Below are 130,288 nucleotides of genomic sequence, written 5' to 3' on the forward strand. Positions count from 1 at the left end.
CACACATGCCATGGCATCTATAAAAACCTCTTCATTGAAGTAGTTAAGGTACAAGCTCAGCTTCGTGAGTTTGCAGAGGATTAATAATTGCATGAACTAAAGCCTCAGAAATTTAGCATACCTACATGTTTTCTATAACATACCCTTTGGACAAGATTAGTTATTCCTACTATCTATGTATTGGGTTTGCATGGCAAGGTTTTGGTAGCAGAGGGGGTGCTACAAGGGGTGGCTTCTGTGAGAAGCTGCTAGAAGCTTCCCCCACGTCCAATAGAGCCAATGCCAGATGGCTACAAGACAGACCTGCCAAGGCTGAGTCCATCAGTGATGGTGGTAGTGCCTCTGGGATAATGTATTTAAGAAGGGTTAAAAACTGCTGGGCAACAGCAGCTGGAGTTGAGAACATGTAAGAGCAACAACTCTGCAGACACCAAGGTCAGTGAAGAAGGAGGGGCAGGAGGTGCTCCAGGCACCAGAGCAGAGATTCCCCTGCAGCCCCTGGTGCAGCCCATGGTGAGGCAGGCTGTGCCCCTGCAGCCCACGGAGGTTAACGGGGGAGCAGATCTCCACCTGCAGCCCGGGGAGGAGCCCATGCCAGAGCAGGTGGATGCACCCGAAGGAGGCTGTGAGCCTGTGGGAAGCCCACGCTGGAGGAGGCTCCTGGCAGGAGCTGGGGACCCGTGGAGAGAGGAGCCCACGCTGGAGCAGGTTTGCTGGCAGGACTTGTGACCCTGTGGGGGACCCGCACTGGAGCAGTTTGTGAAGAGCTGCAGCCTGTGGGAAGGACTCATGTTGGAGAAGTTCATGGAAGATTATCTCCAGTGGGAGGGACCCCACGCTGGGGCAGGGGAAGAGTGTGAGGAGTCCTCCCCCTGAGGAGGAAGGAGCAGCAAAGACAATGTGTGATGAACTGACCACAACCCCCATTCCCCATCACCCTGCACTGCTGGAGGGGAGGACATAGAGAAATCAGGAGTGAAGTTAAGCCTGGGAAGAAGGGAGGGGTGGGGGGGAAGGTGTTTTAAGATTTAGTTTTTATTTTCTCATTATCCTACTCTGATTTGATTGATAATAAATTAAACTAATTTCCCCAAGTCAAGTCTGTTTTGCCCTTGACAGTAATTGGTGAATGATCTCTCCCTGTCCTTATCTCAACCCATGAGCCTTTTGTTGTATTTTCTCTCCAGTTGAAGAGGGGGAGTGATAGAGCACCTTTGGTGGGCACCTGGCATCCAGCCAGGGTCAATCCTCCACAATGTAGTATTTCAGTATGTATTCAGGAAGAAAAACTTTACACCTTCTCATACACCATCTCCTTGAACTATGACAAGAGGGTGATTTGAACAATGCTATTAGCATTAGTGCTTTTGACTGAACATTTCTGCAAAGCTGTTACCAACTCCAAATACATTTAATATCTAGGCTTGTTTAGTTATTTGCAAGTGTTCTAGCTAAAAAAGTTTGTTTTTTCCACCCTCTTTTGTGATATAGAAAATATGCCCACTCAGAATTTTTTGAGTGAAATAATTTTATTAACTACAACTATTCACAACAATTATTTGGATTATAAATACTGGCAAGCCTAACTTCAGTTATTGTGGGTAAATTCAAGTTTTCAGTCACTGTGTTTCGATATCATTTTCAGTTCTGACACCCAGTCTGGGTCATCTTCCTCGAAGTCCCTAAAAAATTTCAAAATGTTATTTTGCAAAGCAAAGTACAACTTCATTTATCAAATCTTTATTTGCTTTTTTCCCCTGAAATTACCCTACAACTAAGAGAAATTATGTTAAAAATATCAACACAAGAGACATATTTCCTGCACCACTGTGATGAAGGAAGCAATAGATGTTCTCTTTTCAATTTATTCAAGTAAGTTTTATCAAAAGCAAAAATAAATGCATATACTAAGAGACTGCAGATGTGTTGATATTAACAGCTTGCAGCCGAACTGCAGTAATACATGCCTGAGCAGTTCATCTCCAAGTGCCACAAAAAAACCTGACATAACCCGAGATTCTGAGAATCCAAGAACCACCCCCAAAACATACAGACATCTGTAAAATACAGTATTTCTGTTCAGAATGTGTTGATGTACACTCTGCTCTTTCAAAACCAGAAGTGGGTCACTGACAGAACATAGAAGTTAAAAAGTTACTACAAGTATATCTCAATAAATAGGTACACCAAAGTGATTTTATTGCACTATGCATGAAAGAGGAGAAAAAATAATACACAAATACAGCAAACATACCACTAGACAAGTATATTTGCCACTGGTTATCTGATCTCAAGCTCAGCGTACAAAGATGTTTCATGCAAGAAGGTTTTGCACTTTACTGTGGATCTAATTTCACCTCATGCTTTAATTTTTTCAAAGTCATCAGCAAATTATTCGCATATCTGCTCATAACAAGCAACCTGTTTAATCTCAACACCATCAATAACTATAAATATAGCAAATAAAACCTGTAAAATATCAATGCCAGTAAATTTTAACATCATTATGTAAGAGAGGGATGGATTTAGATGCTGAGAAAAATATTTTTTTTCAGGAGAATGTCTTTTTGGAAGAATCACTTTGAGGAACCAAAGAAAACAAAAATACGAGGACGTCATTTGGACATACGTGTCATCTTCATCAGATCTAGGCTCAAGTCTCTCAGAATCTATGACAACAGCTTCATGTTCACCATCTACTTCATCAGATGCTTCCGTTTCATCCGAAAGTGGACCTCTAAATATATTTTTAGAAGCTTTGAAAGTATAAAAATGAAAGTGTCACCAAAATCCTTTAATTTTAAAAATAAAATTAAGAATATAAATACAATATAGCCCGTCTAATTTGTCCCCAGATCTTAGCAGATTCCAGTACAAGCTGTTACCTATTTTAAGTGGGGAGATAAACTAATAACGCAACTGAAGTGCAGAACAAGTATTTGTGACTGTGGCTGTGCAGCTCTATAGCCTCCAGTTACCTTTTGCTGTGTCACCTTACCATCCTGTCTTCAAAACAGGGCACCACCGACGTAGTGAAGGTGGATTTACCCGATGGGGCTACAGCCTATTTACTGCACCTCCCTCATGCTTACAGCAGGCTGCTTAGCGGGATGGAGACTGCATGGCTCTGCAGTCGCTGCCTTTTTGTTACAACCTCGTTCAGCTACTGAGCTGCAGTGAAAGTTCTTCATAGAGAGATGTAGTGGAGATGTACAATCGCTCATGAATTCTCAGCTCACATTTCTGTAATCCCACATTTCATCGGGCAAACTTTAAAAAAAACGAAACAGCCTGTTGTAACATGAAGTCGAGTGCACAAGCTCTATACATAGGGGCTATGTATGTAAAAAAGAAAAAGTCTTTATTAATAAACCTGTTTGCAAAAATATTTGCCCACAAAGTGGGGATTTACCTGGTTTATAAATTGTGTATGTTTTAAATGCTAAGCTGACATCTGCGTTACTGAGAATGTTCATCAGGGTCTGAGGCGTTTCCTTGTTCCACTGCTTACGTGGCTTATTTTCACTGTAGTTTATAACACAGCCACCTAGGTATAAAATTGTTAATAAATACTAAGACAAAATTGCATTAGCAGTGTGGATTACAAAGATCACATTCAAGAGAGAAATAGAGGAAGAAAAGAATCCAGATGTTTCCATCTGTAGCACTGCTGACCTCTCAACACGCTGAAGTTGACACTATCAGCATTAAGAAGAAAGAAAATTACAGAAGGCCGCAGTGGAGCCTTCTGCTATCAGGGAGCCAGCAGAAATGGGCTGAGGGGCACGGGGTGTCCGAGCCTCTGTAAGCTTATTTGGTGGCTCTACAAATCTCACAAAACAGAGCCTGTGGCCATTTTTGTGCCTTTTAATAGCAGGGCACCTAAATACATGCATTCTTCTGCCCTCTTCCCTTGCCCTGCGTATAATTATCATGTAATGCTCCTATCACAGCTTGGGAATTTTCAGACTACTCATATCTTGATTATTTATTTCAATAGCATCTATCACATTTACTTAGAATACATATCCATAATCACATGAAATAATTCTAACAATCACATAGTGTGGGGCATTCTAAAATTGAAACATTTTTCAGAAGAAACTCCATGTTAAGTGTTCTAATTAAAAGCTGTTGATGTGGAAAAAGAATCTCTGCCTCCTATCTGAGGTACATCATTAATAGTTCTTGTCATTGGCATTATCTGTGTGTTAAATAACAACAGAAGTTGAGGTACAGATGTTACATGCTCCCAATAGTATGCTGTACTTGAAAGACAGGCACCTGCATTCTGCATCAAACAAATTCCTCAGTGTTACCCCCACAAATGGCATATTAAGAGGAGGGATGGTAGGATAATTTCTTCGCAATGATTATAATTTTAGGGTTGCTAATGTTATCTGCAACTTTCATCACTCTTTGCAATCCTGTCACACAAGAACACTAAGAAATTCTCTTCAGCACAGTGGACTTTTGAGTGTTAATATTTTAAAATTATTTTTACATAATTTTAAATATGCCCTGTAAAGTTTTTTTTGCTTTAAAAATCTGTAAAGAACCACTGATATTTCTTGAATTAAATCACATTTAATTAAATCTTACTTTTAGCCTCTTCAGATGTAAAACTGGAAGAAAGTAAGGATGCATTTTCCAGGACATCCACTACTGTATTGGAAATCCTCTTTTCCCATTGCCTCCTATGGGGATGTGGCAAATTAGTAATTCCTGGGAGGATGTCAGAAGTTTCTACTGTAATTGCAACAACAACAACAAAAAAAGATGATAATCAGCATCTAACTTCATTCTCTGTCCATGCAAACTAGTTCTAAGCATAAAGCACTTCACTAACAGTGATGTTTGATTCTGTGGGTGCAAGTCTGAACCTGGTAAGAGTACCCCATACATTTACTCTATACCAAATGTTTTCAGTAATTTTTTAACACACTTTGGCCAAGATTTTTTTTTTTGAAATCTCAGATGAGCCGTATATATATATATAATCAATATAATTACAGAAGTAACAGACAGTGGCATGGTTTCCTATAGGTACAGACTTGTATGCTCTACCTGTTTAAATGGCTGGATCATTGATATTTAGGTATCTCTACATAGAAGGAAATGCATCAGCCTTAAAACTATAAAACTTACCCTCTTCATCAGATTTCCTTTGTTCCTTTGTGCTTTCACTCAAATCCTTAGTAATATTTTTCTTCTCTAAGGGGCTAGGCTTGCTTTCATCTTTACTTTGCTTTAAAAGAATAAAGACTGTATTAATCATTATCCTTGTCGTCGAGAAAAACAAAGCAGTAATATTAACATAGCATTAAATATTTTAGTTTTGCTATTAAATGGCTAGCCTAAAGACCTGAAAACTAAACTACTGACACCATGAAGCCAATTGCAATTGCACTGTCTCTATTATTGCACTGCCTTTCACACTGCATGCCCTTTTTTGACAATCTGTTTTTGAAGCTAAGCACATATGTAGTTCCTTGATGCAATTTGTGGTTTTATTTTTTTACATTTAAGGACAATAGCAATATAAAGATAAATGAGTCATATTCCAGGGAAAACAAGATGCACCCAAATATTAACTGCTCAGATTGACAGGTCTATTAAAAGGAAAAAAATAAAAAGCCCTACTGGCAACAGGTTTTGAAAAATATACTCAGTATGGCTGAGCCAGGCTGCATGCCCATGTACCCACAGGTGTCTTCTTGGCCACCTGTGACTTAATTCTCCTCACCTGAAATCTCACATGGGCCCTAAAACCTGGTGAGAATTCAGACTAGAATGTTTCCACAGCAGCCTGTTCAAAATGTGTCCCTAGAGCAAAGAAAATGCACCAGTTTTTGCAGTATCCCAAAATGTAGAAAAACAGGAGAGGGTTTTTTTTTTTGACAGTGCTATAAGGAAATCCACTTTGAAATGAAACTAAATGTGGGAAGCATCAAAAAGTTACAGTGGTGGGAAATGCCCAGGAAAACTGCAGTTTTAACACAGATGACCTAGTAGGCTGATCTATGTTTTAGCATACTAATAATTTTCCATATGAACTTTTCTGTAATACAGAACATTCTGAATTACTGAAATACAAATACTGTATTTATATTTGAATACTTACCCTATTTTCTTTCATATTATTTGAGCCTCCACCAGCCATGACATTACCTGATACATTAAGGAACAGGTTCAAGAGTTAATACTTTTAGCAAACATTTGTGCTAAAGTGGTATTCCAGAGGTGTGACAGCAACACCACTGAACCAAGCTATGAAAATTATGTGAAAGCTTCTCCACACTTCTACCAACATAGCTTATTCTCAACAGGGAGTCCCTCTACTATTCAGTTCCAAATGTGTACAAATTTTGGTGTAGCTACATTTATGCAGAAGAAAATCCAACATTCTCTCTAAAGATTAAATAATGAAAATAACTTGCTTCACCATATTCTGGGAAAGAAACCACTGTCATATTTAAAATATATGCAACAGCTAAAATTTTTGCTAATTTTAAAATTCAGAGGTTTAATTCTAGCACAAGTCTTAAGACTCACAATGTATATATTGTAGCTCTGCACTGTACTTCTCATGCTGGAATATAATTTACACCCTTCAGGCATTTTTCCATTCAAGTTCAACAATATTAGATTTTGAAATAATTAAAAGTAGATTTGAACATACAATACTAATGTTTTATTGCTGTATTTAAGATCTTACAATTCCTAGTCATTTTGTCATTCCTTACATCAAGAAAAACGTTGCTGACTTACCCTCTGGTCTCGCTGCATTGCCTTCATGTTTTGTGGTTTCCTTCAATACCTGCTCAAACTCATTTGTCATCTGGAATATGTATGAAGAGATGCAAGTACTGCACCATTTTAACCTTTCACAAATCATTGTATATGTTATTTGTTAAAAACACTTACCATAGAAAAGCACCGTTACAGCTAACCATATCTAATTAGCACCGTTACAGCTAACAGCTAACAATATCTAATTTTAGCAGCATCATGTCAAAATTCAACTTCTATTTTCAAAACAAACCCTTCTAAAAACTCAAGTTTTCTGAGAACTCTAGAACTGTATTTATGGCTTTTAGAGTAGGACCTACACAACACTGCATTTCATACTGTTATACACTAACAAACTATAAAAGAAACTGATTTAGTGTCTAAAATGTAGATACTATTGTTTAAATCTAGAGACAAAGAATATACTGTACCTCAGAAGGCAAACAATTTTTTATAAGTTTGGTTAAGCAACCTCTTGCAAGAATAGTACTGGCTGATGGACGATTCTTGGGATTTCTCTTAAACATCTGTTTTATTAAGTAATGAAGTTCATAGGAATAGTGAGATGGTAGTGGATTGTAGGACCCTTTGCATATCTTAAGGATGAGATGTTTCCAGCTATTGGCTTGAAACTGCATTAAAAATAAATGACCATTAGAGCATGGAATTTAAGTGTAAGGTAGAAAGAAGCTGACAGAATTTAAAAGCAACTTTAACATTTTTATATAAAAATGCATGGTATGTATGTGTGTAGGCTTGCTATTACCATATTGATTTGGCTCCCAGTTTGACCGTTTCAGGGCTCTTAACTCCGGTGTGGAATAATGACCCTAAGTGAACACATCAGTAACTTTCCTTTACGTTTTGTAGGGCTATTACATAGGCATTTATATATGTTAACAATGACAGAAATATAATTTGCTGAGAATGAAAACATCACAGTTTGCATAAAAAGTTTGTCTAAAACCAGATTATAATGGACACTGCAAACAATAACCTGTACAACTGGAAATGAGGCAGGAGTTACTCCTATAAATTTAGGATTGTTCAAATTTTATTTTTGTAGGAATAGAGCATTGAGAAAATTTGGATCACCTTAGTGTCCTTTACTTCATATACTTGAGATCAGAATCAAACTGCAAGAGTGAAACTGTAAGCCAGGAAAGATGCAGACTTCGATTAAAAAAAAAAAAAAAAAAAAAATCAATCTACATGAAATGGCTGAAGTTGTTACTTTCCTCAGCTGACTGTTAACCAGTCTTCAGTCAGGAATTACTGCTTCCAAGCAAAAGTCATCGGACGACTGCAGTATCAGCAGGGACAGCTATAACCATGGCTGGCAACAGCCTGAGCAAAAATGGCTGAGGATTTCTATCTCCATGCAGAGTTTTCTTACGGTACACTCCGCTGGCTTGGCTGCAGAGTGCCAAGCATCCACAGCACGCAGCACCTTTTATATCACCTCTGATAGATTATGTAATAACATATGTGACCATCACATAAAACCAGATACATAACATTTCACTGCTGCTAAAAAGGAAGACTCCTCTCCTTTGTATCCCAGCTCTGAGCACTCCTGAATAGCTGTGACACTGCCAAAGCCTTGCCACAGACCTACCTAGGCTAACACGTGTCTGCGAGCAGACTCCTTTATCACTCAGTCACGTACAGTATAAACTTCTAAACTCTTATACTGCTAGCAGTTGCAGCTGTAGAGAAGCTTTTGCTGATACACAGGATTTCAAGGTATAGTATTAGCTCGATGAAAGGAAACTGCTGCTTATAAAAAACTAAGACAAAATGACCTTAAATTAGGATGATCTCATTGTCTTGCAAAACAAACATATGCTGATAAGGGCTCTAGTGTTAGCCATGTGTCTGTATATAGAAGCCAGAAGAAGTTAACATATAAGCAGCATAGCATCAACATTGTAAAAGCGTCCCAGAAATGACAGACAGAACTGTCCATCAGGGTTCCTGCTGCCCCAACAGCAGGATACTGCTTGGACAGTGACTTGTTTGATTTGAAGAATAAGCAAATAGGTATATCACTGATGCGAGGTACAAAACTGCTTATTGCTCACTATATTTTACTATACTCGCACACAATATATTTTCATTAGCAACAATTTTGCATGTCCTTGCCCCCATCTTCTGTGATCATCTCGATCCTGTAAAACACAACACTCATTGCAACATCCCTGCAGATATCTGGAACCAGCCTGTCACCTGCTGGACTACTTAGTAAGCCCCACATCACCTCACTGATACTGAGGAAAATTAACCAAGAAAGAAAAAAAGAATGTTTCCTAACAATTTAGAAAATCGAGTGTTTTACGGAAGGGTCCGGTAGGTCCCAAGAGCTGCTGAAAAACAGAAGGCATAAAATGACGGAGGGTGGGAAGGATGGAGTAACATTTCCCTCTTTCAGGAGCAGCAGCAAACACGTCAGTCAAATATATAATTGACTGACTACTTCAAACTACAGCTAACTGCTAATTAAATTTTAAGGAATTCCAACACTTTTCTGATAGCAATAAAGCTATACTTACTGGATGTCTAAGAGTGCACAGCTCATATAGAATACATCCCAGAGACCATATATCACTGTCGGTATAGAGAAAGATGAGAAATTTTGAGCCAAAAAATACAATTTAATATCCTGCCTAGAAAAAGTGAAATTATATTATGTGTACATAACTGAATTGAACAAACTAAAGTGAATATAAGTAACCATAAAAGACAATACAATCATGTGTTTAACCTCTCCAGTGGAAATGATCTTATTTTCTCCCACCCTGATGTAAAAAAGGATGGCTATCATACAGTTGAGTTGGCTTTTTATTCCCAGAATGTCTTCTAAGCAATTTGTTGCAGTAATCTCTATCCTTCCACACTCTGAAGCCTTGTATTCCATGGCCCTTAGCATCACATGGCAGACACACAATCCTAATTCTGGGAGTTGGAATTCTCGCCTTGCCAATGAGAATTCTCTTACTGAGAATGAAAACATCAACTTCTGCCACCTGCAGAAGAAGCAACAGATGCCTTTCTTGCAAGAGGAGCAGAAAAAACTTAAGCACTAGAAGGTTTCTTCTCTCCGCTGAAAATCAGTCACTTGGTTCAGGTACAACTAGGGTCACAGAACAGATCTAGGGGAGGAGATGTAAAATAACTTAATATTTTAGAGTCTGGGAGGAAGCTGTAAACACCATACTATCCAGAAGCTCTCCGAAGTTCTTGCATAAGGACCAGAATAACTGGGCTCTGCAAATTTAAGTCATCAGTTCTGTAGCCATTATCCCTGCATTATCAGGACTGGCAAGAGCTTAAAAAATAAGACCAGCCAAAAGACACAAACACATAGATATGTATGGGTGTGCGTGCATACATACATGTGTGTATGTCTGTATGTATATATTTACTCTCCCAAATGCACAGAGAAGTCTGCTCACCAGTTTTCAAACCTTTAAGACTAAAAATATTGTACACTCAGTTACCTAAGTAAAGAGGAATTTAGGCCTTTTTATCTTAAAAAAACCCTGTAATTACCTCTTTCTAAATATTCCTCAGCTCAGTATCTTCTCCAAACCACATACGGATAAGCCACAAGGACAGATTGAGACAATAAAAAGACGTACATTAGTCGGGCATTATTTGTGATCACTGAAAACATGACTACCTTTTGTTGTTGTATGGCATGCTTTCCCATATTTCTGGAGGTACGTAATAAGGAGTTCCCACATACGTGCAAGCATATGACACTGGACTATTGAAACAACAAAGAAGAAATGCCAGATGAAAAGTAATTATTTAAGAGATCTGTACTATTTATCAGTGATAAAATAAAACTTTACACCACTGAGATCACTGGAGATATCCACATACTGTGCAAGAAGGCGTGCAGATCCAAAATCTCCCAATTTGACTTTTCCATTTTGAGTGAGGAAAACGTTCTGCATTTCAAGAGAAGGACAGATTTACATACTTACATATTCTTCTACAAAACATTTCTGTAGTTTGTATATACAGAAAACACAGTGATAATCACTTCTGATATTTTATCTTTCTATTTCCCTTTACTTGCTTCTCCTAATACTTCTACCAAAAAAAAGTTAAGAACTATGTTGTGTTTAAAGAGAGATGGAAAGGTTATATGGGCCTAAACCCCCAGCATCAGTAGCAGAGGAAGAATGAGAGCTTAGAAACGGCTTAATCTCTATGCTGTACTCAAACTACTAAAGCCACACACAAGCAATTGGTGCTATCAGCAGTGTGGATACAAAGGGTATAGCTATACTTAGACGATGTTTACACCCACAGTGTTACATCATCCCATATACTCAACAGTTTCATTTACCTAATATTCTTAAGCCTAAATGAAAAGAACACCATGTAGCAGTAACAGGAAATTATGAAAGAGGGAGTTGAACTTTTGCATGCAGAAGAGAGTTTATTAATGGCAACAAAACTTGCTCTGTTCACCTTGGATTTGATATCCCTGTGCAACACACGTTTATCATGAATGTGCTTCACACCCAGGCACATCTGCACAAACCAGTGAAGGATCTGAAAAGAGTTACTAAGAGTTATAACAGCTCAATGCTGTATGTAATGAATACTTTACTAATAGATAAAAAAACATTAAGAAAGAGAAAAAGAAACCATGTTCAGAGTATCTGGGAGTTAAAAGTAACTTTAGTGTAATGGCCTCCAGTCAGCATGAAAGACCGAATTCTTTAAGATAAAGTATATTTTAACATGGCAGGAATGTTTGCTGCCTGTGTCTAGAAAACCCTAATAATATAAAACAATAATGAAGCTAGGGAATCACTACCTGGCACTTTATAAGCATGCCAATTACACTTTCATAGTAAACCAGCAAATTAAAAAAACAAAAAACACACCAAGATAACATACTGTTTCTAAAAGGAAATGTATTATTTTTAAAAGTACAAAATAAAGGTTTTAGAGATGCTTGGCCAATCCAAGTATTAGATTAGGTGAGGATTCTGGTCATTTCATTTTAACTAAGATGATGCTTCTAACTGTGACAGGAAGTAGTTTTCAGTCACTACAATGTCACTTTGGACCGTCTCCTAAGTAATTTTATAGCCTCTGTGACAAAAGGAGCTAATGCCTGCTGAATGATTTAAACAATTAATTGCTACATAACACGTAGGCATTTAGTCTCCTGGCTAGTTTCATTTATCTCACCAGAGTGCTTTATTTACTTTTCATTTGCAGTATCTCTTACTGTGCTTTAAATTCTGAAGGCTGAAGTTTGTGTTAAATTCTTACTTAATTTCATAAATTTATGCATGCAAACCTGACTGTATTTTTCACATTGCCTGCACAGATACAGATGCAGACAGCAGTCTTTCTTATCCCTTTCAGTCCAATTTTCATCTTGTTTGCTGGAAATTATCAAAGAAATAATGCTTCTATTTTATCTATAACTGACTTTGTTTCATTTAAGGTACTTTAAGGTGTTTGTTTATCTATAATTTGTTTTATGTAGTGTAGGGTGCTTTAGTTTACATGAAAAAGGATTCCTAGGTCCTTGGTTCAAAACAATGTCTTTTCTTACCGTATCTTCAGGAAACAACTTTCCTCTTTGGTGTTTAATCTTTTGCATCAGATCTCCATCATCACAATATTCCATCACTATATACAGATGTCCATCAGCTAAATTTTAGGTAATTTAAGAATAATCAGTAATTTCATTAGCAAGGTAAGTATATTATTGTTACTATAAAGCTCTGACTACATGCTATGTGTTATGTATTATAATAAACATGCATTTTGTTTATAACACGTACTATAAACAGACACAAAAAGTAATCTTGATCCCTCAGGAGCATGCAATTTTAAACAAAATAAAGACATCTAAGTTTTTATATTTACCTTCAAATGATTCTTTATAGGCAACAATATTCGGATGTTTCATTTTAGCCAAAAGAACTGCTTCCTTCCTAGAGTTCTCTACATCAGATGAAGACTGAAAATGTAAGTACACTTATATAAATGTCACACTCATGGATTTTCATTTATACAGATGATGCACCTCACTTTCCAAAATGCAGGTATTTTTAAGAATTGTTCTTCAGTTATTTTAAAAAGTCATTTAGAAACTTGAAAACTCCCATCATTTTTTAATTTATGCTTTATTATTAGTTGAAAATGTCACTGGATTTTTTGGGGGATTGGTTTGGTTTGGTTTTTTGAGAGGATATCTTCCTACTTCAATTAATTATTTTTTTCTATTTTAACAATGCAGAACTATGTAACAAAGCAGCATGCACTGACTTTGGAACAGCTGACAGTCTACACTGCATGAACTCCATATAAAGACAAGTGCCCAGGTATTAACAGAGCTTCAGCCTTGATAAGGCTGGTGCCTCCCATTTTGTGATTTTTTTGTTAGCTATGTGTAGAGAAGGTAACCTGCATAACATTACCAGCAATAATATGAGGCTAATTTCCTCATTAGGTATTGCAGATGAAATCTGTGTTCTAGTGAAAACAATGGGAATCCAGCCCAGGGCATCAGGAGAACAGGGGTTTAATTCTAAGTGTCTTCTCTATGTGCCACACTTCCCAAAACATAACCAGACACCTTCTGAAACAGGGTGGATTTTGCTACTTTACTTATTGTCAACATCAACTCAGACATAGTTATGTAGATACCATGCAACTGTCTTAATACACAAAACTCTCAGCAAAAGTGTTCAAAAATATATCCAGAACTATGATTTTTTAAAATGTTTTTTAAGTGGTGGGTGAGATGATGTACATGTCACGCTTACCATGGGAAGTCTTATCTCCTTCATTGCATATTTCTGGTCACTGATTCTATGATGAACTAGGAGAGCTCTGCCAAAGGATCCCTCTCCCAGTACTCTCAACACTTTGTATTCTTCCATTCTTTATAAGCCTAGGTCAAACACTTATCTTCAAACACTGACTTTCACAGGATGATCTTCTAAACTTTGTCATAACCTTGATTCATTTTTTGAAATTTGTTGTTAATATAATCTGCATGAGAAAAAAATCCCCACAAAATAACGAGAACGACTGATAAATGTGGGTACCTAGAACTCTTCAACATTACCATAAACACAATTCCAACCACCGTTTCTGTGATTTTGCTGAAAATGAGGCCTTCAGAAAATTCAACTCAAAGTACCATAGTGTATCTCTGCATTTTTTAATTTTGAATGCTAAAGCTCTTTGAAAATGTAAATTATAGACCTGCAATTTAGTATCTTCATTACCAGCATTTCTGCAGGTGGTTTCATAATGTTCATAACTTCGAAACAAAACTCACAGGCACAATAATATAAACAATAAGCTTCAAGCTTCCAGGGACAATTCTCACCTAAAACAGTGTAAGCACAGGATCAAAATGGAGAAAGTTACTGGTGTTCATGCACAAAGCTCTCGTCAACTGGCAGAATAGAATAGAATAGAATAGAATAGAATAGAATAGAATAGAATAGAATAGAATAGAATAGAATAGAATAGAATTTCAGTTGGATGGGACCCACAACAATCATCTAGTCCAACTGCCTGATCACTTCACAGCTGACCACAAGTTAAAGCATGTTCTTAAGGGCATTGTTCAAATGCCTCAAACACAGGCTTGGGGCATCAACCCCAAGGAACCCTCTAGGAAGCTGTTCCAGTGTTTGACCACCCTCTCAGCAAAGCAATGCTTCCTAATGCCCAGTCTAAACCTCCCCTGAGACAGCTTTGAACCAATCACATCACTGGATTTACAGACTATGCGCTTTCTTCAAAGCGTTGGTACTGTTAAGCTAGTTATCCATGATTCAAACATTGCTTTACGTGTGCACTGTATTTTAACGGGCCAACGAGTTGTTTTTAGAAGGCATCTTGGGGCTTGTTTCTGCAACAATAAAATGCCGATTTACTCAGAGGCTGGAAAAGAAACATGCTCATTAATTTACTTGAAAACTCTGAAGGCACCTAAGTGATGACTAAGGATGGTGTTTTTCAGGGGAACGGGCACACTCCGTGTGTGCTTCACGTTAACAGCAGTTACACCTACCAGCTATGGCTCCCCTACCCTGAGGAGGGGAAGCCGAAGCCCACCCTCAGCCCCTCAGGCCCCGCCGGGCCCTCAACGCGGGAGGCGGTACTCACCTCAGAGGGCCGCGTAAACCGCCGGGGCCTCCGCCCGGCCTGTGGAAAGGCCCTCGGGCAGGCTCGGCGCTTGCTTCCAGCCGGGCCGAGCAGCACCGCCAGCCTTCCCACGGCGGCCTGGGCTGAGGGCGGAGGGTCGGGAAGGAAGACGGCGCGGCCTCAGAGGACGAGCGGGACCGGGGGCGCGGGCGGGGCGTTCGCCCCGCCCGCGCCCCCGGTCCCGCCCGTCCTCTGAGGCCGCGCTGTGAGCGGCCATGGCGGCCCAGCCTTCCATGGAGGTTTTCCCGCTGACTGTTCCTCAGAACATTGCTAATTGCGCTTATACCCGGTGTTTATTAACAGTAAACAGCCCACACACACCCCTTGCCCAGCGCCTCAGGGGGGAGACCTGCTAATACCTCGCGACTCCACGCTGCACAAAAAGTCAGAGTGCAAGTCCCCGTTAACAGTTTCGCAATTGCTTCCTTCACTGTAGCGAGAGACTAATTTGTGCAGAGCTTGGTACTAGTGAGTGAAATAAATGAAGCCTTAGGCCAGGAGTTGTGCTTTAACTTCGTTTTTTTTTTGTCTATGGAAACACAATCAGTAGGTAAGGAAGTGTAAGTAAAACTTTTAACTACAAGATACTCTGTAACAAAAGATAAGTGTTTCAGGACAAACAAAACCAGCTAGAGCTGCTTGCAAATCATAGGAGTCAGAATGGCAGAATGATTTCCACCATTTTGCTTTCCATGCTGGAAAAAGCATTTCCACTTTACAGACTTCCAGGTTAAAATTTTTAAAAAAAAAAAAAAAAAAAAATCACTGAGCTTAACTCCATGCAGCCCCAGTCAGTGCCCATGAGAGAGGAGAACCAGCACAACACAGATGCTCTGGTCAGCACATGATCTACAAGATGCAGCGGACCACATCCCTTCTGCAGACAAGATTTAGCTGTGTCACGTCCCGCTCAGACGAGGGGGACAAGTGACTCAGATTCGCAAATCCCCAATGGAGCGGACAACAAGTCTCCAAGTCTAAACATTTATTAACTACTCACAATGTACTAATTGAACACACGATAGTTGGCTAAGTATATAGCAAGTTGTGGCGAGCAATATAATATGCCTTGCATTGCTTAATAGGAAAGGGAAAAGAGGGAGATAGAGGGAATGGGGAAATACAGATCACCGGTCTGGGTTTCTGCGCAGCTCCTGCCGACGAGGGTTCCGGGAGGCACGGGAGACATCCGTCTTTTTCGCTGGCATCCGTCTTCTTCGCTTCACTGCACTTTCTCTCCTCGGGGCCGCGCCACCCCCCCCACCCCCCCTTCTTGATTTATACCCACTTTCCTTGGGTCCATCCCCTAGGTCGACCCACATACCTACGTATCCCATGTACGGGGAGGGGTGAGGTGTTTCATGGGATGATGTAATTAGCATGATCATGTTAGCCCTCGTTAGCATATTGAGGGGTGTTAACTTTAATATGCATTTCGTGGATAATGAAGCAAAGGTCATTCACCGGACAGATGGCCCTTGAAGTTTTGGCCAGGTGCACCAGAGCAGAGCCGTCCTGTCTTCACAGGGCTCCCTCCTCCAGTCCCATCTTGTGTTATTCGGGCAGCCTTATCAGCTTCGACCTCCACAGAATGCACCCTGTGACTCATAGTTTTGTCTTGCGAGTGTTTGAGGCATTTCTTTGATCAGCCTCAACTCTTGCTTTCTCAGGCTGTTTTTCTTAGTTTCTCACAGGCCTGGTTTCTCGTCTCTCACAAGCTGAAGTCTGAATGCAATGTTGAGTTACAGTTCATGTAAACTCTGCATACTGAAGAGATGGAAACAGCTTCTGCTGAATGTGAAAAATTTCAGTGTCTGCTCTGACAGTTCACTTCCAAGAACAGACTGAAATATTTTTCAGAATTCCAGTCTCAGGCCTATAGCCATGTTCTACAATTAGTTTCCCACCTAAAGGCCATAAACAAACACATACAACTCAGTTGATTAGTTTAATAAGGCTACCATATTACAGACTAATGCAAACCAACATTAGAATAGTCACATAGTAATTAGTGTATCAGATCTCATCTAAGGGAGATTACTCAATCATGAATAATCCCAGTAACTAAAGGGATTAAAAATATTAGACAGATTATTTTGTTGAAATAACCCATAAGAATGGATACAACAGTTTAAACTTAGTATACACCTTACTAGCTGCTTTCAGTTTTCAAAACTAATTGTTGCTGTAGTAAACACTGCCCTATTGGAATGCCTACATTACTTTTATTTCTTAAACTAAAAGTTAGATCATGCAGTTGTAAAGAATCTACAGGAATTGCAGCAGGAAAACAGCAGATATTAGCAATATACAATCAAACTGTTTTATGAAGTGTTAAACCTAGTCCTTAATTCAATATTTAAGGAATCATATTTAACATGAAGTCACTGACATTTGTAAGTACTGAAACAGACCAGATTTACCACAATTTTGAAAAAAGGCAGAAGCTTATAAATTCAAAAGTTTAGTAACTCAGGCAAGTTAAGCCATCCATGCAAGTTTTAGATAGCCCCTCTCTCAAAGTTGCTAAAAACAAACACCCCCCAACTTAAAAAAAAAATCCAGTCTTTAACCACATCTCATTAATCCTGATTTTCACTCTTCTACATCAGCACTTGTTTCTTTGAGCGCATTGCTCTGGTTGTGGATAAATGCAGTGGCTTTTGATTCCAATTCTCCCAGCTGTTCAAATGAAGGGACACATGGATCTTGATCTTTAACAGTGTCCAACAGCTTGCACATCTTCTCCCGAAGGCGTTGAGAGTATCGCAAAGGGGTTATAATTTTCAGGTCTTTGGAACTGGAGTCATTTGCCTCATGATGCATCTTAACACTTAGGAAGATAAGAAAAATAAATCACTAAACATAGGCACACCATCATACAGATTACCTCTGTTACATCTATCAGAAATGGCAAGTCATAATTCCTGTTCAATTCTGATTCCCATATCTAAAGGAAACAGGAACTTTCCCATTCATACAGTTAAAACCAGATGTACAATCCTTTTCTTGTGCAAAATATTTTAGTCTGGAGAACCTCCTGAAAATAGTTTCCAAAAGGAAAATTCCCCCCTATTTCATCAGGGGGAAACTGTTCTTCGTGCTGTGAGGGAGAGCAGACAGCTGCCAGAAGTCCAGCTCCAACAGATGCCAAAACTGAGCACAACTTTCTGAAGTCTGATATCTTAGAAGAAACCTTATGGCAAAAAACAGATTTAAGTGTTATCTGTTTTGTAGATTACTACCCAGATTTTTGCCTCAAGATACAATTAAGATAACCTTTACAGAACAGTTACATCTTGCTCACTTCTCCTGTGTTGTATGACATACAACCACAACTATATTTGAAAAAAGGAGGACTGGAGACACCTACTTTTTCTTTACCTAGCTGAGTGTAGAACTGCTACTGCCATGTGGGCTCTGGGAAGGGATCCTAAACCTGGAATTTATGCCTCTGCCAAAGAGGTATGATTACTCTGTAGTGAGGCATTCAAAAAGCAAAGCACTTTGAGTAGAAAAAAACTTATTTAAAAATACTTCCTTCAGAAGGAAGAGGAAGCAATCCTACAAAACTAAGATCTTGAGAGCTTTTAACTAAGTGTTAAGTGCAGTGCCTCCCTGTTTCAGCAGGGCACAGACATTACTGTTACCCCAGACCACGTAACCTTTCCATTGTTATCTAAAGAAATCTTACCATTCCAAGTATGGTGTCGTGGATGGATTGTGTCTCATTAAATAAGATGTATCATTCTCCTCAGGAGAATTAACTGCTTGGCCTATATCTTTTACCCCATCCTCATTCTGCTCTTCTGTTTCGCATTTTCCTTTCTTTTTTGTACGTTCTTTAGTCTTGTGCTTTTTATTCTTTTTTAGCAAGATCTCTTCTCTTGGTTTTAGGTTTAAATCCATTTCTTCTTTTTTGATCAATTCACTGCTAGTCTCCTCGTCTTTGTCATCACTGTCTGTTTTGTCAGAGCTGAGATCCTTGAAGGCCTCCTGAACCTTCTCTACAGATGAATTTGGTTCTTTGCTGACTTCTACTACCTCACTTAAATGAGCTTCTATAACCGTTGCCCCTAAAATTGAAATATTGAATAAAGTATAGATGTGATTAATTACAACTAAAGAAAAGATAATGCTTTAGAGAGATCTCTAAAATCTTAAAGCTTTACATGAGAATGAAAGTTAAGTATGTGTTGAGTCTGAGCTACAGCAATTTAAGTTACTAAAAATTCAGGCTAAGTACATACTGAGAAGTCATTCTCTTTCTTCCCAAGCGCAGCAGCTCTGAACAAGTATTTCAGTCATTATCTGGGATCAAATACTTGTCAGGTTACATTATATTGAACAGGAATGTATATGACTACTTCACCTGAAAAATTGCAATATTTACTGCCTTTAATTGACACTATATCATAACACAACTATGCATCTGCTAGTGAAGGAGTTTGAGTCAGAGGCAACTGATTCCTAGCTCACAAGAACTTCATTTACTCTTTGATTATCAGGCTAAATAGCTGGACAACATTGCTTTGATAGAGTTTAAGTAGAAAGTTTGAATATGGAAGTATCTCCACTACTCATTTTAATGTGCCCACAACTGAATTAGTTTAGTCAAAGTTGTTTGCAAAGACAATTGAGTACAAAATGATCACAGAGAAGTTTCCATTAAATAGAATTTAATATAGGCACAACAGTTAGCTTGTGTTGCCTATCAAGGCAGACATTTAACTAAAATAGATTACTCCAACTTACCATCCTCAGACTTAAAAAGGCTTTCAGTATTTTTCATAGTATCTATTAGTGTGTGGCGTAGTTCATCTTTAGGCTGGAAAAAATTTGTTTTAGAAAAACAATTCCAAAGTTAATCATAATTTCATCTTATTTGGTATAACAGTTAAAGCAGTACAGACCACATGATGTTCACATTACAAACCTTTTATTTAATGCTGTTCAGAGACATGTCAGAACAAGTGAATGCTGTATTCTCTGTATTTGGTGCACTAAGGCTGTATTTGATGTCCTGAAACCTTGTTGATATTAAAGCACAGGAATTAAGTCCATCAATAAATATAAAAATAAGTTCTGTTTTGAGTTTCTAGTGATACTAGAAGTCTCAGTCCTTAATTTCTTCTAGGCAGAACATCATATGGTATTTTGATGATTCTAAACCTTTCATCTTGGAAGTAGTATCTACAGTGGTTACAGAGCAAACCAAATCCAGTTTTTTATGTTCAAGTAGGTCACATGGCTCTCCTACTCTATAAAGGATTTATAAAATACAACTATTTCTGTTTTCTATATACCATACTATCCTGCCTTTATATTTAATCTCAAACTTCAAGACAAGCTGCTCACCATTGCTCCTGCCAAAATGGCCTCCTCATAGACAGCAATAAGCTTTTCAAGAGGGCCCATCTGTTCAAGACGAATACAGCAGATCCAATATTTTGCAAGCTTTTTAGCCCCAGGAACGCTCTGTGTCAGATCTTCCAACATGGCACGTACTTCATCACCTTGACATCCCTGAAGTCAACACAAGAGTAGAGATTTAAATGCAGTGAACATTTTGAGGTGCTGTATTTTAGCTGGTTTTGAACTAGAAAGCAAGTATTTTTTTCTTTCTTTGGAAAGTAACCCTGAAATTTGAAGATGGAAGGTATTTCCAAGACTGAACTATGATCTTGGGTGGAAGAACTGTCATTCACTTATTCTTCCAAATGAGATTTATACAGTACTGTAAGTAGAAGGGATAGTAGAATGCATAGACATCTTCAGAACTACTTTAAACCAGACTTTTTCAGAAGTCTAGGCAAGTTTTTGCAAATGCAAACTTGTTTTAAAATAAGTACTTCATAGCCACTCTCCTTACATTATAGCTTTTCTACTTTATTATGTTACCATTATTGCCTAATCTTACTGGGTAGTTCAGTAAGTTAGTGAAGCTTAAGGAAGAACTAGTTTCTTCAGGTATTGGCAAAAAGCTATAATATTGCTTAACTTGGGGAGCAATTAGTCCTCTGTATCTGATTCACAGGTCCAGCACACCCATAGGACTTGCATGTTGTAGCGACCTATATGATTAGAACTTGGTAGGCAAGGGACTGAATACCTGTTCAGTTAACTGCAGACATTCTGAGAGAGTCTTGTTGACCTTTTCACTATGTAATACATGCTCTAAACAATCACCAGAAGAGAATTCATGTTCTTCGCTTTTAGACTGGGGTCCCAGAAGCACAGATATAGGAGGTCTCCTCATTACTTTTCCTCTAGATGCCCTCCATTCATCCAGGCGAGCTCTGCATTAAAGAGTATTATTAGCTAAAGTGACAGATGTTTTATCATTTTTTACATTGGCCAACACTAACTAGGGTAAGGCATCAAATATGTACTTTCCAGATAATCCTTGAGTACTCAGGCTTTAATCCTAAAAGGAACACAGCTGCCATTTAGACCTGCATGGATATTTCAGAACCATGCATATCTATCTGCTTTAGGTATCTATCAGGTCAGAACACTTTAATCTCTCAGCTTGCAGCAACAAGAGACTTAGGCTACAGACCATTTTTTTCAAGAGAGGGTAAAAAAGGCTTCTGATTTATTCATCTGTGCCACTTCTCTTCCCTAATCCCACTTCAAACCAGAAAACTAGAAGCCATCTCTAAGGCCAGAAAGCATGGAAAGCAGCCCAGAACAAACCTATCACTCAGCTTTTAAAACCTGAAAATGATGCCTATGTGTAGTGCAGTCTTCATATATGTTTAATTTCAACCCCAACCACCTAGACCACCAATTTTTAGTAAGTGTGACTTTCTACAAGGAGCTCTACCAAGAATACTAAATAACTTTTAAGTGATGAATCTTCACCCCATCGTTTAAGCTGCATTCACCAAGTTGAAAAACACATAATTGACAAGTTCTCTCCTTCAGTCCATAAACATGCTCACTTCTATATATATCCTACAGTAGTCTTTTTTTTTAAAGCAGTGGCATGCACATGCAATTCACTTACAGGATTATCTGTCTTGCTTAAGGCTGTCACAACCCTTGCCTAAAAGCCAGACAGCTCGAGCAATATACATTTTTACTTTATAACTGCACAGGGCAAGCTGTAAGCCTGAAGAGCGGCTGCAATTCTTCCAAATCCTGATTTCTCAACATTAAGTCTACAGTTTTAGTCTGCTATCCTTGTGCATGAAGTTCAAACACTCAGTTCTCTTATTTTTCAGTGCATCTACAGCAAGAAACAGGTATTCTTGGAAATAAGGTCTAAATACCTCCCAAGGTCAAGCTATAACAGTAACTCAGTTACCTTCTCTCTTCTGCTGACTCTTTTGGCAGAACAGATTTTCTGTTGCCATTAGTTTTAGAATCCTGTCCTGACTTTGTAGCAGGAACAACAGAAATTGGTTTTGCTGAAGCTTCTGGTCTTGCATCTCCACAAAACTCTGCACATTCCTTCACTCTTAGTACTCTGTGGTCAGAATTGTTAGAAGCAGCCTTCAGTGACTGTAGTCCCCTTCCACCAATCATTTTTTGGACTGTTACTTTCTTTGGTGCTACAGCAGATGTTGGTTGCCATTTCTTCAGACAGGACTGTGAGTTAATAGCAGCTTTGTCAGATGGTTTGCTCTGGAATGGGAGGACATCATTTGGTTTTACAGAATTAGGGTTGTTTGTGACTTTGACGGTCTTCCGAACTACACTACAGCTGCTCATGGATAAAGAACTTGGTGCTGGTTTGGTGGCAGAAGGAAGAATCTTCTTGTCTGGCAAAGAACTATTTTCTCCCTCACTCTTTGGTGCTTTTCGGAAGGAGTTTATCTTGGATTGGATAACTTTGCCACGATACGAACCAAGCACTGGTTTCTTTGGTAGGCCAGTACTTGAATTTTGTTTATCTTGAATCAACTGCTTCTCTTTTATGCTTTTTATTTGCAAGAAAGACTTGGTAATTGATACACGCTGAGATTTTATTTCAGTAACTTCATCCTTGGAAGCACAATCTTCAGGATTATAGTTTGTCCCTGATATGGAATTTGTCAGTCTGATTGTGGAAGAGTTTAAAATAAAATTTTTTTTGGAGGTTCTGCTTAGTTGGTCCCATGACAGTTTATTGGAATTCTCTTTATTTTCCTGAAATCAAAAGCATATCCATGGAGATGTTAGAAGTACATTCATGCTGCATGTTACTTCCTTCCAAAGAGGCCTTCACTCGCTTACAGGACTAAAGTGTTTAACAGTAAATTCCACTTTAAAAGTATCTACAAAAGTAATGCATATATACTGAGTAGAATATTTGTCAACTATTATGGCAGAATTCACATTAAAAAAGTCAAATAAGGATTCTTTAAACTCTGCCTTGGAAGTAAAAAGGCTTAACCTGAGGGCTACACTCTTCTTACAGAAACACTACTCAAAGCAACTGCTGGCTTTTAACTGTCAAAATCCCCTTCTAAGAGTCATAAAGTAGAAACATGCTTTAGGATGTATACAGTCAAAAGCAGCAGCATCTCAGTTTGCATACCCCATCACTTAATGGCAGCACCATTCCTCTGCTTAGTGTGGATAGCCTACTAACACAAGGGAGTAAAGCCATTAATCAGGGCATTAGGATATGTTTCCAGAAGAGGGAGATTTTTCTTCTAACTAATGAGTTGTAGGATGCCATAGTTAAGAATAGACATGCATGTTTTATATGGGCTTACTACTCTGTGGAACTCTCAACCATGTGTTCTCAGCATAACCCTAGCCAAGAGTCCGTGAAAAGTGGGACCTAGTCTTTTCTGCCAAAGATGCTGCTCTACAGCAACTAATTCAGCGTTGTCCAAGCAGCAGCTTATGGAAGAGTGAAAGATCCAAAGGCAGGGGAAAAAACATGTGAATGACACATGGAAGTCTGCAGAAGCTGATATTCTTCTTTGAGGAAGATGCCCTTGAACACCGCATCTCAATTCCTGGTCTGTCATTCAGCCTTAGAAGTTAGATTTGAGCAAGCCAATAACTACTACAGCTTCTTGAATACAAGGGCTGTTATTTCAGGAAGGTATGCAGTTTAGCTCAACTTTAAAATCACATGAGACATTAACACAGACCAAAATTTCTCCCTTCAGGAAATTTCTGAAAATACTTTGTTCTCATTTTTGGAATTTTTCCCCACACTACTCAATTTTGAAGTTTTAAGGGTTTTGCTTTCCCCAAAGAACACCATGTGTCTCAAATCTTTTGGTACCCAAACTCAAAACCATCTAAAACAGGTTTTGTGTCTGGTTTTTTTCCTCATCTTTACCTGAGAAGAGGCATGGAGAAGAATCTGTATTTTGCTATTTCTAAACAGCACAACCATGTGCATCTTAATTCTGGAAAAGTGACACAAAATGTTATAGGGAAGACATTCCCTTGAACTCTGATCAGGTATTAGCATCTACTGACTACATTAGATTTGCCAACATCACAACTGAAAAAAAAAAACCACACACGCAACAGCTACTGTTGTTTGGAAAAAAATAAGCAACCAAGAGTACAATAGAAGAATTGTACTCTGTTAGAAGACAGAAGACCATGCTCAGATTGTAGATAACTTTCCCCAAAGACTTAAAATCTATCCAAAAAGTTCTGGGAGTCCCAAAAAAGTCGTTAAAATGTAATCATTATTTCAGCAATAACGGTGTTCTCTTTAATACCCATTCCAATCAGGTACAAGCTGAGTATCAATATGATCCATTACATACAGTAATGCAACAGTTCTCCAAAGAGCATATAAAAAGCAGTCACTGAATAAAGTTTTAAACAAACTGCACCTCTTTACCTGCAAGCTTCTCATGCTCTGGAAATCGTATACCTTAAATACAGTTTAAGTGAGTGGAATGTTGTAGCCACAGGAGCAGAGTGCCATCAGTATTTGAATACAGTCAAAAACTTACCATTTCTGGCTTTGAAGATGTTGAGAGCTGTATTTTGGCTTGCAGTTTATTGCTAGTTGCTCTCCTGGTTCTGCTACTGCTTAAAAAAAAAAAAGACAAATTATCCTGCAACATAACAAAGGAATGTATTTTTAGAGTAAGTTCGCATGGACCAGGTAGCAGTCTGAATTCATACTGAAGCATTTCTGTTCAGCTTGTACTCTTCCTCCAGAAAAAATGGCTAAGCAACCACTGATCAGAGCCCAGGCTGCAAAACATGCCTTCTTATACCATAAAGAGCTGACTAACAGAGGGGAAGAGAACAGACCCTATTTACTGCAAGTGCCATTCTCATGTCAAAGGATGAGCACCAACCTGTCTGGCCTGATGCATATGCTACAGGCCAAGTTTGTAAATGCTGCTGTTGAGGGTGAAGGGGAAGCAGCACAAGGAGTTGAAGCTCAGCTAGTGCAAGCATCAGAGGCCAGGCCATTTGGGACAAGCCTGAACAAGGATACACACTAAGAGGTTCCAAAACCAGTAGTCTGGCACCAGAGCTGGCATCAAACTACCAAGACCAGTATTGCCTCCTAGCAACTATGAAAATGTATTGACAGCTCAGAAGAAAACATCTCAGTTTAAAGTTACAAATCCACATTCTTCCTCAAACGCTTCATGATGCATTATATGAAACATGGCACCACTGCATGTGACTGAAAATTAAAGTTCCAGTTAGCAACTGATATCTTTGCATCAGATGATCTTCTGAAAGCCAGTCAAGTTGAAAATGAAGACACATTAGTGAAAATAAAGATAATTAATGACTTTGAAATGTTGCAGAAAGCAGTCTGTGTCATACTATCACCTCCATGTCACCTGTGATAAAGAATACACATTAAGGGAACTGATCGTAAGTTACAGAATCATAGAATCATTTAAGTTGGAAAAAACCTTTAAGATCAAGTCCAACCATAAACCTAACACTGCCAAGTCTGCCACTAAACCATGTCCTGAAGTGGCACATCTAAATGTCCTTTAAATACCTCCAGGGACAGCGATTCAACCATTTCTCTGGGCAGTCTGTTCCAGTGCTTTCAGTTTGTCCTAATAACCATTCTAAATCTCCCCTGGCACAACTTGAGGCCATTGCCTCTCATCCTATCACTTGTTACTGGGGGGGCGGGGAAGGCAGACACCCAGCTCACTACAACCTCCTTTCAGGTGGTCAACAGTGTGGAACAGCAATAACTCCACATTAGCTGCAAATTAAAAGCATTTGTCATGCCCACATACACGATGGCTCTAAACAATGAGTTAACCAAAGACTATGAAAAGGCCTGGAATTTAATAGCCAGAGAAGAAGCCAAGAGCAAGGAAAAGTAAAGTAGATCAAATGCTAAATTGAGAGTGTTGCTACAATGAAAGTAGTTGGCGTTGATTTTTTCAACACAGGATAGCTTTCTACAACATGAAAGCACTTGCCTTTTCCTGCTACACAGAGCAAGTCTTTGACAGATATTTATCCTTGTCATTTATGTGTATTTTATATTCAAAGGTCATTGTTCAGTTAGATTTGTACTACCAAGTGGTTCTGTGCTACTGAACACAGGCCCACGCTACTTTGAATATACAAAATGTCAAGCAAGACTTCCCATTTAGATGGGAACAAATTTCAGACTGAAATTTACCATTTGCAAAAACATTGCTACACCATGAACTAATGTTAAGAGTCAGAACCTCCTGTACTCCTTCACACCACTGCCTTCTCTAGAGAAACTTCTGTTATTAGGTCTTATACTACATGTCCAGACTTTAGAGTGGAAGATTTAAATACAAGTCAATAAAAAGAAGCACTACTAATTGGTGGTAAGTGCCCACATTCTCTTTACAGAACATTACGCCTACCTGCTGACCATCACACACTCTGGGTTTTATAACAGTATTTTGTTTATAGTAGAAAATAATGAATTAGTAACAACAAAACCACAAGGAAGCTTGATCAGGTGGATTGTGAACACATGCAGCATAGACTGAGTAGAAAGAAGGGGAAAAAAATGTTATTTGCAGAAGGAAGGTTATAGAGGCAAAGTGGCATTTGAAATAAGAGCTCTGCCATGAAGGTATCCTGTCCTGTCTCAGTCTCTAGAGGAGCAGATAATACACTCCATGAATCAGATTTATTATGCATTTGGTTAACAAAAACTTTTAGTATTTACTGACAATAAAAGGGCTTTATGAAATTCATGTGGTCACCAGTCTTGTTGTGTGGTCTCACCTTTTGGTTGAGGTTCTCTGCAAGAACTGCTATTTCTGTCTTTTCCATCAAATATAGACCTTTCTAAAGGAATATAAGCCATAGCAGATACACTACCTGATGGATGCCTGGTTTTCTTGACTGGGCACACCAGAAAAGGTCTTTTTTCTTGATAGATATTCTTCAACTTTTTGTCGTCTTTGTTCTAGTGGGTTTAAAAAAGACTTATTACATTTTCAACTAAAATAGTAATGCCAAATTTTGTCACTTAGAAAAAAAGAAAGGCAATTAAAATAGCATCAAGACATTATGAAACAGACACTGTAGATTAAGGAAGTTTTTAATATTAACGTTTTATTATGTTTTAGACATTCTCTCATTTCTTGAGAAAGACTATATTCAAGGGGTGGTTGAATGCAATTTCACAGCTATACAAGATGACTATTTTGCTGCATTAAACTAAAAGAAACACGATTTTGTGAGGGGAAGAAGTCAGGCTCACTCTTCCGGTGCTTGTCCAGTATTTTGCATACTTAGTGTTGGTTCAGCAGGCACACATTTCAGTTGTGACAGTAGTAAGATAAGTATAGCACATGTGAAAAACACCATGCATGTGAACCCAACTGACCACCTGCAAAATTATTTGCTTCTCCTCCATTGTCATCTGCACAAATGTTGGGACCAACAGCAGTGTTAATAACAGCACAAGATGATCCTGAAAAGGTCTTAAGCCCGCTGTCACTCAAAACAGAAAGTAATTCCAGAACAGGATACTATTTCCCATGTTTTCACTGGTTAACTGCACACCAGAGATTTATGTCCTTCATAGGACTACACTGTTGATCTCTTTTAGAGATGTTTCCTTATTCCTGTAGGGAGCTAGTGACCTTGCTGGAAGCAGCTGGGATAAGATGTCCTGCCACTCAAAGCAAGCTCAAGCATCCTCACAGTCAGTCTAGACAGTTAAGACTCCAAGTCTTACAACTGTTTCACATGCAGTGGTATGTGAGAGCAAGAAGTTAAAGCATAATTTTTGATTCAGAACAATTCCTTTATGGCATTCGGGAACTTGTGGCATTGCACCATCCTCCATCATAGACAGGTTTATTCAGCAGTGGAAGTCTTCAATGAACTCCCATATAGAACCCAACTTCTGTCCCTCCTAGGCAGGCGTAAATCCCCTTTTGAATCTATTTGCACATGTTCTTTATCTTTCTTATTTTGACTTTCCCATTGTTCTTGATTCACACTTCAGAAGTCTCTGCAAGGTCCAGCAACATGTTCCCTCAACAATGAGATATTTCTGTATTACAGAAGTTGAGACTGTAGGAATTGCTAAAACATTATTGCTTTTGAGGACCTGAATGTTAATCCTCAAGAGAATTAGGCACTTGATTGCACACACTCCATAGTAGAATGTTGTCATCCCACAGAATGGGGCAATTACCCACAGAACCTGCTTCTAGTATAGGAGAGATGAAAAGGCAAGTTCTTTCTCATGGACTGACACACCAAAGCATGAAACACACAGCCAGCAGGTTGGATTGAGACTTAGGCTTGCTGCAACGCTGTGTTTCATTTAGGATATAGTACTTTTTTAGCACAGTGGCCCAAGCCCATGCTGAATGAAGCCTGAGAGGCAGTGTACATCTGAAGAGGTGTACCTGCCAAGAGATGCTGCACAACAGCAAGCTCAGCGTGCATCCTAGAGCCTCCCAGGCACCTTCTGCTCCAGAAACTCAGGTCTTACCGACTCCAAACAGCACAGCCCCATCAAAACAATTCAGTCCGTTTAACTTGCAGAAGCCAAACCGGTCAAGAGCGCAGGTCTAGATACGAGCATTCGCTTGTTTCGATAGAATACTCTGAAGTTGATGCGTGCCTTTTGTCATGAAGAAAGGCTTTCACTTCAGAAGCCCTGCCTGAGGGGGGGGGGGGGGGGGGAAGGTGGGGGAGAGCACCGGCCCCAGCCCTGCGAGGGGAAGGTGAAGTCTCACAGAACCGCTCGCACCGGTCAGAAACTCTAAGGCCACGGGCGCTGCTGCCAAGACCTGCTCGGTCTCCGACCCCGCCTGAGGCTCTTGCCCTTATCTCCCGCTTCCCGGGGAGAGCGACCAGCTTCGCTCTCCCAGCGGCTCCTCCCTTACCCGCCGCGGCCTGGCCCGGAGCTACGCGGGGCGATAACGACAGGCAGCCCCGGCAGCGAGACCCTCGGCTCGGCACGACCGGGAGAGGAGAGCGGCTCAGCCCCTTGGGTCTTTGTCTCCCGGTACCCCCCCGCCCCGCGGCCTTACCTTGGTACTCCGGCTCGGACCGGCGGCTAGCCGAGAGCTGGAAGGGAGGGCGCGCAGCCATGCCCGCTCGCAGGGTGCCGTGGCTCCCGCGAGCCGTTTGAATCCCCCGCCGCACCGCGCCTCCCTGATTGGGCCAGCCGCGGCGCTTGAACTGGCCAATGGCGAGCGGGGGGGCGGGGCCGGCTGCGCCTGGTGCTGCGTCTGGGCCGGCAGGGGGCGCGCGGGGGTGGCCGCGGGGCGGGGCGAAGAGCGGGGCGGAGCCTCCTGCTGCGGCGGGAAGATGGCGGCCGCTCCTTGGGCCGCCGCTAGGGGGCGCGGGGCGGCTGGGGATGGGGCCTGGTCTGCCGGCGGCCGCGGGCGGGGAGCGGCGGCTGCGGCCTGGTCTGCCGGCGGCAGCGGGGCAGGGGAAGGGACTGCGCGCCTGCCATGGACAGGTTCGCGTGGACCAGCGGGCTGCTAGAGCTGGGGGAGACGCTGGTGGTCCAGCAGCGCGGCGTGCGCCTCTGCGACGGGGAGGAGAAGGTGACGGGAGCGGCCCCGAGTGGGGCCTGGGCGGCGCGGCGGGGCCCGGGGGGCCGGGGCCGGGGCCGGGGTGGGGGAGGGGGGAAAGGGCACGGCCGTGGGCCCGAGCCAAGGGGGGCGGCAGGGGACGTGGCTATGGGCGGTATCGGGCGAGAGGAAGGCTGTGGAGGGGCCTGGTCTGCAGGCGGAGCATCGGTCAGAGGTGCGGGAGGACAAGTGCGTTTTGCTCCGGGGTCTGGGAGGGTCTGGCTCTGTGAGAAGGTTGTCAGGGAGGAGATCCGGGCTTTGTGGGACCAAGAAAGGCTTTGGACGGTGTGTGCCGCATGGAGGGAGGGTTGGCAGCCCCACAGGGCGTGTGTAGCTGGTGTCACTGTCATGAAACTTGATGTCCACTGCTTGGGCTGTCACTTCTTCTGTCGGGGACTAAGCGCTCCCCCGCTTCGCTCCGCACAGCAGGCCGTGCTCTGGCTTGGGTGCCATGTACAGGCCGTGCCATACAATTCACACTTGAGCCATCCTGGTAGCTGTGAAATGCTCTTTAGCTCTGGGCGTGAAGGGTGCTCTCTTGCCCCCTGCTCTCATCTGAGCCTACTCAGTTATTGGTGTGCAACACGACTGGGGTAACTCTTGATCTCTCCTCATTTCTCCTCACCAGAGTAGGTGCGTGCCCTCCTAAAAAGCTGCAAAAACATGCCCCCAGTTTTACAAGTAGGGACCAATTTGCTAACACAGATTTTTCCAAATACTGATGGCTGTCTGATAAAGAACTTTTCAATGATAGAATGGATAGAAGCAGTACTTCTGTATGATAGGCCACAAGATTTCAGACTGTGCGTAGCATCTGCTTATTAGGTTGCTTTGCTTTTTTGCATAACTTTTACTTTCTTGTCAGCAAATAGTGTTCTAAAGTGAATACCCCTGTTTAAAACATGGTATTTAGGAATGCCTGTATATCTTGCACAGCATATGGAGGGAGGATCCTTCAGGATTTCCTGGGGGAAAGTTTATACAGTTGAAAAAGGAAGTTTGTGTATATCCATCTAATCTTTTTATACTAATTTTCTCCATTGTTTCCTAAACTTCATTTATTGTGTTTTCTGAAAAAAGAGAGCGTTCTCAAAATATTGGCTTGTTGAATTTGATTGCTGTGTTGTGGTAATGTGTAATGTTTCCAAGACCAGTATTTATGCAATTTACTGCTTAAATTTGTTATTGATCTGTTTTATTTTTTCCTGTTTAGGTGAAATTTGATAGTGGAGTATTACTGCTTAGTACCCACAGACTAATCTGGAGGGATCAGAAGAATCATGTAAGTCCCACTTTTGTCTCTTTTATGTCATTCCATTATAAATTCCATAATAAAAAACAGGTAGCTTGCAGTGTAAAGGCTGCACACAGATTTTCCTTTCCTTTGTGTGTGTGTGTTTCGTCTTACAAGTTTAGTCCATTTTTTCACTCACAATGGAAAGTTATATACAAGGAATGTTCTCTCACCCAATTCTGCTTTAATAAATGATCATACAAAGATGAGGAGGGATGGGAATGAATCATATAAATTTTCCTTTTCTATGGCACAGAAATGGAGGAGAAAAGAGTCTGGTATCGTGCACTAAAAACAGTTGGTTTTGAGGCAAGTTGAATGTGAGGCTGAGGGGAGACCTCATCGCCCTCTACAACTACCTGAAAGGAGGTTGCAGAGAGCTGGGGATGAGTCTCTTTAACCAAGTAACAAGCGATAGGACAAGAGGTAATGGCCTCAAGTTGTGCCAGGGAAGGTTTAGACTGGATATTAGAAGCATTTCTTTACAGAACGGGTTGTTAGGTGTTGGAATGGGCTGCCCAGGGAGGTGGTGGAGTCCCCATCCCTGGAGGTGTTTAAGAGTTGGGTTGACATAGCACTGAGGGATCTGGTGTAGTTGGGAACTGTCAGTGTTAGGTTAATGGTTGGACTGGATGATCTTCAAGGTCTTTTCCAACCTAGACGATTCTGTGATTCTGTGTCAGGCAAATCATAATGTGAAGTCCTCTCCCATGCTCCTTGTCTAGTGAGACCTTTTCTTCCTCACTGTGTTTTCAAGTCCCAAGTTTCCCTGTCATCTGCTCACAGCATATAATCCCAGACCATGATTTGATAATAGGATGTGTTTGGTGGCAGTATTATTTTGTACAGGCTTTACCTTCCCAACTGCATGTTCTTGTGCCGAACCACCCCTTCAATAAACCAAAATATTTGTACTGCTGTGGAGAGTTAATTCAGGGGTTAAGTGGCAGTGTCAGAACTACAGTGTGATATTGCTGCTGAAAGCTTTGTATCATCAAACCACACCCTGAGATTGCAGGCTAGAAATGGGAGAGAAAGACTACAAACACATACAAAGCCCTAAGCACAGACTGTGACAAGGTGCACCACTTTGCAGCTGCAATTGAAGGAAAAGTCCTCCTCAGAACAAAGTTGGATTATGCTCATTTTTGGACACAATCTTTTAGAAATTTAGCCCTGGAAGCCAAAGTTTAGAGCATGTTCAAATGACAACTTTTCAAAGGCCTATTATATTCCACTGGACTAGCTTTGCGTAAGGATAGGTGAAGCACCTCTTGTAACCAAAGGCCATTCCCTACCAAATACCATGTTCTTGCTCCAAAACAGGGAGCTACCAAAAGGTAAGGTCACCAAGGATGTTCTTAATTTGGGAAAACAATATGGGGTTTTTTTAGGGATTGTTTGCAGGAACAGCAGAACTATTTTTAGTACAAATTTTTCAAAATGTTTTGAGAGCTGGTCCCCAGGGTGGGGTTACTGTTAAACAAGTCAGGGGCTGATTGTCTAAACCATGAGCTATTCTTAGAAATTAACTTTGGTTTTGGCACAGTCAGCATAAGATAATTTAGCTCTGCTAAAATATCTGTGTTAATGACTTCTTATTTCTTCATCAGCACCTCTTCTTGAGAGGTGGGTATGTACTGCAACATGCACTGCTTCTAATCTTCTCACTGGGACTTTTTGCTTGCTTGAAGTAACATTAAGCATCATGGTTTATCAAGGCTTGTGTCCATATCTGTGTTCTGTCCTTCCCAACAAAAGGATGACATTTGTCTCTTTCCAGTGACTTCTCCCCCTGCTCCTAGGCCATGCTTTCTTGTACTCTTCCAAGATCATTGAATTTGTTAAATCAGCAGAGAAGAACCTTGGAGAATAAGAAAAATAGTTTTACTTTAACACATTAATTTAACTCAGCAAAGATTCTGACAAGCTTCAGGCTTGATTAACAGAAGGGACAGAAACATGTGGCCAGGAGATTGGCAAAAATTACCCAGTTCTGATCAGGGGGATATAAATATAAGTAACTTTGTTATGTGGTAAATAAAGCTGATTCTTTTTGAAGCTCTTAGGACTGAAACATGGGGAGTACGGTGCCTTTTTATTTCCATGGTGAGTTGTTGGCTAAGCTCAACTGTGACATAAGATCAGCCTTAGAAACTTTGGTAAGATTACCTAGAACAAACTTGTAAAGAGAGTCCCCTTTTATTGTGTCAGCAAACTTTAGTAATAAATGGGGCACTTGTCATTAGGTTAACGTAGCAAACCTTTTTACGAAAACAGACATCTGTGTTTTACAACTGCTACTGTTACATACATCTGCAGTTGAACAGTATAGAAAATAGTCATTTCCAAAGGAAAAAAAAAAGTAATTCTTTTAAGTGTGTTACATAGCTAGATTTGTAGAACATCTTAAATCATAAAATGATGCATAATGTGAGCATGAGACGTTAGAAAAAAATACCCAAATAAACTTACAGCATTTTTAACACACCTTTCCTTTTGCATCCTTTCCTCTTGCTTCTCTCACAAGGGGTGATTCTAAGTCTTTGTGCTTACAATAAGTTTGTAACTTTCTGGCTGTGAGCTAAATGAATCAATCATTTGGGCAGTGTACATACCATATATATTTGGACTCTTTTGTCATTTTCAAAAACTTTTTTTAACAGAAGTATCGCTTTGTCTGTATTTAAAGTGTCTAGAGCTATGTGGGCATTTTACAAACAGTAACTGTTCTATGTAACGGCTGTAGAATCTGGAGCCCTAGAAGAATCTCAATAGCTTGTATTAAGTGTTTTTAGAACAGGAAGTACAATCCATGTTTTTTTCCCAATGAGAGATTTACTGATTAGTCAGAGTTCCTGCACGTATACTTTTCTAATCTCCAATTTGATGTGTATTTAATTATTCCATGCAAAGATGAACAATTCTGGTAGAAGGGATTGAGAAGGCCCCCTAACAGTGTTCATTGTACCCTGGTGTTAGGGGTGCCCTCATGGCAGATGGAAGAGAGAGGTTCAAAGAGGGAGTGTAACCTGTGTTTCTTGTATTCTGGGTGACTGTGTCAGTCACAGGGGTATTGTGCGGAAGACAGTGTTCAACAAAGGATATTCACCAAAACAAGACCAGGCAACTAATTAGATGCTTTGAATTGCTCCCTTGAGCAATTTCTGTCTAAAATGCATGTAGAAAGAGTTTAGCCTGGGTAGGTTAGTTTCCCACAGATGGATGCAGTCTTGTTTCTTGCTCTGCTTTGTTTTGTCTAAAGCACAGTCCAATAAATTTGTGTTGAGATGCATCAGCTGCTGGATTAAGTCCTTGGGTGTGGGATACATGGAGAAATTCCTGTTTTACTCAGAGGATAGTCTAGTTTTTAAGATGTTCAAACACTCAAGACTGGTGGTTTTGGATATTGTTTTAGCTTTCAAAGTATCATCAATGCAAAAATGTTAAAAACCTATGAGCATTGTTCATCTACAGGGATAAGCTGTAGTAGTGTGGAAATTTTAGTGTTTAAATTTTGAACTTAGAAACTAAAGATTTGTTAAATTCCCAAGTCCTTCTATGAACCTAGCTTGAAGTGTCTGAAGTTGAACAACTGACACTTAAGTTTGGGTTTTTTGTTAATCTAGAAATTAGTTTCAACTTTGTATTAAGTTTTCTACTCTTATTTTTCTTTAATAGATTGTTTCTATTGTTACCATCATATTTTGTATGGAGTGCCTCAGGGAGCACCTGTAGAAATCCATATTGTTTATGAAATGGAGAAAGAGAACACTTGGTTTTAGAGAATGGATAGTCAGGATATGGCTTTAATTTCACTTGTGTTTGCATTGATTATTCCAGGAATGCTGCATTGCTATACCTCTGTCTCAGATTGTCTTTATTGAAGAGCAAGCAGCTGGGATAGGAAAAAGGTAAGGTGATAGTCATTGTCTTTTTCAGATGGATAGTTTGCCCATGCATGTTATGTGAGATACCCAAGATTATATATTAATTTATGGTAGGTTCCATTTGCAGTCCAGGTTTCCAGATTGACAGCTACAAGGACCTGCTTTCCTCACTTGAGGTCAAATGTGTAAGAGAGTCATGACAAAGCAGTGTTTGATGTGATTTGTTAAATAACTGTCTTGTAATCACTAAACAAGGATGTGTTTAGTTTGCCATTTTCATTTGATTAGTCATAATTTACAACAGTGATTTTGCTGGATCTGAATTTCAAAGCTAATTTTAGTCTTTTGTGCTACAGAACTGGTTGGGGATAGAAACTCTGCCAGATCCTGTATTATACAACTTTTCATGACCATGTGATTGATTTTGAACATGGAAATGCTAGCGACGGTTAGAAGGAGCTCAAGTGTTTCCACTCACTTGAATAACTAATTCAGTATGGTATAAGTATAAAGAAGTTTCACAAGAAAAAGAGAAAACAATATTAACTGGAGAAATACACAGGTAGTTGACATCTGCTTGCAGCCTACAGTCAGATGGGTAAGGTAATATGCTGGGAGTATCCAGAAGAAATCAGGTAATTCACTATTGCTGGAGAAGTCAACTAAATAAAGATCCATGGAAAAAGTATCAGTAAAATGAAAGGGGAATGGTGAACTTGCAGTCATGCTGTGATAGCAGTCTGTTATGTTTCTAAAATACTGCTATCTCAAGGTTTGGTTTGGTGGTAGGTGTCATTTTAGACTCTTATTTCCATGCATGGTACCTTTGAATGTTGGTTTTGGACAAATACACATACAGTGTTTGCAAGTGACATATGCAAGTGGGATAGATTAAACATCATATTGAGACCTTTTGTTTTCCTGTGACAAAGATAGTGTATTTTGGCAGTAGTTATTGAAAGTCAAAAGCCAAATCAAATGACTACTTGACTATTATTTTTTATCTTAACTAAAAGATTTTTCAGAAATTATTGCTTGAAATATTAAAATTTATTATATTTATTTCTTAGGAAATCATGGTGGGTACATTTTAAAATTGTGAGATGTTGCTGTTTTAGAGTTTATAGTAATTTTTATGCAAGATCTAATATAATAGTGAGTGAAAATACCTAAATATTGATGCACAAATGTAAAACATTATTTAATGTACTTTAGCTCTTACGTGAGATAAAGTTAATAGAGATTTTGATAAAATGGTTAACTTTGTAGAAATAATTTTTTTTAGATATTACAGAAAGCTGTCTCTTCCCTTTCCTTTAACTTTTTCTTAGTGCCAAAATAGTAGCTCATCTTCATCCTGCTTCTTCAAACAAAGAGCCTGGTCCATTCCAAAGCAGCAAATATTCCTACATCAAACTTTCTTTCAAAGAACATGGGCAGATTGAGGTAAGTTTTGTACCATGCAAGCTCAGCACATCAGATCTTTGGACATGTTTTTCTCCTCTTGCTGCATTAGGGATAATTTTCCATGATCTTTTCATGTTTACTTTTGAGGTGGAGCTTTTTCAATACATCCTTTTTGAAGACAAACACTATGAGCTTTCAGGGTTCTATTCTTTGGTTAAATAATGCAGAGAGAGTTCCAAAAATGTCAAGAGGCATTACTAGGCTTTGTCCTTATTTTAGTACTTTAATATATTTTTATACTTCCTTTTTTTAATCTTTTAAATTGAACACAGGATTTTCCAAAATGACGTCTCTGAAATCTGTTAAATGTTTAACAGAGTAGAAGACATTTCTTTGTAGCTAACCCTCTACTGAACAGGAATCAAGCAACTTATTCCTAGTCATCTCTCTAATGTTATTGCTGAACACATTTTGTTGCTTCAGAGCTTTGTTTCATTTTATGTTTTATAAATCTTTATGTTTTTTACCTACACCAAATCTCAAAGTCTTTGAGCATTCTGAAAAAACATATTTTTACAAGAAGGCCTATGCTAAAAAACAAAGAAATTGCACTCTGTAAAGAAATTTCACAGTATAAGATTCTCACTTGAAGAGACTGAGAACTTTAACTTTGAGCAATGAAAAAAGCTGTACCTGTTCACTGCAGAAAATCAGATTTTCAACTTGAATTAGTTATAAAAGACTTATAAATGCATGTGCTTGATCAGACTCACTTTCATTTCTTTGTGACCAGTTTTCAGCTTAGAATGAGTGTAGATTTATGCCTAGTTATTGCAGTTGTTTTGCCTAATCATAACCTTTTTTATTTTAATGTTCATGTCTGAAAATCAAACTTACTATGCTTATTCGTTACTGAGCATATCAATTACACTACAGATATTTTCTTTATTACTTCACAATGCTTTCTTGTGAACTCTGAACAGCCATAAGAATGGAGCAGATTTTCTTTCTGGATTTTACTCAGTGGGATACACTTACTGTTAACTAATTAACTATTGCCACCTTCTGGTATTGACAAAAACAAATAAGTGCAATTGATCTGCGTGGTTGTCTTTATATTGTTAATTATCAGATCAACAGTAATTGGATTGTTCAAGTTTCCTTCCTTTTAAAAGCATGCTTTTGAGCAAACCTCAACTTTTTAACTTTAGCATGTTTGGGAACATTTTGAATATCTGAAAAAAATGTTTTACGATAGAAGTACTCATGCAAATTTACCTAGTAACTACACAGCTCCTCTTCTAATGTATATATTTCTGAAGACTGGTTATTAAGAATTTCCAGGTGATGAATGTTGTACTGTGGATGTGTAGGTGTTACCATGCTTTGTCTTACAGTGAAGTTTATTTCATCTGCCACCAAGATGCTAAAAATACCGAGAGGTACTCTGCACAGTTTATGAAATGTCTGTTGTCACTCTTTAATGTTTGCAGTTCTATAGACGATTATCAGAAGAAATCACACAAAGGAGATGGGAGAACATGCCTACTGGTCAGACCGTTCCAGTTAACAAGGATCCACAGGTATGTGCAGAGCTTCTGAGCAGAATCTGTATGTAATGTCTTGTTTCCACCTCTTGCTGCCCCCATATACTGCATCTGGCATGCCTCTCTAACCAACACTATGGGCACATGGGGGAACTCAGCTTTACTGTACCTGTTTCTTCACAAGCATAAATGAGTTTCTCCTCTGCAGTTTTCAGCCGATACAGAGCACTGTGGCCTCTCTTCGTTGACTGTGTTTAGACTTGAATAGTTGATAATGAGCTCCGTTTTATTTGTGTAGTCAGACACAGACACGCAATTATGCAAATATTATATATATATTTGCATATAATTTTATTCAACATGAGAGATCTAATGAACCTGAAAGACTTTTGGTCTTAATTGTGATTTCGGTTTCATTTTTTGTGTCTGGAAGTCAAATATATAATATGTAATTTTTATATAACTCTTTGGAACCTATATATGTTTGATTTAAATGTATATTCTAAATGGAGGTTGTTGTGGAGTTGTTACAGAGAATCTCTTTGTCATATGTCAGATTGCTGCCTTTATCTGTGTGCATACTTCTAGGTTATAAACTCTGATAAACATATAGATATTTCTGTATACAAATATGTTGAATATATGAATATATGGAACATACAGTATTATATGAATGAAATAGGATGATTTGAAGATTGTTAAACATCAAATCACAGGTGTCCTCCTTTGTAAATGTAGTATCTATAAACATTGTTGCATTTGGACTGATGGGGAAGCCTGTACCCTGCCTCAAGAGTCACTTAATGAAAATGCCTTACCTCCTTATTCTTAAGTCATAGGAAATAATTAACACCAGTGCTAAGCTTTGCAATCAGAGATTTGAGGGCTCTCCATCACCTCCATTCTCATACTTCTCAGCAGGGTAAATTAGACTGCACTTAGCATTGTGTTTCTGTGGCTATATTTATTCAGGCTAGATTTCTTGAGGTAATCATGTTTAGATACACTCACACATTTCCAGAGCTCTAGTATAGATGTTCACATGGACTTGGAAGGCTTTAATTAAGATGAGCTGGAATGCTCAGACTGGATTGGGCTATTAAGCATCTTCATATTAATAGGTTCAGTATAATTATTATCTGTCTACTACAACAAATTCACACATGCTTTACACTTATTGTTTATTTTTTTATACTGGTTTAAAAAATACTTTCAAAAAATGTATGAAATATTGTATGCATGGTATCAGCTCTTTGGGGGAACGTTTCCTGTCTTCTAATGTAAGGTTTTTCACAGTGTGGCGGATGAGAAAACTTAGCATTTCCTGTTTTGATTCCTTTCATTATTTTCTTTTGCAGGCAGGAAGAATAAGGGCTGTAGGAATTGTAGGGATCGAAAGGAAGTTAGAGGAAAAAAGAAAAGAGACTGACAAAAACATTTCCGAGGTAAATATTACTAAAGTTTCAAGGTCAACCACCTGTCTGAGCCATTTCTGTTCATTCACACTTTCTCTTAGGGGCAGCTGAGACTATTGGTTTTGTTGAGAAGTCTGAACTGATTAAGAGTGTGTAATTTACAGTTATTTACTTTGTTTAACTGGCTTTTCAATATATGTAAAGGTACTTCCTCTAAACAGTTCCTTTCAAGACGACTGTTCTTTGAAACTAATGGTGTGTATTTACAAAATCAGTTTTGGTAGAATTAGAAATCTGAGTTCAGCAGCTTTTCATCGGGGGAAACAGAACACAAAGGCATCAGCAGAAACTGTCACAAGTTGGGGTTTTTTCCCTTTTTTTTACAGCTAATTTTGGTTTGAATTGAAAATTTAATATATAGTAAAAAGAATACGCTGATCTAACATAACTCTGGTGAAGTTAGGTTTTCATCTTATAAATACTCATTTTTAAAATGTTAGATTTAGGCTTATAATTACAGTAAAATGTTCTGCAGTCCAGGTATTGGCAAGATGTTAGAAGTGTCTTTGCAAAATACCTGGGCTAGAGACCATCCTTTTCCCCAGAAAGGCACAATAGTTGAATTCCAGATATCCATACTGATGGACAACAGAGGAAGTTGATTTCTGCATTATGTACCTGGGAGCAATAACCTCAAAAATAGTCTGGTTCTCTCTTGGTAGTAGAGATTAACACAGAAGTACTGATGAACTACATGCAACAGATTTGTTCTTGTGGGAAAGCTTTATGCAATTCAGTGTGCCACAATAAAAAAAGACATTCACTGCTCTGATACATAAGAAAATTATAGTACCTTTGCAAGCTGCACGCTGTTTCAGATACCAGTAGCATTAAACTTTTTACTTTCTGTTTATGAGGAACATAATGAATGAAGTTCTGCTTGTAGTTCAAAAGGTATTGTGATTACATACATGTGTCCATAGTTCAAAAGGTATTGTCTGGTTATTTTTTCCTTCAGTAGCTTTGTCAGAGAGTGAAAGAAAGCCATTTATACATGTTGTATGAACGGAGGAAAACCATGACTTGTAAAAGCCTGCTTTCCTCCAGCTTTAAATGTTATAAATGACTTAATTTAAAAAAATAGTGCTCTGGCTTCCAGGAAAAGGCTTCCTGCATCTGCTGTTCACTGCTGATAAGAATCCAGTTCTTTAGCCTTTTGTTTATCTGAGGAAGTTCCTGTTAGGTGTGTGCACATTCCCCTTTGTTTCCAGGCCTGCCCTCGGTGAGTCAGGCGGAGGAGGAGTTAGACACAGCATGCTGTTTATTTAGCTAAATCAAGGATTCTTTTGGCGAATGATGTTTTCATGCAGGTTATAGAGATTAGAAATAAGCTGGGAAAAACCTTGTTAGAAAACGTTTTGTTGATATCATATACAAGTACAGTAGAAGGACTTTGATTTACACTAGAGATTGGGAAATCTATTGTAAATTACTGATTTGGCAGATTAGGAAGGAGAAAGAAATATTCCAAAGAGAAGCTTTTGTTCTGATAGTGGTATATTTTCTTTTCTTCCCTTGGACCTAGCTTTGTCCCACTTAATTTTGGATACCTAATTTAGGTACCAAGTGTTACGAGGCTAGACTTCTCCAGTTAGTGGAGAAACACTGTCACCGTTAGGAAGGATTCAGATGAAAAGCAAACCTTGTCCTTTCCTGGAGGCATCTCTTTCTCTTCTTTGCATGTTGAATCTCAGACCAATAAGCTTCTAAGTAAGGTGCCTAAATGTAGATGGGAGCAATTGGGTCTTCCTGTGCAAATTCTGCTAAAATGTGTCTTTCTAGTAGGGGGTTAGTCAGAATAAGCTAGGAATCACATAGAAGCAATGGCCAGAAGCTGTAGGCAAGATGTATCTCTCATCATTTGACATGCTAACTGAACAGCCTTCTTTACTTGTGGCTGGAGGGATTGGGTGCTGCCGTCAGGCAAGCTTTAGCTGAAAAGGTTCAGGAATTTTTCTCACATCTGTTCAAAAAAAGGCTGTCTGAAAAGGCTGACCGCCTGGACATGTTGTCATGTGTTGGAGAGAAGTGGATGAGAAGGTTGAATGTGTGTTGCTGAGGATGGGAGAAAGAAGAGTTGCTTTTTAATATAGTTGCAAACTTTTTTTTTTTAATTATTTTTTTTAGTGCTGGTTGGTTATCATTACTAAAACTTTTGAATTTCAGTATACCTTCAGCTTTTTTAAAAGTATGTTTTATTTAAACCTAAAAATGCCCTTTGTGGGTTGTTGTAGAATTGTATTTGAGAACGTAGCAGTTTACTAAGTTTAATAGACTTGATATAATTGTGGTCCTATGGTGGATGTACAGTTTATTATATATTTTTTTGTGGAAACAAAATAAAAGGTTTCTTAGACTAGAAAAAAATTGTTTTGTATGAATAATTTTTTCCCTTGCACTAGCAAGTATTCTGGTTTTTAGGTCCAACAGCTAGAGTTTTCAGAGAGTGGGTTTTTTTAGCTTTTAATTTATTTAAATCTGATAATTTGCCTTTTGGACCTTATTCATCTTTTATCTGTTTTTTTTGTTTATTATGGTAGCGCCACTGTTCCTATGTATGAAATACTTAAATGAATGTTTTGTCTCTTCCGTTAAATGGAGGTTTTTGTCTCTTCAGTTACGCATACATGTGAAAGTGTATACCCTCTTTCTTGTCATTTACAATGGCTGTTTCTTACTAACTTAGTAACATCTACTGGTTAAAGTAAAATTATCTTGCCAGGAGGAGTACTTTTGTAGCTTTACAGCTGGCTTGCTGCTGTCCAGAAAGAATAGATCTTGAGTGAGGGTTAAATGTTGGAAGAAAACCTACCATCACCACCAAGAAACCGTCCCCCATCTTTTAGGAGACCGTAATAAACTTGGACAGTTTAATCTTTTCTGGGCCTCAGTATCTCGTTGTTCCTTCCTGTCATATGGACTTCATAAATCGTATTGAACTAGTGTTCACATTCTAGAAAAGTGTGTGATTGTTTTCTTCATTCTCTGTTGTTTATGGATTGTGTAATTTTAAGGCCTGATATAAACCAGATATATCAACCAAGTATATATAGTATCTCACATTGTAGCATACTAGTCTAAAGGGATAGCAGCTTTTACAAAGCTTGGATAGGTGAACAAAAGCCAGCTCACTGTATCCATGAAGCCAAATGCTCTAGTTATACTGATCTGCAATGTTTGCTTTTGTTTTCAGGCTTTTGAGGATCTTAGCAAACTGATGGAGAAGGTATGGCATGTGTCACTTATCCAAGTAGACTTGTTTTCTTAGTTTTAAGCATGTTTTTTTCTGTTGAGCTGAAAGTTGACTTATCTGTGTGTCTTTCTTGATAGGCTAAGGAAATGGTGGAGTTATCCAAGTCAATAGCTAATAAGATTAAAGAAAAGCAAGGTGACATCACTGAGGATGAGGTAAATGAATTTTGTTTTTTAAGTCAACAGAAATGTTCCTATGAAAAGCAAAAACCTATCTGTTTAATACATGTAATGTTAATAAAGAACACTTCATGGTTGGGTTTTTTTGTGTTTTAATTCTACGTAGATTAAAAGTGACTTACTTATTTAGTGTTAGCTTTTCTTTTGACCCTGTCTTAAAAGCAAAGATTTTACTGCCTTTGTGTAAATTTTTGTATTTTTGACCTTGTGCATGTCAAAATTAAATTGTATTAAGTCTTGCCTTCTCTTCACTAGTTAATTTACTTTATTGGTAGCAAACTGAATGGATTTATTCACCAAAACTGTCCTACAGTAATTAAATAAAAGACTTTTAAAAACCAGAATAATTCACTAGCTGATGTACTTTTAAATTTATTTATTTATTTATTTAGACTATTAGGTTCAAGTCCTATCTCCTAAGTATGGGAATAGCTAATCCAGTTACTAGGGAAACCTACGGATCTGGTACACATTACCACATGCAACTGGCAAAGCAACTCGCTGGAATACTGCAGACACCATTAGAGGTAAAGTACCTAATTTTGCACCAGCATTTTCTGTGTGTTGCTGAATTTTGATGTAAATGTGTTTTGACTGTAGTACTGTGCCTCTTTTTAAAGTCTCAGATTTAGCAGCACAGCCTCATATTCAGTGTTAAATATAAGTAAGAATTTTACATTGGAGTAATGACATCTCGACTTCTACTTTGTGAAATATCAGTGATATTTAGAAAATCATACTAGCAGTCTTTCTTCTATTTGAACAGCCCTGTATGCATCCTTTGCTGCAGAATATTATTTTTTAAAGAAAAAGTAAAACAGCACTGACTTTGAAAATATAAGTAGTCAGTCTTTAAACTGCTTAAAAATTATATATTTGGTAAATATAGCACAGAGTTATTACATAGATACCTGCCTTAGTTGTATCTCATATTTAAATTTATCTGAAGCTATTAAAGAATTCAGGATTCTCACCAAAAAGTTAGATTTCATGTTGCAACTTACGTATGCTTTCTAGTAGACACATAGCCTTATATTACAATATTTTTGTGAAAGCTGTGTGCTACCTACTATGATCAGAATGGAAAATGGAGTGTGTCTGAAAAGTAAAAATGGTAAATTGATTGCTAAATTTAGTATATTCAAATTTCTTGTTCCTGTGGTTTATTCTCTGTTTTAAAATCAAAGTAATTAGAGTCTTTGGATGTAGTATCAGTGTTCTGCATTTTAAAATGGTTAGAGAAAGATGTAATACAACTTACCTCTCATGATAGAAATATGTGGTATTGCCTGGGTAGTTTTTTTACTTAAAGCTCATCATTTAGCTCCTCTGTTTTACTTGTTTAATTGGTCAGGTGCAAATTGAGATACTGTGTTTACTAGATTAATGCTATTTCTCTTACCAGTCTTGTGCTTAACACAGGAGCGAGGAGGGATCATGTCACTCACAGAAGTGTACTGTCTGGTAAATCGCGCCCGAGGATTAGAGGTGAGAAATTGGTTTTATTAAATATTTTATCAAATGTACTTCATTGATAAGGTAGTGAAAGAAAAAGGGTAAAAATGTTCCCTACCGATTGCTCACCCTACCTGTCTAACTGCATGAAGTGATCAGCCCTTTATGAAAGTTAGGGCTTTTACCTTTTTCTTTTCTCCTTCTTCATGTAATGTTTATGTATCTTGTGTGAGTTGTCATAATGTATGCTGCTTTTTATAATGCCATATAAAAGGGAAAATCCATCCTTATCTGGAAAGCAAACTGAAAGGATAGAGAATACCAAAGAATGGTGAATGTGTTTTTTAAAAAATACATAAATTCTTTCTGTAAACAGGGCAAAAAGTATTATTATAGAATGCGTAGTAAGGGAACAGAAAACATAGAAGCCAATAAAATAGACGGCACAATAGAAAGGAAGCAAATTAACACTATTGTGTAGGCTGGTGTATTTTATAGCTGTAGTTACTAAAACTGTTTCGGTGTTATGCTGTATACTTGAAATACAAGCTGTGAATGTTTTACTATTTTAATAGTAAATGTTTTACTATTTTAATAGTTGCTGTCACCAGAAGATTTAGTAAATGCTTGTAAGATGCTGGAGTCGCTGAAATTACCACTCAGGTAAGACCTGTACAGATGTATTTATAAAACATGGCACTCGCAAGTCAGACCGTGGTGCTTGGATGACTTAATATTTTACCTGCAGTAGATGTTTTTGGTTTTTTAAACGAAGTCATCCTTTGCTTAAAGAGTGTTGCTGTATGCACCAACATCCACTCTACATTAAAATATGAATTTTTAACCATGGTTCACTTCGCTAGGAAGACAATATTATTTTCACTTCCAATATAGTTTTTTCAGACTGGGAAAAGTGTTTAACTAAGCACAGACATATGCCCTGCTCTTTTCAGTCTCTTCAGATTTTGAAGATGCTTTTAATGTTAAGTTCATCTCACAGAGCATTTTTTTTTTTTTTCCTTTTGTAATGTGGTTATAGGTGTGGATGCATTAGAAATGTGACCATAGGTGATGTGCACAGGGTTTTTAGTTACTTTGACTCTTTCTTTTGATTTTAGGCTTCGGATATTTGACAGTGGTGTGATGGTGATTGAACTCCAGTCTCATAATGAAGAGGAAATGGTAGCTTCTGCTTTAGAGACAGTAAGTGTACTTCATTTCCTTCAGTGTTCTGACTGTGCTGTGGAAATTTAAACACATTAGGTATAAAAACTTGAGGTACAGGATTTCCTTTTGAAGTTTTGAAATACAAAATATTCCACTTCCAAATGTTCTAACAGTAATACTTAAATAGCACTTTTCATCTTCAAAGTGCTGTGCAGGCAATAATCGTAGTCATTGCTTTCTCCTTAAGGAATAAATCACTTTTCCATCTCTTTTCAAACTTCATTAACCTTCAACCTTCTTCCAAACCTTTTGCGCTGTAGGATGAAATTCATGGCATGTATTAAGCACTTAATTTAACAGAAGTGGACTTCAGACACTGTACACAATGTGCTTGAAGGCAGTGAAAGTAGCTTTTAAATGTTGATATAGATGGTTGTTTGGTTTGGGTTTATTTCATAAAATAGCCCATTGTATGTGTAACATCTTGTACAGAGATTGCTGCCGTGAAGAGTGCTCAGTTGGAAAGCAGTGTGTATAGAATTAAGCTAGCTTCATCAGGAAAAAAAAAAGTATAAATTGCTCAGTGTGATAAACCTTCGTGGTCTTGCTACCTCTGGACTCTTTAAACTCCTGTTATCCCATCATTTGATGAATTTTCCTGTCTTTTTCAGTGGGATGTAATTTTTTGGTTTTCATAAACCTGATTCAGGGTATCCAAAGTTAAACATCAGAATCAAACAGGACATTGACTTGGACAGTCAAGAAAAAGTAGAGCTACCCCAGACACCTCACTTACATGAGTTAGAGATCCATGGGTTAGACCCTTCAGTGCATTTTACAGGGTTGTTACCACATAGCTTTCTTTCATCAAAAAGATTTTTAGATAGGAGAAATGTATATAGCTGTCTAAAAGATTCCATCCTAAATTGTCAGAACTAAAAAACTTAAATCTTTCAATACATGTTAATCTTTTCAGTTTATTTTCTTATATTTACAGAAAAATACGTAGTCCATTTTACCTTTTTTTTCTGATTATTTTTGGTTTCTAATTAATTTGTTGCCTTCAGTAAGAGTGCTTATCTCTTTGAAAGGAAAGGAAAAACCTTTTCTTGATAACAAATGAGGTCAACTGCAAAAAGCAACAGATGGTGGATTTATTACCAAAATGCCTTTTTTCTTTTATTTTTGTAATATGAGACTTTGACTCCATAGAAAAATGTAAGGGAGAGGCTTTGAATGAGGAAGGCTAGCCCATAAGGGAAAGGGAAGATGAGATCAGACTTGCAGCCAAAAGCACCCTGTACTTAATGTATAATGTACAGTAACATAAAACTTCTGAGAAGAAGTGAAAGGAAGTCACAGGGTTTCAGACAGGGGAGAGATGTGGTTTTGAACGGCTGGTGAAGATGGGAAATGACATGGAAGTCAAAGGAACCCAAAGTCACCCTTGATGAGAGGAGTGGTTTGGGAAAGAAAGATAATTAATCACCCGTATGCATATTAGATTGTATAGCTGACTTCCATTACTCAGATTTGATAACTTAGCTTCGAGTTAGGACTAATTTAATCTGAGTTTCTGTAAAAAGACTGCAGCTGAGAATGATGCAGAATAGACCCCTCCCCACCCAGTTATGTGGGAACCAGGAAATGGCAACTACATCTGGATTTACAAATTTGCTTGAATCTGAAGTGATGGAGAAATGGAAGAATTATTAATGCTTAGGGTGATAAAACATATTTATCTGGGAAATTCAATACAGTAATAAGTCTAGACTTCATATCTGATATTTTAAGCATCTACATGTCCAACCTGTGTGAGGAGGTTTCATTTTAGCATGTATTAACTAGCGTGGTTGAGACAATGGGGCCAAAGTTTTGAGTCCCAAGACTGAACCTATCTTTTATGTTAATTGAAAGGTGATGGTGGCTTTTATTGATCCCTCTACTATGCTGTAATATAGGGTGGAATACTAAGGTTTGGGAATTTTTCTATAGGCAGTGGGGATATTTTAAGTCCTAGTAAACTCAAATTCTCCACTTCCATCTGAGATGACTTAATTTCTAAATCGATGACCTGCCCTGAACAGGTCTTTTATTTCCTCAATTAGGCTTCACTGTTTACAGAATCACTTAGTATCATTGGGCTGTGTAAATACTGATTGTGACAGCATGCTGCTGTCTGAGCTATTCTAATTTTTCGACCCATTTTGTCCCACAGCATCTTCTAAAAAAATCCAAAGGAAAAGGTACCATGTGATTTTTTTACAGATTTAACTCTTTGCTACGTTCCTTTTTTATACTTGGCAATTTTCCCAGGACACAGAAGATGTATTTTTAAGGGGAAATACTCATAATTATTTGTACCTTTTAAAATACAAACAAACTAGTTGTCTTCACAGGGTATTTGCTACCAATTTATTATTTCACAAGGCTAGACCTGATTCCATAGCTGAGAGTACTTTATTGTTCTTTTAATGCCATAGTTTGTTTATTTGTGTATTTGGTTTTTGGCAGGTATCTGAAAAGGGTTCTCTCACAGCTGACGAGTTTGCTAAGCTGGTGGGGATGTCTGTTCTCTTAGCCAAAGAAAGGTAAGTAATAATTGCTGTGTTTAATACCTTTGTTATCGTGTTGTCCTCAAGTAATAGAGCATGTCTTCTTTTGCTTTCTCTAGGTTGCTTCTTGCTGAAAAGATGGGCCATCTTTGCAGAGATGATTCAGTGGAAGGCTTGAGATTCTACCCAAATTTGTTTATGACACAAAGCTAATGCAGTTCGTGTACAATTTGTTATGTAACAGTTGAACAAGAGAGCAGAGGGCAAAACCCTTCCAACAACTGACTTTAAAATTTTTATTCTGTTAGTCAACTGCAAGAGTGATGAACATTGCAATGCTTTACAGTTCTCAGGTATTTCAAGTGCTGACTCCTCTTATGTGGAACTGAAAGGAAATAGGAATTACTAAGTCAGAAGCATGTTAATTGTCTCATGCTGGCTGGCTCATGTTTCAAGTTTTATTTGATGTGCTCTGTAGTTTCTCATTTCAAGAGAAATCAGATGAAGATTACACACAAGTGAAAGTGGAGAGAATATCCCTGTAGTCTGCCATGAGGGTTGGCACCCAGAAGACAGGTTACTGCATACTCCAATTTCAGTTTGTTTATGTCTAGAGCAACAAAGCAGACAGATGTATCCGTAGTGATAAGAAAAATGACTTTGGTGTGTACTGAGGTATAAGGAACAAACCAGTGTAGAATAACCCCTTCTCCCTGAAGCGATGAACGGTTTTCTAAGAGAGGATCGTGGGGTTCTTGTACTTTGAGACAGAATGAACCTGCTGCAGGAGAGATTAACATATGTTATGTGAATCTAGAAAAAACACTGTTTATTTTGTCATGTCTTATGCAAATATCTCAGATAGAAGCATTGTTAGCACCAACTTCCTCCCTTCTCTTTCCTTGCCATCTTCCTTCCTGTCTCATTACGTTGCACTTTGGGTGCCCTTTCTCTGTCCTCGCTTTACATAGCAGAGTGGAGTAGTCTCCTGTCACTCCACCAGACTCTGTGCTTTAATAAGCTTGGTTTTTGTCATGTACTTCTAGTGAAAGATCGTTTGTTTCATCAGCCTATTATCTGTTCTGGAGAGATGGTTCATTTGCTTATATCTCGTATGCAAAAATTAATATGCTTTCAATATTGAAGGGAGGAAGAAGACTATCACCCTTGTGTTTAATAGTCATGAGGTATCATATTGTTTGGTATTCCTCACCCTATGTTCACACTGAATGCAATTTGATAGTCTCAGTTTTCATAACTCCAGTGGAGTTGTTACATTACTTGAAGATCTGTTGTCATAGTAATAATGGTAAGTGGATGTTTATGATCCACGTCACTTAAATTTTTGGCATTTTGAAGTGATCAGTTTTAATAAATAGAACTCCTTCAAGGTATGGGCAAGGATAACATATAAGTAACTGCATTGTGATTGTAATGGCCAGATCGACATTACAAAAAAGGAGAAGGTGGCTTTTAAGAGCCTGAATATGTTTTCAGAACTATTTCAGTGTTACCATAGCTTAGACAAGAGCCTGTCAATAAGGAGTTCAGTGCAGAGATCCCTACAGTGGTGATGGTTTTGGTTCATAGGATGCTCACTTAGATCCAGGGAGTTGTGTCCTCTTATCCTTGTCATGAGCAAACTTTTATGCAGTGCTTTCTTTAGGGCAGCTTTCCTCTGTTTCACGAAGGTGCTAAAACTAATGTATTTGACACAGCTGAAGGAACTGGTTCCACACTATTCTTACTGTGTTAACCATCTAGTATCATCTCTTCGGGAGCCTTACAGCTTGCTGCTTTTCTTCAACCTCCTCACAACCCACAGAAGAGATCTGTGTGAGGTATGCCAAGCATCACGCATCTAAGGAGGGACTGAAAAGTGAGAAATTCAGAAGCAAAAAGCTGTTTTGTGACAACCGTTTCTTTTGCCCGATACCCAAACCTGTCAAGGGAGACCAGTGGTTTAAGGGCCTGAACCTCTCCCCACAAGGGGGCATGTCTTCTGCAGAAAGAAGAAAACCAGAAAGGAAATGCCAAGTGGAAACTCCCAGCCTCTGTTGCTCCAACCCTGGGTATTTCATTATCTTAATTAAGCAATAACAGTACAGCCTATTTAGAATGATGGCACCTTCTCAAGCTTTTCTTTCCCAAGATTTTCCCTTGACTTTTTTTTTTTAATCTACAGGGAAGAAATCTGTAGGGTAAATTGTATAGCTGGTTTAGAATTTAAACATACACATGAGAAGATGACTACTAGAAATTAATAAAAATGGAAAGATTTTCTTAAATAGACTGTTGTCTTTTTTCTTCCTAAATGTTTTGGGCAGCTTTAAAATCTTTACACATCAAAATCTTGTGGTTCAGTGGGGCAGGTTTTTAAAGCACTTCATATTTTAGCTGTGTCATTTTGTACCTAAAAGGGTATAAGATAGTTTTGATTTAACATTAAAAGGTAGAATTAAATTTAATTAGAATGCCCTGGTTCTGTTGCTGACCCTGTAGCCTGTGACCCATCCCAGCCAGAATCACAAAACTATGCATGTCTACACAAGCACCAGTTTCATGAGGGAACAGTCTGAGTCCGAGCCACGCATACATCCTGTGCTAGCATTGGAAAGGCATTTGACACCTTTGAACGTGAAGCTGAAAAACAGAACTCATATGTCGGATACAATTCTGAGAGCCAGCTGTTGGGCAAACAAATGGAGTGACATGTTTACGAGTGTGTGGTATCATGGTAGTACCTCACACTGTCCTAAACCATCATTGCCCAGTCCCTTGGTACTACCAGCAAAAGAATGTATTGTCTGTATTGAAGCAGGATTATAGGAGAGAGGAAAATAGAGGAGTTGCCATTCTCATCTAGTTTAATACAGAAGGTACCTATATGAACCTTTCATGTGTTGATTATTCCTAGAATATTTGTATCATGCTACATGAACATTATCTCATTTTGCCAGGGCTGCCCAATTATACAGTCCTTTGAACAGAGGTTTGGAACAGAGGTTTGTTCAAAAAGGGCTTGGTTTTTTATGGAGCAGTCTTAAATGATGATTATGTTTTTCATTTGAAAAAACGGGCCTTTTTATACCTCTGACAGGAAAAGAATGCTGCTCAGGGATCTGTATGTCTTTTCCATTTCTCATTTGCCTTTGTTTTCAGGAAAATTATATTCAGCCTATGGAAACATGGATCTAATCTGAACTGCATTTCTGAAGTGCAAACATTATTTTTCTCTGAAAGATAAATATGTATGTATGTGTATTTGGAAGTCTTCAGAAGTGTATCTTTAATAATCGCTGCTGGCTGCATATTGATCAGCTAAACTCTAATGCTCACTTCTTCTAACAGGACTTTTAGTTTGTCCAAAGGGCCTGACTCTGCTTTTTGGAAGTATTGTCACTGAATTCATGACGACAGTAGTGGAAGACAGCGGGAGCCTGTTGCTGACAGTAGAACTTCTTGCTTCCTCAAGTCTGGGAACTGGACAGTTCTCTCAAAATACACACTGTAAAGGCAGTGAATGGCTGATTCAAAATTATTTGTAGTTTTGATATGAAATCACTGTTTTCTTTGGGAGGAACCCCCTCCAATGTTTTTTTTTCTGAGCTAGATTCACGAATCTGACAATTGCGTTGTTTATCCTATTCCAGCAGTTCCCATTTCATCCTAATTCTCAGTGCTTCAGGCATTCATGTGAAATGCGAGACACTCTAGTTCCAGTCATCTTCTGTTGGGAAGACTTCAACTATCATTTTGTTTTCCCAAGAATGAGCTGCAAGTACTCATGCTATGAGTATATTCTGGGCATCTCTGTTAGCAACATTCATCTTTATTTTAAGGAAATACTTAAATACTTTTTGGAGCAGAGGTCCAAGTGTCATATCTGACAGGTAGCTGTCCTGGCCAGCAGGCTTGAGAGTAGTTTTTCTTTGTGGTTTAGAATTAAAGTATTATACAAATATTTAAAAAAACACCAAAACACAAAAACTTCAGGAGTGAGGAAACCTCAGTTTCAGAAAACCCCATAGCCTGCTTGTTAGCACACACTCGTGAGGGGTGGACCTGACAGAAACCACCCTGCTTCATATCCCTGCTCCAGACCAAAGACCAGGTAGGATCCTGGTCTCCTGCTTTCCCACTGGACTCTGAATGCCATGACTTCAAATTCCCGCTGATGAAAGAGCACATTGAACCCTGCTCTGCCATGCTCACAGCAGTGATGGACACCACGTTCAAGGTAAAAGGAGCTGGTACTGCTGGAATAGTCGCAGAACTTTTGTGAATGTAGTCCTGCTCTGAGCATAAGGCTCAAACTATTTAGATGTTTTGCATTGTTTTCTTCAATTCGAAGTATTCTCTGTACTTGCAGGGTTTCACTTAATTTTGATGATAATTCATCATCCACTATCTCAGGGAGTAAGTAAAGGAGGGGACTGATATAATCGAAATGCTGTTTCACTGTATTTTTGAAGTCAACAGTCAAATCAATGCTGCTGTGTCCCTCACTTCATACATGCAGAACACTCCCAGAAACTCAAAGACAGGACTTGTTATTTTCTTTTAATCAAAAAATTTGCAGGAGGATACACGCTGTGTGAAGTACTCTCTTTTTGCAAAGAAAATAAAGGCAGCACAGTTGCACAGAATAAATTTCTGTCTATTGCTGATATGGCATTTGTACTGTGGCTATTTAATGATTCACTTCACGTAGATAGAATTCTTTTCAAATGTTGCCTAAATATAACACTATTTGACACAGTATATGAGAAACCTCTGTTCTTTCAGCCAGACTCAGCAGTTGTGTGTGTGTGTGGCATAATTCCCCTGAGTTTCACTACACATCGGATGGAGAATTTGAGGTGTGTCCTTAAATTGCAAAGATACTTTGGTTTGATCCACCCATTAAATGAGAATGGCAAAACTCCCACCGACTTCAAACCCAACCTTTGTTACAATTATCAAACACTGACTAGTTAACAGTTCTGAAAATGGGTGTATTGGTATGGCTGAGCTCTGACAGCAAGAAGGAAGAGCTTAAAAGATGTTCTGGAATAAGATCACAAAATGTTTCGGTCTCTTCAGTAGAAATACCAAACTTAGCACAACAGTTGCAAAGTGACTATTTCTGATCTTTCTACATTCCTATTGTTTTTCCACAATGTTTTGGGAAAGCCCGAGATAAGGATAAGTTTTTTTTCCTCTGGGACTCCAATCTATTTATAGGTTACAAGGCCAGAAGAGACTAGTACAACCATCTCGCTTGACCTCTTGGGCAACAGAAGCTGTAGGACTTCCCTTAATTTGTGTTTGAAGTAGAACTCCTCTTTTAGGAATAACAAAAGATTGCAACTTCTGGGAAATCCCACCGCAGCTCTTGGCAAATTATTCCAATGACGATTACCTGTTGTAAAAATGTTTTCAGTGTATGTAATCAGAGTTTGTTTAGCTTCAGTTTCTAGCCACTGGACCTTATATTTAATAAGCCCTCTATTAAGGGTGAGTTCCCTTCATGCCGGGTGTCTTGGAATGTAATTGTTTTTTAAACAGATAAATCATTCGGAGTCCTTCTGCCTATCACATTGTCCTATTTTTTGCTCTTCCCAAGGTTTTCCCTAGTTATCTAATAGCCACCTTAAATTGTGAATACCAGCACTGGACCAAGAAAAGCTATTGCAAAAGTACTAATTGCAGAGGTAATTTGTTTCCCCAGTTTTTATACTCCCAGCCATCGCACACAGACAGCATGCCCACGCTATCAAATATGTGCTTGAAGCTATGTTCGTGCTCAGTTCACTCCCCATTGACATAGCTCAGATGTGAATGTAACTTACATGTCTGACTTCTGCTGGACTCTCATTCCTGTGGGTCTCTTAAGAAAAAAGGAAAATGGGGTTTGAGGGTGGTCTCCTGTAAAACTGCACAGGGCTACATGCACTGCAGCCTGGTTTCCCGGCGGGTGTCCAAAGCTAGACTTTTCCTAAGCACAGTATAAAAACTATAAGCCTGAACCACAGTGGGGTTATTAACCAACAGCATAGATGGAAAGACTCAGGGCTTCATCTGATTAAGCTGGCCCTGCAGCTTGCCCGGCAGCTTACAGATGTGTTCCTGCTTCCTCAGGGGTTGTGCTTCATGCTACGGTTGTGTGATTATTTCTTATAGTGACAGATGAATTTCACTTGATCATCTCTTTATTTTGATAAGATATCAATGATAACTACTCTCTCCCCAATTTTCCTATAAGTTTTAAGTTTCCTCATAGTGATTTGATCGAGGTCATATTTCTTGCGCTTGGTCATAATACTTTCAGGTGGGATAGTGACAAAAGACTTGTAAAAGTAAGGTGACATTTTTCTCTGCTCAAAACCTGTGAGCAGCAGCACGAACTAATTGATGTGACACTGGGAGCTCAAGATTAGCTAACAACTCAGTACGATCTCCAGGTCTTTGTAATGAGTATCCCAGAGGGAGCTGCACATCATATAAAGCATGTCCTGTAATCTTTGTTCCTAGATATGCCATTTTATGGGAGCTATATTAAAATATGTATTGTTCGCTAAAGCCCAGATTCCTCAGAGATTGCTCAGTGGTAGTAACCTGTCTTCAGGACTTACCATTCTCCCAGTTTGTGTGTTACCTGAAAACCTGAGCGGTGATGATGTTATCTCCTCTTTCAGGTCTCTGATAAAAGTTTGGAATTGCTAAAGCCTAACCCATGCTTAAATCTTTAGGTAAATATGTACTGCATGAAGATGACACATTAAAAGAACATCTTGAGGCCAATTAGTCAATATTTAATCCTTGTAATGCACGCTGTGCTAATTTTGCAGAAGTGTCCTTGGTGGAAATGTCAGGGGTTACCAAACCAAATGTTCTATGGAAATGTAAAGTATTATTACATTTTAACATTGCTACCTCTACTCATCAAACTTGTGCTTTATCTAAGTAAGTTTATAATTTTCCACCAACCTTTGTCAAGTATCATTGGTGACAGTACTCTCCCTTTTTATTATCAGCTTTTCCATGCCTGTGTCTGCAATCAGGGTAAGGCTGACAGGTCTGTATCAGCCAGGGCTGCTCTCACTTTACAAGCCAACCAAACCAATAAAACCCCACACACGAGTATTCATCTAGTGGTCTGAAAGCTCCACAGCATCTCCAGACTGATTGGAAGAATAATATTACAGATTGTCGGATGGAAGTTTATGCAGAACTGCTGATTTTAAGTTGTTTAACTGGAGCTGCTCTTATTTTAACTTCTCAGGCTTGCATTGGAACAGAAAGTATTTTGTTACCATCCTGGAATATGGCTCTATCATCTGTTTTCCACCCCAAAACAGAACAGAAATATTTATTGAACATCTGTGTTTCTTTTGCATTCCAACTGACAAGTCAAATTTTTCACATAGCAGTAGATCAGTAAAACAGCTACCATTCATTTCAAATATATATTAAAATCAGAAAAATCTTTATCACTTGACATCACTGGCTGCAGATCTCATCTTCTTTTAAGTTCTTTACCAGTTTTATGCTTCTGATTTCTACCAATTCCTGACAATTCTACATTTTTTCTACTTATTTTTATTAATCTAAATGTCTTCTGTAGTTAAATTATTAGTATTCTTGTCAGTTCTCCAGTCAAGACTGTAGTGTTTTCAGCCAGTGCAACGTTTCTTTTTTTTTTTTTTTGATAGCTTGAAAAATTTTCTTGAACAATGCAGAGGTATCATTTCCAAAAGGACATGTTTCAGTTTCTCCCTGTTTTCAGCTTTCTGAAGTTTCCCCCTAAACCACCAAATATTTATATTACTGTTTTGGCCCTTACCTTGTTCATCCGTAACTAGCTTGTCTCCCAGCCAGCACTACTTTGGGGGTTTCACTATTAATTCTTCTTTGCCAGTGCAGATGCAGGCAAATAAGAGATTTCTCTTGCTTGCACGCTTCTCCTTCTGAGTCAGGATATTATTACTGCTCCTGTTAGGAAGCTTGAGGTCATTTTAATATCAGCAAGGGGAGACTTCTAGCATATTTTGCACAGATAGAAATCACACACAATGTCACATCTCTCCCCCCAATGCAGAGCAGAGAGGGAATTTGGTAGCCAGCCATTCTGCTTTCACACCTGGTGGTCTGTAGACAATATGTGCTACTACACGAATCTTGATTTTATGCCAATGGAAAAAAAAAAGACATTTTCTTCCTGACCCAACTGTGCTGGCAGAGGGGAAAGAGCCACAAACCAACACACCACCTTATGCCTATTGAAAACCACCAACCCAGTCAGTCTGGTGGTGGTGCCCTTCATATAAATGCCCTTAATCTGGTTTGGGTAAAACCAGGCAGATGTGTTTCAGCTTGTGGCTGGAGTCACCGTGGCTGCTCTGGCCTGGCTAAGCAGGGGGCAGCTGCCCGTGGCCTCTGACACTGCCCACCACTACATGTGCAAGTGTGTTCTGCACAGCGGCCAGCAGCTGGGAAAGAGTAATCCCATTTGTAGAGGTCAGGATGCTTTTCCCTACCTGACCTTCCTGTCACAGCTGCCTGTAACATTTTTGCCGTGTGGGCCACCTCAGCACAGCAGCTAGCTGGGTCTGCGCTCAGGTGGGATCCGTCTGCACGCTCCCCACTTACCGTACCGGCGGCTGGTGCTACAGATCAGCAATTAAAGGTCACTTTCTCTTTGTATCCTTCGGTGTCTAAATTCATTTTGTTCTCAACATTATGGTTGTGGGCTAAATGAGTATTCGTCTGCTCCCTCTTTCTCCTGTCCCTTCTGTTATTAGTTTCTCACCCTCCAGGGAGACCAACTTTAATGGCAAGGAACACAGCATTTCATCTGCCACTAGCCAGATGCCTCAGAGACTGCTGAAGTATTTTAATGAAAAATATGTTACTGATGAAATTTGGGCAGCACGTTAACAAAGACAGATCTTGGTCCTTAGCATCACAGCAGGTGTGTTATGTGCAAACATAATCCAGTGTGCTTCAAAGGGTTTAATAATGTAGCCTATGTATTTACCCTGTGCTCATCCTCCTGTTAGCTGGGGTCTTTACAATTTCTATCATGTAATCATAGGGGCGACTTGTGTTTTTTAACCACTATATTTTGGACTCTGTCCCCTTTTGGAAATGTTGACACAAAAGTGAGATGGGTCTAAAAGGAGGCGTGGAGGGGGAATGCAGTGACCTGAGTTGCAGTCTCGGTTTTGTTTCTGGCTTTACAATTTGAGCAAAATCTCAGCAAATCAGTTTACTCTGGCAGAAAAATGAAGACAAAGCCTTTTTTATCAGGAGTGGGAAACAAAAAGACCAAAGATCAGTCATAACTCAAAATCCTCCAAGGCCATCGGATCAAAGGCACTATAATAAGTGCAAAATACTGCGATACGAGTAAAACAGCTTGCCACATGTTCCAGACTCTTTCCTGCTGTGTGGATTTCTTTATTTTCTCCTCTGCATTAACATGGAAGAATGACATTTTTTTCTTGGTGATTAAATTTTTAAGAAGTTGTGTTCATAAAGGAAAAAAAGCCTGGCAAAACACTCACCGATATGATTTTTCAGATGTTAAATGTAGGCAGCCAGAGAAACTGGAGTTTCAGTCCTGGGACTTCAGCAGACCTTGTGGAGCAGGGAGCCATTTGGTGCACATTTCCTCTCCTCTGAGCTTCCCCATCACTTGTAATCTTACAGTATTATTCTCTTTATTACCATATGTGATTTATTACCTGTTTCATTCAAACCAAACCCAGTACAACGGCGCATCCACTTGTGTCTGCTGGTACTTTACGTCATCAATAAGAAAGGAGTTTCTGGCACAGCTGTGTACCTGTGCACCTTAGCCCCTCCACAGCAGCACTGCCTGGAGCTGAATCCTTGGTGCCAGACGAGTCACAGACCAGGACTGGGCATGGGAAGCTCCTCGGCATTCAAAGGAATCATAGAATAGTTTGGGTTGGAAGGGACCTTAAAGATCACCTAGTGCAACCCCCCTGCCATGGGCAGGGACACCTCTGCTAGACCAGGCTGCTCAAAGCCCCACCCAGCCCTGCCTCTAACACTTCCAGGGAGGGGACATCCACAACCTCTCTGGGCAACCTGTGCCAGTGCCTCACCACCCTCAATGTAAAATATTTCTCTTGTCCAATCTAAATCTACCCCCTTTCAGTTTAAAACCATTGCCCCTTGTCCTGTCACTACGGGCCCCGGTAAAAAATCTCTGTCTTTCTCTATTAGCCCCCTTTGTATATTGAAAGGAAGGGCTGAGCTACATCACTGCGAGACATGGAACAGATCACGTAGCTGCATCTTCCACAGTAAGCGTCTGACAGCGAAATGCAGTGACTTTCACTTACTAGACTGGACACACATCAGTATCCCTTCTATGAAACATCAAACATAGGTCAAATTACAGACACCAAAATGCAGAGTTTAAAAAGCTGTATACACCTGTATTAAAACAAAACAGGAGATTAGGAATTCAGACTGTTCAAATCAAAATGTTAAAAAACAGCCTGGAAAATCTTTACGATACATGAATACTTCACTTTTTGCTGTCCAGAACACAGTCCGAGTGCCTCAGCAAGTGTTTATCTTGCCTTCCTGAAGGTTTCTGACAGTACTCCAGATGGCAGTGTGCCTGTGAAGCGTTAACCACCGCAGACCCCAGCCAGCATATGGAAAAGGGGTTTTGCGCAGGTTGATCAGAGCTGAGCACCAGCGGGAAGGCCGGGTACGGCAGGGGCTACGGAGGGCAGCAACCCTAATTGGCAGCTTGGGCTCAGCATTCATGTGGGGCAGAGATACTCGTGTTGTATGGAAGTTGTATTTTCTTGGTGATATAGATGATGAAAGTTAACTAGAAGCAAGATTTTGGTTTGTTTTTTGTTTTGGACACCAGAAGTTGACAACTACTTCCTCAGGCCTTTGTGTTGCGCCCATGCTTATTGTAGATGAATTAGGGAAAGCAGGAGGATTCTTTACACATGACACGATTTAAATGCCCCTTGAAAACCTTTTGTAGCTTTGTGGGCGTGTGGGTATCCATCGGTCTGTATTGAAATCACAGACTCCATGTCAGGGAAATAAATTTAACCATGGTTTGAAATAAGTGGATGAGTCTGTTGCATAAAAACAGATGGAAAGGGTTTTTTTAAAGAAGTCTCTCTGCAAGAGGATAGTTTTATCCTGTCACAAGAGTGCCTGAATATTACCCACAAACACTGTCACAACAAATACCCATGCATACACGTCCCTGGCTGCAGATGGGCACGTCAAGCAGCCGGTGCTTCTCTTCGCTGCCGATGAGATTGTTTGATGCCTCGTCTTCACTGTGGCAAGTTGACTCCGGAAAGCAGCCTCCCGTCTGCCCGCTGCTCTCTTTGAGAGACAACCAACACCAACACCTGGCTCCAACGTGCACGCTTGTGCATGGTCGGAGGCACAACACCCAGCAGCAGGGGACTGATTTTGCGGCGAGGACTCTCTAATGACGGTAAAGGAAGCTCGTGGAGAGGTGCAAGAGGCACATCTATGGAGGAACAGCAGCCCGGGGAGGCCTGAAGGCCCGGCCTGCCTTCCGGGTGTCGCTCGACTCACACCGCGGCTCTCCAGCTTCTTCGTGACCCAAGGGAAGTCCACGACCGTTCACCCCGGGGCCACTCAGACCGCGCCGCGCCGTGAGGAGAACTGTTGGGAGGCCGGGGTACGGCAGAGCCCTCAGCGCGCCTGGCCGCCGGCTGAGCTCGGGGCGCACTCGGCGGAGGATCCCGGCGCCTCCCTCCCACCCTCGGCGGGCTGCCGTGGCCGCGTCCCTCCCGGGGGCCCCTCTCCCTCCGGGGCCGCCGCACCCCGGCGGCGGGCGGGCGTGTGAGGGCGGCGCGGCCCCGGCGGGGCAGGGCAGGGCTGGGCTGGGCTGGGCTGGGCAGCGCCTCGCTTCGCCGCGCCGCGCCTCGCCGCCAGGGGCGCGGGCTCCCCTCGCACGGCGCCCGCCGCCGCCCCGCGCCCCGCTGACAGCCGCCCTGACAGCCGCGCCGCCATTTAACCCTCCCTCCGCCGCCGGAGGTGAGGGAGCGCCCGCCCGCCGCCGAGGGGCAGCCCCGTTTGAGGTTTCCTCCAGAGGCAGGATCACGCTTCAGCCCCGTCCCGCCGGTGGCCGCTCCGGCCGCGCAGAGCCGCGGGCAGCGGCGTGGAGGTGAGCGCGGGGCGGGCGGGCGGGCGGGCGGGTGGGGGGGGAACCGAGCACCCGAGCCCCGCGGCCCGGCCGCAGCTTCCCCCGGCGGCGGGGCGAGCGCGGGGGGCCGGGGGATCCCGGGCGTCGCTGAGGCGCCGTCCGCGGGGCGCGGGTGGGTCGCCCCGTTGCGGCGGCGGTTGCTCGTCTCGCCGCGGGTGGCGAGGGGCTTGAGCCGTGGGGGAGCCCCCGGCAGCCTCAGGCTCGGAGCGGGCTGGGGGCGTCTGTCGGCGCGGACCCGTAGGTCGCCTCCGAGGGGTGCTGGCAGGACCGCGCTGCGATCGCAGTAACGCTCGGGGGTTGAGGCGTTCACAAAGACGCGTCTGACTTCAGGTTCTGGATTTTCCCTGTGATCGTCTCTCCCCTTGAGGCAGGGACCGTCCCGCCTGGTGTTTCATAGCTCTCCCGAAGTGCAGGTAGCACTGACACGTAAAGTAGTTGTAATGTTTTTGTCGCTCCGAGTCTGTGCTAAGTAGGATTAATGCTGGTGTTTTTCAGTGTGTTTGGTGATGTATACTTTATATTGGTCGCTAGACCAGACGAAACCGCGTGGGTAAACGGCAAAATCGGTGTAAAGCATAGGAGAGAGCTTCCCAGTTCTCTTTCTAATGCTGATACTTCATGATATTTCAGACGTGCTTCTCAAACATATTTCTATTTATTTCAGTTGTGCAATATATATTCCCCTTACTATGATCTTTAAGATAAACTCCACTAAAAGGGGAATTCCACAACCAGTGAACAATATATATCTACTTAAAAAAATCTAGAGGGGGAAGGAAAGAATGGATGACTGCATTCCATCCCTTATGCCATAAGGGGTGATCTAATGTATTTAATTCTTTGCATTCATTATTTATTGTTGCTTGGACACCTTCCCAAATCTCTTTAAGCTTAATAAACTTATTTTCACTGTACATTTTCCAAAGTAAATCTCATCCATATATTCAATCTACTGTAGCCCTTAGTTTTCAAAGGACGGATGTTGCTTGCCAGCTAGCTCTTGGAATTGCTGAGTTGATATCAAAAGGAGCTAAGAAATCCCAGGATTTTGTCAGATCAGACCCCAAATGTTGATGAAAATAGGCTTTACCAGCTAATTATTGCTTTTTTTTTCTTGCACATAGAGAATCTGGTGCTGTCAGTTTCAGCCTAGTGAATTTAGATGCATAATTTTAATAAAGCCATTATCTGATAACAATGTAAAATTGTCTGATGTGTAAATACGAATGAAAGATGCCTTTGAGGATGTCAGCTCTAACCCCCTGCTGTGGCAGACATCACATAGATACTTTTCTTGCTAAACTCAGTATCTGCTGAGAAGTGGCATATTTTTGGCCCTGACCACTCTGACTGGTCAGCAGTGATTAGATTTTGATAAAATGGGATGCACACCTGAGGTGCTCCCTCTTTAATGTCGAATGGAAAGGATTATATGGGAAGTTCTGAAATTCCCAGCTGGTGGTAGCACTTCAATAGCTGCTTAATCCCATTGCAATAAGCGAATGCTGGTTGAAAATAATTAATCTCTTTCCTGCCATACAGATAAAATATCTTAAATTTGCGGAAATGTTGCAGATACAAATTTCTTTTTGCTGTTCGTGCTGCTTGGCATCCCTCAGGTGAAATGTAGGGAGGATTTAGGGACTTTCAGGCTTTTCTGTCTCTAGTCTTATTTACTGTGAGCCTCTCATGCATAGTCAGAATTGTGCAAATTTTGGCTTGCAAATATGACTGAAAAATATTTACTAATGGACAGCTATTAAGGAAACTGTTTTTCATGTGGGATTTTTTTTTTTTCCTTTACATTCTAGCAACATTTTGCTTGCTTGAAATTCCAATAAATAATTTTATTTTTCTGACAGCATTTCTCCAGACCCTGACTGGTTGCTGGGTCCATCAGGGTGGCTGGAGTAGGTGCTGCTGCCCCAGGCAGTGTACGGGGGAAGACAGGCTGTGTCTGAGAGGATCAGTCCTCAACCTTACCCCCCCACACTTACTTCTTCCCTGAGCCCTTTTCCCACCTTGCTCTCATGTGTGCCCCAAGTCATGGGGGGTCCCTTCACCTGGAGCTATGGGGCCTGGGGGACAAGGAAGGAGCAGGTCTGTGCTTGGAGGAGAGATAAGTGAGGACAGGCCTCTTTCCAATTCCTGAAGGAGGATGGAGCTAGGGCAGGGAAAGACTCAGCTCTTGCGGGGGATTTGCAAAGAGGAGGACTGAGGGTACCTGTGGCTGGGGCGAAATATGGGATCCATCAGTGTCACTCCCCTTCACGTGACTTGAGGCTCCAGAGGATGGAGGTTTTGCCATGAGTCTGTGTTCTCACGAAACTCCGTGCTTGGTCATGGAGCAGCTGATTAATTCCTGATGGCCCTTTCTCAACTGCAGGGCTCATTTGCCTCTCATCTCCCTTCTGAGGGGGGTGTAGCTGCTGAATGCTATACTGTTGCAGCTGATGAACTTGGTAACTGGTTAGCTGTGCTAAATCAGCAGGTGACAGCACTCGGAAGAGGTGGCTGGTTTGTCAAATGTCATGTCTGCTCTGTGGCCTTAGGTACTGCTGCAAAAAGTACTGGGAGTCATAAATCCAGTTGGCTTGTGGTTTGTTGTTGTTTTGGGGTTGGGTTTTTCTATTGTTTATAAAACCAAAGTGATCACAAAATACAATTTTAATAACATAGAGAAATAGAGACATTATTTGAATAGATTAATATATGTGACTCTAATAGGATATATAACCTATTCTGTTACTTCTTTATTTTCAAAAAAAATTGTAAATAAAATGGTACATTTCATGTTTGGTTCTTACACGGTTCCTGACACTGTGGTGCCTGTAAGCCTCACAGTTCATGGTGGATTTATTCTTGTAATACCCATACCAGATAGTAAGATACTATTTCCAGTGGAGAGCTATGACACAGGAAAACTAAGTGATGTGACCAAGATCACACAGGAAGTCTGTTGCAGAACAGGGACTTGAAGTTTTAGTAATGTAAACGACACCCAGTTCTAGCCTGGGTGTCGTTTGCATTACACACAAGCCTCTTGGTCTTCATTTCCAAGGTGCTTTATGACTTATCCCCTCCTCATCTGTCATTTCCAATTCCCTTCAGAGAGGAAGTCTTCCACTTCCAATCAGCCCATTACCCTGTCTCTTGGAAGAAGAAAGCATCTTTTTATGTTGCTGTGCTTCTGCTGCATCTCATACAATAGAGCCTTAGTCTATGCTTGTCCACGAGAGCAATAAATTAGAAAAGCCAATTATTCAAAGTCTGATAGCCTTCTCTGTTCAATCATTTTTCATCTCATTAAGTTAATGAACTTGAGGTAGAAGATCTGAATAGAGCAGAAACTGAGATGTACCGTCTGCCTTGAAAAGCAAAATTTCATGTGAGTATGGAAAGTGGAAGGATAATAGAGTGGGGGGCAGAAGGCAAAGATGTGAAGAGTAGAAAGAGGTTGGCTTAGGGAAGACGAAGAGGAGAGGGAGAGGAGTCTAAACTGAACTTAGAGGTCAGCATAAGGCCTGTCCAAAACTGAGGCGAAAGGAGGGGAGAGGAAGAAACCTCTGCAGAAAGAGAGGAGGAGAGGGGCAATACTACACCAGAGATGGGCCAGCAGTTCTTGCATTCAAAACTGCTGTTAGAACTGAGCTAGCAAAGTTGCAGAATCTCAGGGAGGCTTCATGGAAGCACTTTAATTGGAGCTTTGTTCAAAGGTACGGCTGTATTACAGCCAGTAGCCTGAAGTAGCTGTATGTGAGGTGGGAGGGCTCCCGCTGCAATGCAGTGACAGCAGAGGCTTGTGGAGGGTGAAGTAGCCCCAGGCTAGGCTTCCAGAGGTACCTGATCTCACTAATTGGAAGTTAGTTTTGGTACCGTTTCAAATACTCCAGTTCTAGCCTGGGTGTTGCCCGCACTGCACACCAGAGTCTTTTCCCAGGCAAGCCAAGGGACACAAGGGAAGGGTTGAGGGAGAAGGAGATTTTGGTCTAACGAATGGTCAACGTTACCGAAACACCCAAGGGCCCTCATGCTGGGCTCTGTCCACCGGCTCAGTTAGAAAGAGTCTCTGTCCTGAAAAGTCTGTAGTATATATATGGAGCAGGAGAGATGGGATGGGAAGGAGGAGCAGATTAATGCTGCAGTCTGCTGACATTGTATGCCGGGCGATGGCAGGAATAGGAACAGAAGTCTGGTCTCCCGTGCCTCCCACTGGTGCCCTGTCTTGTGAACCACGCTGCTTCTCCCTTGGTTGGGCTGATGTGCAAATTGTAAGGAAACTATCTCAGGAGTGCTCTCCCACACAGGCTTTTTTTATTTCTTCCTCAGGATTTATTCTCCCTTCCATAACTTCATTTCCTCTCTGCAGTGTGTCACTCATTAGACTGAGATTAGGATTATTTGAGTTTCACCTGTCAGCGTGTGTCTCTCTGAAAGAAGTATTTTTAAAAGCGCCATTTGAAAAATACACAGCTAGGAAAGCTAGAAATGGAAAGGACCCATTAAATCATCCAGCACAATCACAGTTGTGGCCCACAAAGCATTTTTTCCCCTCTTTATTTCAGAACAGTTTACAGCAATGCCATGTAACTTCTGCTGTTTTCGCTGAGTAGTTAATGCTAGAGGTCAAGGCATCTATTGCAGTAGCTTTTTTTAAAAATGAAACCTGCTTTTTCTTCCTTGGACCACTTTGATTCTTCGTTTTGATTAACGGTCAGTAATGATACAGGAAAGGAATGACGTCCCCGAGGCAATGCAGTGCCTGCTGCCAGTAGCTGAGGGCAGTTACGGAGTGGCCGCCCTGGGAGGCAGGCTGGCTTTCCACCACCCTCTGCTAGCAGCCCGCCCCTGTCTTGAGGCGTAAAGTTTGTCTTCCTGTAATTTATGACCTATCAAGTGAAATTGTGGGTGGTGGCAGTATCACCGTCCCTATGTAATTCTTTCTGGAGCCTTGTCAAGTTCATGGGCCAGATGATGATTATTCCCTTCAGATATGTACACCTATTATTGTAATGGGCTTTTACTGAGCAAAGCCATGCTGTTAGTCTTTTCTTAGAATTCTCTTCAGCCACTTGGCACAGAGAACAGTTTAAAAAGCTTTCAAATAATATGTCTGCTGTCCCTTACTTCAGCAAGTCTAGCAATGTAATTGTTGAAATATCTCATTTGTGATTCCTAAAGATGTACCTGATCTTTGCCATACCTGGTTCCTACGTTTTACCTTTATGCTCCACAGTTTTGTTCGCTCCTAACTTCTGCCTTCTTCAGTGCCAGATTTCTCTCATAAAAACAGGTTGTAAACTTTATGGAACAAGAACTTTCTTGCGTGTTTGTGTGACGGTGAACACAGTAAGGCTGACTTGTTGGCGCTCCTATGTAATACAAAAGAGCAATTCTTGTATTTTGAGAGTGGTTCCCTTGAGCTAGATACTCTCTTTTTAGATTCTCCCCTACTTCTGTTTCTGAAGCAAACTGTTGTTTTTGCTGCTATCATTGTGCTTCCAGCCTGTTTTATGTGATTGTTATGAGACTCATAAAGACTAGTTTAAAGCACATGAACATAAAATTATGAAACTTGCCAAAAGGAACTCTATTTTTTGTTGGCTTAACCAAGGCTGCAGAGAATGTAAACTTAAAAAATGATGGAAGAAAAAGTGGAAGTTATCACCTTCTCCATCTGATCGGTCTGAATAACCTAAAAGGCAGTTCCAGATCTTTTATAAATCTAGTAAGATAATTAAATATATTACTAGACCTGAATAACAGGGCAATTTGAGGACCAGAATGGTAGTCTTCTACTGAGTCTCTTTCATGCTTGAAAGAAGTTGACAGTAAGTGATCTGAATTGTGTAGCAGCAATGAATCTCCAATATGTGCTGAGGTCAGAGTTACATTTTGTATAAAATACTTGTTATTTTCCTAATCTTGCATCTTGATCTTAATATAAGACATGCACAGCAGCAGTTACTGCAGTGGAAAGGTAAATTGTTGTGACCTGTCTTTTGTTCTGGCTCAGGAGCTGACATTCCAGGAGGGAAAATTTATCGTACGGTGAATTGTAGTTGTGCTCATTCAGATCCATTGATACAGTATTAGTAATTGTTAAGTAAATAGGAGAAAAGTGTTGATTAATAGTGTATTTTTTTAACTTATTAGTGCAATGTCTTCATTCCTGTATTTTAGTAAGCAAAGTCAACACAGCTGTAATTTTTTAACTTTCAGGTGTTCTTGGAAAAAAGTGCTTGCACTTTGGAGCTGAAGAAGGACATGAGGAGTAAAAGGACCTGGGATCTCACTGGTCAGAATGAAACAGATGTTGAAAGATTTTTCAAATCTATTGCTAGTAGTGCTCTGTGACTACGGTGAGTATTAGAGCTATCAAGGGAAAACATGTGAGATGTGTATTTATTTATAAGGTGGTTTGAGGTGGTGCTTTTTCCAGCTGATCTGTTGAAATCAGGTATCATAGAAGCCACCACTGATATGCACAGAATGCAATATTATGCAATATTTAGGTGGAAAATGCAACTTGCATAAACTACCCATTTAGATCAGAGTGGCAGGAACCTTTCCTGCTGTAAATTTGCTCAGAGAAATAAACAAGATAAATGAACAGATTTCCGTGGGCATCACTGAGGGACTGGCTGTGTTAGAAGCAGTAACTGGAACTCTGCTCTTTTGTAAGACTCATATTTCATAATAATTAATGAACGTCATGGAAGACAGACCTATTTTAGGTATTCATACCAGAATGGGTGGAACTGCACCATACAACTACCTGTTTCTCTCCATTAACTGTAGAAAGAACCTATGGTGGTTGGCTGAGATGTAAGCATCTGCAGTACAGGCAACTTCCTATGATTGAGTGAGCCCCCATCTGATGGACCTAAGCTGCCACGTAGAGAACTTTTGAGAACAACGCAGGTGCTCTTTCCTGTGGCCGTATAAGAAGCCAAGGATGGTATTCATACTTATTCAATTTTAGTCATGTAAAATTAGACAGCTAGTCAGAGGCAAGCAGTTTCGTTTGAATAGTCCATGCACAAGTCACCACATATTGAAAGCAGCTCCAACCCATCTGCAGTCTGAGATGTGTGGAATGAAAAAGCACCTTCTTCTCATAATCAGCTGCCAAGGAGGGAGGTTAGACATCTTAAGTTCAAGTTAGACAGCTGTAAGATGTCTAGAAGCTGAGGGGCATCCTATGCAAGGTGTCTTACCTTTTCCAAGAATGTATTAAGTAGGAAGTAGATTTGCAATTGAAACTAATTCCTTATTGCACAGTAAATTGGAAATTTTGAAAATGGGGCTCTTAATTCCTAAATGCTACATATGTTTTTGAAAATTACGTTCCTAATTTAAAAGCAGGCATTGTTCTGACAGCTGCAGTACATTGTCAAACCATGCTAAAGGATTAAGCCATGTACTGCTGAAATGTCTATAGCATGGAAAAAAGATTATTTAGTCCCCACTTATGGAATGAACTGTGGTAGCAGGTAGTTCACACACCAAACAGCTACAGATGTCTTACAAAGGAGCGAAATGGACCAAAAATGCAGTTTGCTCTGCTTGTATGAGTGAGAAAAATCTGATTATAGGTAATGACTGAATACTAAGTATGCTCAGCTACTCATGCCTCTGTGCTTGCTCCATCTCTGCTCTAGAACAAGGTGTCACTGGAAGGTGTAAAGAACCTAGAATTGCCATCTTTTAGATGAACTTAATTCCAGTAGAAGTGGAGACACTTGTCTATGGCTTTTAGTACTATTTCTTCTTTTAATAAGACTAGCCAAGTTAGGAACACTGCACTGAGTGGGGAACACAGTGAAAGTAAGTATTAAATTCACTTAACCCAAGAAGTGAGGTGAACGATTGCAATATTCAGTGGTTCTTAGTGAGCCAGTCAGGTGGGCATTCACAACTAGTTGACTCAGAGGTAAAAACTATTATTCCTAAACTTTATAGAGCGTGGCATAGTAAGTAATTACAAGGTGCAGTTAAAGAGCTAAATCTCTGCTGCAAACTTTAGGTGCATCATCTTTTGCCTTATTGCTAGTTAAAGGGTAGTCCATAATTCAAAAAGTGTCTTCCAAACAATTCTGCATATACACATCTTTGAGTATCACATGTGTACGTAGTTTTTAGATAACTAACTCACACATACACTCCTCTGTTTCAGACCAAGACTATTTAAATGATCCAGTATGCTCTGGAAAACTACTGTAATGCTAAAAAAAGCCCTAACATGCAACAAAGCAGTATTCTCATTTCTTACCAGTTTTTCTGATGTGTTTGTTCTTCTTAGCTCTTGTGCTACTGGTAGCTGACAAGCCAACAGCACAACCCAAGTTGGCTTAAACACAATTAAAAATAAATAAATATCAGAATATCACCCTCAAATAATTCTTCTCACTCTTCAGTGAAAACAAGGATTTTCCTTTTGATCTTTCCAAGAGTGAGTTCTTGAAAAGACGCCTCTGGCAGATTGGCACCACAGCCAGACTCCATTCGATGGGAGACCGTTGTAATGACAACCAAAAATATAGAAATGCATTGAAAGCTGCCCCTGACTGGCTGTCTAAACAACTGGGACCAAGTTCAGGCATGTGACAGAGCATGCATGCACAGTGGGCTGGAGGGCAGCTGAAGGAGCTTGTGGTGGAAGCTAGCTACTTCTGACTGGCGCCTTTTGGAGCATTGTAAAAAACTGCTGTGTGGGCTGTCCATGAGTGCAAAGTTCTTGTGTTATTAACCAAAGATGGGGGACTGGATGCTGTGAACTGTGGTGCACCAGCCAGAGCTGTGCAATGCTGTAGCAGCGTCCTCGGTAATGCTCGCTTTCCTCGCTTCCCAAGTGATCTGCATTAGGGTTGATGCGAGCTACATGGCCATCCCCTGGCCTCTCTCCACTCCTCCCACACACATACAGAGTGGTGTTACTTCTCATCTGAGCCATTCCAAATAAAAAATAGTGCAAGACAGTCAAGACAGTCATGAAAGAGAGCAAGGACAGTAAAGCAGTAGGTACAAACATCAATGCTTTTCATTACTATCACTTTAATGTTTTTGCTGTAAGTTTAAAGCTTGAAGTTGAAGTTTTTTATGCTGCATTTTTGCCTTTCCCTTATAATGTTCCAGCTAAGTTGAACCTAGCCAATTCCTTTGTAGGGAAATGCATTGTTTTGCCTATGTTCAAAGAAACAAAAACCCGACAACTCACAAACCATTACACTGGGAAGCTCTAACACAGCTGTGGGAACTCTGTATTTGTTAGAATGCTGACGGTGACCTGCAACATGCTTTCTGCTGTCCTTATGAAGATTTGCCCAGACTTGGTCCAGATCTAAGTCCTTGCAGATGAGTTAGTGATGAAGTTCTCTGAAGAGTCAAGCGTTCCCCAACTCCCTCTGGATCCTCTTGCCAGCCCCACACAATACTGTGCTTGCGCCAGCACAGGGCAGCAACGTTCCCCCACATTTGTAGTATTGGGCACTAGAGTTGATTGTCCTGTACTCTCTGCTATCATGCTAGCAGTGAGCAAGAAAGGTGGGAACTTGCTGGAGTTAATTGCAGGCCCAAGGAACAGCAGAAGGTAGAAGAGCTATAAGGCAAAGAGACGAGGGCAGGAGTTTGGAGAACCGTGGTAATGGAGTTAGGATAGTACCCAAGAGATGGTGACAGTAGGAACAGGACTGGAAAATATGGGCAGACATAGATGACAGAACCAAAGCATGAAGAGCAAAGAGAATGTTTTGCTGGGTAATTCATAGAGAGCTATTTTTCAGACATTCAGAGTCAGTTTCCTACTCATTGAGTGTCCAAGCTGAGATCAGGTTTGCTGGGGTGCCATGTGCTCACCACAGCTGGGAGCAGTGGGATCCTGCTTTGAATGTCTGAAGGACCATTGTATTTAAAATCAGGTCCTGGGTTTCTCAGGGTATCCACAATTAGTAGATACTTGACAGTTTTCACCTTTGTGCCTGTGCCTTGGTTCCTAACACACTAAACAAGAATAGTGGCATCCTCTCATCTTTCAGGGATATCAGAAGGATAAACTCATTAATATTTCTAATGCACTAATATACTATGATAAGAGCACAACAGAACAGTCCATGGGAGAAATGAATAATTCAGTGTTATCAGGATGGATTTTGGATGGTGTGCAGCTGATAATACATGGGACCACCCATGGAAGAATGAGAACAAAAGAGCCCTCTGGTAACAAGCACCATCCATCTGACAAATGAAGCAGCATCTTGTGGAAATTAAAGACTGAGTTATAGTACATACGTGTAAGAGTATATGCATGATTTATATGTATAAGGCTGTGTGTGCCACCTTCATTCGGACTTAATGGATGTGGTCGGAGCTCGTTATTTGAAGGACGTGTTATAGCTGGTGGAGGGTAATAGGCTCTTCTAGTGCATGCTGCACCTCACCCTGATGTAAATGTTTGTAGCTGGTCAGATGAATTTCTTCCTGAAAATTTTCCCTGCTGACAAGAAAGTGAATCCAAGGTGACTAACTCAAATTGAAGCTTAGAGCAGTAGGCGTCTAATATTATGTGAGATGAGTCCTGTTACTCCTGACTGCTGAGTGCTTGCCTTGGCAGTTGCAGTGTTTTTCCAGCAAAGCTTTCTTTGAGGTAATCTTAAGACATGTGTAACAGATTTAACAAGTCAAAGTATTGTTGGTTGATACTACTTATGAAAGGATTGCTGTAACTGGAGTTTTACACTTCCGTATGACCTTCGATCCAAGACTCGGAAATCTTTTCCCAGACAATTAATTAAATAAAGATGTCTCACAGCACATTCTATATCTGGAATAGATGTGCAGTTCCCATTTTTCAGATAACCTTTCTATGTCTGAAATCCTTAAGTTTCAAGCAACCCAGCAAAGCTAGCTGAGCTGAGAATGGAAATGTGATCTTCCCAATCCATTGCTTTAGATATCATCTATCCCCACTAGTTACAGCACGTCTCAGGATAATTTGGCAACTTGCACAAACATGGTCATGCAAGAAGTGCATTTAAAAAGACTGCGCCATTTATAATGAAATGATGTCATTTAGGCATGTTGCACCACATCTGAGACAAGAAAAGTGCTGCAGTCACCATCACTGTTATTTTCAGCTCTTTCAGTCAAGTGTCTCTGCAATGCAAATGAGCAAAATGAAAGATTCATAAGACAGAGCAAGAAAAGAGGCTTCAAAAAGCATCATGCAGACTTCCTATTTTATTTAATTTGGGGGGACATTTTTCATGTTTCTGTATTAAGAAACTACTGTCCTTCTCTTGCTAAATTATAGCTAAAGTGGAACGACAGCTGGCCACTGTGAAGTGGACTTTAAGAATCTTTAAGTGAAAGAAGTTGAGAAGTTTGAGAATCTATCCTGATAAATGAAGTTTTCTGTGAATCTTCTGGGTTATGGTTTTTTTTTTTTTAAACTTTGTTTTTAACCTTCCTGGACATGTTGTTGCAGTGGACTTTGAGCTGCTAGAAACCACGTCCCTGCATAAAGGAGAGGTGGTGAGCTTTTAATTGCTGTAGCTAGGCCGTTTTCTTTTTTTCTGGTGAACTGTTTCACTTTAAAAAGTTTGAGAACCACTTCTTAAATATCCACTTTATAAATCTTTGTTTTCTTCCATAAGGTAGATAAACAATCTGTTGTCTCTTTGGTTTTTAATACTGCTATGAAACTCTTTTCCTTTCAGTTCTCGGCGAAGTGGAGTATCTCCTGTTGGAGCGCCCAGGTCATGTAGCCTTCAGCAATGACACAGTGTCTGTGGAATATCAATACTATAGTGGTGGTAATGTGACAGCAGAGCATCTGTCCATCCTGTTGCTGGATGCCAGCACCAACGAGATAATTGCAAGAAAACAGCTTCCAGCAAATCGGTCCCAGGGGAGGATAGAGTTTGAGTGTTTCCATTTCAAGAGTGCGGGGGACTTCTTGTTCAGAATGGTCTCTCCGAGCGATAACAGCAGTGCTGCCCAGTGGAGCAGAAGCAGCGTGTCCACCCTTCATGTAGAATGGCCTGTATTTCACATTGATTTGAACAAAAGTTCAGAGGTGCTTGGGAGCTCCCTTCAGGTTGGACTTTTTACAAACGAGCAGTTGTGTTCCATGAACGAGACAGTGGTTTCACTAGATGTGATATTCACCAGCACCCTTTATGAATTCAGAAGAGTAAGCTCTGATGATACTCTGGGCATTAGAACTAGCAAAAGAATCCTGCTTTCTAGGTCCCAGTGGGTAGAGTTTGATTGCCCACCTGTTGGTCAAGAAACATACATCACTGTGTTACTGAAATCATTAGAAACACATTCCATCATTGCCTCCACGGGACCCATTGATCTCCTCCACAAATTTGGATACAGACTGGTTGTAGCACCAGAAGCAACATGCAAAACTTTGGTTCAGGTCTTTGTAGTCTCTCCACCGTGCACTTCTATCAGTGGAAAAATTGTTGTCTATAAAGAGTCTCTCAAGCATCCTAGTCAAAGAACAACTTGGCTGTACGAAAACACCATTCACCCAGGAGACAACAGGACAGAATTTAACTGCACTTTGTTTGATGTGGGGAAGAACAAATACTGCTTTGACCTCTTTAATTTCTCAAACCGAAGTCATTTTCCAGCAAGAGTTAAGGCGTGTATGATGATCCAAAGGAACATGGGTTTGTACTGATGTTCGTCCTCTTTCAGCCTAAATCAGCACTCTTCCTAGCCAACATGGGTAATGATAAATAGGTTTGATTGTGATGCAGCTATTCAGTAGGGGACTTTTTGTGTCTCCTAACACCCGACAAAACAGTTGTAATGCCATATTCAGATGAGAACAAGATGGAGTAGACTGTTATCTAGAGACATACACAAGGACATTTGATAACAAATGCCACTGTGGTAGCTTAAAACTGCACTAAGTTAATGCTAAGTACCAACCAAAACCGTCTGGGGCATTCTGAATGATGTATCTATCTAGTTCAGGCAAAACTGAAGCTTGCCCTCTCAGGGAGGTAAGAAGCTACTGCAGTAGATCTGGCCCACTGGAGACACTAAAGGTAGGGTTAGTCTTACTTACATCTAAGTGTCTAAAAGCCAAGGGTCCAACATTAAGTAGTTGTCTACCTTTTTAGTCAAGAGAGACAGGCATCTCACAAGGGTGATTCATGGGTATAGAAGACATATGGGCTGCATCCTCACCTGGGTGTCTTTTCCTCCAGCCCATTTGCTGTAGGAGTTTAGAGTCCTACCTGTTAGATACACAAATTTCGGTGAGATGAATCAGGATTTGGCCACAGCGAAAGACACTGTCGTGTCACTTGGACAGCTTGTGGGTTTTTTGAGCAACCTTTCAAGACATGTCTCTGCTGCTTAAAACAGACCAGGGTGCATTTTCTGACCCATGAGGCCACCTGACAGATCATGGGTCACATTCATATAGTTAAACTTTTCCTCCCAGGAAAGATTAGAATCAGACGAACTGCCAACTGGGAACAGTCTGTGGTCCATATAGTCCTTTGGGCTATGACCAGGCATGGTCTGGGAGGGTGCTGGTTGGCAGAAGCCAAGACCGTGTCCAGGAGTATGAATGGTCACGGTTAAGAAGTGATCACAGTTAAGTACGATCACAAGACAGAGCTTGAGCACACTCCTCAGCCCTAAGCAGGGAATATTTATACATTCTATTTATATCTATATATATTATGCAGCTGTAGCTTCAGAGGTGGCAATCCATGGTTTGGCAGAGTCTACAAATCACAGTAGTGTGGCAGAGGAAGTAGATGAGCCAAATGTCCTTCTCATCCCTCATTTGTTGAAGGCAACTACAGTGAGGAGTGGGCTATATGTGCACGAGGGGATTGGGTTTGGGTTAGGTTGTGTTGCCTACACCCTGGAACAGAAAAGTAAATGTTCTCATTTGGAGCAGGCTTGTGTCCATAGGCGATGAATTGGCCTTTCCCATCTGCACACATCAAAGAGTTTGGGTTGAAAGGTTTGAGATGTACACCATTTTCTACACCCCCACCCCCCACCCCCCCCATGGTCTCGCTGAAAAGGAAGTGCAGGAACTCGAGCCAAAAAAGGGTCATTGAACTTCATGGGCAGGTATCTGAGTGGGATCATCAGGAGACCAGGAGTGTAGGACATGCTCCATAGCACACAGTCCAGACACAGCCTACCTTAATTAGGTTCCTAGTATCGTGTGGTCATACTTCGTACTATTTCATAAATTCTAAAACTGTTAGCTGTTTAATTAACACTCTGTACTAAGAATGACCTCTATTTTCACCACATGCCAAACTTGGTAAGTAGTTCTTCTCTTCATCTTAACTTCCCATCTGCGTTCTCTGTTGGCACTCTCTCTTGCTTTGGCATAAGAAACTCTATCTGAAAATGAAAGCATATTATTTTCTTAATGGAGATAATTCTTAAGGAAAAAGGAAGAGAGAATTCTAATTCTTTCTCTGTGCTTGGGTGGTATGCTACACTGATATGATCTGGATAATTACCCTGACAGATGAATACCTAGGATATGACATAGATATGTTTCTGTGCTCAATATTTGACTGTTTTAATTGATGAGATCCACCTTAGGCAATGACTCCCTGCAATCTGCTTTGTTTCCTTGGGTTCCCCAATAGCACCATCCTTACAACCGCAGTTGAAAGAATCAGGCTGCGCCTGTGAAGAACGGAGTTAAGTCAATAGCTGCCAAGTTAGAAGTGTCAAATCTACAAAGCTGATGAAAGTGAAACCACACTGTGTAGCTGTAAATAAAATGTCAACCTGAAATTAATTAGGCTGCAGCACATCTGACTTTGTGCCTGTATCTGTGAGACTTCAAAGCCCACAGGCAGTGTTTGAAAGGAGCAGGGTATTCTGGGAGGGGTGCATCAGCCTGAAGCCACAACAGGCAGAGCAAAGCTGCACGGCCTTCGATGGCTATCCGCCTCCCGGCTGCTTTGGAAAGCCCTCGCCTGAGCCCTCTCACCCTGCTGCAGGGCACTGTGAGGTGGTGTGTATAGACCCGGACCCCTGATAGCTGTTTGTGTAAAACGTGCAGCTGCTCCACAACAGGCACCTTTCCTCAAGTCACTTATTTTCTGCTTTGGACTTCCTGAACCCACTCAGTTTAAGACAAGGAGAGGTGACAAATCCTCTAGTCTGGGCTCCTGTGCAGAACAGGCCATCACTTTTCATCCAGTTACCCTGGTGTTGAGTCCCACAGCTAGTCTTTGCATTTGGCTGCCTCTTACCCTCTGGAGAGTTATCCAGTGTTTTGTTGAAGGCATCAAAAACCAGAGATCTTTCTGGTAATTTCTCTCAATACTGTGCTCTGATTTTTATTGTTTTTTTAAAAGGGAAACTCTGTGTGTTTCATAACTAGAGATCATCTAGCTTCATCTTTTAGTGACTGGCTCTCTGCTAGAGGAGACAGCTGTTTCCTATCCACTTTCTTCCCCCGCGAAGGCGTTAGCACATCCAGATTATCTCAGTCCTTCCAGATTATCTCAGTGTTCATTTTAATAAACTGAAAAGATTGAGTCTTTAATTGGAAGGCATTTTCTTCAGGATTTGATTCGTTTTCTGGCTCTCTTTAGCTCCATTTCCATTATTTTAAACACTCATTTTTATTTGACAACACAGGTGCCAGCTTTGGGTGCTGTGTTCAGACGTCCTCCTCACTGATGCTGCTTGAGCAGTAGCACCCTTCTTACCCTTACCTCTGCTTTCATTCCACCAGTTGCATTAGCTACTTTTGCCATAGCTTTCACGCTGAAAACTTCCTTTGCTCTGCTTTTGTGTATGACCGTTCAGTATGTAGTCTACTATCCTGCAGGTACAATTTGTATTCCTTCTTCCTACATTTTGCATTTTGCTGATTTATGATCTACTTTGCTTGAGTTATCCAAACTTAGCAAGTGCCCTATGTTGCTCCAAACAACTGCACTATCTACTTATGTCATCACAGGAGTGACATATTTTCTCAGTAATGGTTTTATATTTATTTTTGTGTCAACTAGGCAAGCATTGCACAGCACTGAGCCTTATACTAATCCCTTTGGAATCTCTCCAAATGCATTCCCACTCGGTGATGGTTTTCTGTTGACAATTGCAGATCAAATCTGTCACTCAGCCAGTTCTTGCTTCATTTAGCATATGCTCTATTATTGTGAAGCAGAGATATTGTTTTATAAAAGATCAAAGCTCCTAAATCATTAAAATTATCTTCATCCAAGCCACAGAGGATGAGATAAAAGATTATTTTGCCACACCCATTTTCCATAGATCAGGCTTCAGTTATATTCCTGATGCTTTGCCAATCCTGCTCTTTACTCCTCATCCCGGCCAGGTTTAGTACAGCCTGTGTAATAGGATTCTGGTTTGTGGCTGAACTAGAAAGGAGAACGTTCCCCGTGGCCCTGAATGAGCCAGGGCAGCAGCCCAGGCTATCATAGAATCATGGAATGGTTTGGGTTGGAAGGTACCTTAAAGATCATCTAGTTCCAACCCCCCTGCCATGGGCAGGGACACCTTCCACTAGACCAGGTTGCTCAAAGCCCCGTCCAACCTGGCCTTGAGTAGTGCCAGGGAGGGGGCATCTACAGTTTCACCAGGTAACATGTGCCAGTATCTCACCACCCTCACAGTAAAGAATTTCTTCCTTATATCTAACCTAAATCTACCCTCTTTCAGTTTAAAACCATTACCCCTCATCCTGTCACTACACTCCCCAATAAAGAGTCCCTCCCCATCTTTCCTGTAGCCCCCTTTAAGTACTGGAAGGCTGCTATAAGGTCTCTCTGGAGCCTTCTCTTCTCCAGGCTGAACAATCCCAACTCTCTCAACCTGTCCTCATAGGGAAGGTTCTCCAGCCCCCTGGTTATCTTTGTGGCCCTCCTCTGGACCTGCTCAGACAGGTCCATGTCCTTCTTATGTTGGGGGCCCCAGAGCTGGACACAGTACTCCAGAACTCCAGAGCATCAGCTTCAGAACAAGTGTTGCAAAAAAGCTTGTGCTAAGACTGTGAATATATCTGTTAAAGGTGGGGAATATGTCTATTAAATGTGAGCCAGCACTTACGCAGCTTTCTGTAGACTCCCAGCTGAAGAACCTGTGAAAAAACAACAGCAAGATGCGAGTCACTTCATCTCAGTGGGGTGTTAACTGTTTCACACAGGTGACTTAGAGTCATGCAGCTAATTTTTTTCCCTGGGTTTGACTGGATTATTTGATTGTCTGAGGTATGAAACTCTGTTAGATCATCTTACCCAGAAACAGATGCATTACAGGCTCATTCTTTTCAACACTTTATCCTGTGCTTTGCTCATATGGGATTTAAGTGTCCCCAGCAACAAGACTTTGGCACTCCTTAGGAGGATGTTCCATGTCCCTAGCCTGTATTCAACCTGAAACATTCAGGATGAGACTGATAAAATTAATCAATAATACCACAGCATAGAAACAGGCGTATCTTCTTCGTATTTCCAGTGTTACTTAAATTTATTTTACAGTTCTTAGTTACACTCTGGAGACCATTTTCAACTTTGGTGTGACTCCCAGTGAAGTCTCTTGCACTTGCCGACATCAGAGATGAATTTTGTTCATCTGACTTTTGCTAACTGTCAAAAAAAAGTATTGGGAGGTCAGCCAGGCATGAGAAGTGCAGCTGTTGCCAGCAAAGGAAAAGAGGAAGGTAGGGGAAGACCTTCTGGAGGGAAAAGTGGTCAGTAAAGGAGGAAAGGAGTAAGTAGAGTATCTATGGGTCAGGCAGGGATATACAACTTCCATCAAATTCTTGCTCCCTGAATAAGACTGTATGAATCAGGCCTGCCTATCTGTAGGAAAATCTGGGAACCAATTAGCTCTGTTGCCTGAATCTGTACCTGGCTTATGTTTATTTAGAAATAGGCAGATGTAGGGGCTCTGGGTATGCCAGGGCTGGTTTGTACCCCATCCACTTCTCCTGCATCAGTGACTGCTTCATCTCCACACCCTCAGCATTTTAGGAATAAATAGGGTGTTACGGACTCACTGGGATAGCTCTTAGCTTCTGAAAAAAAATTATTAGGCTGTGCCTCTGCAATTCTTAAAGATGCCTGTTTGTGGGGAAAAGACTAATTTGCCCAGGTGGAGTCTAGGTTTTCTTCCTTTAAAGGGATCCTTGTCCTTTTGTTATCCAAATTAGTAACCTCTTGGAGCATGCCACCATTTCTGTGCACCCAGGCTCCATTTCCATGGAAATAGAGAAACATGGAACAGATGAGAAGGGTGTTTTCCTAGGTTTTATCCAAACACCAGTAAAATGTGTGTACACCCAGTCTCAGGACCTAAAAACTGATCTCAACTTCCACAGATACGCTGCGGTCCCCCAGGATAGCATAGACATTTACATGAGCCTGTAAATAATTAGCGATTTTGTCCCATATCACTGGTCTTGTTGAAGTGCTTAGGATTGTCACGTGCATCAGGCTGGAAGGATGATGCTGAGCAACCCTTGCTGACTGCATCGTTGCATAGTGCTGCATGCTCAAAGTCTTATGAACACAGAAATTTGAGGGGAGATATTTATGCAGAGCAATAATTAACACAGTTAATTGCATTTATCTTTCATGTTCGCAGATCTGCCAACTGCCAGCTATTTCAAACTAACTCATCAGTTAGATGTCTTCATGTTGATAATTGATTCCTCAATAGTATGTGAAAAGATTCACACTTATTAGAGCTAGTTTGCAGTGTGTACCTTCTGGTTTTTCCCCTGGCGTTTTGGATCTATTTATCTTAAATGGAGGTTAATCATTTCATTTCCTTGGGGGAGAATAAACTGTGCTTCATTTTCTTTTACATTCTGGTAATTGCAGGAGGTTGCAGAGCAAGTTGCAGGAGTTTAAATCTCCCATCTTTCATGGGAGCTGGAGCATTTCCTGCTCTCCTGCTGCTTAAGGCGCATATTCTTGGCCCCAAAGCTATGGATGCCAAATATTTTTGCTAAGGAACTTTGTGGCCGCAGCTGAAGCTGGAGTCAGTGAAAAGTGCCCCAGAGCAATGGGCATCATAGATTTGATGTCAAAGTTAGAAAATTACTCATCCTAAAGGTTCTCGTATGTTCAAGCCCACAGGCATCAATGCAGAGGCTGCTAAGCACCCTGCAGGATCACCAGTGTTAGCACTGGGGGCAACCAGAACCTTTCTGGGTCTGGCTCTATATCTGACTGTAATTAACAGAAGTTTAAATGAGCAGAGAATGTGGAGAGAGGGAAATGAGCTAGATCACACACTGGAAATTATGTCAGGGACTCACCAAGCTGTTCTCATAATGTAGAGTATGAGGAGGTAGGTGCTTCTCCAACTAGCCTACATCCTTCTGCTAGCGATGAGGGACACTGCTGGAGTCTTTCATGATACATATGAAGAAAAGTGTCATGAGATCCCCAAATACTGTGATACTATGAAGTCTTTTGAAGGAGCGATCAGTGAGCCCTTGACTGACTGTTATGGCTGTTTTTTCTTGCTGCCCTCACTAATAGCTCTGTTCACTAGCTGATGTGATTTTGCAACTGTCCAGTGTCTGTACCTTTGAGGGACTCCTTTACCCCAATAAACTTCCTCAGTTCCCCGCTCCTTGGCATCCTCTGACTCCCTTTCCTCCTGACACCACACACCATCCCATCTTGCTCTGTTTCACACTTTACTGGGAACTGGCGCGGCTGCAAACTGGAAGAGGAGTGTGAAAGCTCAGCCTGGCTCTGGGCTCTGCCCTGCTGTAACAGCTGTCCAGCTCCAAAGACGGAGGGGTGAAAGCAGAGAGGTACATAAAGAGGACAAAGTGAAAGACAGCCTGGGATCACGGATATCACAATATTGTGGTAGAGAATGGCAAATAGCCGGGGAGGTCACTTGGTGTTGTGTGGGCTTAAAACCTCAGCACCACGGAGGTGTCTCACCATGCCCATCTCCGCTCTGCGTTAGGTGAGGCAGATGTACTTGAACATGCCTACACACAAGTGTGTGTGAGTATGTGCCCACACATGCTTTACAGCCTTGGCTGACAGCACAAGTGTAAGCTCAAAACCTCTGGGCCCCATCCTGCAATGCAGGTGAGTACCTGCACGCAGGAGAGCAGCCCCCACTGGTTCTGTTATGCTGCTTGCATTAATGTTATTCATACTGGTGTGCTCACAAAAATTTGTCGGACAGGGTCAAAAGCAGTTAAAATTTCATGTTTATTCAAACACAGCTGTATTCATTTTTGTTAGAGACTTTTAAAAAGAATAACTCACTATGAACAATACAGCAACCAATATAACATGAAATCGTAAAGCCGTTTCCAGTCATGCAACACTGTCTAGTCCTTTGACATCGTAAGTTGGTCACTGGTGAGGAGCTCAGGGGCGTGCTAGCAGCAAAGCAACTGTGTAATAAGACCAAAGATCATGACCTATGCTGGCAGTAGCAACACCATAAATTATTTAACAGAACAAACTTCAACAAACCTGATCTACGTTTTTTTTCATTTAGCTGATTTTCCACTTTATCTGTGAGTGGTGCAATGGAGTTAAGTGGTCTATTGTTTTTCTTTCTGGCAGATTTCAAAACCTTGTCACCAAGTCAGCTGACCCATAGGAGACTCCCCAGGGTTTTTGTCCTTTAAGATTGCACCTGGACTCGTGCATTAGTTTGGAATTTAAAGTTGTGGTCCTGCTTCAGTGTCACAGCTGTCAGATATGGTCCCTTTCTCTCTCTGGGTTCTCGCTGCTGTAAAGTTTGAGTCTTGAACGCTAGATGAGGATGCTGTCTAAGCAAAGGAGGGATTTCATTACACGTTAAAAAATTATTATGTTTGAGATAATATTAGAACCTGATTCTGCCTCCACTTAAATAAATGAACCTGCAAAATTTCATCTTGAGTTAATTGCCTAACATCAGCAGTAAAACAATAGGGACCTGTAAGCTGTCAAATGAATGATTCAATAACACGTTTGTGCGCTGAGAAGATAATAAAGGGAAAAACCAATACTACCATTTCATTAGGCCTTGTAGGCTTATCCTCCTTTCACAATCATATAAATCAGGAGTAACCACACTTAAGTCAATGAAGTTACCCTGCTGTAAAAGCACTATTTGTCAGTCAGGAATTGGATGACTATATAAATTACTAACCCATTCCAAAAGTTTGTGGATTAATTTCCTTTTGCTGTTGTTCCAGGCAGAACCTGCCTGCCAGCTGACTGACCGCTGCGTTGCTGGCTGGCACTGGAGTGAAAAAAGGAAAACAAAAAGTGGGAGCTTTGCCCAGACTCTGATGGGAACAGAAGCAGGTCCCTGGATGCTGCTTGCTCCTTTGGTGTTGCCATTTCCATTGTTTGGTTATTTATTGCTGTTTTTCTTAAATAAAAGAAGAAAAATGGCTGTGTCTTTAAAGGTAAGGAGGCAGATGTGTTCCTCATTGCTGTGAGCTTGTGTATTTGCAGAAACGTGGAGCCTGTGGCAGCCCTGGAGCCCCTGCAGTGTCACCTGTGGGGACGGCGTCCGGGAACGCTTCCGAGAGTGCCTCACCTCCTCGCCGGCAAAACCAGGCTGTGCTGGATCACCGAGGGAGACTTCCTTGTGTTCACTGGAGGAGTGTTTGTGTACGTAGCTCTGCTCTCCTCTTCCCTGTGGTTGCGTGTCTGCCCTGGCGAAAGCAGGGGGCTTGTTATTAGAAGGGCTTTGTAAAATGGAAGCATATGATCTCTCCTTCAGTCATATTGATTTTGGGGGGATGTCACCTTCCGGCAGTTGATGGAATAGGGTGGGAGCCTACATGCATTTGTGGGACAGCTGGAAGTAGGGCTCCAAGGCATAAGAAGATTTTTGAATGCTGTGGGTGTCATGGAAGGGGTTTAAAATCTCCAGCATGGCCAGGGAGTGGAGAAGGGCTGAGGGAGAGATCTTGGGGCTAGCAGAACATGTTCACTACCACAGGCCAAAGACTCCAGGCAGTGGAAACCTATTAAAAAGTGAAAACCTATTGAAAGAGGGCTGGTTCCAGCTGGGATCCATGGTGTGGGGTTCCCATTCTGGCAGTCTTTTGAAGTGGCTGTAATTTAACAGATATTTTAAGCTACTGCAAAGTGAGCATTGCCTTACCCTTTGCTTTGGCTGCTTCCATGCACTTTGTTCTGCTGGCAAAAGTGCAGTGTGGAGAGCTGGAATGGACAATTTGGGGTTGTGGGGGAGTTGTTTATCGCATGGCCACTGCAATGCTTGTGCCACTGAAAAGGGAAGGACAGCAGAGAGGGAGAGAATGTGTAGCTGGAGCAGAAAGAGGGCAGGACTACTTTTTTGATGGAGGTGTTGGCTTGAACCAGCTTCAAGGTATTTGTTGAACGAAGACCTCATAAGTATACAGGCAGGACTGAAATGTATTGTGGGGCACTGTAAGAAATGGGTTATATTGAACAAAAGGTCAGGTGAAGGGAACATACTGAAAATTATGTTCCATCAAGCCAGGTATTGCATTTTGTCAGTGTTTGTACAGCACTTGGGATGTTTGAACAGTTTGTTGTTGAAGTGTCTGATGTTTTTAATGACTGGAAAATGCTGGCCATGTGAGTTTGCTTACTTTGTAAAGCCGCGAGTGTAAGCAGAGAGGAACAGCTCAGATGTTTAGGGCCCCAGCTTAAAACTAATGCCCTGCTCTAGGGCAGGTTGTCTTCTCTATGCCAAACTCTGTCAGACTGCTGTGGGCAGTAATGCTACCAGTGAGATGCAGGGTGGTATTGGTGTTTTTCTAAAGCTGATGCTGAGCTGTGCTATTCTGTGCCTCCTGTGTCCTGCTGGAGGAGTATGTCTGTAAGTACTGGATTTGACTTGACTCCTCACCAGCCAGTTTCACCCCACTCCTCTGGGGCTCAGGGAGCAGTCCTGGTGCACAGAGCTTCCCCGAGTCGGGTCCGTGCATGTGGAGCATGAACTGGACACTGTACACTTGCCTTACATGTGCGGAAGTGACAGGCCTCTCTGGTGCTTCTCTTTCCATGCAGATGTGCAACTGTATAAAGCATATGATGGTTTCCAGAGAGGTCAGCCCTCCTGTGCATACGCGGTGTACATGCTCGTGGCAGTCTGCTTGGAGTTATGCTCTGACAGCAGGTCTGGACAATCCTCAAATTCTAGAGAGGTCTTGGGTTAATAAAGGGTTTATATATAGAAAACACAGATGCACAGGAGGCCTGTGTCTGATCCATTGCTGTGGGATCATGTGGTGGAATTGCCTCACTTCTCTCTTGCACATGGTTTCTAATCCTGCTCCCATGTCAGGCAGCTTCCTTTGCAGAATCGCCCACATGGTTTCATCTCATTGAATCTTAGGTTGCTCGAGAAGTGACTTGACACTGTGATCTTACAGTGTTCATCTGCTGCCTAATCTCAAACTGGGAGTGTCACCCTTCCCATCCCCGACTGTCTGCACCTTTCTGAAGCAGGCAAGCTTTTTTTTCAGCATAACTATGTTTGCAGTCATTAGTCCAGCAGATGGAGCAAATGGCTGAATAAATGAAACCAGCACACAGTCCAGGCCAGAGGTAGAAGAGGTGCAGAGAGAAGCAAACCTAAGTGATTAAGTCCTGTTTTGAACCTTGCTGTTTGCTAGCTGTTAGCTTTCAACTCCAAACAATACAGCACAGTGTGCATTACAGATAGAAAACAGAGTCTTTAGAAAATAACCATGAGCAAACAGGACTGCGAGAAGAATGAGCAATGAATGAATTGCTCTGCTACAGTGGTACTGAACAGAGCAAATGCTGGTCCTGCCTTCTTCCCTGAGGTCCACGTGTTCACTCCCTGCTCAGGCCCCCAGAATGGCAGTGGTCTGTGCTCTGGCACAGTGACATGGGGCTGAATGCAAGTTTTAGAGATCCTCCAAAAAAGTTTCAGCAGGTAGTGGTCTTGTTCTTTAAGCTGATGTCAAACTTTCTAGAGTGACATGAAGATCAAAGTTAATCCGATGGCAGAATTTTTCAAAGGGCTTGGGGCTGTCAGGTAGCCCTGAGTCAAAGAAATGGATCTCCTGTCCAACCCAGCACATTGCACATCTGTTACCGTAGCAGCCTGAGACCTTCTGGCCTGTGTTCATCAGTGCATTTGTGCGTCCTACACACCTGATAGCTGTGCTACCAGCTTGCTGTTGAATGAGCGTTCTTCTGAATTATGGGAAGTACATGGTCTGCTTCTCGTTATTCTGCAGACATATTTCCTATGCCTGGACAGTCACTGTGGTGCAGGCAGGAGCACCTGCCAAGTTTTACAACCGATCACTCTGATGGAAGGCTTTGAGTTCTGGATAAAACTAGAGACTGAGGAAGGGTTGTTAAGTGGTTCAGTTTGAGCTCACAGCTTTATGGCCAGCTCTTGTCAACTGCAACTGAGCAGCCTTGTCCTCCAACAGTATTTTTATGGCCTTACAGAACTGATGTTTGGCCACAAGAAATTGGGCAGTGCTAACACACACTAAAATTAGCTGCTGGACCAATTCATTCACTTTAAACCGTGCTGTATTCTGCTCAGGGCTGCCCTGAAATGCTAGAGACCTCGTCCAAAAAAGGAATTATTAATCTGTCATTAGTTCAACCATCTGTAATGCGGTGCAGTGGGCAGGTGAGAGGTTTAAATAGGGCTGTGGAAAGCTCTGATATGTTCACATTACAAGTTAGAATGATAGAATATCTCAAGTTGGAAGGGACCCATAAGGACCATGGGGTCCAACTCCCTGCTCCTCGCAGGACTACCTGAAAATAAACCATATGACTAAGAGCATTGTCCAGATACAACTTAAACTCTGACAAGCTTGGTGCCATGACTGCTTCCCTGGGGAGCCTGTTCCAGTGACTGACAACTCTCTCAGTGAAGAAGTGTTTGCAGAGTATTCTTCCCTGTTTGAAGGCCCATCTCCAGTCCACAACAGAAGAGTGTCAGTACTAGAATGCCAGGGGCACCAGAGAAATGGCCTTCTCAGTTGGGAGCTTGCTATGGCAGGGGAAGCTTTCAGCCTCTGGGGCTGTGACACCAGGCACTGGTGGAAGAAGCACCCTCAGAGGACTCCTTGGAAAAGTTACACTGCCCCTGCTAGTGCTGCTTCTCTGCTCTTCAAACTCACTGCAATTCTCACACCCGCTTAAGCTATCCTAAAAATAATTTTAAAGTGATACCTGAAGTACTAGCCTGGGTTGGGTTATTTTTAACCCTTATATGGCACTTTTCACCAGGGGATCTTAATATACTTCATAAAGGAGGGAAAATATTGTTATCCCATTTTACATGTAATTAGGAATGCCTTATGGAAATGGCAGAACAGGCAAAAGTAACGATTACATTTAAAAGGTCCATGGCAGCCTTGGTTTCATGTAAGTAGATCTGTTCCTGCCAGTTTGAATTCATCAGTAGTAAGTCATCTACAATGAGCAAATTTTAATGACAGACAATTTCCTGTACTGTATTAATTGGTTATTTTTCCTTTGTAGTAAAGTATCCATCATAAAATACCAAAGTGCTGCTGACAACGCAACTCTGACAGACGTGTGTGCTCTTTGTTACAGCTATCAAGCCTCCCACCCCACCTTCTGTCCAGCCAGGAGAGGACCAGAAAGCAAATAATATAGTCACCATCACAGGTATCTCCCTATGCTTGTTCATCATCTTTGCCACCGTTCTCATCACCCTCTGGAGGAAGCTCTGCAGAGCTCAGAAGTGCAGCACCGCTGTCCGCCGAAACTCTGTCCATTCCCCCAGCTTCCGGAAAAACTCTGACGAGGAGAACATTTGCCAAGGCAACAAGCAGCGGGACAGCTTCGCCGAAGGAGGGGATGCCCCTGTCAACATTCCTCTGACCTACAGGCGAAGCCTCCAATTTGCCCAAGAAGATGATGTCTCTGGAAGTGAGAACTTTCAGCCAAATGCCCAAAAGATAATCCCTCCGATTTTCAGCTACCGCCTGGCACAGCAGCAGCTGAAAGAGATGAAGAAGAAAGGCCTGACTGAGACCACCAAGGTGTACCACGTCTCTCAGAATCCCCTCACAGACACGGTTGTTGGTGCTACCACGATGCTTCCCCTGAGCACAGAAAATCAAGAGGAGGCAGCAGCAAACAAATTTAGGATCAAGTCTCCATTTCTGGACCAGCCAACCAGTCAGCCCAAATTCCTGGGGGAAGGCTCTCACCCTAGGCTGGATTTTCCATTCTCACAGGCCAATCCTGCAATGAGCCCTACCCAAACCTTGATAAGAAGAGCTCATTTCAAGCACCAGGATAACAGAGGGGACTTGTCCGAGAGGGGCTGTCACAGAAACCCACAGTTTAGAAGAACAGCCAGTTTCCATGAAACTAAAAAGGCCAGGCCTTTCAGAGAGAGAAGCATGTCCACCCTTACCCCCCGACAGACTCCTCTCTACAACTCCAGGACCAGAACATGGGACCAGGGTTTGGAGGACAGGACACGACCAAAATCGAGAAACGCTAATCCAACTTGTGAAAAGCTGGATCAGCCCCCCAGCATTGTGCCGGGATGTGAACTGCAGGGCCATGGCACAAAATGCCACCACAGGGCAGGTCCCCCGGTGAAGAAGCTGGACCTGATCACTGACCGCCAGCCTGCCAGTCAGGAGAAGGCACCTGATAAGCCTGAGCCCAGCCGAAGTAAGAGGGGCCCTTCACCTAACCCCAGAGGCGTGTGGAGGAAGGAAACAGGCTCAACTGGCAAAGATAATTCCCAGAGAGGCCTAAGTGTAAGCCCTGCCCAGTACCGAAAGGACAAGTGCCAGAGCTTCCCCTTGGACCCTGAGTTTGCCTTTTATGATAATACTACTTTTGGCTTAACGGAGGCAGAGCAGCAGATGATTGACCTCCCTGGGTATTTTGGCTCAAATGAAGAGGATGAAACAAGTACTTTAAGCATTGAGAAGCTGGTGATCTGAGTGACTCATTGCAGCCCTGCAGGAGGGGTGTGCACGGGAGAGGATCTGCAGGATCTGTTGGCTTCTGGTGGAAGGAGAAGAGGGAATTGCATTACCTCTGCACAGAGCAAGAGGGAAGAATGCCCCAAGTCTGGCTTGTGGAAACACATTCCTTTCTAATTACTGGAAAGTGCTTCCATGTAATTATTTTTTGTATGTATGTGAGTACCATACACACAAAATACCCTGGGAAAGCATGTGTTACTGAAGGTGTGACGCAGGAATAGCCAATATTTTATTGCATAAAGCAGTCGCATTTTGTGCATCATACATAATGAATGGCACTGATCTAGCCTGTCTCACCTTGTGGACCATGTACTAGTAGATTATGATGTCCTAAAGCATCCATTATCCAGTATCCTCAACCATCTGTCCTAATTAGTGAATCATTTCCCATTTAGGAAACACAAACCTCAAGTTGTGAGCAGTTTTCATTGTTTTTCTGGTAGACATTATTGAACTGTGTTGATTTGTCGTAGTTGCTCAAATAAGTCATATCGTGGTGTTTCTTTTAGCTGGTTGCATGAAAGTGCAAACAATTAGTGCTGAATACTTGGAGTGAATTTAAAATGGAGGGGGCATTTTCCATCATTCAAGACTTTCATATTTTCTTTCTGCCAATATTTATACCAAGAAAACAGTAATGAACTAATATTTGCAGGAAATAATAGAAAAGGGCGAGGGGAGGGCGAGTAGAAAAGGGCAAAGGGAAGGCAAAGAGAATGGGTGATCAAATTTTAGTCCTCACAGAAATGTTACTGCAGTATTTAAGCACCTGTAAAAGGCAGTAAGAGAACTGTTGAGTCATCCATCCTTTCCATAATCATCTTTATCAAACTTTTTTTAAAATGTAAAGCAAGCTCAAAATAAATTATGAATAAAACCAGCAAATAACAAATTTATTTGATGAATACCTGTTTTGCAAACAAAAAGCAAACATAAAATGGCTTGACAACATCTGGTGATTCCCGGAGAATCTTATGGTGAAGTACAAAAGTTACGTTGTTTTCTTTTGTCATGCTTTAAAACCAGAGATCAAAAATCGGTGATTACACACTGCTGCAGGTATTTAAAGCTGGGCTGAAACCCCAGATAACAACAGAGACAGAGCTTGGGCCAGCGAGAATGACTCAGAGACTTTCCTTGGCATTTGTTAGGATAAACGTCTCTTCAGGATGTTTGGAAAGGCCAGGGCAATGCTCTTGGGCAACAACAAGAAAAGAGGAGATGGTGCCCATGGAGGATGGAGTGAGAGAAGGTAGGTTCAGGCACGGGACTGTCAGTCTTAAAACCAGTCTCCCATAAGGAGCCCAACCCTACATGCCCTTTAACCCACCTTGTGGGTGTGAAGGAAAAATCAGAATGTACTCAGTTTTCTGTCAGTAGGCTGCTATCTTTTTCAAAACTGGCTTTCTGAGCAGAAAGATAGATCTCCCAATCCCACGCTTTTTTTTTTTTTTTTCTCTGAACCAACAACAGTTTTAAAGGGAGAGCAGCATCACTGTGTGTTAGCCAGCTACTGATGGCACCCCACCGAAGTGTCCACAGCGTGCATAGGTAACCTGAGGGGTGCACAGCAGGAGGGCTTGCTGTGACTGCCTGGGAGGAGGCAGACGCTCAGCATTTGGCCGCCAGCGTCAAACCCTGCCATTTGAACGGTCTTTTTGATGGGTAACATTTTGCAGCTGCTGCTGGTGCACCGGATCCGGCTCGCAGGGTGATGCGAGCTCGCTGTTTCTCGAGCTGCGCCAGCACGCCACGTTGTCAACATTCCGCCCTTCAGCCCAGCACGCTGTTTGTACTGGCTACGTGTTCCCATAAACTGTCAGCTTGAAACGCTGTTTAAAGCACTTGAGAACATGTCCACACTTGAGGACCGATCCAAGGCCAATCAAATGTAATGAGTCTTTAAATTGACTTAAATGAGCTGGAAATCAAACCTCTGAAGCACTTGCTGCTCAGGTTACTTACCACCCCTGTGCTAGGGTGAACTCCGCTGTGTGAAGCGCGTTCTCCCTGAAGCAGTGATCTGTTGGCACCGGAGCTACAGGGCTACAGTATCTACAGCTTTGGTGAGGCTCTCAGCATGGGAGACCCTGGAGAAACGGGAGATCAAATGTACAGCACAGCAACATTCAGCAAGCATTCCCCTAACCTTCGGTGGGAGTGATTTGAGCTTGGTGGTAGCCCTCAGATCAAATAAATACTTGGCTAGTGGCATTTTACCCTGTTTATTAAGATCAAGAGGATTCTGAAACACTTCCTAGGTTTGCTGTGGGAGTTACAGGGTCCTGCACAAAACCCTGTTCCCCTGCATCTCCAAGGGGGTTCCATGCGTCACAGGAGGGCGGAGGAGGGGGAGCCTGGCTCTAAGGCAGGTGCTGCTTCCTGCAACCTTGTCTCAGTGTTGCGCTGCATTCAGAACTGCTACTGTAATGCATTAGGTGGACTTTGATACATCTAAGACAGCAAGGCAGACCCCTTCTCTCCCAGCTTTTCAGATCTTGGCCCTTTTCTCTCTCAGAGAGAAAAAATCACTGTTAACATATTGATGCTGGCTGAAGGCAGTCTGACTATGATGCCTGCCTCTTCATATTGACACAGGCTCCATACTCTGGACTTGACATCGCTCACTGCTCTCTCACAGGGGAACTGGACTGGGTAGCAGTTGTCTAAGCCCTGATGACTTTATCTCCAGCTTGATACTCCATTATCAAATGGGTTATTGGCTGCGCAATGAACTGTCAAACCACTAGTGTTGTCCCTTCGGTGCTGTAGTTGATTTCCAGCATGCAGTGTTGAGCATCACTAGTCTGTAATGTTTACGCTGCTTCCCTAGCCCTCTACTGAAGAATGGGATCGAGCATCATCTGCCAGAAGGCATTAACTTATTTCACTCACATTTCTCTGTGTCTTCTGCCTACACAAAAATTGTCCTTACAGCACTGCATCAGAGGCCACATGGTTATAACACGTGCAAAGTGATTCCTTATGTTCCCAATGTGCAGTTACAACCTTGCACTAAGATTTTACCATAGTAAAATACAGAAGTAGTGATCAGAAAGGAAATAGCAAGTGCTGGCTGTTCGCAGCCCTTTCTTCACAAGGGCAACCTCATTTCAGAGACGTAGGTGCAAGTTTCGTTCCACGTGGGTACATGCCAACTCTTGGGAAGAGGCCAGCGGTGCAGTCTTGCCAGGGCACAGGCTTTAGGAGCACAGCTCCCTGGAGTGCTGGCCCTTTGCGCTCCGGGGTTCACGTCTTCAATCATTGGGATGTCTGGGAAGAAGTGAGAACAGGGTTTACCTCTTGACAAAGCAGAGGAACCAAACCAAGTTTTACACTGAATCTTCATGTGTCTCTGCATTGTCTCCAGGACAGCTTGAGCCATGGAAATTAAACTTAACTTGCAGACCCTCTCAACCACCCAGGACAGCAGGTGCCAACACCAGAGCCAACACCAAAAGAATTCATTTCTGGTATTATGAGCTTTCTCAAGATTTTAATCCAAATTTCTGTTCAAGTTCCTACTGTTGAAAACCAGATACAAAGTGTTAAGTCCTACTGAGATGGTTTTATTTCACCCTTTATGGATATATAATACAAATTACAATATGTATGGATCTAAAAGCAAGTAAATGGAAAAGAACTACCAGTTTAAAAAATTATTGTAATTCAGAACAAGAATAAGCTCATTCTACAACACGGTAGTTAAATGATTTGCATCAAGCTGATATTACTGTTCATTTTCAACTGTTATTAACAACTTGTGGAAAATAAATTTTCAGTATTCCATTTCCTTCAGTCATTTGTGTTGCTCTTTCGTTTCACTCCAGAGAGACAATGAAAGCAGTGTGTCTTATGGCTCAACCACTTTCCACTTTCTGATTCCCCTTCACTACCTCACTGGTAAATCACACGAGAACATACATACAGATCATGACTGCATTTTATGAGCTCCTAAGAATATCTGTGCTCATCTCAAATTTAGTAAAATCTGCCTAATTTTAATCTGGGGTTTAAGCCTGGTCGGCAGCATTGTCTTTGCATTAATGTTGCAGTGTGCTATAGAAGTGGGTCTGCAGCAGGAAGCTGTTGGCAATGAAACCCAGTGTCCACACTGTCCATGTTGTGGGGGTTTACTTCGAAAAGCCTTAGTCTGGATGCACACTTGCAGCTGGGGCATGTCCATCCATGTGGTTTGGTTTCACACACTCCAGGAGTGTTCTGCAACTGAAGTGTGGCAGTTGCGGACAATAGGCAGAGTTGCTTAAAAACATTCTCCTGATCCAGAGCAAAGCACCAATGAAGGCACTCCAGATGAAGTCCAATTCCCCATCACCTTGTTGTTTCTATCCTTATGGTCTCTTAACTGAAGCACTGATGATTAAAATCAGGATGAGAAAGATTTAGCCCTTGAAGAGTACAGATGGCTAAAAGAACACGGTTGCTTATTCAAGGTCCAGAGAGCTTTATGATTCATAAACACTATCCAATGAAGTCCTGAAAATTGCTGAAAAAGAAAACTGGTTATTCCATGACTGCCATCCATGTTTTCCACTAAACTGTTGGCCGGCTGTACTCAAACAACTCACAACATTAGCTTCAACTAGTAGAAACGGGTGCAACTCCAGTTATCACAGTGCAGGTTTGGCGATTGGTAGCAACAGAGGGCTGGCTATTAACTTACACAATTCTTTTCAGCCCGTACTTTTTTATTTCCAAAGCAGCAGGTTTCAGCTGCCCTGACTGTTCTCACCGTCTCCACTCTCGCTGTCAACAAAGAACGGAGCCCTGATTTTCATGGCCGAGTATTTCAGCGAGTACCACATCCCGTGCCATGTAGACCAAACTATGCCATTGTCATGGGATCCATTGTACCTTCCTGTTCTGTAGTATCGTCCATTGAGGTTTACAGCATGGCACCTTGTAACGATGTAGGAAAGAGAAAAAAGATTAGGTTTAGCATGGGAAGGTATTGCAGCATTACAGTGAAGTACAATTTTCATACAACATACATTTAGAAATAGCAGGGTGGGATTCACTGACAGATTCAGGCACCTAGATATATCTGTCTGTACTGACCTGGTTATCTGAAGTCCTGGAGATACCTATGGAGATCTGGTTAATGCATTCAGTGGAACCCAGAGAAGTATGTGGGTCATCCTAAAGTAGACACCTACGCTGGTCAGATAATTCAACCTGTTGACGCCTTCAAGTGTATTAACTAGGGACATGATTCAGTTGTCTAAACAGAGGGGTGTAGTGCCATTTGGTAGCCTCTAGCTCAAGTGGAGGCAGATACATATTGACACCTAGAAATGCAGATGTCTTTTAATCCCACTATTGATGTACATTTTTGTAGCTCCACTGATTTCAATTTGCATGGGATGAGGGCCTGGTCAAAGAAGAGGCTCATCCTTCACTAAAGCAGAGAAAAACTGAGAGCAGTGTGTCCATGCTCCCAGGGCTGGTGAACCTGAGTCCCTATCTGTTGGTGTGTGGGGTATGCCCAACTAGCTAACATACTGTCAGTACTATTAAGGGGTAGCTCACCCCCTAGACGTGCTCCACAATAGAGAAATGGCCATTGTACACACTTTACCTTCCAGTGACTACCATTGTTTTCTTTCCTGGGATATAACCCAAAGCACTTTAAGGAATTTTAATTGGGCTCTTTTCCTTCCAGGTCATTCCTCCCTATGCATTTATTCTGGCCCATTTTCTTAAAATGAATGCAATTTACCTGTAGCCCAGTTTCTTAAAATGAATGCAACTTACCTGCTTTGCTTCACGATGAAAGAAGCAGATTGCTTTCCTTTGAGGATCTGTATGTGTGAACACCTTAGATTTGGCTGTGTGAGATGGCAAGTGTACACAGCAACCTCCAGCTGCTGTAAGGCAGGCAAGTCCTCTCGGCTGCACAGCCACCCACACCCTGTGCATCCGAAAAGAATCAACTGTTTTCCATACCTGTTAAACCACCAACCGCCCTTGTTCTCTGATGCACAGTTGCCTGCCAGGAATCGATCGTGATCCTTGTCAGATGTGGTGAACTGCATCCCTCTGTGAGAGGCTGACCACTGATCTTCAAAATTGCTCCCACCAGACAGAGCGTCGCCAGCGTTACCAGAATAGGTGCCAAACCATAACCTGTAATTGTCCTGCAAGAATATGTGAAACACATCTTTGATATCAGCTCTCTCTGCCCTTTCTCCCATTTTTAAAATCAAATTTGCTCTGGCCATTTTATCCACTGTCAAAGTCATGACCGTTGAAGTCAAGGGTGACTTTTGGCCCCATACTTTAATGATCTTCTTTAATGAACTTCCAGAAGGGATTGCTAATTACTGCTGCTGCTACAAAGGGCTTTGGGCTTTATTGTATTTCAGTAACCATTTGATACACTATACAACAAGCTCATCAAGTACAACTTGGCAGAAAACTGCCAAGTAGTTGCCCTCGTAAACTGGTAAGTTGTTCAGATAGAATAACTCCTTAGGAATTTTGCTCCAAGAACTAGAAGCCATCTGATTTCTGGGCCCCCAACATAAGAAGGACATGGACCTGCTTGAGCAGGTCCAGAGGAGGCCACAAAGATGGTCAGGGGGCTGGATCACCTCCCTTATGAGGACAGACTGAGAGAGTTGGGGTTGTTCAGCCTGGAGAAGAGAAGGCTCCAGGGAGACCTTACAGCAGCATTCCAGTACTTAAAGAGGCCTACAGGAAAGATGGGGAGGGACTCTTTATCAGGGAGTGTAGTGATAGGATGAGGGGTAATGGTTTTAAACTGAAAGAGGGTAGATTTAGATTAGGTATAAAGATGAAATCCTTTAATGGTGGTGAGATACTGGCACAGGTTGCCCGGAGAAGCTGTGGCTGCCCCCTCCCTGGCAGTGTTCAAGGCCAGGTTGGACGGGGCTTTGAGCAACCTGGTCTAGTGGAAGGTGTCCCTGCCCATGGCAGGGGGGTTGGAACTAGATGACCTTTAAGGTCAGTTCCAATCCAAACTATTCTATGATTCTATGATATACAGATGCCCCACCCTCACAGAAAAAATGAGCAAATTGCCACTCTCTCCATTTCTTACCTGCTCATTTGCAAGCTGGAAATTTTCATAGACTGCATAGCGTCTTTCCCCATGCCAGTCCATCAGGTCAATCTTTAAAGAGCTCTCTCCTAAACACAAAGTGGTGTCCTGTTAGATGAACTATCTCATGCAAATTGGAAAGAAATCTGTGGAGGGAAAATACTTGCACCTCTAGCAAGCAGGTCATAGATGTGGTCGTTGCCCAGCCAGTATTCATCATTCTTCCCCTGGAATTTCCCAAATCCCAATTTGTAATCATCCCATTTCCTGCAGTGAGATACAAATACCAATTTCAGCATGTGAGAGAATTAGACAGTTTGTGACACTTGGGTATGGTAACAAACAAAACTTCATCTGTATCTCTAGACACTGTTTTCTAAAAGTATCTGATTCATTGCAAGCTGAGCTGAGATTTGTCACTCTGCATTAGAAGTAAATAGAACTCACAGCTTACTTCTTCTCCTGCTAAACCTGTGCACACACATATATTGGGATCAAACCTTCAAACTGCCAGATGCAGTGCTCGCAGAATGAGGCTGTCAGGTGGAAAGGGAAGGAAGCAGCTGTCATACTGGTCTTCAGCAAAGCATCTGCTATTGTTCTTCAGAAAGGCATAATTCAAATGCACTCCTGTCTGGAAATGAACGTCTCAGTCTAAACTATGCTGCAATCTTGGATGTATGATGGGGTATGGTGAAGAATCAGAACCTGAATAGAAGCTGCAAACAAAAGCTTCCAGATGAAGTAAAATATCTGGGTTTGCTTTGTGCTCCTGTTCCATTTAAATCACTTTTTGATTCATTGACCACTCTCATCTCTGCTTTTTTGCAGGATCACTGTTAGGATGTGGCAACTTGTCCTTCAAAGATATATGTATTTACTTTTCATCAGCATTCTATGGCTTCATCTTTCTAAGAGAAATCTCCTGCTGTTACTTTCTTCTCATCATTTTGTTCTCTTTAAATCTCCTCTGTTATTTATGTATTATCTTTGATATTCACATATACTTCCTGTGTATCATCGTTTCCAGTTTTACCAATCCTGTGTTTATTTCCTTTCTCATGCTGTTATTAGGGATACTAATTCTGCTTGACCTACATACTAGTCAATGCTCCTCTTCAGGATACTTTTCATTCACCTGTGTTGAGAGCTGAACTATCACGGCTAGATAGCTACCACTCTCTGGGAAAGCCAGCTTAGAGCCAGTTGAGGTAGCTTTGCAATGAACTGCACTCACTGTAAGAAACACTAGACATGCCCTGAAATTGTGTGTGCTGTGGTAGTGAACTAATCTGCAAGAGGATGTTTCTTCCTTACTGTGCTACCAGAGCACCTCTCCTCTTGGAGATTTCCAGGTGAAAGTCACTTCTCTGGGATTTTGCATAGAGAAAGGACAATCTGGACCAACGCTTTGGCATCTTTTTGAATGATCTGAATAAGGAAATAAATGCTACACTATGCTGAACGTAATTCCTGATATGAGAACAGATAATATTTACAACAGGTCTCAGCCTATGCGTTGGCAGCAGATACCTGCCAATTTAGAGCCTTTGACAGTCTCCAATAATGTTAAAACAAATCTGCACACATGTACACACTGACTCAAATGCAGACAAGCTATAGAAAAGGCGTTATAGGTCCATTTTGAAAATGGCCTCCTGCTACCAATATGTACTGCCAGATCGTCCTAAAGCAAAGACTTATCATCACTAAAGTATAGTCTTGCATACCCTCTCAAATGTAGGGTTTTGACAGGAAGCAGGACAGGGGGTGGGAGCTGGAGGCCTGACTGCAAGCCTTGATGCAACCATGACGCACCCACCTGTTGAAATTCTCCTTGCCATTACTCCGTCGTTGAATGACGGTCCACCCCCCGCCATCAGACATGTCACAGTATGCCAGGAAAGGCTCTCGGTCTGCTCTGGGCCTGATCCGGTAGTAGCCATTTTTGGTCTTCTTCCGATTATACACTGCAGAGCAATCTAGGCAGAATGGTGTTGGTTTGTTAAATGGGGAGGGGGAAAAGCAAAGGGTTATGTGAAGCCAAGAAAAGACATTGGTTGAGAGGCTATATGGGACAAGGACGCTTGGCCAGCCTGTGTATAGCTCTGCAAGCCCTGCAAAGCCAAAGCAAATGGTTCAGCAATGCTGGTTTGCAAACTGCTGGGCCCGACAAGGAGCAGCAAGGCTTGGAGCCCTTACAGCCATGTCCTCTGAGGGAGTCATTCCCAAATCTTTGGCGAGATATGGGATGGCTGCAGCTCAGGGTGAGGCCATAGCTTGGGAGCAACACATGACCAGGTCTGCAAGATCATTTGCAGGGAAGCTAATTTCCATGTGGAAGGCAATCTCAGCTGTACTTCAGATTGGATTAGGGCCCAAAATTTCTAAAATAAGAGGCTAAGATCCTGCAACCAGCTCTACCAGGGCTGTGTCAGGAGAATGCCTTTCAGGACCTCAGCGCTTCATGCTTTCAATGTAAAGCCCATGAAGAATAAAATCTTGGTCACAGGCCGTAATTCCAGTTATGATCATGTTCTCAGAGCAACACCAAGGACCAGAGGATGCACTCCTGCTACTGCACTGCAGAAGTGACAGAGGAGCCAAAGAACAGGGAGCCTGAGCTCCTCCAAATGGGTTTCAGTGCTTGCACCTAAGTCAGGCACTCTGGGCTCCTGTAAGTCACTCAGGGGAAATGAGCTCTTCTTAAAGCAGATGTCTAATGTAGGTCTGATGGAAAACATCTGAGAGATGCCTGTTCCTCTCTGCACCAGAGTCCCAGGTGCGAAGCCCAGCTTCAGGAACCTGTGCGGTACCTGAGTGGTAGCTGCCTAAAGCTGGGCCAGCTGACTCTGGCCCTAGGTGATGTCTGCTGGTACTAGGGCCACCAGTCTGCCCTTCTCCTTCCCATGTATCTGACTGCATTTTAATACACAGTCCACTTTTAAAATTATAAAACTTTTAGTAGAAATAAAATATGATACATGGGGCACTGCAGGGAGAAATAAACATTGTGGCAAGCTGTAATTTACACACACACTACTGCAAACTGTACCTTGGTCATAGACTATCAAATTTCCACTGGTTGTGGGTAAGAGCATCTCATGTTGCACACTCCTGTTGCCTGAGAACAGCCCACTTTTTGTTCTATGGTAAGTGTTCTCCAGGATGTCCTTCAGTTGCAGTTCATATAAGTAAAGCAAATCTTGAAGCTGTTTTAACCTTTGTCTTAATTTATTGTTGTCTAGGAGGCAGATATCTTTTTCCTGTGAAGAAAATAAAACAAAAAACCCCACACTTCGGTCAGTGGTAAGCACAGAGAGGCAGAGGGAGAAGGAGTATCTGTCTCCTCTTGACCCTAACATGCCATTCTGTGGATCAAGATGATTCAATGGTGGCCTCTTTCTAAAATATAAAAATCTTGCAGAGCATGGGCTGTTGAGTTGAACCCAGTGGAAAAGGGTTTTCTGCAATGACCTTCCCACTGCTCAGAGCATCCCAGAATATGTTCAGATACACAGAAAATCACTTTGGACAAAAATAATTCATCTCAACTCCCATTTAATGAACTCAAAGGGAGTGTTTGCAGACTATGAAACTGTTCAGGGTAATAAAAGGGGGAAAACTCGGCTTGTGGACTGCAGCCAGGCCAAATCAGTGAGGTACCAGAAACATTTTCTTGTAAAACTGGAAGATAAAAGAGCTGATATTTGGTGTAAATCAGCTGAAAGCACTGAGCCTACAGTGGTGTAACTTCAGAGCTGCATTACCGTAACCAGGACTAGAATCTGACCCACACTGGCTGGGATAAACATTTTCAGCAACAATCTAGTCTGTGCCTGGTGTTAGTCCATTAAAAACATAACAAAACTGAGCAAAATCTCTTCCAAGACAACTAAGCAAAACCATGCAATAAGAATAATTGGCTATTTTCACTCTGCGCAAGCTGGCTTCAGTGATACCAGGTCAGGACCAGTTCTACGCATAAGCAAAACAAGCAAGTTGCCCACGACAGCAGACTGCTGAGTGTGCTCAAACGTGACCTCCCAGCTGCCTCTTCCTTCTCCTGGGCCTGTTGGTTTTCCTCCACAGAGGAGGATTTCCAGGCTGGAGTCACACAGGGACCTGCTACAGACAACTCACCAAACCCTCCTCGCCAAGCTTTGTACCTTGTTGGGTTGGCCCAAGAGAAATTTGCTCACCAGAAGAGTACAGATTGCTTCAGACTATGCCTACCTCCTCTTCCCCTTCCTGCTTTTTAAATCACAATGAATAAATGAAGTCAGTTTTCCCTGAGGGAAGGGAGTAGAGTATTTCTTCACTGTCCATAAAATTACTTTTTTTTTTTAAGGGTTTTTGTTGTTGTTGTTTTTCATTCTTGGCAATGTCAGTCCAGCCACACAGAATGCTGCACAGCCCCTAATGCCATGAAAACCCTGTATGATCAGGACAACAAAAGTGACCTTCCTTTAGCTGCAGGCAGATGCCTTTTTTCTCTGCTCTTGCAGGTCTCCATCCCTCTTGTGGGGGAGCATCTACCTATACATGACTGGGAATGATAAACCATTGAGAGGTTGTATAGACACTAGCGAAGAGATACGCACTGAAAACCTGGGTGCAGGTGAGCCGAAGCTGACCAGGAGAAGGAGCAGCAGCAACCAGGGCATCATCTCACTCATTTCTTATCACCTGAAAAGAAGCATTGACAGGCTGCATTGGAGTTTATTTAGTTGTTCTTACAACTTAATCCCCCCTCACAATCATGTTTTGTTCCCCAGAAAATGCTGCAGGATTTGTTAAGGAGGGTGCTTGAAACTACAGGCAGGACAAAATCAGGGAAAAGATGCATGTTAGGGAGAAGCTGAAGCACCAGTGCAGTGTGCTGACAGGGGAATCAAGGCTTAGGTCCAAGCTCCTGTTTCCCTGGAGAAATAAATAACCGGCATGACTCTCCAGAAGCCCTTCTCCTGAGTGCCCACGCAGACGGGAAGTAATTCAGCACGAACACCTCCTTGGAGCACTCCTTGCCAAACTGGTTGTCCAAAATTACACAGTCCTTATTCAGTCCAAACTCCCCAAAGTTTAAGAGGAATTTTGTCTTCTGGTTAAATGAGCATAGGCATTGCCCCTTCTCAGCCCATGAAGTGATCTGTCAGGATGTCAGGCCAAGGGCAGAAGTCACACGTGGGACAGAGTGGCAATGGGATAGTTTTTGCCTGGATTTCAGTGGAAGAGATCTCTGCTGATGACCTGCCCCAGCACACAGATGGGGCCTCAGTCAAAGAGACTCAACTAGAAAAAACACTAAGCAACTGCCACTGGGAACATGCAGCTGAATGCGAGTGAACAGTACAAATTGTTCACAGTGTGCTTGCATGGTGCTTAAAAAAAAAAAAAAATCAGAAAGAATTAAAAAGATCTGAAAAATAGGCTAAAACCAACTCCCCCGCTTCACATCTGGAAGCACTGCAGAAACTTGGCTACCCAGATCTGTATTTTGTTTCAGCTACAGCTCTATTAGCATCCCCACGGTGGCTGATGCTGGGGCTGCTCCCAGAGCCAGCAACGCCACTGCGACAGGGGAGACGTCTGCCAAGCCGGGCAGGCAGGGCACAAGGCAAGCTGAGAGAAGTGCCCCGTGGAAGTCACCCATAAAAGATGTCATGCAGAGGGGTGCCCCAGAATGTGGCTTTTTTTCAGCTCATAGAGAGAAGAGTTCAGTACTGCAGCAGGTGACCCCCCAGCCCATGACTACTGGTGCTGTTCATTTACACCCCACAGCTGTGCCAGTGGTGTGCTGCAGCACCCGGCACTGAGGTCAGAATCAGGCCTCATGCGGAGCATGTAGGTGGAGGCAAAAGCTAACAGGAAAGATGGGTTTGAGCAATGGCTCCTGAAAACCAGACAGTGCAGAGGGAAAGAAGCAACTTCATCTACACCTTTATCAACACATATTAAGTGCACATACCTGTAACTCGCCTTTCCTTCAGACCTCCTCCTGATAAGACTATCTCCCTTAGAAGTCAACTGCAAAAGAAAGTGATCATAAACCTGGCTGTGTTTCTAGAAGTTGATGAGCTTTTCCTTTCCAGATGGCCCACATCAAGGACGCAGACAGAGAAGGTTTCACAGCACTAGGCAGTTCCACACAAAAGACACTCGCAATTCCTTGTGGGAAAGAGTTACCCAAACCCTGGCTTACCTGTTGTTACCCAATACTCATCCTGCTGCTTCCCAGTGAGGATAAATGACAGTTAGGTTTCTATCAGCGGTGCTCTCCAAAGGAGTGGGGCTCTGCTGCTTGCGTACCATTACCCACCTTATTTGACTAGGAAGCTCAACCAAGACTGACTTCTTTGTTTATATGAATCACTCAGACTAATGCTCGCTGTGGGAGTTTTATCTCGTGTTTCATACAGCCAGGCTCATTTCAGTAAGTCCTGCAAGGTGGAAATAACACAGCTTTTCCGTTCAGCATTCCTTTTGCTGTTTAATCTGGTTTATATGTAAAAGCACAGCACAGCTGTGTCCTTCACCAAAGGAGCTGCAAATCTGAAGCAAGAAGCGAACACAGGGATATTAAGCAAGATTTCCTATTCTACTGAAATCTCAGGAGGTTTGCAGTTGTGTAACTCTCCTCCGAGTTGGATGATTAGATTTGCTAGTTAACACAAACAAGGACATTTGTGGAAGAGAGAAAAAACAAACCCAAACAAACAGATGGGTGCCTCCCTTTGCATTATGGCCATGGAATTACAGATTATTTTAAAGAAAACAGCAGGAATGTTCCATTTTAGAAAGCTGTGTTCAGAGAAGAGACCGTGGGACAAAAGACAAGGCATATAAGCCCGTAGTAAACTTCTGTGTTACTCTCCAGGAAAGCAGGACTGTCCAGCTATTACCGTGTATAGCTATGCTGTTTATTTCTTAAAAACTGCATTCCCCTTGTCCCGCAAGAACCACTGATCCATTTCACTGCCAAAGGATTATGTAAACAGTGCTTGCCTTCTCACATGTTCTCTACATGTTTTAGGCTGGTTTTGGCAGCTGTGAGATTAAATGAGTGAAACCTCTCTTCTCCTCCTTAGTGGGTACTCAGCCCTTTCTTCCGCCCCTTTGGCCAGTGGCTGCAGCTGACAGTGGGGTGCTCAGGTAGCATGGGGTGCCCTGAGCACAGGGAGGCTGCATGCCATCCCCTGTGGCTTTCATCCACAGCAGCATCTCTTTCTCAGCTGGAGCCAGCCAGCCAGCGCTTGAGTTGCTGCGCACCGATTTATGCTCTTGCCTAGATGGCCAACATCCTCCTCAGCCCATGAACACCTCCTGGTCCCAGGTGGGATTGGCGATGGGCCTGGATCTTGTGGTGGCAGTGTTGGAGTCACGGTGTGAGCAGCATGGCCAGCCCCCACAGCTGTCTGCAGGGGCATACAGCCAGGGAGCATTGGGCCCCACGTCTCTAAGTCTTGCTGGTCCCTGGGTAGGAGGGGATGGTGAAGCTGCAGTCCTGGTGGGACTCACGCATGCATGTTATGTGACTGCAACTTTGTAGGAGCAGGACTCAAACTCCAACCCTCCTTCAGGCACCCCCCAAACACCTCTCAGAGCCAAGATTTCTGGAGCACTCTCACGTTCTCTCTAGGACTCCACCAGCATTAGCCTCAGCAATGCCAGTGTGTGAAAAACCCAGTCAGCTGGAACGTGTTTATTGCATATCTGCTTCACAATGAACTTATTTTTCCCAGGCTAGATGAAGCTTTAGGTATATCTGAAGCACAAGAGAGGGTTGCCATGAGGTTGAGTTCACGTGAAGTAGGTCTAGCAGAAGGGTGTGTTCATGTTCTGCTCCACTGGCCCAGAGCTAAAATAATTAAGTCATCGTAAAGAATGTGGACAGTGTGTGATCACTGATGTTTTTTCCTCACAGATGTTGAAATCCCTAGGAAATGCGACTGTAAATGCTCTTTTTTCTTTTTTTTTTTTTTTTTCCTGGAATACACATATTCACCCATATTCTGCAGTGCAAATTCCTATTTAGTTACTTGGAAGGAGATCAAATTCCCTCTTCTTAAGATACTCACTGATCTTGTCAGCAAATAATAACAGTTTCATTAACTAAAAACCTCCCCACCCTGCTTTCCTCCACCTTGCTTCCAGCAAAAGTATGTAGGTGCTGAATAACAGTCATAAAAAACTATTATTCACACATTAAATGCACAGCCAGCACAGGAAGAATGCAAACTGGTGGATGAATGTGAATGAAGAGAGTGGCTCTGGGGCAGCTCTTGTTACTCTTACAGTCACAGGGCACTGGGCTCCCCCAGAAAGAATGGCTTGGCATAAAGATGTGAAGATGACACTTGATGGATATGCACTCCCCCAGAGCCCAACGGAACATTACTGTAGCTGGAAGACAATGGTGGCATCTCAAAACTCTTCCGAGATCAGTTCGTTGTTGTTTGTTTGCGCTTAAAGGGGGAAGGGAAGACATGAGGTGGACTCCAATGGAGGTAAAGAGGTACAGAGACCTGAGGTTTTCACAGCAAGAGTCTGCCTACCTGTGCTCTAGGAAAATTCAAAGTAGTCTGGAGTCAGCTCCAAGCAAAACAGCTCATTTGCACTGAAACAAGGTGCTTTATGCATTTGCCATTATTTTTATACTTCTTCATGAATGTCCTGCTCACTGGGAGAGACCGTGGACCAGGCTCCTTTGCAGGGGCCTGCAGGCTCTCGATGTGTGAGCTACTATACATCTTCTGTAGGAATCTGGGTTGCCAGGTTTTTTAAAACAAAGTTAATGTATGAGATCTGAAACAAATATTTATTTTTTTTAAATCTAACAATAAAAGGTTTAATCAAAAGTATGATAAATTTAAAAGATTGGGATGACATCAGCCACCGTAGTTTCAATGTACGAAATAACCGAAACCAACATATGTGCGTTAAAAGTCTGTGGTTTGTTAGCAAGGAGTAACCACAGAAATCTGTGTACAAAGAAGGAGTAATGGTGGCAGACCATGAAACATGCTAGATCTGAATGTTTTGATAATGTTCAAAGAGCAAAGACATAATTCAGTCTAACTAATGAGTCTGCATGCAGCCTATGAGCATCTAATGGGTTGACACAACAAACGTAATTAGTTTATAAGTTCCTGAAGGCAAGCACAGATCCGAGCGATCTCACTTACATCAGGAGTAGCTGTACCAAAGGGAATTAGTCACAAGGCCAGAGGGAATATGTGGATTATCTGCGTGATCTTCTACCTACCTCAGGTCAGAGAACTCTCCCGACCTAATTCACTCCCATTTGAATGGGAGAGTCTCTTTGAGAAAAAGACATTTTGGTGTAAAATATTCAGTGCTGAAGAACCAGCCACAGACCTTAGCATGCTCTTCCACTGCTTAATAACCCTCATTGTTAATTATTATTGTTTTCTGCTGTGAATCTGAATCTGCCAAGTCTCATCCTGCAGCCTTTTAATCTTGTGATGCCTTACTCTGTGAAGGGGAAGAGCCCTCTGCTGCCAAATGTCTCTTTCCCTGCTTATGGCTAGGTCCAAGTACACACAAGCCGTGTGTCTGTCCCTGGCTGGGAACCCAAACCCTGGTTACCTACTTCAGCTGCAGGCGTACGTGCTGGGGGAAAGCCAGCAGGGTCATGGAGTGAGGGGTTGCATGGAGCACATCCCGAGGGAAGAGGACTAGTGGGTAGGGTACTCGGCTGGCATGGGGAGGGAGGAAAGGCAACAAGAAGTTCTGCTCCTGGGGTGATTTCATTCAGAGTTGTTTAATGCAGAATATGTACATAGGGGTGAGAAGAGCTGTGGGTGGTGTATGGCAGCGTGTGGCGGAGGTGGTTTCGCTGGGCTTGTTGAGGGGACTGCAATACTCCTCTGCTTAGATTTCACAGAATCATCTAGGTTGGAAAAGATCTTGAAGATCACCTAGTACAACCACTAACATAACACTGACCGTTCTCAACTACACCATATCCCTAAGCGCTATTCAACCTGAATCCTGATCAACCCTAGGCAGGGGCAAGCAGCAGAGATATGTGCTCAGGACAGTCCAGGGCATGCACAGGAGTAGAACTGCAGGTTCTGGGGGGATCTCTGCAGCCCAACAGAGAGGTGCCTAATCAATTTAATTGCATCTAGAGTTAGGCAGCTGCTGAACAAGTATGTTTCTAGATCTAAATTTTGGAGTTCTAAGTTTGCTTACATCCCTTTTTGGGCACCTAGACCTTTTTCCAGATCCATTCCCGACCAATTGTGTTTAAGTCACTCATCTTTTCTTTCAGAAGATGGACAGCTTTGAGCCCCTGGACCCAGGTGTGATGAGGGCACTTCACAGCCTTTTCCTTACATCATGGCTCTTCCCTCTTTCTTCTGGAGTTGTGGTTACCAGGACTGGAGACCTGAGAGCACACAGGAGCCAAGTAAAGAGCTCAAGCAGTATTTTCAACCCAGCATCTTTCCTGTTTGTGGATCCAAGGATCTTGTTATTCTTTTTGCCACAGAGCCACATGCCACAATCACCTGTGGCCAGCTACTCCCTACCGCTACCCCAGGATTTTTCAGAGTTACCTGTTTTCATAATACAGTCACTGATGCTTCAAGTCTGACCTGCCATGGTGTTACTCCCCTCAGTCAGGATGATTGTGATTTGCAACACATGATTAGTTAGTCCAGAAATGCTTGCAAGCTTTTTGACATGGACACACACATGCCATGCAGGTGGCGGGTGCCTTGCAGTGACAGTTAGTGGGACTATAAGTAGGCCAAGGATTTTTTTAAAAGTTGTTGCATGGTCCTTAGGGTACCAAGAGCTGAAAAGCACGATCCTGAGGTCCTCTGTTCTCAGATTGACAGTAGATGTATGGAAAAGCATGTTGCTCCCTCATCTGAATTTACCAGATGTTACAATTTACTCAGTGCTAGGCAGTCATTCTTCTTCTATCCAACCACTTTTCCAACCCCTGTGTCAGCTGCAACCTTCATCACTTGGGATTTTATCTGGGGCATGGTTTAAAACAAAACAACACACCACAATATTAGGCAGCGTAAGACAATATCCAACGCCTGCAGAACCTCTCTGAAAAGTAATTGCCTAAGGATGGTTCCCCTTTTAGTTATTTTAAGACTAGTGTGCTGGATTTTCACCAATATGAACCAGTCTGGGTTTACATTCTTCTACCTTTTTAATCAAAGTGATTTTCTAGCCAGACAGTTGCTTACAGAAGCAATAAAATACTTTTATCAGTAAAACTTGTAATCTTGTTTTAGAAACATAAATTAGTTTGACAGGAATTATTTCCCCTAATCCCATGTTGATTGGAATTATTATTATTATTATTATCATCATCATCATCATCAGTAAGCTTCTTTAATATTTTATTAGTTGAAACCTCTACATACTCTGCTCTCATTTCATCTGGGAGCAAAGCCAAGCTGACAGATCTATCGTCATCAAGCCATCTGATCTACCTGCTTTTAAAATTGGCAGAGAATTGATTTTTTCCCTACTTATCTCCATATTTCTGCTATCCCAAGACATAATGAAATTATTTTTCTTGGCTGTCTCTCTGAAGAGTATCAGATATAAATGAGACATACCTACCAATTTTAAAATCTGTCAAGTTAAGAGATTCTGTTTACCACCCTCTATTATTTTTGGAATGTAAAGTAAGTCATCACCCCTCTGAGATATGCATACTTCATCCTGCTCTCTACCTAGTATGTAACTGGATTATTTACTGAACAGTTCAACCTTTTCTGCATTTTGTTGACAATTCTGCTATTTCACACTGATGAATAATTGTTAAGGGATCAGAACTGGATTCGGAGGGGCTTTTAAACATCAGTATCATGAATTAACCAGCAAAATAGAATGAAAATTATTTACAAGTCTTGAATTTAAAAACCAGAGTATTTTCAATTCTTCTTTTTTATTTTTAGCTTTCTAAACCTTGGGTCTTGTTCCTACGCTTTTCTCCACCAGTTGCGAGCTAAGAAATTTAATTTTATTAATAAAAAAAGGTGGTGTTTTTATTTTAGTCATCTGAGTCCACAAGCTAGGGTTTTAAAAAAATAGATCAACCACCAGGAAACTCATGATGACGCATGAGAGCTGGCAAATCTTCTACAGCATCACCAATGCTGTAAGATTAGCAACAGTGAAAGGAACAGTTAACGGTGTTATCACTGGCAATGCGGTGTCTATGTATTTAATGAAAAATGGGAAGAATTGTTTTTCCTTTTTAAGTGCACCTGAAACCTCTAGCAAGCTGGTTCATTTACAGCCCTGGTATTCAGTCTGAGTGCCAAACTGGGAGGCTCCTGCCTCCAGCCCCTCCTTTGGTTGTTACAGGTTGTTCTGTGAAATGTCCACTTTAATACCCAAACTGCCTTCACACCTTGGTGCTTTGAGCCCAGGACAGGCAAAACTGGACTTCTGTATTTCTATGCTCTTCTCCAGGATGGTCCTCCCCGTGAAGGTGCTCCACAGGTGTAAGCTTCTGGTGAGAGTAACGCACAGGATACCCACATGGTCCACAGGTTCAAGCCTGTACTGAATCACCTGCACATGTAAACTTTTTTTCAGAAGAAAAGCAAATTAGTCGAATGTTTCTTCTCATCATCCAGCTTGGTCTCCATCCATGTTTAGCTCCTCCTGGAATACATAGTTATCTGAATATACCAAAGATATTTAGCTCATTACTTGTGATGACTTTCTGTACTAGCTACATATATATATATGACAGACTTGAAAGAGAAACTTTCTATTTAGTCAGCTGCCCAGAAATGCCCCCTATTCTCAGCGTTCGTCTTAAAGAATTTATTTCTCCTGGACAAGAGGCATCCGGAAAGTCTCCTGCCATCGGTTAACCGCATCTACCCCTGGCGAAGCTCCAGCAGCCCTGGGAGCAGCCCCCAAAAGCTCGCTTTGAGCTCCCTCTGCTGCCGAGCGTCCTGCAGAAAAACTTCACAGCGCCGTCCTGGCCTCAGCAGCAGCACTATTCCACCGCACGATGCTCATGCTCCGGGACTGCTTCTTGCTTGACTGTTGGTAAACGAGGAGGTAGGCGTGAAGCCTCTGCAGAGCACAGGGTAACGCGCCGTGTTTGGCCCTGCAGGCTCCGACTCTGCAAAAACATAAGGTGCTCAATGTTATGTGAAGAAAGTAAGTGCTCAATGTTACGCGTCTCTGCCCGGGATGGAGGCAGTGGCTGTCACAGGCCGTGGGGGCCTCACTGGCCCACAGCCCGCGGCCTACCTGCACCAGCCCTGTCCCCATCGCGGCCCCCAAAAGCCGCCATGCCACGCGAAATGCATTACGAGGCGTCAAGGCGCAGCAGCAAAGCTGCCAGAGCCCGAATGGCCGAGGCTCGGGGGAAGGGGGGCGGCCTGGCTGGCGGCCTCCTCGCTCCTGCGGGCCTGTGCGGGCCGGGGGCGGCGTGACCCCGGGGGGACGGGCAGGCCCTGGCCCGGCTGCCGCCGCCGGTTGTTGCCCACCCGGTTGTTGCTCACCACGGCGAGGTGACGGGCGGTGTCGGGAGCGGCGGCGGCGTCGCCATGGCAGCGGGCGGTGCCGCCCGGCCCGGCCCCGGCCCAGGTGCAGGTGCAGCCCCGCCGGGCCATTTAGCCGCGGCCTCAGGCCGTTGGGCTGAGGGTGTTCGTGCTTCGGGGGGGTGAGTGGGGCTCTGCGGCGCGGCCGGGGTGAGGGAAGGCGGGAGGGTCGGGAGAACAGCCCTCAGGAAGTTTAACGCAACTTTCCGCTGAGTGCGCGGAGCGCCGGGGGCGGGTGTCTGGGCTCGACTTTGAGCCCGGCGGCTGGAGGTGGGCGGCCGCGCTGAGGTGAGGGCGGTAGGGGGAGAGGGAGCTCCTGGGGGGCTGGGACCACCGCGGGCCCTACCCCCTGGGGCTGCGGAGCACCAGGCTCCGTGTGGCTGCCGCCGGGCCGGGGCTCGGCCTGCGGGCCCTCCGCTGGGCAGGGGTGCCGGCGGCTTGCCGATGCCGGTCCCTCTCCGGAGTGGTGGGGAGGCTGCTGGCGGGGCCGTGGCCGCCGCTGTGGGAGCCGGTTCCCTCCCTGGGGCTGTGAAGCTGTGCCCGAGCGGCGGCTGCCGCCCGGCGAGGCAGGTCTGAGGCAGTGGAGAGGCGGGGGTCGGAGCGCGGGCCTCCCGCCGGAGACGCTGATGTGCGCCGGGGGGGTCTTGGGCCCGCTCCCCGGGGCTCCCAGCCTCCCAGAGGTGCCGGCTGGGGCTCGTGTGTGTTTCATAGCTTGAAGCAGAGGAAAATGCTTCATCGTGAGGTAAAGATGCTGTTTTATTGTCACTGTGGCATATTAGGTATAGCCAAAAAACCACCACGCTGCAGAGTGTGCAGACTCTTGTGAGCCTTATAAAGATTGTGCTTTGTCAGCTGGGGGCACGGGGAAGTAACTGGAAATGGAGCAGAAGCTTGTCTGCTGGTAATCTGTGAGGCTGGTATTCACTGTTTCTTGTACTGATCTCTCTTTAACTAGGTGTACTTCTCTTAAGACCAGCAGAGCAACAACACCAGGCAAAATGACAACTGTGAAGTATGAACAAGGGGCAGAGCTGACAGAAGTGTCCAGGTGAGTGAAATGAACTGCACCAGTGTATGGGTTTGGGATTGAAGTATATGCTGTGTGTGGTCCCCTGTCTAGAGTTTCTTAGTGCTTTAAATGTAACAAAGAGAATAATGATGGAGTGCTTAAAGTTTGTACAGCATATAGTCTTTGTATTCCTCCCCCCTTAAAATGCTGTTGTTGGAGAGCAGTGATATCTTTGAGAGGAATATGCTGTCATGATTGACTTATTGCAAATAGTTAAGAGCTAATTAAGAAGTACAGAGCACCCAGCCCTGGTATAATAAGCTCATGGCAGTAAATCCTGTTCTCTTCTAGCATCCAGAAACACTGTCAAGGTCTCTTGTATAGCAAGATGCTCTTGCTCTGCTCTCCTTAAAAGCCTCAAGTCTGAAGTTCCCTTTATCTGTCAACAGTCAGAAGAGATTATGCTCTGTAGGGAGAGTGTGTGTGGGGAGGAAATAGGTTCTTCTAGTATATCTGCATTTTCTTCTCTTCCATTCCAGTAGTCAAAGACTAGATGTAGTAGCTTGTGGCAGAGAGCTTGTTCCAGCTTGGACAACAAGTAGACGTAGAGTGCTCAGCAAAACAAACTCCCTCTGAGGGAAGCATTATCTAGAACTGAATTTTTGTGTGAGAGCACAGTGGATTTGGCTTCTGTTTTCTTTTTGTGTTAAAGATTGGCTTCCTAACCCAAAACACTGCTGTTGCTCATTCTTATTTTGGCTTATTTCAATCACAATAGAGGATAAGTAGGTGGCATTTGGTGCGCTTCATGTGTCTGGAAGTGTAAGCAAGTGATCTGCAGCAGAACTGCTGTAGCAGCAGCAACCTGCTTTAATGAGTGAAGCATTTCAGTAGTACATTAAGTGGAAACTCCCAAGTGAATATCCCGTAAGAATAGCTGGGAACAAAGCTGAATGGCCATATATTGCTAGATCTTCGCTTCAGTTCTAGGAACAAAATGAAGGTATTGGTGTTTAGAGATACTGGAGATGGAAAATTAGCCTTAAATACCAAAATTGTTGAGGGGGTGGAATCATTCCTTTATGCAGCCTGATACTGATGGTGGTGAACCATCAGTACTGGCTGCTGAAACTGTAGGAGATGCATCATCCACTGTGTTGCTTAAAAGGGGTTTAGCCCACCCTGCAGAAGCAGTGCTGGTGTACAGGTCCATTGTGGAGGACGAAGAATATGTGGATCCTTTGAGCTGTTACACGGACACTTCAAACATGCTTGATTTGTCTCAGAACAGCATGGAAACATCAATATTGAGTAGATGTATGTAGTTGTTCCTGCCCAAGAAGTAATGATGCCAGAGGCAGAGCCACAGCAAACACTGTGGCTGTGCTGTTATACAGCACAGTATTTCTCTGGAGGAGGCTGAATTAGAAACTCCTGGATTTGGGTGTTACACTTGATGACTTTAGAGAAAATGATGTGGCCTTCAAAGCTTCTCAGGTGGCTGAACAAAAACTTGATCTGAAAAGACCCTTTTAAGGAAGTTATGGCAAACAGCCACTACCCCCAGAATATGCTGTTCCAGCACTAGCTCAGCTGCTGCTGCTCTGGTCTTCCAGTTTCCGGTCTGGTATCCTGCTCTGCACAAAAACATCTCTGTGCTATGGCTTTTCCTGGTGAAAACATTCGTTCTCTGAACAAGTAGCTTACTGTAATAGCATTAATGTCATTTGGACTCTGTAGCAATTTTGCATATGTATGTTTCTATCACTTCCAGAGTCTGACTGGACTTTTAAGTCCTCATCAGACTCTTGGATGCCCTACTTCAAAGCCTTTTATCCTGTTGCTGAACACATCTGTTTCTTTCCTCCCCCAAAAGAGAAACTTTTGAGAGATAGGTTACTAATGGGAACTAAGTCGGTACAAGCCAAGGGGTTCTGCTGTGCCAGCATAGGGGAAGTCTTTCTTCTCCTGGTACTATGCCTGTGCTCTGGTCCAGGCTGCTGTTTGCTACTCGGCTGACAGTTAATATTCTTTTCTCTGGAACAACAAAGGGTAGCAATGTATAAAGTTGACATCTGTGTCAGTATGTGACTTGTGTTATTCCTTTGCCAGCTCTCCAACAGTAGAAGAGCCCACAGTAAAGATTGATGATGGTCGTGATGAGGATAATGAACCAGACAGCTGTTCCAAGTAAGCTAATGGTATACTAAAAGCCTTGCTTACCCCCAAAAGTGGAAAGTCTTGAGCAAAATAAGAAGGCAGATGGCTTGCTGAAGTAGAGATAAGCCCAATAAATCACTTGATACTGACATTTGTTCTAGTACATAAAAAAGACAAGTAAGTTCAGGAAGCTTCTTCATGCCTCTAGAGATGAAAGGCCCCCCCCCCCCCCCCAAGAACAAGTCCATCATATTATGGAGAATGGGTAGTCCAAACTGCATTGATTAAACTTTCCCAAAAGAATAAGTGGGAGAGCACAAACACTGGTGAGAAAATGAGGTGAATGAGTATCAGGGGCAAATGATAAGCATCATGCCCTTATCAAGACTAAACTGTCTGAACTTGCTAGTGGTTAACTCTGTTCCTGAAGTAGTTATTTTCTAACAGAGTTTAACTCCTGTCACCAGATTACTAACTCTTCTAGCATACTTAGTCAAGTCAGTGACAAGTGAATAGACCTGTTTCTGTTCCTGCAGCTCGAGAACAGTAAGACTAAGCCTGTTGTCTCAGTTCTTTTATGTGATGTCTTTCTAGAATTCAGAAGGTGGCATTTACAAATGCATTTCACAAAGGCTTCAACCTAAGTATGTGAGCAAATGTGCCATGTTCTCATCAACTGATTTAAGATGTTGGCAGGCCAAATTGGAGTGGTGTGTATATATTTCAGTCTTTAGTGCATCTAATAAAGGTACTTGTCCTTAGACTGTGGAAGCTGAAGTCTTGGTGTACCTAATACATTTGCAATGTAGGATTGACTGGGCAAAGACACAGACCAGCAAACTGTTAGCATAATACCGCAGTGCTTCCTTAGATATTAGATGTTCATAAATGCAAGGAGGACCTCCCATATGCTAGGCTGCCTTCAAGATACGACCCGTTATTACATCCTTGACTTCTGTAGGAAAAGTGGATACTACAACCTAAGTATCTCCTTCCTGCTTAAGGATGCAGGTGTTTTCTGGTTAGACCTTGTTCTTTAGTTTAAGGTATGAACCTAATAATGAGAAGCGTGGATTAATTCAGTAAGCTCAGCAAAATGCTTCTTCATAACTTCGAAGATATCTAGCCTTGTCTTAAACTGAGTTATTGACGTGTTAAGGATATGCACCAAGTGAAATGCAATGCTCAAGTTACCCTAGAGGAAACAAGTAGTTCAGACAGGATCACTGGGGTGCAGCATGCATTATTGAGCTGACAAAGACTTCCTGTAACAGTGGTATCTCTAATGGTGGTGGGGAGGGCAAGTGTAGTAACGGTATAGAACAGGAAAGATAGGGTAGGTATGTGAACAATATGGAAGGAATCTACTAGTATTTTTTGTCAGTATGTCAGAACTTTTGGTAGGTGCTGCTGTTAGAGATATACTTGGACAAGGTCTTTTCTTTTAAGTGTCTAAGAAAAGACTCGGTGCTTACAGTAGTTAAGTAATCCCAAGATTGAAAAACAGATTGCCAGTCTGTTAAGTAAACTGCCAGAATTTGGGGTTAGCAGATAATTGCTTCTACCTTGGTTCTTAGTGTAGCCTAAAGAGACTTTCAGCTAGGGAGATAGTTACACAAAGGCCTAGCTTTAAACAAGAAGACATAAAACAAAGCAGAGAAGCAGCAAATAATCTCCTGTAAGTGAAAACAGGAGCTGCAACCTTGGTAGGGCTGGAGATAACTCTCACAATTGAAAGAACTTGGCTTCAGTAACTCATTTTCTTAAAAGGCACTGGAGTCTTCGGTCTGAAAGCCAAACCAATATTTCCTTTGAAAGGGGGAAGAAGGATTTGTCCTCTATTCCAAGAGCACACAAGCAGTAGTGGAGTTGTTAACAAGTGCAGCTTTTTCCATGCCTGGGAAAAAAATCCTCTGATACTATAAGCTAATATCTTGAACAGTATACCTTAAGATCTGTTTATCCTTTAATCTTCCTCTTGACCAATAACTATTATATAAGCACACTTCTTAAAGCTTATAACTGGGCATTAAGTCAGGCTTCTGGTGTCAGTGGAATTGTGGTGCTGACTAGTGTTATGCATAAGTACATACTGCTGTACTTCTAGGGTCTGTAGCTGATGAGTACTTTTTCTAACAAGTGGTCAAAGCATTGCTTTCAAGTACCGTCTTAACCGGTATACTTCATGAATGAAAATGAGTAATCTCCTTTAAAGAAATCACTACTATACAGAACTCAAAAACCAAATAATGTGAACAAAAGAATGTAACAGTGCTCTTGTGGCTGATGCCAGTAGCAAAATGTCACTTGTCTTGATGCCAGTTCTCTTCTCTTGCAGTGCAATTAGGAGAAAGATTTCCCCATTTGTGATGTCATTTGGATTCAGGTAAAAGATCATGCTTGTAACGATATGGGCAGGGTAGAAGTAGTCCTTATTTCTGGTGTAAGAACTTGGGAAGTTCCTTGAACAACAGTGACCCCAGCCTGCTGTCTGGAAAGTACTGAATCCCCTATCACCCCCATAAAGGGTGACCTGAGCAAAGTACTTTAATTGGGAAGGAAGTATTAAATAGATATGACTATATTCTCCAAAGAGAACTGAAAGTCAGAACTGTAAATGCTGTTGACTTGGATAAAAGTTCTTTAATGACTTTTTCCGGTCTGTGTCAGCCTTGAGCAATTATTTGGTCAGTTGTATGCAGTGTAGGTGCTGGAACAAGGTAAGCCATTAAAGACAGTTATTTTTAAGGGACTATAGTAAATCACAGGTGGGAGGGAAGGCAAGTAAGCTGAAAGATAGCACTGACACTTGTGTGCTGTAAAGCATTCAGGTTTGCACTACTTCTATGTAGCTGTGGAATTATAGGTCAACTACAGCTGAGTGTGAGGTAAATGTACAATTCCACATGGATGATATACTCTGGGCAGATCACTTAAAAATGCAATTTGAATCCTTCAGCTGCTTATACAAGCAGGCCTCAATCTCTATGTAAGATAACATATATATAACATATAAGATAAGCTTAAAACAAAAATCTGGGCTTGTGCTTTTCAGTCAATAAAAGTCAGCAATTCATTCCTACCTCTCAAGATGACTTGTATTTTTCTTTTTGCAGAGTATTTGGAGTCGTACTTATCTTTGTGGACATTATAATTGTTATTGTGGATCTGGCTATCAGTGAGAAGAGGGGTGTTAGAGATATTCTCGAAGGTGTTTCCCTGGCAATAGCGCTCTTCTTTCTCATCGATGTTATCCTGAGGGTGTTTGTTCAAGGGTAAGACATGGGTGAAAATTAAGTCAGTGTGGCAAGTACTCAAGCTAGCAAGGAAGCAATAGTTCAAGATTGGACTATGAACATGGATGCCCTGTAGGCTAATTTTCTGGTCATAGACAATGGCCACATCTCTTCTTGGCTGTGTATATTGGCTATTACCCTTCTATAGAATAATCTGTAGAGTGCTTTTGGTATAAGTGAGCACTTGGAAACCACATCAGCTTTGCTGTGACTTATGTGTGTAGACCAGGTGTAAGAATATTTACTTAGTGAGTCTTCAGTGCTGAGTATTAAGAACTACTTCAGGAGAGCTTGTCTCTAGCAGTATTTCTGTATAGGTGATTCTCTTCCTGAAAGATGTATTTCAATCTTTGCTATCCATGTGGGCATCTGTCTAAAACTCTCCTTTGTTTCAGCTTCCGGAACTATTTCCAGTCCAAACTGAATATTTTGGATGCATTCATAGTGGTGGGCACTCTGTTAATTAACATGACATACTCCTTCTCTGACCTTGCTGCAGCAGATCAGATACCGAGGTAAGAATGGTATGGCAGCTGTTAAATGTGAGCTGTCTTTTGATAATCTTCTGAGAATTTTCTTGGGCACCTCTAAGCTAGATACTAACACAGCATATTCGTGATCTAGTATTTCACGGTATGGACTAGTAAAGGACAGAGGCACCTAACTTTGGTCTACAGTTATACTGTAGACTGTCCCTGTTTTGAAGACAGAGATGATCTAAACAATTGGAGTAACTAAAAGTGAATAGTGAGGCCATCAGATTCTCTGAGCCAAGCTTTTTTTTTTCTTTTTTTTTTTGGGGGGGGTGGGGGCAGAGTGGGGCAGGGGGAAGGTGTGCAGCAGCCCGGATAGAGAGGAGACTCTGAAGAAGGTCAGAAAGAAGAGTTGGATTATAATAGCAAATGGAACAGACAACTGAGGGAGGATCTCCATCTAATGGACCTTGAAATACAAAGAGTTGCCACACTGTCTTGTTTCCTCCACCTTGCTTTCTCAAGAGCCCCATAGTAACATACGTAGGATTTTTCAGCCGTGCCCTGGGGAGGGGAAACATGCTGCTGATGTGCATAAGTTAATTCAAGTCATATTTCAATCTGATTTCTGTAGCTTGATCAGATAATAATCTGTGAGAGGAATCCACTTCTGATGGAGACTGAACTACAGTTGAATTGATGAAACTTGCTTGCATCAGCCAGGGAGAGAAGTTGAACTCTTTTTTTTTTTTAAAAAAATCACACCCCCTCCACCCCCAATTCAACTGGCTACTGGGCACAAGGGGGGAAACATTCTTCTAGAAGAAACCAACTCAAAGTCTAGTTATTGAAGAATCCAGAATTGGACAAACACTTGGAAGTACTAGTAGTCTCTTCAAATGCCAGCTAAACTCACTTTTCAAAAAATAGAACTGTCAAAGGAATAGCTTTTGCAGCCTCAGTATAAAAGGTTGTTTTCTTCTAGGTCTTTTTAAATATTAATCTGAATTTAGTGCTTACTTGCTATTTCTCTGGCCACATTTTATTAAAGCAACTTTCATCTTATGGCAGCATCTGGTAGGAGAAATAGCACTGTGACAGGATAATCTGCACTGCTACTTTTTTTAGGCTATGTTAGTAGTAGGCCTGATCCTGCACTGACTCATAGTGTTGTAGATCAGTATGTGCAAGTTCCTTGTATTCTGACTTGCTGAAGTTGATGGGGATTTAGAATAGGCTTTTGGGTCACAGAAAAAGGAGTTCACACTGATGCTCTTGAGAGATAATCAGCTGGGGCCTACCATCTCACCCATGTAATTCTTGAGGCCCTCTGTGAGGCTTCTCTTGCTAAGGGCTCTTTAGTCCTGTTATGACCATAATATTTCTATCTGGCACTAGATGATGCCTCAGACTTAGCCAAATCCCAGATCTTGAGGTGAGATGGTCTTACTACCTAACACTCCAGTAGTGTCCACGCAGTCCAGCTAAGTCCCAGTAGCCTGCCTGAGGTTTATCACTGTTCTTTCCTTATAGACCTTCCTCAATAAGCAAACAGCAGTCTTAAAACACCTGATGCATCTCAGAATAATTAGAATCTAAACAGCTTTTATGTGGATGAGAGCATATATGTGACAGGTGAAATTTCAGTGGCAGTTCATAGAGGTAACATGCTCTGATGGAGGGCTATGGTCTCTGTTTCTAATCTGGTCTAGCTAGGTGCGCATTGGGATGAGTTACATGTTTCCTTGAAGTCTGCAAACTGCCTTTATCTTAGAGCTGCTTCTCACAGTTGTGGTTCAGGCTGGGGAGAGGGCCTATGGAGTCTTCACTCCAGTGTTGGTTCATCTCCTTGGCTGTTAGCTCCAACCGAACTCCTGAAAACAGCAAGGTGACCCTGGACTACGAAGGAGCTAGGGGAAAGAACTGAAGCTTTCCTCTAGTTGTCCAGGAGAACCTTGTCTTGATGACTTTAAGCTTCACATCAGTGGAGAGAGCACAGTGTCTTCAACTGGAGGTGATGGGATAATGTTTCCATAATACTTGTTCCCCTTACTGTAGGTATTCACCAGGATTCTTACCTAAGTGTATCAGGACCTAAAATATGTGCATGTGCTCCTTAAAAGTATATGCTCACATACCTCCTTAAGGAACGAATTTTAGTTTGCCCTAGTCCCTAGTGGTATGCAAAAGCAGCTGCCCCTGTTCACTTCTTTCTGTAGAACCACTCACATAAGCATCTTGCCTGCTTCAAAGTTCAACAGCAGTTCAAAGTTCCTCAAACCAAATCATCTGTTCAAGTTGCTGAATGATTAAACACAGGGTTTATACAGCTCTGTTCTCAGGTTTCTTAATCAAGGCATGGTGTAATATAGCCTGTCCAGCTTCTCTTTTCAGCTGTTTTTCAGGTGGCTACTTACACTTAAGTATATACTTGAGAACAAACTTCAAGGAACAGGAATTTGGGGGTAATAACATAGGTAGTGTTAAAGGAATTTGTTGCTTACTGCGCAGAGGTGCCTGTGAAAGTCTGTTTGAGCAAGTAGGGGTTTCCTAGTTCTGTTAGCTGTTCAGAAGACTCCCAAAAAACCTCAGTAAAACAATGGTATTCTTCAAGCATAGTATTTTCTCCAAAATCAGCCTGAGAAGTCCTGGTTCAGTATATGCAACAAAGCTTTAAACTGTCTCTGAAACAGCTTTTGAATAGCTTTAAGCTTTGCAGCTAAGTTTTTAATTATGTTCATTTTCTTTCATGGTGAATCTGACCCTTATCTAGAATGGTTACTCTCTTCCGAGTTCTGAGAATTGTCATCTTAATAAGAATATTTCGCCTGGCTTCACAAAAGAAGCAACTTGAAGTGGTGACCAGGAGAATGGTAAGTTGGCCTCTTAATATATCTAGGCTACTGTTACTGTTTCCAACTCTATCTATTTCTTCAGACAGCCATCAATGGTGAGTAGCAAGACTGCCCACAGCCTATTGGCCTGCAATTGATAATAATGCCAAAACAGCGTGTTGTTCTGTGTCCCTGACAAGGTACTGGAGCTCTGCCTCAACTCCAGTATAGCTAATAATTCTTAACTTTGTTCAAGTAAGCAACAACTTGACCTGGAACGCCAGCATATCAAAGTGATTGCAACACCACCATGTGTCTCAATCAATACTTTCTAGTCTGTGTGATACATGGACTGTTTTCCCTCACATGGGGGAGGATAGGAATTGTAATGCTTCTGCTGCTTATTCCAGGTGAAGACAAAACAACCTAGCTGTTGAAGCCCTACCTGTTGTAAATGCCTCTTCTTATTTTCATCAGGGGCACTGAAGTGGTACTTGAAGCTTCAAGTGTGTCCTTTTGCTCGGGAATAAGCAGTCTTGGTTATGCTGCCCTTAACTTTCTTCTTCCTTCCCTTGGCCCCTCAATGCTCCAATAGCAATGACAGATTCATGCTGCAGTCCGCAAAGAATCTGCAGTGTTCTTTCCACTAGAACAAACTTTGATACCTCAGGGTAAAAATTATGTATGGAGCTTCTACCTAAAAGCTAACACAATAAACGTTATTCTTGGCTAATGCTGTAAACTTTGCTATAGCAAAATGAAGCTCTGCTACTCATGACTTGACTTCAGAGTCTAGATGGTAATTTTTTCCTAGTAACAGGCAATGCTTGTTGATCTCTGGCATTTCTTTGGAAGACTAACTCTACTCTTTCGGCAGGTCTCTGAAAACAAAAGGCGTTATATGAAAGATGGCTTTGATCTGGATCTCACTTATATTACTGGTTTGTAGAAGCAAATGACACTTTTCAGCATGTTATATCCTGCTAACAGTAGTTATTCAGTTAATAAGTGCTTGACATGAAATACAGGCAATGTTTTAGACTAATGAAACTTAAGTATGAAGTCAAACCAGGCCTACTCCTTTTCTGTGGGATTGTGAAATATGGATTCCTAACTCTGACACTGTTCTCAAGGATTTGCCTACTAGGGGAGAGGTTGTACATGCTGTATGTAATGATAGATATTCTCCTGAGGCCTAGGGAACCAGAGCCAAGAAACTGTTAACTAACTCATAGTATTTTTCCCTGTGATTCTATGGAGACTGACACTTAATGGTATCTGATGCTTCAGGAAACATTATTCTGCTCTGGCTATACTAAATGCAGAAGAAAACCTCTCAGAAATGGGTAGGTGGTTCTAATAATTAGGGTGGAAAGAAGCTGTTTCATAATGATGTTGCTCTCAATCGTGTACTTCTTACATGTGGGGAGGGTTCCCAATGTTACTTCTGACTGTTGTCTCTTCCACAGATCGCATTATTGCAATGTCATTTCCATCTTCTGGGAAGCAGTCTTTCTACAGGAACCCTATAAAGGTAAAAATCTCTCACCTACCAAGTTCAGTACTTCTGAATATTGTTTTACTTCCAGGTTCCCACTAATCTACCTATGGACTAGATTGTCAGGTCAGTCCTAGTCCTGCTGTCATGGCTGGTTGGAATGACTAAATGGTGGTCTCCAGTGTGCTGCACTGTTTGTATTGTAGTCTCTTAGCTAAGCCTAGTGGGATATATCTTGCAGTGTGCGCACTGGTGCTCTGATGCCCCTGTTCCTTGGGAATGCTTCAGAGACCCAAGTCAGTTCTGTCCCAGGCTAGTAATAGTGTGAGTGATGAGAACTGTATACTCATCTAAATAATCTTTAAAAGGTCTGCATTAATGCCCTTTAGAGCTATGCTGCTTGATATTGTGGAAACATAAATTTTTAAGGCAGGCAAGATAGTCACAGTAATACTTTTATTCCACACAAGAACTTGAGCTATTGGGCTGGAAAGACCTGCTGTCTTAGGGCTCCTTATGAATGCAGTCGCTGACGCCATTTGGGGGGTGGGGGATGAGGTGGCAGTGGAAATAAGGATTAGAGCACTATCTACTCTGAACTTGTATCCTGTTATTGCTTTAGGAAGTTGTAAGATTTTTGGACACCAAACATGCAGACCACTATAAAGTCTACAATCTCTGCAGTAAGTATGTTTAGCTGCTGACTCTATTGAAATACTGCTAAACAGGAAAACATCTTTTCAAGGTATGATGCTGGCAATACCAGATCTCCAAGAATTTAAAGTCTGTCAAAAGCACACAGCTGTCTCTGACTACATTCTGTCCTGAATGTGGCTACTGACTTTGAGCATCTAATATATTGTACCGAAGCTTGCAAAGGCGGTACTGGATGCCTTTCAGTTTAGACTTCCTTGCTCATGCTGAACAATTGCTTCAATGTTCCAAAGCTCTTAAAGTGGAGAACTAAACCTGGGCAAAAACTTGGGGTGATGTTGAAGGATTTTTCTAATGAAGGCTTAGAAGAATAGAGTGAGTGAGTAGTTAAAAGATCTTCTGTTTGGAGGTGGCTAAGACAATGAAAAATACTTCAGGAACAACTATCCTGTGGTTTTTGATGCATGGTAGAGCGTCAGAGCTGGAAGCAGACAAGGTATGATATAGAAGCATCAATACTTCAATACAAGTCCTGAAACAATAAAACTGTCCTCTAGCCAGCAGAGGGATGGATGAGGGGTCACAGATGAGGACTGTGGTGTTATCAGCTCTTTACCACTTTGTAGGTGGTCGTTACAGTGATTAGCCCTGACAGTACATCAGAACATTAACTTTCAGATCCCTAAATAACCCCTATGGAAAGGAATGGCCATCTGGGCTTGAATTTTCACTTGAGTGAGGTGTGAAACTAGAAGATCAGCTTAGCCAAACTACCTCACAGTTTTTCTGCTTTTATCTGTCTGTTTTTTAATACTGTACTTTAAACACTAGTCTATGCTCAGACCAGCAGTTGTGTGTCACAAGACACTTTCTTTGTTGCAATCCTGTTCCCCTTCCTGGCATAACTTCAGATCTTTCTTTGTAGGTGAAAAAGGCTATGACCCCAAGTACTTCCACTACAGGGTGGAAAGGATCTTTATTGATGACCACAATGTCCCAGCGCTACAGTGAGTCTTGTCAAGAAATACGTACATCATGATAGTTTTATGTGGGCATTTGCTTTGATCCATTAATTTTCCTCTTACCTAGGGACATGCTGAAATTCACTGCCAGTGTCCGTGAGTGGATGAGTCAAGATGAAAAGAACATCATAGCAATTCACTGTAAAGGAGGCAAAGGTAGGACTTCTCACATCTAATCTGTGTATGCTAAAAATTACATGTTATTCTTATCATGGCTTCTTTGATGATAGTATGGCCTTAAGCCATAGCGTGAGATGGGTTTAGAGTGTAGCTTGACAAATTCTGCAGACACTGTGATGTCTAGCAACAGTATAGTGTTGTGTGTTTAGTATTACACAACCCTCTTTCTAGGTAGCCCAAATTAGTTGTTAATCTAAGGTGGCATCTGATCTCTTAAAATGGTCTTCAATAACTTCCTGCTGTCCTGGCTGCTGGAACTGTAGTTCCACAGGAGAGGCTGGGGATAGGGAGCTACTGAAACTGCTACTATCAAAAGTGTTAAGCTGCTGCTTTGGCTCCCTGGCAGCTAGCCACCCACGCTGAATATCCTGCACTGTAATATACTTCAAGCTTTTTAATTTCTTGCAGTAGAGGGGTGGAACGTTGTAGGTACCACTGGATCTTAAATTGAGATACACAAAGTATTATGTGATAAAGTGCAATGTAGTCTTATGGGGACAGACTAGTCAAAGCTGCTGGGCATGAGCTGACCTGTGGGTCCTATCTACAACCTGTAGTAGCATGGGAGCTGTTGAAGTACATTGATAGCTGTGCAAATAAATCAAACTTCCCTGCAAACATCCGTGACATCTGTAGCTGCCTGCTGTTACTGTTGTAAACGCTTGGCTTAAACCAGGTGGTTACTTAACGTAAAGAAGGTTCTTTCCCCCACATGGAACCATAGCTTAAAATGTTTTGCAAAACTGAACATTGAAACTACCTGCAGGCCAAAACCAGCTTGAAGAACAAGTGTAGGGAGGAGTGACTTGACCTCTGAGACTTTAAAGTCAGAACTGAAATGATATTGGAGTCTTTGCTAGCAGTCTTGATGCCTTCTTAGTAGTGTTGGGGGAAAAAAAAGTTGGAGCAGAGAAGCAACTCTTGAGACTTAGAGCATTAGCAAGTGCCAGTCTAACCTAATCTAGTAGCATGTACTTGACTGTATCCCCTGCTAAATGGAGTATGCAGATACTGTCCAGCTTCCTAAGGATCTTTAGGAATACCACAAAGAAATGTGGGGACTGCTTTTAAGGAACAAGTTAACAAACTGCAGTATCTTGTCTTTTAACTCATTCTTCCCAGAAATACAGGCACTTGACTACTCTGGTGTCACTTATCTCCTGTTATCTCTTCTATTTCAAAAGTTGTAACTTCATCTTGACAAAAATAATCCCAAATACCTTTGAACTCCTGTAGTTCAACCTGTCTCTTCTCATACAGGCAGGACTGGAACAATGGTCTGTACCTGGCTCATAGACAGTGACCAGTTTGAGAGCGCAAAGGTAAAAACTGGTGTTTATTTTTTGAATCTTATAGTGTTCAAAATGCCTTTTCGAACCTATTTAATTGGTGAAATGCACTAATGCTCTGCAAAAAGTCTATACTGAAAAAATGATACTGTGAAAAATCTGTTTTAAGAAATTCTTGCAAATCTTGCTACTATGTAAATTCCTTTTTGATGAAGACTATTCTTGATTGGGAAGAACTGGGAAAGTAGAACTTAACAGGATACCAACTTTTGAAGTACTTTTTTGAAGGCATAATAGACCTACGATTTTAAGGTACAACTTTCTTAAACTGTAGATGGTGTCTGAGCATGCTTCACTAAAGATAGTAGTTTTAAAGTGCAATTTTTTCCCCAACCTCCATCCAACTGGTGTGAGGTATCAAGAATTTTCTTGTCTTGACTACCAGAATTACAGCAATTCAAGCCCTTCGGGGGAAAGGGAGAGAGATCAGCAAGTCCCAGCCAGGACAGATGCATGTGCTGCTTTAGTATCCCAGGTCTGGTGTATCAGTCTGGTGACCTGGGTTGCAGAAGACCCGGGTCACTCAAGATAGTCTGGCCAGAGTGTGTATCCATTTAGTCACTTGTTTTTCTCCGAGTTTGGTTTGTGAAGATCTGAACCTAATGTTTGGCTTGGTGTGCCACAGAGCACTGTAAACCGTATAGATGGTTCTAAAGCAATTGCTTAAAAAGCACTTTGCTCTCCTCATTCAATGTGCTTTTTTAGCACTCTTTCATGGATCACAGACTTAATGTATTTGACTTCCTAATTAGTACTTTATTCTAGTTAAAAGCCTCTTTGTAGAAGGTACCAAAACAGCTATTGCATATTTTCACTTATATTCTCTTACTGGAATTGATTAGTGTAATTCTAGTTTACTGTCCCCTTCTCAGGAAGGGGAATGGTAGTGGGATGAATATCTTAACCCTTGAAATTACTTTCCTATGTAGGAAAGTTTGGACTACTTTGGAGAGAGAAGAACTGATAAAAGCACAAGCACCAAGTTTCAAGGAGTTGAAACTCCATCCCAGGTGAGCTTGACCCAGTCCAGTAACGGTAGCCAAACCAACACTAGCCTTGTGAGTGCTTACGCTACCCCACCTCCCCTGTCTCACTTCAGATATGTAGGTTCCTACTAATGATTAACTCCTGAACGTGCTGTACTCTTTCTTTAAGCATTGGAAGACTATCGACTCGTTGGGTTGCAGTGCATCTTCCCCCCCCCCCCCCCCCTCCCCCCCATTTGTCCAAGTACATTCCTTATGCCTTTCTCTGTAATATCACCAAATCTGAATTATGCTATCTAAGGTAACAGAATTGTCGAGACGAGGAGAGCTTTTGGTCCAACCCCACTGTTGAAGCAGGGTGAGCTAGAGCAGGTTGCCTAGGGCCATATCCCATTAGGTCTAGAATATCTCCACAGATGGAGGCTCCACAACTTCTCTGGGCAACCTGTTGCAGTGTTTGCCCACCCTCACAGGAGCATGACCATGTAAGACAATTGGGCTGTTTATCAGGGATGCACTGCAGCCTGGCCTGGGGAGGGCCGTGGCACTGCTGTGCCTGGGTGGAGGAATGCCTCCTCTAGAGACTGCATTCACAAGGAAATACTAAACAAGTTACTGCCTCAGACCACTGTCTGGGGCTGTGCTCATTCTGATTCACTGTGTACTGTGAAATGAAGCTGGTTACAGAAGTACTTTTAGCTGCTGGCATAAAATAGAATGGAAGTACAGCTGTCCTTCAGAATCTGCTTCTGTAAAATGAAAGTATACTGTACATTTAAATGTTCTGTCCTTTAAAGCTACAATATAAAAGCTCCTCACTTCTTGCTGAACCCAAAAGTACAGAATACCTCTTAGAACATGGAGCTCAAATACTTGCTAAAAATATAGATGTTGAATTTGTCTAGAGGATTGTTTGAACGAGGGAGGGGAAGAACAAATGGCTACTTTCTTCTTGTCTTTGTACTTAGAGCTAAGAACTCTGCATAGAAGTTCTATTTAATCCTACTTCTGCCTAGAATTAGTCTGTGTGGGGTACAGAAACTGCATAATGTGTCTGGGTTTTTTGCATTACAGAGTAGGTATGTGGGGTATTACGAGATCCTGAAAAACAAATATAACTTGAAACTCCCACCAGAGAGACAACTCAAAATAAAAAACCTCAAAATCCACTCTATACATGGTAAGAACTCTTGAATTTGGGCATTCCTCTATCTTGTAATGGTTTCCTAATACAGGCAGCTGATGTCTACTGTCTGTCTTGTGAAGCCCATGATAGGAATGTAGATTTAATGCGATTTGAGAATTCAAATGGCAGAGTTAAAATGTAGTGAAGAGCATTTTGGAGTGCAGTTACCCCATGTGTTCTGTCACTTTCTGGGTGTCTGGTCAAATGGTGGCTTTTGTACAACCTGCTCTGTTTTGGGAGGGGAATCACTTTTCAGGTGAGATTAACTTCACATGTGGAACTGGGTCCACTAATGTTTCTCAGCTTGATACACACAACTGTTTCTGTACATATGTTCTGGTAATTTTGATAAAAGGCTGGAAGTTCAGCACTACTCGTTCAAGGGGACTTCAAACTGCTGTTCTTCAGTCAGTGGAACTAGACTCTACATTAGCCTGTTCTGGCTCCACTGGTAGGATTCACTGGTACTTCAAAATACAGTTATCAACCACTGAATCTTGAGCTACCTTTAGGATGTGAGTTCTCTAAAGTCTATAGCGAGGCATTCTGGAGAGAAGGCACTTTTGAATAGGATTGCACTTGGCTTTGTGACCACTTATGTTTCCAGCTAATGTATGTACTATGGTACAATACAACTTTTTTCTTCCTAGGAGTTGGGAAAGGCAATGGAACTGATATGAAGGTGCAGATAATAGTGAGGAAGCAAGTTGTACTAGAATGTGTATGTGCCAATCAAGGAAACTGCAAGGTGAGAGTACTATGAAATCATGTCATTTGAGTCACTGAAGCTGAAAGCTGACTTATCGGTCAAAAATGTCTTCCTGTAAAAGTTGAATACTGATCATGAAACTATCTAAATAAATAGATGCTGTAAATTCTGAGAGAATGAAAAAACTAAGCTTTGCTAAATCACAGGAAAAGTAGGGGTAAGATAGTGAAAGATTTTGCTAGAAGTCAATTAAATGCAATAATTCACTCTGACCTGAGTGGCTTAAATTGTTGGCTGCTATTCTGATGCTGCTATTGCATTTGTATACCATGAATGAGCAGCTAGGTATTGTCATGAATTGGTCCCTTGTCTCTGCAGTAACTTTTCATTAATGTAATACTTTACTCTGTTATCCAGCTCTTCCTTGATTCTGAAAGTGACTCTGTAGTCATTGGCTTGGAAGACAGTCCTGTTATAAGCGGTGATGTGAAAGTCAGATTTGAATCGCTTTCTGTAAGTATAACAGCATGAAGACCTTCACTTGAGTATGAGGAGAGGCTGCAGTGTAAACTGCAGCTGGGCTGGTTGTACTGTGTGGGGCAGAATCTGTGTTCCTCCCCAGTGACTCCTGTTGTGTGGAGTGGCCCCACTGTGCGAGTGATGCAGCAAATGCTGCTACATCAGCCTGTGCAGGCAGGAGAGGTGTCCGGCTGTTCATACAGTACAACCAAGACATCTTAGTTGAGTACCTGCTGCTTCTAACATGGGTGTCTCGCTTTGTTGTATGAAGTTTGAGTGACCTAGTCCTAAAGTAACTTCAATGACAATAGTGATCTGGGTGTGATACCGGGTTCTTCAAGTGTACTGGCTCTGGCGCTGTAGCTTTGTAAACCAAACTACTGAGGACAGGTGGGTACTCTTGCTCTGCAAAAATAGAGTCGTTTTGTGGAATGGAGTCCTTAAACAAGGCCTTTCCTTTTAGGATCTCCCAAAAGGCTATGACAACTGCCCATTCTTCTTCTGGTTCAACACTTCCTTTATTGAAAATAACAGGTAAGCGATCGTAGCAGCTGCCTTCAGATCCTAGCTGCCGGTGTCTGAACAGAGGTGGAAGTTCATAAACATAGCTGAGATGGGTGGCTGATCCAGCCTGTCTTAGCTTCTGTGTGGATACTGGTCTCTGACTCTCAACTGTAACTTGTGAGCAGGCAGTTGGTGCACACTTGTTCACACTGTGACAAGTGTTTTAAACATGTGAGCTCTTTATCTTGATCAACTTAATCCATTGGAGTCTTTCCTCAGCACTCTAAGTATTGCTAATGAACTTGAATTCAAAAAAGTAATGCTAACTATTCAAACCAAAGGCAACTCTGCCATCCTATAGTATGGCTGCCTGAGAGGCTGGAACTCATTCAGCAGCTTAGCAGGCAAACATTAAGACCAGAGTTAGAGGTACTGATGGTTGGGATCCCAAAGAAAGGCTCTTTTACTACTTATGCTTTTGTTAAAGTGTAGAAATTACTCTTTTTTTCTTGTTGAGACTAGAACTCCTGGGGGAGCTCCAGACACTGAAAGTTGGGCTTGTGTGTCTCACTAGGGGAGTGATGTAGAAATGCAGAGACAGGAGGTCTTCTCTTCTGTCTACCAAACTTGACAGATTTAGACAGAGGAACAGTGAACTTGGCATAGGACATAATTCCTGTGTTCTCCATGACTGGAACAGGAAGAAAGCAATTTTTATTTAACAGATCCCATCAGAGCATGAGGAGAGAAAGCCATGAGCCTGTGTTCATAACTCCAAACTTAATGGGCTCAGCCAGCAATGCACCTTGCATTCTAGCTGCAGACATCGAGACTGCAGACTGGTTAGATCAAACCAGTGCCAGGAGAAATGTATGCCTGCTGTCTGACAGCCCTGCAACGGTGCCATCTCAAAAGTTTCACCCAAGGGCTTTGTTTCTTACAGGGCTAGGGAGGATGTCCCACCAGACCTTCTCTTAAAGAGAATTTAGTAGAGACTGTCTCCCTTTCTGCTTAGAAAATTCTGGTAGACGTGAGGTGGACTAGGTCTGATCAGAAATGAAACTGCTGTTAGGGCAGTGCTTCTGTCTAATTCAGCCACAGCTGATGTACAAGTGCTATTAAGTGATAACTAGACATGAATTTGGTAAGCATTAAAAGTGGGAAACGTGCCTGATGAGCTTGACTGAATACTGAATCAAATCCTTGCCATGAGGAAGGTCAGTTATTAAATTCCTGCCAGTTGTATCCATCAGGAAGCATTGGGCTGAATGTAACACTAGTTTAACAATCTTGCATTGTGGGGCTCTGGAAAAAAAAAAAAAACAAACAACCTACAAACCCATCAGGTTGACTGTATGTTTCTGAGACTACTTCACATCTCAAGCCCTGTGCAGGCATGGCTGATGTCTGAATCCAAGATCTGGGGCTATATTTAATACTTCAGGGCTGAGCTTGAAGTTCTCTTGGCTGTCTGAAAGGAAAATCATGTCTTTCAGCCTAAGATATATTGAATTTTGTCTTTCAGACTCTACCTTCCCAGGAATGAGCTGGATAACCCTCACAAGTCTAAAACATGGAAAGTCTATAGTGAGACATTTGCTGTGGAGGTGAACTTTATTGAACCATAAGGGAAAGCTGAAAAAAGGGAAACACAAAGTTAATCTCTTTTCCTGGAGAGTGTCTTGCTGCTTCAGAATAAAGTGAAGCAGTCTCACTTTGATGTACTTAATGTATTTCTGTGTAGATACAACTTCTCAAATAAACTTACATGAAGTTCTGTTGTGCAGAGCAATAATACTCTGAAGAGTTACTTACTGTCAGCTGATTGTCATGTTAATGAGCTTTTGGATCCTTTAGAGCTTAGATGTCTCTACATACAGGTAATCCCTACTTTATTAATCTAAGACAATTGTCTGTCTTTAAACAAGAGCATTAACCTGATGGTGAGTGGAGACCAGCAGTCTGCAGGAGACTGCTGGAAAAATCTGACACTCCTTCCCTTGGCATCAGGGTTTTCCACAGGGCAGTAGAATGTGGGAATTTGGAGGGAGAAATATCAGTCTGCCTGTGTCAGATTAACACTTCTTGAGTAGAAGTCTTGGTATGGAACCACTCCTCATCAGCAATCCAGTGATGTAGGGTTTGGAGCAACACCTGGCCTGGGACCTGACTGTGAGTGTTGGAGACAGCACAGCTGCTTCTCTGCTGCTGTACCTCCCCCACCCCCAAGGGCTGAGATGGCCACATGCCCTCACCCTTCCTGAAGGCTGGGTCTCATCAGCTCAGGAGTGTGCCAGCTGCCTGGGCTCAGTTAGCCAGGCTTGCCTTAATACCTCTGATCTGAAGACTTCCTGCTTTGAGCTAATACTGCAAGTGCTCACTGACCCCTTGAGCTATACTAAGACCTGTAATGCCCAAACCCCCAGGATGCTTATTCTGCTTCCTGCTGTTCCCAGTAGTGCAGCTCTTCTGTGGAGACTGTTCACGTCTTCCTTGATGTGAAATGTGTTGAGGTAACTTTGTGGTTCTGTTCCTTAGTCCTTTTATTGTTAGGAACCAAGAGTGCAAGGGCAGTGATACAGCTTTCCCTAGCTGGTACCTAGTTAATGAAGTAAGTAGAGAGATCACATACCTTCCTGGGCTCACTTGAGGGTAGTGGTACACTATGAAGTACAGGTGTAGACTCAACTTTTGCTGTTGCTGTGTAATTACCTGGTATTTAGGAGCCAGCCTGTTGGAAACTGCTTCTGTCCACATGGTACTTCAATGGTGGAAGCTGAAACCTGTCTTGAATAACCAACAGCATTCCACCAACTGTGTGCAGTTCTAGGTGCAGGATAGTGAGCCTGGGTCACTTACATAGTCCAAGCTTCTATGCAAACCAGGCCCAGCTAGAGCCAGCTCATACAAGCTAGTTCAGTTCTGTATAGCTCTGTAGATAGGGTTTTCACATAAGGTTTAATCTTACCATTACTTTTCCTTACTGGTTGGAATTTCCCATATTCCAGGTTGTAGCTGTTGCATGTCTTTGAGAAGAGCCTGGCTCTATCCCCTCCCATGACTGAGGTAACTGTAGCCTGCAGCAAGGTACCTCCTCACCTTTGTTATGGGTGAACAAAGTGTTCTCTCCACCTTGCAGCCTCACTGCCCTTGCTCCAGTATGTCACTGCCTTTCTTGTACTGTGGATCATGAAATTAGTTGTGGTATTCCACATCTGCTCTGACCGATGCAGGGGCTCTGAGCAGAGGGGCAGAACTGTCAGATTTGCTGGCTCCAGAGCCTGCTCTTGCAGCCTCACCTGTTCCCTAAACTGCAGTGTTGCTTCAGAGGCTGCATGTGGTGTCGCACATAAACTGCCCTTCAGGGTTATGGGGTGCTGGCAAAGTTCATGTAAGCCTTGCATCTCTGGCTTGAGAAAAAGAACTGCCCACTGATACAGGAGATCAAAGCTGCATCACTAGAGGGCGATGGAGCAAGGCAGCAGACAAGGCCTGTGTCTGCACTGGATGTGCTAGGAGCTGGAAGAGGATGTCCTTCTACTGCAGCTTGAAGTGGCTGATGACTAAGTTCCTTTTGGCTTAGCTCAGGCAAATGCATATCACTGTCCTAGGATGCCCTTTCTAATAGCTTACAGGGCAGTTAAGGTGAACCTTCTTCCTGCTGATGGAGTAAACTAATCTTGTATAGCAGCAGCAAAGGCTGTAACAGCAAGCATCAGATTTTTCCAGCTGAGGCACAGTGAAGTAAAAACTAAATAGCTGTATGTAGGAGATACTACATTTCTCTTGAGAGATCT

General features: G+C 42.0%; 6 protein-coding genes across 14 annotated transcripts; 3 read left to right on the forward strand and 3 right to left on the reverse strand.

Annotated features, from left to right (window-relative positions):
• Positions 1 to 1,510: 1,510 nt before the first annotated feature.
• Positions 1,511 to 15,135, reverse strand: NEK3 (NIMA related kinase 3). 7 transcript variants are annotated; one of them, XR_012622081.1, is made up of 16 exons: positions 14,962 to 15,135; positions 13,602 to 13,830; positions 12,700 to 12,793; positions 12,383 to 12,480; positions 11,278 to 11,361; positions 10,681 to 10,748; positions 10,475 to 10,561; positions 9,345 to 9,399; positions 7,224 to 7,424; positions 6,772 to 6,841; positions 6,125 to 6,171; positions 5,149 to 5,248; positions 4,603 to 4,749; positions 3,413 to 3,547; positions 2,630 to 2,737; positions 1,511 to 1,682 (listed from the first exon to the last, which is right to left on the reverse strand). XR_012622081.1 is itself a non-coding variant. In XM_074815777.1 (16 exons), exons 2-16 carry the CDS (start codon positions 13,716 to 13,718, stop codon positions 1,616 to 1,618), a joined length of 1,497 nt encoding a protein of 498 aa, XP_074671878.1. In that variant the 5' UTR covers positions 13,719 to 13,830; positions 14,962 to 15,135; the 3' UTR covers positions 1,511 to 1,615. The 7 variants fall into 7 exon arrangements, 6 of the variants coding, with proteins under 6 accessions (XP_074671878.1, XP_074671875.1, XP_074671874.1 ...); XM_074815777.1 differs by having other exon boundaries at positions 2,630 to 2,756; XM_074815774.1 differs by having other exon boundaries at positions 1,511 to 2,756; positions 13,602 to 13,729.
• Positions 15,136 to 16,934: 1,799 nt separating this feature from the next.
• Positions 16,935 to 29,511, reverse strand: CKAP2 (cytoskeleton associated protein 2). Its single transcript, XM_074816731.1, has 9 exons — positions 29,451 to 29,511; positions 27,274 to 27,361; positions 24,924 to 24,999; positions 22,313 to 23,136; positions 21,113 to 21,299; positions 20,359 to 20,526; positions 19,756 to 19,828; positions 18,695 to 19,076; positions 16,935 to 17,833 (listed from the first exon to the last, which is right to left on the reverse strand). The coding sequence occupies exons 1-9, from the start codon at positions 29,509 to 29,511 to the stop codon at positions 17,596 to 17,598; spliced, it is 2,097 nt and encodes a 698-aa protein (XP_074672832.1). The 3' UTR covers positions 16,935 to 17,595.
• A 279-nt stretch (positions 29,512 to 29,790) lies between these two features.
• Positions 29,791 to 50,509, forward strand: VPS36 (vacuolar protein sorting 36 homolog). The gene is made up of 14 exons (XM_074815779.1): positions 29,791 to 29,972; positions 31,213 to 31,281; positions 35,137 to 35,207; positions 36,515 to 36,629; positions 38,084 to 38,173; positions 39,496 to 39,582; positions 42,806 to 42,838; positions 42,943 to 43,020; positions 43,437 to 43,571; positions 44,467 to 44,532; positions 45,098 to 45,162; positions 45,618 to 45,702; positions 48,181 to 48,257; positions 48,341 to 50,509. The coding sequence occupies exons 1-14, from the start codon at positions 29,877 to 29,879 to the stop codon at positions 48,432 to 48,434; spliced, it is 1,161 nt and encodes a 386-aa protein (XP_074671880.1). The 5' UTR covers positions 29,791 to 29,876; the 3' UTR covers positions 48,435 to 50,509.
• A 9,764-nt stretch (positions 50,510 to 60,273) lies between these two features.
• THSD1 (thrombospondin type 1 domain containing 1) lies at positions 60,274 to 88,356 on the forward strand. Its single transcript, XM_074815780.1, has 5 exons — positions 60,274 to 60,417; positions 66,679 to 66,818; positions 72,174 to 73,139; positions 81,939 to 82,097; positions 86,043 to 88,356. Exons 2-5 carry the CDS (start codon positions 66,761 to 66,763, stop codon positions 87,416 to 87,418), a joined length of 2,559 nt encoding a protein of 852 aa, XP_074671881.1. The 5' UTR covers positions 60,274 to 60,417; positions 66,679 to 66,760; the 3' UTR covers positions 87,419 to 88,356.
• Positions 88,329 to 100,969, reverse strand: LOC141919703 (fibrinogen-like protein 1). 2 transcript variants are annotated; one of them, XM_074815783.1, is made up of 10 exons: positions 100,867 to 100,969; positions 100,516 to 100,574; positions 99,152 to 99,236; positions 97,603 to 97,813; positions 96,370 to 96,529; positions 94,717 to 94,814; positions 94,548 to 94,636; positions 93,431 to 93,621; positions 92,217 to 92,383; positions 88,329 to 90,736 (listed from the first exon to the last, which is right to left on the reverse strand). In XM_074815783.1, the coding sequence occupies exons 3-10, from the start codon at positions 99,224 to 99,226 to the stop codon at positions 90,558 to 90,560; spliced, it is 1,170 nt and encodes a 389-aa protein (XP_074671884.1). In that variant the 5' UTR covers positions 99,227 to 99,236; positions 100,516 to 100,574; positions 100,867 to 100,969; the 3' UTR covers positions 88,329 to 90,557. The 2 variants fall into 2 exon arrangements, with proteins under 2 accessions (XP_074671884.1, XP_074671883.1); XM_074815782.1 differs by having other exon boundaries at positions 100,750 to 100,958.
• A 6,710-nt stretch (positions 100,970 to 107,679) lies between these two features.
• LOC141920272 (phosphatidylinositol 3,4,5-trisphosphate 3-phosphatase TPTE2-like) lies at positions 107,680 to 128,301 on the forward strand. 2 transcript variants are annotated; one of them, XM_074816962.1, is made up of 19 exons: positions 107,680 to 107,726; positions 109,068 to 109,160; positions 111,234 to 111,311; positions 113,620 to 113,667; positions 114,398 to 114,556; positions 114,973 to 115,092; positions 117,824 to 117,923; positions 118,762 to 118,825; positions 119,354 to 119,418; positions 120,005 to 120,065; positions 120,962 to 121,043; positions 121,126 to 121,214; positions 122,499 to 122,560; positions 123,517 to 123,597; positions 124,648 to 124,753; positions 125,410 to 125,507; positions 125,886 to 125,981; positions 126,451 to 126,521; positions 128,017 to 128,301. In XM_074816962.1, exons 2-19 carry the CDS (start codon positions 109,111 to 109,113, stop codon positions 128,117 to 128,119), a joined length of 1,533 nt encoding a protein of 510 aa, XP_074673063.1. In that variant the 5' UTR covers positions 107,680 to 107,726; positions 109,068 to 109,110; the 3' UTR covers positions 128,120 to 128,301. The 2 variants fall into 2 exon arrangements, with proteins under 2 accessions (XP_074673063.1, XP_074673062.1); XM_074816961.1 differs by lacking the exon at positions 107,680 to 107,726 and adding an exon at positions 108,841 to 108,854.
• The last annotated feature ends 1,987 nt before the right edge of the window (positions 128,302 to 130,288 follow it).

The sequence above is a fragment of the Strix aluco genome, chromosome 2 (assembly GCF_031877795.1).
Source record: "Strix aluco isolate bStrAlu1 chromosome 2, bStrAlu1.hap1, whole genome shotgun sequence".
In the NCBI taxonomy this organism is placed as follows: Eukaryota; Metazoa; Chordata; class Aves; order Strigiformes; family Strigidae; genus Strix; species Strix aluco.

Coding starts and splice junctions, on each gene's coding strand:
- NEK3 (XM_074815774.1), bottom strand. CDS start 13,718: ATGGAAGAATACAAAGTGTTGAGAGTACTGGGAGAGGGATCCTTTGGC. Junction 12,481..12,699: donor CTATAAAGAATCATTTGAAG/GTAAATATAAAA, acceptor CCTAAAATTTAG/CTGATGGACATCTGTATATA. Junction 6,172..6,771: donor CAATGCAGCGAGACCAGAGG/GTAAGTCAGCAA, acceptor TTAATGTATCAG/GTAATGTCATGGCTGGTGGA.
- CKAP2 (XM_074816731.1), bottom strand. CDS start 29,511: ATGGCTGCGCGCCCTCCCTTCCAGCTCTCGGCTAGCCGCCGGTCCGAG. Junction 20,527..21,112: donor GTCTGCAGTTAACTGAACAG/GTATTCAGTCCC, acceptor TGTTGACTTCAG/GGATGTCAAGGTGATGAAGT. Junction 17,834..18,694: donor ACGACACCATACTTGGAATG/GTAAGATTTCTT, acceptor TATCTTCCTAAG/TGTTAAGATGCATCATGAGG.
- VPS36 (XM_074815779.1), top strand. CDS start 29,877: ATGGACAGGTTCGCGTGGACCAGCGGGCTGCTAGAGCTGGGGGAGACG. Junction 35,208..36,514: donor GCAGCTGGGATAGGAAAAAG/GTAAGGTGATAG, acceptor ACTTTTTCTTAG/TGCCAAAATAGTAGCTCATC. Junction 44,533..45,097: donor ATCGCGCCCGAGGATTAGAG/GTGAGAAATTGG, acceptor CTATTTTAATAG/TTGCTGTCACCAGAAGATTT.
- THSD1 (XM_074815780.1), top strand. CDS start 66,761: ATGAAACAGATGTTGAAAGATTTTTCAAATCTATTGCTAGTAGTGCTC. Junction 66,819..72,173: donor AGTAGTGCTCTGTGACTACG/GTGAGTATTAGA, acceptor TTTTCCTTTCAG/TTCTCGGCGAAGTGGAGTAT. Junction 82,098..86,042: donor TTCACTGGAGGAGTGTTTGT/GTACGTAGCTCT, acceptor TCTTTGTTACAG/CTATCAAGCCTCCCACCCCA.
- LOC141919703 (XM_074815783.1), bottom strand. CDS start 99,226: ATGAGTGAGATGATGCCCTGGTTGCTGCTGCTCCTTCTCCTGGTCAGC. Junction 94,637..94,716: donor CTATGACCTGCTTGCTAGAG/GTGCAAGTATTT, acceptor CTTTGTGTTTAG/GAGAGAGCTCTTTAAAGATT. Junction 92,384..93,430: donor GGCGGTTGGTGGTTTAACAG/GTATGGAAAACA, acceptor CATCGTTACAAG/GTGCCATGCTGTAAACCTCA.
- LOC141920272 (XM_074816962.1), top strand. CDS start 109,111: ATGACAACTGTGAAGTATGAACAAGGGGCAGAGCTGACAGAAGTGTCC. Junction 120,066..120,961: donor TAAAGTCTACAATCTCTGCA/GTAAGTATGTTT, acceptor CTTTCTTTGTAG/GTGAAAAAGGCTATGACCCC. Junction 123,598..124,647: donor GAGTTGAAACTCCATCCCAG/GTGAGCTTGACC, acceptor TTTGCATTACAG/AGTAGGTATGTGGGGTATTA.